Here is a 144,179-nt window from a genome sequence, read left to right on the forward strand (position 1 = left end):
AATATTGAGAGTGGAAGCCATCAAACAATTAGTAGAGTATAATAGAGCATAATCCACTAAAAGTTTAGCTTTAGAATTCTCTTCAGTCTTGACACTTAGATGTATGGTAGTGAAGGACTTCAGCTTACCAGAATAATTATTAATCCTTAGTGTATCTCTTTGATTAACATTAAAGTATTTTGTTTTTTGGTTATTTTCTCTAGCTGCCTCCGACTCCATCAGTCATGCCATCTTGTACTTTTTGATCCTCCTACACCTGTTTTCTATCATCCTTATCTTATCTTCAAGATTTGCACCCACAATTGATTTTGAAAGGGATAAATGCTAGTTTGCTATTGTCTTGAATAATCAGTAGTATTGATCAACAATCTGGTTCCATTTCATGATGATAATTGAATTCATCTTCTTGCACAATATTAACCATTCTGGATTTATTAGGAAACTATCCATCCTTTCTACTATAATATTATCTTCCTTGAACGCTATTTCTCTTCTTTTTCAACATTCAAAAGATTCTATGAATTGCAAAATGAATTCAAGTACATCATAGCTTTTTGCAATTCTGATTTTATCAATTTCTAGTTGTTTCAAACATTTTCATTTGACTATGTGCCATTGTTCCATATAATTTTGATACAAAAATTGTAAGCTTCCAATCAAGAATTGTTTTCCATAATCCAGCTTTACCCTGTCAAACTTTGAGGATTCCAGAGTGTGGTTGAACCTTCTATTCTTTCTTTTGTTGCAAGAGATGCTACCACACTTACCTGCAACGCATAGTTTGTTTGCTCCTGAAAAGGAGTTTTTTAAAAAGAGATCTTTTTAAAATTGATTCTTCCTTGTGAAAATGTGTTTTCTAAAAAAGCATAATGCTTATTTGCTCCTGTATCAGCTGACTTACCAGGAAACCCTTATCAAGGGCTTTGGAGGCCTATGATCTGCCAAATTAAGATTTTCATTGCACCCTAGCTATAGTAGTCTTTACTGTCTTATGAATCTGATGATTTCTGGTTGTGCCTCTGATTATTCTGGCATTTGCCTTGATTCTAAACATGTTTAGCATTGTAATTCTCTTAAAATTCTGTCCGTTTAATCTATTGCATTTGCTCTTTCTGTGCTTCATTTGTGTGACTGCATTTAAGCTGATTTGCTGTAGACCTGACTGAACTCTGTGAAAACTATACCACTGTTCATTATGAATTTTATATTGATTATGAGCTTTTGCTAGTGATAATGGCATTAGAGAGAGAATGTGAGAATTTCTTTGTCATGACATTGGGAATGGCGATTGCCGATGGTGGCTAGTACTAGCATTTCAACTGGAGGAAACACAGATAGTATGTTATCATTTTTTTCCTTCTATTTAACTTGACAGTTGTGAGTCTTGAACAATTGATCTTTGAGCAAAATTGAAACCTAACGAAATCATTTGCAGCAGAAGGATTTTGTGTTGCTCCTTCTGCATGTTCTAAAATGCTCAACTTCACTAAATTTTCTGTTGTCCCTCTAACTGCTACAATTTATGATGCTCTTGATATATTTAGAAATATTATATAAAATGTGTGCAGCAATTAGGTCCTCGCTATTCCTATCTTTAATATTTATTCTCTCTGATTTTCTCATGTAAGAGTTCAACTACTAGGGCATACTCTCAAGTGAAAGAAAACAATAGAAGCATTTCAGATGAACAACTCCCAGTCATCCTAAGTTTGAAACCAATAGATTATTCAACTGGTTCAGTAGATTTGAGTCATTTCCATATAAGGGTATGTGGGTTACAATAATGCCTAAGGAAATCCAACATGCTAGGAAAATTTGTGGTGAAAGGGCTTAGGCTTGGTTTTTTTTGGAATGGATGTGTAAAATCCACATTTTGTTCTTGTGGATTGAGTTCTGTAAATGGTCTTTTTCTTTTAAGATCTTTTTCTTTTAGGAAGACTGCTCCTAAATGACTACTCTCTAAGACTTCAGTGACTTGGGGATGATAAATAATTTCGTTGAAAGTATTAAAGTGATCAAATTTAGTGTTTTGCTATTTCAATCGTTAACTTTTAATGCATTTTTGAGATACCACTTGAGTTATTGACTGGATTTATACTTCTCAATGAAGTAGCTCAAATTTCTCATATTTATGTGGACTTGTTCTGAATTTCCACATCTTTTAGATGCTTATCAGCTGCAATGGAGTGAAATATAAGAAACATTCCACAAGTTTCCACAAGTCATACGGATGTGAGTTTTAACTAAAATTAGAATTATGAACAATTTGATGAAGTGAGATATAAGTATTATATGGATTCATGTTTCTGACTTTACCCTATTTTTTCCACAAGTTTTTCTATATGCACCATATCTTTCTATTCTTGTACCAGTAGTGCCGAATATCTTATTTGAAGCATGTCCTAGCTAGGTTTACAATAGGGCTTTTTTCTCACATTGGATTGTTTTGGGCATTGAAATTTTCACAAAATTGTGTGAATATATATGCCAAAAAGTACAAGACTAAGCTTGTTCATTTCTGAAAAAACAAATCTATATTTCAGAGCTTGCTGCCTCTTTTATCCTTGATACTCAATCTTTTCCAGCTAAAACAAACTGTAAACATGCATGTTGGGACTATAAATTTTGGCAAAATTTGAAGTCCAAATGCCATGACAAAGGAAGGATCTTCGTGTCTGATTGTGTAAATCCTCATTTTTATTTTTAAAAGGTGTTCTTGTCATTCTAAGTCCTAAAAGCCAATTTGATGAATGCAATCAGTGGACAATTTTCAGATCTTACCCACTACTTATGTTCAAACAATATGCTTCAAAACACTAAAAGTCATGATCAGGAGAATGTAAAAAAGGATGCTTGATTCGTATTTGGCATTTTGTTCGCATACACAGTTTCCAGATTTGGCCATTGTCAATCGTGTATGATTATGCTTTCATCATCAAAGATAGGAGATTTCAGTATTGTCAAGGGAAGAGGTGAAATGGAAGACATGTCCGAATGTATTCTAAGGATCAATATCTACACTTTGTTGCCTGCTACAGCATTAATGCAAATGGAATGTGAAAAATCAGAGTCCCAAAACACAGCAGACAAGAGCAATTCAGATAATGAAGCACAGTTCGTTGGACCTCTGTTGTCACAATGTTCAGGAAATATGCCACTGATTCAAAAGGAAGACCTTTAGGAGATCTGTTTGTTCAGGTCACTCCTGTGATGTGTAGCAACAGTGATGGCCTTGGAGACAGAGTATGCTCAATGGAAATGCCTCTTACTTTGAGTGCCACTATATGTCAGGATGTTTGCTCTCAATCTGCCTCAGATATTCATCATAGTTCTCAGCTATTGTCAGATCCCTTGTTTAATGTGCACACCTCCAGTCAAATGTATGGGCAGGTTTGGAGGAGCACAAATGTCAGCAGAGGATGAATCTTTGCGCCTGAAACATAGTGATATCGAAGGACTACACGGGCCGCAAATCTATGAAGTCGCATTCAGAAATATCCACGCAATATGAATTGCTATAGTGACTACAGACAAAATGGAGTATTGTGCCCAGAATGTTGTTTCAATATTAGTACAAGAATCAGGAGTCGGTAATAGCAGATAGATGGTTATCAAGAATAGCCATATTATTATATTCGCATACAATAAGATACCACTAATAAGTGTGATTAGGTTTTTATGAAGAGGCGTGTTATTTTGAGAAAGGAGTTGCATCTCTTCGCCTCTTATAAATATAAAATGAAAATCAAATGAAGGACACAATATATACAATTTCCTAAAAATTTAACATACTCAAGCTATTATGGCACATTTGATATATTATGTTCTATTGGCGAAGAGTGAATGATTGAGCAAAGCTCGTGGATTTGGATTATTGATAAAGATTTATGTGATTTTGGGATAACTTTGTAGTAGATGGATCATCCATAAGGAGTGTCTTTATTGCAATTTTATTTCTGGCATAATCAGTAAGCATAATTTTTTTTTCTATTTTCTTTTTATTATTATTATTTTTTAAAGAGTTGGAAATATTATTAAGTTGTTTTCTTTATAATTATTTTTAACTTCTATAAATAATTTATATGATAGATAAGTGGATAGAGTCAATTATAGCATTTTAAACTCGATTATCATAGATATAATGAAATATTTAATTGTTTCCATATTTGTGTCTGGCTTGTCTCGTAACCATAGGAGTTAAAGCACATTCTAGACTAGTTTAAAACTGCATCTATATATTTGATCCGTCGCGTCTTGATTGCTAAATTGTTTATGGTTAAGCTGCATAGAATTTTACTTATAATATTGACTCTGTTTGCCCTTTAAATTTTGGCACTAGTCTATGTTATTCATGATTCATAATCCGTGCGCTGGCAATTATTTCATATTTTTCCCTTGAAGAATTAACATATTCATTTGTTGCACTAATCCATAATTATTCTTATTTGAAAACATTCATATATTCATTTACTATTCTTAATTCACAATTTGCAAGTTTAAAGTTTTATGTAATCCTTGCCATTTGGGAAACTTTCATTTCATTCATATTCAAATCAATTTGTTATAATGCTTTGTAGGCAATATACTATTGCATTACGGTCTGCATTTGAGCCCTTTCTGCATTACTGTCTGTCATTCTACATTTAGTGCGGGAATTTATTTTAGCTTATAATGGCCTTGGCCCTCTCCCGCCCAGCAGTTACTACTGGTGCTAGAGTTGTTGCTACATGCGAAAATGGACCCGCTGAGCAAACCCCCGCACAAATTTGTGCCCAAGGTATTTCATGAGGTAATTCCTCTCCCGACTTGGTTCTGAATATTTTTGCTTTTGAATCTGTTTGCCAATGGCTAGAAACCCAAACCCTTATTGGGTATTTTGTGGGTCGCACTCCATCTGAAAGCACACTGCGTGAATGGGTATCCAAGGCTTGGTCCCCCCAGGGCATTTGCCTTGGAGGGATTCAAAACCTCACCAAGGGTTTTTTTCTTGTTTCGTTTTGGTAACCCCTCCTAAGCTGAGAGTATTTTCAGCCATGGGCCGTGGACAGTTCGCTCGTCTCTGCTCATTTTCCAGAGATGGTCTCAAGACTTTTGCGTCTCGGATGACTGCAAACTTAGGTTTCCAATTTGGGTAGAGTTCCCTAGGTTGCCCATCCCTTGCTGGACTTTTCTCACTGAAATTGCCCAAATTGTGGGCAAAGTCATTTGCGTGGAACCGGACGAATTTTTTAATGCCCGTCCTCAGCGGAGGGTCTGTGTTGAGGTTGACTTTTCTAGGGACCTTAAAGAGACTGTGGAAATTCAGATTGGTGCTACCACCTTTTCTCAAAAGGTTCTTTACTTGAATCTCCCAAATACTTGTTTTCATTGTCAATCTACGAGTCACAAGATCAAGGATTGTCCTCTTCTTGAGCACAATCGCTCTCTGGTGCAAGAACGCAAGCCGACTCCGGCTATTAAGAAAGATAAATGGACAATGGTTGTCAAGAAAGGCAAGGGTGTTGCTAAGCCAAACTCTGTTTCTCAAGAACCTAGCCATCCCAGTTCCAATGTAGCTCCTCTTGTGCCCTCAGCATCAGAGGCTCCTCTGGTTGTGCCGCCACCTGTTTCAAACCCTACATTGCAAGGGACAGCTAAGCCGGAGGTTCAAGCTGCCTGGGTTCGAGCGCCTCAAGCAACTTCTATGATTTCTTCTTCCTCTCCCCGTCACTCTCGCAGCCCTGAAGGCAATAAGCGAAGAGCCATCACTTTGGGTGACTCTTTGTTTGAACCCTCCGCTTTCTTGCATAACAGTTTTTCCTCACTTGAGGAAGAGGAGAATATGAAAGTTGGTTTATGATGATTTTTCTCTCATGGAATGTGCGGAGGTTCTCATGGAATGTGCGGGGGCTAACAAACCTCCCTAGAAAGTATTCTGTTCATGATACCAAGTGTAGGCTTGGCAATATTGATGTTTTGTGTTTGCAAGAAGTTAAAATCTCTGGGTTCTTTCTCAACTCACGTGTGATATGGCCGGGTGGTGTTAATTTTGCTTCTCAAGATGAAGCTGGTCGAGCTGGTGTAGTCACTCTCCTCTCCCCTCGGCTTTTTCCTTTTGTTATTTCCCATGTTTTTGACCCCATGCAGAGAGTAGTTTGGATTTTGTTGTCTTTTCAAAATCATTCTTTTGGCATTGTCAATATCTATGCCCTTAATGATGCGATTGAGCACTCACACTTGTGGAGGTGGCTAGCTGATTCTTTGCCACCTGCCACCTGGTTATTTTGCGGGGATTTTAATATGGTTGAGCTGGCTGTTGATAAAGTGGGCCTTCTGTCTTTCCAATGGTCAGTTGGTGAGCGAGAAGCCTGGTTCTACATGCGGAACAAGTTGGATCTTTTTGATCCCAATGTTGATTGCCACCGGACTGATGGTGTCTGGTACACATGGTCCAACTTTCGAGAGGGAGCTAACAGGGTCCTTAAAGGTTGGACCGTGCTATGATTTCTGCTCAGTCCTTTTTTTCTTTTTCTCACACAAGTTTGCTACCTGTCACTCCGCTCCCTAACGTGACTCTTTCAGACCATTTTCCTATCCACTTCTCCATTAGCTGGCATTCTGCCCTTCCTCGTAATTGTAAAACTCAATTTTACCTCAATACTTCTGTGTTGTCCCATCCACCCACCGCCGCCCATATTTTACAAACTTGGAACCTTGAACCTAGGCCCCACTCATCCTCTGGGTGGATTCAGTGGTGGAATGATGCCATCACCCATGCTGTGAGGTTTCTTCGCATTTATGGGAGGAAATTGGCCACATACCGGAAGAGATCCTATGAGGCCACTATCAAAGATCTCTGTACGGCCACTGAAGCTCTCGCCATGAATCCATTTGATACGGATCTCCAGGTTCCAGCTTGCCAACCTTTGCCATCAGAAACAAGTTGCAAGCAATTATACTGCTTGGAGAGCTCCCGCCTTCACTAGCTGGAGGTTGGTGATCAAGCTTCCAAGGAATTCTTTAATGTGTTGAGGGCACGCCACTCTGTGGTGGGGATCAAGCGCATTCAGGAGGGTCAGCATACCCTTTGTGAGCTTCCTAATATTTTTCAAGCCTTTGTTCGCCACTATGAAAAAGTTTTCAAAGCTTAAGGTCCCTCGGCGGCCAGGGACCAAGCCTTGCAGGCTTGTTTGGCTGTCACGCCTAAAAAACTTGCTCCAAAACAATATGCATTCTATGAGCAGAAGCTCACTCTAGAGGATCTCAAGGAAGCTGTCTTCTCCATGGTGGATGATAAGGCCCCTAGTTGTGACGACTTCCCTTGTGAATTTTACAAAGCATTTTGGGATGAGATTGGTCCAGACCTGCATAAGGTTTATATTGAGGCATACAATTCTCGTTCTCTAGGTAATCTTATTAACAAAAGGAATATTAAGTTCATACCTAAGGTGGGTGACCCTGAAGACATTTGCAATTGGAGGCCTATCACATTGTTGAACATTTCCTATAAGATCATTGCCAAGGCTCTCTTGCTCAAAATCCGTCATCTTCTTCCTCAGATCATTTGCCTTGAACAAACGGGTTTTATCACGTCTCATTATATCTTGGACAATATAATTGTTGTGTGGGAAGGGATGGAATGGGCTCATCATTCCAAGCAACAGGCCATTTTTCTCAAAATTGATTTTGCCAAAGCTTATGACAGGATTGAGTGCCTTTCATTTTGGCCATGCTTCAGGCTCTTGGGTTTGACCCTTTTTGCAGTCAGTCCAAATGCTCTTTGGAGATGCCTCTGCTTGCATCTCCATTAATGGCTGTCAGTCTCAAGCATTTGGGCTTTATCGTTCAATTCGTCAAGGTTGCCCGTTGGTGCCCTCATTATATGTATTGGCAGTAGAAGGTTTTGGGTATTTGCTCCCAAATGCTATCTCCCAAAGAAGGGTCCAAGGTATTTCCCTTCCGGATTCCCCTGATCAGCTTGTGAATGGTCATTTTATAGATGACTCTTTCCTCACTCTCATTGAGGATGAAGAGAATATTGCCTCCGCTTTGCAATGTCTTGACACATTTTGTCTTGCTTCGGGGTCTACCATTCAGTGGCACAAAACCCTTTGTTACAGACAGTCTTACCTTCCTCGTCCTGCTTGGTTTGAGCAATGCCAATGGAAATGGGTTCAACATGGGGGAGTTTTTCATTTTCTGGGTATCCCCTTCACCTCCAAGCCTCAACTGTTGAGCTTTGGAATGCAGTTCTTGCTAAAATAGAGAAGTTGGAGTATTGGATCACCAAACCTCCTTCCCTAGCAGGCAAATTCCAGATTTGTTCCAAAGTGCTGCCCACCATCCATGTTTATTATTCTTCCTGTTAGGCTCCGTCAAAGGCCTTGTACCTCAAACTTGAACGCCTTTTAGGTGACTTCCTTTGGGCGTCAGACGCTTCTCACCAGGGCTTTCATAGAGTTGCCTGGGATTTTTGCTTTCTTCCCAAGGAATCTAGTGGCCTTGGCTTGCTATCCACCTAGAAGCAAGGTACTGCTTTATGTTCCAAATGGGTGATTCGAGCTCTTTCAGGCAATGAAGTTTGGAAGATTCTATTAAGGCATTGCATTTCTTTAGGCTTTCCGGTTCACCGGCCAACCTGGAAGGGGATTGGGTTTCAAACCCTTTTGATTACCCCTAAACGTATTCAAATTCAGGGTACTTTTCTTGCCAAGAGTATTTGGAAAGCCTGGGAAGCAGTTAAGCCCTAGCTTCGCTGGGTTGGCAATGGATTCAGAGATGGGTTGTCCTTGAACCAACATAATCTCTGGTGGTCACCTTTATTTTCTATTCAAGGTGTTCCCCTGGCTAAGGTGCATGGGGCTAGTGCTCTTCGTTTTTTTAAACACGGCATAAGGACCCCTAAAGATCTTTTCTCCAAAGTTTCTATGAGCTTGTAGTCGTGGGAAGACATGAGAGTGCAATTCTGGCTCACTTGTCCAGATTTGCGAACTTTTGATCTTCTAGTTTTTGCGGTGCCTTCACATTTGTTACACAAAGTGGGCATTCAGTCTTCTCGGCCTTGGTGAAAAGATTGGAAGTGCTATCCAGACACTCTGGTGACCAACTATAAACCTAGGTTGGGTTAGCGATGGCTAGTTCCTCACCTGCCCATGGTTGATGTACTCAACCAACGTTGGCATTTGCAATCCTTGCATCGCACTTGGAGTCATAGGTTCTCCATTGTGTGGCACACCATTATTGAACTCAAAATTGCGCATTTCGCCTAGTGTATTCTTTTCCAAGGCTTGCCTTTGGGCTCCCAATTGCGGCATCTAGGAGTTCCTGACCCTCGTTGCCCTTTGTGTGGTCAACTAGAGTCCTTTTTGCACATTTTTTGGTTCTGTAGATGGGCTCTGTGTTACTGGCAATGGATCCATGATCTCTTTCGCCCCTCCTGCCCAGAACCTTTTTCTTGACATATGATTCTTTTGGGTGATAATACCTTGATTCCCTTCAAATACGCCCAGATATGGCATGCTTTCAAATTGGAGATCTTATTTACCATTTGGAAAGATCGCAATGGAGTCATTTATACTCACAACACACTTGACATTAATGTGGCTGCGTACTCTAAAGCATGTATTTATAACAATGTCATGTTGCAGATTCAAGTATAGACGGATAAAGTGGCTTTGGAGGTGGCACACTTGCAAGAGCTTTTGGCTCATTGGGGAAATGCCCCTTGTATAGTTGCTCGTGTTCCGCTAGATTTCGCCTTCGGCAACCATATCCCTCCTCATGGTCGTTGTCGAGGACGTAGCAGTTCTGCTCGCCACTTGCACACGCCTCGCTCTTAGCAGCACCGCTCTCCCAGCGGTGGTGCTCTTGGTCGGTGCTGCGTTTCTGGAGGTGTTGGTGATTGGCATCGCTCGGCCTCGCCTCCTTGGAGGGCTGGTTCGGGGTGGTCCCTAATGGCTCCTCCTACTACTCCTACTATTGGTTGGCCCTTTGCTCACTTGAACCCCAAGTGGGTGTTTCCCCAGTTGGACTTAGCCATTTCTCCTCCTAGGCCTGAGGGAGAGAAAGATGAAGATAATGTTGTTGCTACTGATGACGGTTGGGCTCCCCCTGAGCCATCTAATTACCCCATTTTTGGGTGGGGCTCTGATGATAAGAATCCTCCTTCCTCGGCTGGCACTGCGCTGGCAGCATGAGGATTTGTTTGTTTTCTATTGTTTTCTAAAGTTTTTTGATGAATAGCTGATTTCTAGCCAGTGGCCGTATGAACTCGCAGGGTGATCCTGTATCCCCTGGCCCCTTTTTTTGTGAATATGTAACTTTATTGTATTTTTTTAATATAGGGAAGATACTATTCATCAAATCAATTTGTTATATGTAATCTTGGATTCAAGTGATTGGTTCAAGATCAGGTACACTCGCCTTGGCCTTGCAAAGCCAGAAGTGCATGGGATTTAGATTATATTGATTAATCTCGTTTCGTTGGCCATAACCAGTTGGATATCCCAGCATTGAGTTGGCAAGACTCGTAGGATTCCAATCTACGGTTTTGGGAACCAACAACTAGTACATATTACTGCTACCCTAAACTACTTTTCCAATACTGTCATGACATTATGTCTTTACTAGTATAAATTCTGTGACTTTAAATTACTTTCCCAAAACTGTCAATTATGCTATGATGAATGTCCATGCTCTAGTCCAAAGCATCTTCGCTACAGGGTAGAAGGATGTTTTCAAAGCTTGTGGATAGTGACTATATATTTATTGAAACCTCCTCAACAACATGGTTTTATAGGTATAATATAATGATTGCAGTTCATGGGGCTGGATTTTCAGAAAAATCTAGTCTCAGGGATGTGTACATAATTTTAGTGGATGGAATTTTGTAATAAAGATCATTTGGTGCTCTCTTATTGACCTCTACTTGTAAATGCAGAATGCCAAGAAATGTTTCAGATTTATAGTGAGAATGCAGATTATTCTAGGCTCTGTTCAGATTGTCTGGAAAAATATACATTTCGTGTTGCAAATTGCTAACTCCTCTTGATGTTACTCGAGTAGAACACCATGAATTGTTGTTTGTATGGAGTGGTACAGGTAATAAGTTGTTTACAGGTGGCAGCTAAATGTGAGCAGAATGCTCATCCTTCATTCACAAAAGTAGACTTTTTAGATTTGAGCAGTAATAGTTCCAACCCTGCTATTTCCTGCTCTGCAAAAACACTTGAAAGTTGAAGTCTCCATTTATTCTTGGATTCCAAACTTTCCTCAACTATTCAGTTAACCCAAGTCTGCATGAGACCTGTGCAACCACAACATTCTGTTGAATTTTGCCTGATCTATGTGCAAGCTACAAAACTTTCAGTCTAAAAATCATGAGCCTCTCATAAGTTTCACTATCCTCGCATTATATCCCACTAGGTTATTCTATTCCTCCATAATTTGGGATGCACCAAACACTGCAGTGTCATTCATGATTGATAATGTTGTCCTTTCTAATTTGAGACATTATTCCATCTAAATCAGCCTGCACTTGGCAGGAAATATTTAGCCCCACAGCTCTTGTTAACCAAGAGGTGAAGACATTATCAATCCACTATTCCACCTCAATACTCAATAAAATAACCCTATCTGAATTGAAAAACAAACAATCTACACCCACAACTTTATTCCAGCATTTTCCCCATACTTAAGTGAATAGCTAATCTAAGAAAGGACTGCTCTAATATTCTCATAGAACCTCCAACCTCCATTTTAATATTTACACATCAAAAACAATAGGACACTTAAATATCTTAACAATACATACATGTAATATATGTAAAATCCATGAAAAGATATGGATATCTTGGCAGTGTATTCTCAATATTGTGCTCAGAATATGGCTTGCATATAATCAGAATGAGGATTGGTTCTCCTTGCAAACAATTAAATTCTTCAGGAGAGAATATATTTACCTTGTGCTGTGATGGATAAGGTGGGGATCATCCAAGTCATATACCAATTAACATTTTTTATATTTGAAAAATATTCTCTAGTGTAACAGAATGCTCTGCATCCTCCTGCTGCACAAAAATGACTATTCCACTACACATCACATCAAATGCAACAAAAAAGTTCAAAATTCCACTCCTCTCCATTTCCAACGGCTAACCAATAAATGATGCTAGGCTTCACGTGACAGAAAAACAAATTCATTAATTGCACTCTGTAAATGTAATGAATGAAGCTGTCCTGTGATACAGCAGATGCAAACAAATGTATCAAGCAGGCATTATGTTTTGAGGGGCAATTAGTAGACATATTAACTGTCTTGAGACCACAATCCTCATTCAACTGCAAGAAAGAGTGAAGACACGAATGGATTGTAGAGTGTAATTTACGCTGTGAAAGAAATTGACATAATTCACAACACCTAAACCATTGACAAGATCTGGACCAATACCTGTCATATAATCATATGAACTGAGTTATTTCCTCTGGACAAATCTGCTGTGAAATTGACAGTCCAAAATTCATTTAAATATCTTATTTCAAAGACATCTCTCCAAAGATATAGCCCAGTCCAATTCATAACCCCACCTCTTAATTCTCTAGACAGAAATAAATAAGTAGAGCAGATACTAACTTCTAAGAAAAATAAAAAGTTACAATTTGTAGAATAATTAGGAGCAGTTATATTGTCAAAGCTCATATTGTTCACATGAATTCTTTACTCAGTTTGGTTGCCCTTCTTATAGCCCCTTTCAAAACCACGGTAAACTTACTATATGACCAAACGCATGTTGGGCAGGCCAAGAGCAATTCTGACTCTGAAGATGCAGAACACATTTCTTTCTTGGGTTAATTTTATGGTATTTCTTTATATGTTTCTCTTCTTACTTTCTAAATTGGCTTCACTCATCGCATGTGGTCACTTGCCTCCTGCCCTCACTCTCTTGAATTTCAGTTAATGATTCCCCATGGATGTGGCAAGACTACTGGCCAGCCACATGTAACATGAACAATCTCAATCAGAATGTCTTAACATTATGTTTAAGACATTCTGTTGAATATTATATTCTATAGTACTCTTATACTAAGACTTGTGTTTTTTAAAATGCGCAACGAGATCCCATAGACTATTAGATGGACATTCTTATCAATGAATCCATGACTAAATCTAATCTAGTATTAACTGCAGAAATAATATGATTAAGGATATTAAACTCCGGATCTGAACATGGATGTCTTTCATCAGTCACTTCTGTGCATTTTATCACTCTTTTAATATAGATAAATCTCTTGACAAATAAACATGATGACAGAAAGCTTGTTCCAAAGACATCTAAGCAATCAAATTTTACTTAGAATAATACATGCAAAAGATTACAACTGAAGAATGCCATGTCAGGGTATTGGTGTCACTTTTCTCAACTTAAATGAAGCCATTGGGTAACATTATGTCGGTAATTTGCACCATTAAGATCAAATTTCCACAATTCACTGCTGTAAAAAGAATCAACGTTTTTCATGAGAAAATTTCTCAACACTATAACCATTTAAGTAAATCTCATTAGATTTGAAAGATTGCTACAGCCCCCATTTATATACATTTACTAAGCCATATGATTAGCTTTTGCCCATTCAATGTCTTGTCTTGGGTTGTGGATCTCCAAACTGTTATCCTTCAAGTCTGAAATGTTCATTGCTTATTGTTTGTACAAATCATCGTATCAAACGTCTCCTTCCTAGCTTGACAGAAGAGCTCCTTGATATACATCTTACTATCCAATATGACTGAGAAAACTGCAATGCAAAAACACACAAGGCAACAGATACGAGCCAAATTAGATATAGAAACATCTTCAGAACTTACAAGTACTTTTAGAATTATCGAAATGATCTCATCAGGTGCAGTGGCAATACAATTTACATAGACAGTAGAAACTGTAAGCCACATAATCTGAGAATCAGCTGACCACTCAAGAGGCCTCATTTCTATCTTGTAGGAAATAATTCTTGGGGAAAATATGACAACTAACTATAGTGCACAAAACCTCCAATACATCTTGAACCTTTCCTATCATTGTCAAGGGTCAAGACCATGTTCAGATAATCAAATGAACAACAATCTGGGGACAAGCTTAACTGGCCAAAGTTATGTATTTGAAATCTCCGATGCACTGGGATTGGGAAACATGTACTTTGAAGTGTAGGGAATGACAGTAGCAGAGAAGGCAGCAACTAGGTCAAGAAACAGCAGAAAATTTGGGGTGGGCTTCTTAAGTGAGATGGAAAAAATGGAATAGAACTTCCATAGCTAGAGAAGGAAGTCTTGGAAACATCCAAAAATTGTAGAGACAGTTTCGAAATTCTGGACATGTTCTGAAAATCTGAAATCTAGATCTCAGAAACTTTCATAATTTTCCAGAAAATGAGTGAAAGTAGCCAAACAATTCCTATCCCTCTTTAAATGAAAGGGGAATGTTTAAAAAATTTGTAAACAGTTCTCAGGCCTACTAAATAATACACAGCTTCCAGGATTCAAATCAGAGGTTGCAACCATCCAAATCAGTTTACACAAACAAGGGAGTAGAAGGGCAAAGATCCACAAAGATACTTATGCCATAAAATTTCTACAATTCAATTGAACAAATAGAAAGCTCGAGACCACAATACAGTTTTTACTTTTTGTATTCTAACTTTCAAGTTGTATGTTAGGAATATAAAAATTCTACAAATATTGGTCCGAGAAGGCAAGCCATCAAGGGTATGCACGAGGAAGCATAGAACATAACGAGCTGATTACCTTTACCTAAACCTCAACAACCATAAAAACAGAAACCTAGCAAATATGATATCACAGAATTTACCTTACAAAAGAAATAAACACAATTCTCCATGCTCATCTCCAAAAACTGGAAAAGAGAAGAAAAATAATAGAAGAAAAGCCCCCTTTCAATCTTCACTTACATATTAAAAGTTCCTTACTTTCCAATCCCATGAGAGATCAACCATTTTCAAAACCAAAACCCTTTTTAAGACCACTCATCTTGAATTACTAATTTAGCTAACTTCCATATAGACTGAATTGTGCAGTACAATCTCAAAGTTCCTTACTTTCCAATCCCGTGAGAGATCCACAATTTTCAAACACAAAAATATAAGGATCCCATTGTCAAACATACAAAGAGAGAATTTGTTTGATAAAATAAGGACTTGAGAAAACGCACAAAATACACAGACCAATAAATATCAGAAGATAGTACAGCCGAATACCCAATTCATTTCCTAAGAGAGATTTACAAGGCCCGAGTGCCAAGTTTAATTTAAAAAAATCAACACAAATACTAATCATCGTATATATTTAACCGTCGAAGAACATGAGAGTTTAAATAATCTACCTCAAAGCACGAACTGCAGCATGTTTGCAAATGTAATGGAAAAAAATATTGGTTCCATGAAGAAATATCACCATCCCTGTGCAACCCAATACAAATAGCTCCAACATCATTATTTCGTTGTAAACAGCTGCAATAGAAATGCTCTGCAAACTCAGTAGTTACAGCAGCTGCTGCCTGCTGCTCTACACATGGACTAATACCTGTAGCTTTCAATGGGTTCGTTCTTTTGTCTGGCTCGTCCGGAATGATGCCAATGCGATGTAATAGGATAGACACGAGCCCGATCAATGTCGTAACGGTTATTATTGCCTCCTAAGTAAGGTTTTAGAGGAATATTCTTTTTGAGACTATTTTTTAAGAGTATATGAGTAGTATATTAATAATTAATTAAAAAATTTAAAATTAAAATGATCACAATCCACACCTAATTCTAAGAGAGAGACATAGTTAAGATGATAGGCTTAGTGTGGGAGCTTTTAGAAATTGATTTCTGGACGTAAATGTTGTAAGGTCAAAAATTTATTTTTTGAAATTTAATTTTTCTTTTAACATTATCATTTGTGTCAGAAAGCTTCTAATCTTTCTTTCTTGTAGGTTTCTAATTTTTCCTCTATTTTTACAAAATGTTTATGAGGGTTTGCAAAGATCTCAGTGAAACCATTTTGTTTATTGTACCTTTATGTTGAAAGATTCAACAAATGAAAAAATGAGAAATTTCTAATGGTGTTTCTTATTTCTCATGACATAGGTTAGGAATTCTTGCTCCTTCAACAAGATTCATTCTTCAAAAAGATCTAAGGATTTCAAAGAGTTAATGAACTCTTAGGCATGTTACCTTAACCAATATGTCTTTTGAGCATGTATTCTTTTTGTTGTTATTTTGATTACTGTTGTTTCTTGTTCTATGTTGCCCCAACTAGCACAAATGCCATGACAGTCTATGAGGGCATTTTTATAAATTTTAAACTTATATCATAGAAAAAGATTTTTCAAAATATGTTGTTCATTGGCAACCATTATTGGAAATCATATTGTTATTCATGGTAATCCCCAAATTTTTAATTGGGAATTGTGTACAGTTTGCCTCTCATTCCCTTATTATTTGTTTGTCTGTAAACATGACATTTATATGAGGAAAACAAATTGCTAGGCTTGGTGGATCTGTGATTAAAGGACTACACCGAGGGAGAAGTATTGTGTTTCATCAAGGTTGCTCTTTTGTGCACTCAAGATACACCAAAAGTCATACCAACTATGTCTTGAGTAGTAAGAATGCTATAAAAAAGGCAAACATTGACTAAGAGGCTATCACGACTTGGTTTCATCTCAGACCTAATAGATCTAAAAATGCATTCATCATAAAAGCCCTTGTCATGAGGACATTATGGTTCCTCTATTTCTATAAAATGTTTAGGAGGGTTTGTAAAAATCTGAATGGAACCATTCGTTTCATTACAACTTTATGTTGAAATTTCAACAAAGGAAAAATTGAGAAATTTTTTCTAGTGTTCCTTATTTATCATGACAAAGATTAGGAATTCTTGCTCCTTCAACAAAATTCATTCTTCAAAAGGATCTAAGGGCTTTGAAGAGTTAATGAGCTCTAAGGTATGCTTCCTTAACCAATATTTCTTATGAGCATTGTATTCTATTTAGGGCTATTTTGATTACCATTGTTTTTTGCTCCAACTAGCACAAATGCCACGATTGTCTATGAGGGCATTTTTAGAAATTTTGATTTCATATTGTAGAAAAAATAATTTCAAAACATATTGTTCATTGGTAACCATTTTCTAGAAATCATTATATTATTGATGGCAATCCCCAAATTTTTAATTAGCAACCATGCAGATTTTGCCTCTCTTTCCCTTATGATTTGTCCTTCTGTAAATCAAGAATTCAAATGATTCTATATGGTCATCTTCATACAAGTTTTTACAAACATGGCGTTTATATGAGGAAAATAGATTGATAAACTTAGTGGATCCATAGCTAAAGGACTACTTGAAGGAAGAAGTATTGCATTTCACCAAGGTTTCTCTTTTGTACACTTAAGCTACACCAAAAGTTAGACCAACCATGTCTCAAGTTCAAACCTAAAATATTTAAAAATACATTCATCACAAAAGCCCCAGTCCCTATGACATGATGGTGCATCCACATCAAATTACTCAAGAGGTACAATGACACCCATTTTGAGCAGTTCAAATATCTATTATGAGGTATCATTGTGTTGAGGTATTCATTTGTCAAGCTAGCAATATTTTTGAAGTTGAAGTCATAAGAGAGAAAATATCTTTTTAGTTGGTGTGGTATGCATTCCATTGGGGTCAAAGTTAAATGGCATTTGAAGCCCTTTTATAAAATAACCTAGACCTTGATTAGTTTACTCCTTCATATGCTAAGGGGTTGAATTTTATCATGAATAGAATTAATTCTTTTTTAGGGACATTGAAATCAAATTGTCTGAGCCTTGGAGATTTTTCATATATTAAGCATTTTTTTTTAAATTATAAAAATACACTTTGACTTAGATCTCTTGATTAAGAAAATTTTACAAAGTTTGTGACGGTACATAAAATTTATTTTTGTTGATTTAGCCTTGCAATTTTTGAGTTCAAGTTTGGATATTTTCCTTGAAGAAACATCATTTGATTTAGAAAAATCTAAAAAGCATTTCTTTATTAAGAAAAATAATAGAAAGTATGGGAGGACATTCTAGAAAGTTTGGGAGGACATTTGAGAAAGTTTGGGAGGGCATTTTAGAACATAATAGAAAGTATGCAGTGAGAAGTTTTGTATTACATACAACTATTTTCAATTGCTCATGGATTGTTATGTTGATGATAATGCAGTTCTATGCTCATATGCCTCTGTGAATCTACGAGAACAAGGAGTCTAATCACGAAAGCCAACTGATTATCACAACATGACATTGAAGGTAGGCTTGATTTTAGATTGATGAAGTATGACACATTGACATGATTCAATGACCTGGGATTTGACAATTTCATTCTCCTCAACATTCTTGCATTACTAATATGATACAATGTCATCCATTGCACTTTGAAAGTGGTGTAAATCATATTGTCATGGTATTTCCCATCCACATTCTTGATGGGCAACATAGTAGAAGGGTTTTTGGAACTAGTTTTCCCTAGTCCTAGACTCATAGTTTGTCTTTTTGCAGGACCTCTAACTCTGCAATTGACATTTCTAGCTCTACGAAGCCCCCTTTTGGCCATAATCTTTGACTTCCCTTCATTTTTTGTTCTTGTATGCACTATTTAACTATTGTTTATAATGCTAATGACCAATCAAATTGTTCCATATGGCTTACATTTATGGGATAGAATAAGGGATTTTCTTCTTTCATTCTATGTAGTTTATGTAGTGCTAATCAAGTAGCTTTAATCACTGATTACTACAACCAAATGAAAACTATTCACATGACCTACAATAGATGGATTTTATGTTTATTCATATTGATAATTAGATTGAAGCAACAATTGTTAAAGAAAGACTGAGATATTTGAAGGAAGCTTTTATAGGGGAAGACATGATTCATTCATTGCTAAAAAAAATTACTAATGCATAAACTAGATAGTCAGATTGAACCATAGCATCGTTAGTGCACTCTAAAGATAATTGAATGCATATTTTGACAATATATCAACATGTAAGTCAATTTTTAGTCTCCTAGCCTATATTCTTTCATAGATGGAAACTATTCAAATTGTAGGTTCTATGCATCATATTATTTCAAGCAAATCACATTGGTCAATCCACTATTGGGGTCATTCTCCTTTTGCAAATTAGTGCAAGTTTTGATGATTTGAATGTAATTCTATAAAGAATTTTAAATGATTGACAAAATACCCTACTTACTATAGATTTATTGCATCCATGCATTGTCATATTTGAACATAATTGAACTTCTATATATCCTTGGAACATTTTTACAAATGCACCCAACAACTATAAATCTAATATCATAGAACAATAACAAGCATTCTTCCACTTTGAACCAAACTTAAAGCTTTGAATGAAATGAAAAACTAGATTACTTGTTTTTTAACAACTTTGTGACCTATGCCACAATACTTATTTTTAACACCTTTCTAACCTATGCCAAGTGTGGAGCTTTGTTGCAAGGTTAGGTACTTTAGGTTTGCATCTGCATGATTCTAAAATTTGTAATAGACATTTATGTACAATGTGATAGTTTTCAAAAAGCACTAGATATTTAGTAAATGATTGCTTACAAAGTATGGATTTACTTTTTAAATGTTACTTTGGTAGGTGTGTATACACACTAATCAATATTTATAAACATTATTGAATTCAATACCAATCATGAATCTCTCGGAAAGGGTGGATGTTACAAAATTAGTTGAAATAGATTTCAATAATTATTTTTAAAATTAGTTGAATATAAATAACATTGCATTAGGATTCACTATTATACAATAAATGTCTTTTACAATACTTGAATCCTAATAAAGAGACTCTTGATCTAAAGAAGGTTGTTCCCAACCTTTGAAACCAAGTGTTTTAGGGATAGAGAATATTAGCCCCAAGCAGATGATCAAGTAGAGGAGTATTGGTTTTTGTCTTAACACCAGAATATTCTCAACCCAAAATTACTTGGTTAAATTCATGAATTATTTTCTCATGTGTAGGGTAACAAGAGAATGCCTTAAAAAATAATTGCACATGATATGCAAAGGCTTCTACTATAGAAATAATGAAAATGTCTCTTTGTTGAAAGCTATGAAATTTGAACTATTTCTAATGTACACAAATTACTCATATCCACTAATCATTACACGTACATATATGATGCAAGAGCATCTTGGGTCTTTGAGCAATCTTGCATCAACAAAAATATTTCTTGTTTTCTGTACTAATATGTTGTTGACAAAGTAGCCATTGTTTCTTTTGGTTTCTTGTTGTGCACAGTTGATATCATGTCAAGGACCTATCCTAGACCCTTGTACTAAGTGCATGAGTTCTAATGTTTCATATTTCTTGATTTTTGTGTCATTCTTCGCAATCCATATTTTATGTTGTTTCATCTAGCTAGGCATGTTGTTTCAATTAGCACAATTTATTATGCGTACATGGCATCTTGCACAATTGGGAGCCAACTCCTAACACATGCATGGACCTATCTTTAAGTGCACATGAACTTATGTTGTCCTTTTCATAGATTTTGGTTTACTCTTCCAAGACTAGACCTATATTGTAATTAAATGCTTGGCTAGCTGACTTGTGGCTTAGCTAGCTATAAATGAAGCTTGGATAGATGTAGGAAATGATGAGGGGATCATCATTTAAAATGCTTAAAAGATAGAGGATTTGAGCTTGGACTCTAGTTCCATAATTCATTTTTATAAGGCTGCAACCCAAAAGGCCTCATAGTCAAGCATTTTATGGTTTCTTTATATGCAAAGTTAAATAATTACACCTATGTGTATGTTGCATTTTGGCCTCATGTTCAATGTTGTTTGTTTGATCTTTTTTTATAGCTTCTGTGTGTAACTCTAAGAAGGGGAGTGTTGGTTGGTTTAAGTTGGGCATATCCCTCTCTCATTCCCTCCTACTACCCTCTCCCTACGTAAGGTGGTATCTAAGCAAGTTCTTTCTTGTGGCTTGGATCATGGAGAAACTTGTTGAATTTTGTTGTAGGGTGACAGATCTAAAATCTAACCTATAACTTGCAAAAGGTTATGATCTTGTAGGAACTATTGTCAAATTGGTTTGAGGTAGAGGAAATATTGATAATGCTATAATGGATAGGTTGAGGTAGATTGCAACAAGGCTTGAAGTTATTGAGGTAGCCCATAGAAGAGGTGTATATCTAGAGGATGTTAGTGATGATGAAGAAGCAACACCTAATCCTTATCCTAAACCTAAGGTTGAACAAGATGGACAAAGGATTTTGAGAGTTTTTTCTAGGGACAACTCTAGACTGACTATTGAAGTTTCTTGCTATGATGGAAGACTTGAGACTAATGCAGTATTGGATTGCATCACTGAGATGTATAAGAAATTTGAGTATGAAAGCACTCCTAATAACAAGAAGGTCAAGATAACAGTCACAAAGTTGAAGGGTCATGCTTCACTTTGGTGGATCGTTTGCAAACTAAGAGATAGAAAAGGGGAAAAGAAAAGATCAAGACATGGGAAAAGGTGATTGGAAAGATGAAGAAGAAATTTCTCCGTACATATTACCAAGTTAGTTTATTTAGAAAGATGGAAAATTTGAGGCAAAAGGACATGAGTGTGAAAGAATATAGTGAGGAATTCTACAAGTTGGATATTGGATCTGGACATGTGGATGATGAAGTTGAGAAAGTGGCTAGATACTTGAATGGTTTGAGGACATCAGTTCAAGATGAGATCAACTATGTTAAGAGGGACAATGTGGAGGAATCATATCAATACGCTTTGAAGGTTGAAGAAATATTGGTGAAGAGACATGATCAAAGACAAAGAGTAAGAGGTGACATATTTTAAAGAAGTAAGGTAGAACATATGGAGAAAATAGCGAATATGATAGTGCAATGCAAGATAGAGGAAAATCAGAATGGAAGGAAGAACTTGTTGGTAAAAGAGGCAAGTACACTGGAGGTAGCTATATTGGTTAATCTAGGAATAATAATAGTGAAAAAAGAGAAGAAAGATCTTGGTTTAAAGGTACTTGTTACAAATGTGGTGAAGAAGGACATAGATATTTTGAATGTACTAACTTTGGAAAGAAGAATTGAGGTAATAGTAGAAGCACCTTGGCTTGTGAAGGAATTACTAAAACACTTAATGAACATGAAAATGGTGAGAACCTGATGTTGAGAAGGATCTTGTGGAATGAAGAAGTTGATGGAGAACCTGTTTTGAGAAGGATTTTGTTCAAAACTAGATGTAAGATCATTGGAAAATGTTTCAAGGTAATCATTGATAGAGGAAGTTCTAATAATTTGGCATATGAGGAGTTGGTTAACAAATTACAGTTGTAGAGATTGAGACATTCTAAACCTTATCACGTTTCTTGGATCCAAACGGAGCATAAATTACTTGTAAGTGAGAAGTGCCTTGTTAAATTCAAAATTTGGAATAATCATTATGAAGTCTTGTGTGATATTATGCATATGGATTGTTGTCATATTATTTTGGGTAGACCTTGGCAATATGATATACAAGATTTGTATGATGGTAGATTGAATCAAATATATTATTTGAGTTGATGGAAAGAAACAAATATTATTGCCTTTGGTAGAAAAGCTTGATGAAAATTATTGTACCATAGTCAAAGTATGTTTGGTTGAAGGTTATTAATTCACTAGAGAAGTGAAACAACAAAATGTTTGTTTTTCTTTGATTCCTAGAAAGACTGAGAAACAAGATGAATTAGAACATACACCTAAGATTGAATCTTTGTTAGTAGAGTTTCCAGACATTATTTTTGATAATGTACTTGATGGTTTACCACTTGTGAGAAGCATAAGTCAATGTATGCATTTGATACCTAGAGATAGTTTTTTCTAATAAAGCACTACATAGATTGAGACCTAATGAGAAGACTGAATTGAATAGACAAGTGCAAGAGCTTCTTGAGAAGGTTTGATTAGAGAAAGTTTGAGTCCTTATGTAGTACCTGATGTGTTATCACTTAAAAAGAATGGAGAATGGAGAATGTGCACTAATTCTAGAGATATAAACAAGATAACAATGAAGTATAGATTTCCTTTTCCTAGGATTGATGACATAATGGGCTATTTTACAAAGATTGATTTGAAAAGTGGCTATTGATCATTAGATCAAAATTAGAGAAAGAGATGAATGTAAAACTACTTTTAAGACTAATGTAGGTTTGTATGAGTGGTTGGTTATGCTCTTTGGTTTAACTAATGTGCCTATTACTTTTATGAGGCTGATGAATGAAGTTCTGAAGAAATTCTTTGGTAAGTTTGTAATTGTATATATTGATGACATTCTAATATTCAATAAAACTAAAGAAGAACATCTTGAGCATAAAAGATAAGTATTGCAGAAATTGAAGGAGGAGAGATTGCTTATAATTTGAAGAAATGTTCATTCATGAAGGAAGAAGTTGTGTATCTTGGATTTTTCATTTTTTTTGACTGTTTCAAGATAGATCCTAAAAAGGTAAAAGTTATTCTTGATTTTCCTACACTTGGGAATGTGGGAGAGGTAAGATCATTTTGTGGATTGGTAAGTTTTTAATAGGAAGTTTATTAGAAATTTCAATTCTATTTGTAATGTTATGACTGAGACTATAAGAGGAGATAAAAAGGCATTTCAAATGGACACATGGAGCACAAAAGATTTTTGAAATATTTAAACAAAAGATTGCAAAATTGCCTACACTTGCTTTGCCTGATTTCAGTAAAGTTTTTCAGGTTGAATGTGATTCTAGTGGAAGTGCTATTGGAGCTATTTTGAGTCAAGAAAGGAGACCTGTAGCTTTCTTTAGTGAGAAATTGAATGATGCTAAGAGAAGATATTCAATTTATGATAAAAAATTATATTTTATTGTTCAAGCTTTGAAGAAATTGAGATATTATCTAATGGTTAAAGCTTTTGTGTTATATAGTGACCATAAATCTTTGCAGTATTTGGGAAGTTAGAATAAGTTGAATCAGAGACACATGAAGTGGGTTGAGTTTTTGCAAAACTTTTCTTTTTCATTAAAATATAAGAGTGGAATATCAAATAAGGTTGATGAGGTTTGAGTAGGAGAAGGAATTTGTTGACCGAAATGAGAATTGAGGTACTTGGTTTTAATGACTTGAAGTATTTGTATGAAATTGATCCTGATTTTAGTAGAGCCTTGGAAAGATTGTAAAGATCAAATGGTGAGAGATAAGTGGATGGATTATTTCATTTAGGAAGATATCTTGTTTAAGGGAATTTAGTTGTGCATATTTAAATGATCTATGAGAGATAACATCGTGAAGGAGAAGCATAGTGGCCAAATTGTTGGACATTTTGGGATTGATAAGATAGTAAATTTGATTTTAGATAGATACTTTTGGCCACAAATTTATAAGGATCTACAAAAGATGGTGAGAAGTTGCAAAATTTTTCAAACAACAAACAAAACTAGTTAGAATTTGGGATTGTATTCACCATTGCCTATACTTGATAAGCCATGGGAAGATATCAGTGTGGACTTTGTTCTTGGTTTGCCTAGAACTCAGAGAGGTAATGATTCTATTTTGGTAGTAGTTGATAGATTTTCAAAGATGGTTCATTTCATACCTTATAAGAAGGCATCTGATGCAGTACATGTAGTTGAACTATTCTTCATGGAGGTAGTAAGATTGGATGATTTTCCTAAGACTATTGTTTTAGATAAAGATGCTAGGTTTACTAGTTATTTCTAGAAGATACTTTGGAAGAAGTTGAATAAAAAATTTAAGTTTATCTCTACATTTCATCCAAAAAATAGATGGACAAACTAAAGTTGTGAACAAAAGTTTGGGTAACTTGTTAATATGTTTGGTTGGGGATAAGCTTGTTATTTTGGATTTGATTTTGGCACAAGCATAGTTCACATATAATAGTTCTATGAATAGGAGTACTAAGAAGACACCTTTTGAGATTGTTATTGGAATGAATCCTAAGGGAACTATTGAATTGAGGAATCTAAACCTTGAGACAAAAGAAGTGTCAAAGCTAAGGAATTTGTAGATTTCATAAAATTTACATGAGGAACTAAAAATGAATTTGGAGGACAATAATTTGGGATACAAACAGAGAGCTAATAAAAGTAAGAAACATTAACCTTTTGAATTTGGAGATGAGATTATGATTCATTTTAAGAAGAGTAAATTTCCAGTTGGTACCTACAGTAAGCTAAAAATGAAGAAGTTTGGTCCTTGTAAGATTCTAAGGAATTTTGATAGTAGAAATTCTTTTGAAGTTGAATTACCTAAAGATATCAATATTTCACCTATATTCAATATTGTAGATATATTTGAATGTTTTGAATCAGATGATGAACTAAAGAACACCCTAGATTATCCTAAGAAGAAGATAGACAATATTGAAAGAATTTTTAATAGGCAAACAAGTAAGAGAACCAAAGGAAAAGACTACATGGAATACCATGTTCAGTGGAAAAACAAACTAGTTGAAGATAGTTTGTGGATTACACAAGCTGAGTTGGATCTTTATGATTTAGGTTAAAACACCAGTAATGCTTTTTGTGAACATTATTTCTTAATTAACCCCATGTGTCTAATGCAGGAGCATCTTGGGTCTTTGAGAAATCTTGCATCAATAGGAAATTTTTCTTGTTTTCTGTACTAGTCTACTACTCATGAAGTAGTCATGGTTGCTTTTGGTTTCTTGTTGTGTGCAAATGATATCACATTGAGGACCTATCCTAAATTCTTGACCTAAGAGTATGAGTTCTAATGTTTCATATTTCTTAAGTTTTGTGTCATTCTTCATAGTTTATGTTTCCTATTGTTTCATCTAGCAAGGCATGTTGTTTCAAATGGCATGGTTTATTATGCTTACGTAGTGTCTTGCATAGTTGGGTGTTGACTCATAACACATGTGTAGACCTATCTTTAAGTGTGTGTGAACTTATGTTGTCCTTTTCTTGGATTTTGGTTTACTCTTCCAAGACTGGACCTATAATGTAATTAAATGCTTGACTAGCCAACTTGTAGCTTATCTAGCTATAAAAGAAGCTTGGATAGATGTAGGAGATGATAGTTGAAAAATATTAAAAGATAGAGGATTTGAGCTTGGGCTTTTGTTTTATAATTTCATTTGTATAAGGTTGCAACCTAGAAGGCCTCACATCCACAGATGTTGTGGTTTCTTTGTATGTGAAGTTAAATATTTACACCTGTGTATGCTTCATTTTAGCCTCGTGTTCGTTGTTGTTTATTTAATCTCTGTGTATAGCTTTCATGTATAACTCTAAGAAGGAGAGTGTTGGTAGGTTTAAGTTGGGCTTATCCCTCTCTTATTCTCTTATAGCACCCTCTCCCCACGTTAATAAATGCACAACTTCTAGTTTTAATACTAGCACTTGTACCAAAAAGAGGTGCAATGGTTAGTTGATAGTTAGATTACATGTTAAAAATTACATTGGAGGAATTAGAAATACAACCATAACTTTAATTACATCCTAGCTCTAATGTAATCCACATTAATTCTAATTGTACTATTAATCTTAACACTAAAATTAATTTATGTTAACTTACATCTATCTCTATCCTTAATTTAAATATGAAGAACACCAACTCCAACTCCAATACTAATTGAACTCTAATGCTCACACTAAATGCCAATCCTAATACTAATTCAACTATAAATCTAGCCACAAGTTTGATCTTAGAATGATAATCAAGTACTTGAATGTTAAGTTAACTCTAAACCTAATTGAACTTTGATACTAGCCCCATCCCTAACCTAAGATTTGTTTTAAAAAAGAAACATTAATTTAAATCAAATTTTATTATAATCAATCTTATCTTTTAGTAAGATTATCCCTAACTTCATCTATAATCTAAGCCCAACTTTTTTTGTAACTAAACACCTAAGTCATTATGAACTATTTATATATGGATAGTTTTCTAATCCAAGTCATAATCAAAATTCCATTCCAAACCTAATGAAACTCCATCTTTTGATTCCTACATCTATTATATTCTAATATATTTTTTAATTCACACCAATATTTCTTCCATTATAACCATATAATCTAAAGTCTGAGCTTAATCCAACACAAGGTTTGAGATTGTATATATCAATTCCGAATCCAATCTAACTAGATCTCATCAAAGTTATTCTAATTCTCTTTCTTCCATTCTAATCTCAACTTACCTTTTATGTCCCTTAGGATCCAACACAACACATCCAAAAGCCCCCTTTTTTGTATCCTAGAATATTTGATGAAACTAAACATATTATATCAATTTAATAGTACTCAAGTGATAATTAAAATTATAATATAGTCCATTCTTGCATTCTCTCATCTTGATGATGGGTCATGAAGTGTGATAAATAAACATACATAATGTGATAGTGTTAAAATGTAATTGGTTTCATTAGAGTCACATTAAAAAATAATTTTAGTATTTATAGTTTGATAAATATAACTCAATAGATCCAACATAATTATTATATATAATAAAATTGAACTTACCAATCTCTAAAAGACAAAGCCTACAACAAAACAATAAATTGTGAGCCTCTTATCTAAGATGTCTTGGGTTTGAGTCTTCTCGAGCTTGATCAATACTAATAGTATTTTACAACACATAATAATAATTAATCTTGGCTTTAACCTCTTACTGATAAAAAATAAAAGAATATTACCAGTCTATAAATATGTAAATAAATAAAAATCAATTTTTAGATTTTTTTAAATTAAAATATTAATAGAATATATATATATATATATATATATATATAATCAGTCGAAGCCTAGATTATTTATTGTTCATTTTTTATTATTGTTAAGATTAATTTTTATTATGTGTTAATTTCAAGTAGATTCAAACCCAAGACCTCCTTGATGAGAGGCTTGCATTTTATCGTTGTGTTGTAGACTCTTGCCTAAAATATAATTAATATATTACAATCTATAATAACATCATTAATATATATGACATTAAATATATTATATTTTTCATAAATTCTATATATATCATTTTATGTATTTCGAAAATAGATTTAAATCAAAATAAATATTTAATTCAAATTGCATCTTTTTTAGTATAATAACAACTTGTACAATAATGATTCATATTTTATTTAATTTTATTAATTATATTTATACATATATATCTATATATATGTATGTGTGTGTGTGTGTGTGTGTGTGTGTGTGTGTGTGTGTGTGTGTGTGTGTGTGTTTGTATGTATGTATGTATATTGATAAATGACTTCTGGTAGTATTTAATTAAATTTAAAAAAATTACAATCTTGTTTTCTCATTCAAAGTATGGGCACTAGGGGAAAAAGAACAAGGAAGAAAATCTCCAGTCTAACCTGGGACGTAAACATCCTGATTACATTTAATACAATTGTTTCATTTTCAAATTGAAGACTTTTGAAAGACATTCCTTTCCTTACAAGATCATAAAGTTTATTACATCATTATTAAAGTCTTGTCATGAATGATTTTGCTACCTTGATAATTTCTTTACTAATAAATGAAGATTATGAGGAGTCACCCTCCCTTACACAATTATGTTTTTACACATAAAAATCTTTGAATATTGTCCTTCTCACATTGTGAGGAATTTGGCTCTTTGGTACTACCAATTGATACGACCAACTATTGTATACTTTAAGTGATTTTATCTATGCTTCCATATTGTAGCCTTCTTTGTCAAGTTTTTCCATTAAATGAGACAATAGATACTTGTTCTATCATTAGGTTTCAATGTTGTTGAATACAATTTTTTTTTTAGAAAGAGTAAGACTAATGCATGAGATGTCAAAAAGATGAGGCTAACCAAGAACAAGGGATCACTATTATATATATATGCCCAATAATGCAAGTATGATAACCTAATTATGATGAAGAGGGTAATTTTTATAGGCAACTATTTGTTAGTGACCTTAATTTAATACGGATGTAAAGAGTAAATTCAAAAAATTGTACATCATGGGAGTTATCTAATTATCTGTGTGATCATTTCATATCACCAATTGACATCCTTCTTGGTCTTTTCTTCACTTAATAAAATATGACATGACTGTCATGCTATAAATTCAAAGATTAAAAAGTATTATTTTCATTTTAGGTGAATGACTAACTAGGTTAAGTAATTTCTTAGGATAAGTGTAGATTAAACTAATTCATATTTTAATTTTTTAGATAACTGAGAGGGGTGGGGGAGTGGTGAATCAGTTATGTTCAGTTATCCTTTAGTCCCTTCAAATACTTTAGTTCCAAGAAAACTTCATAAACATCATAAGCTTTCACCCAGTGATCTCATTTAGCTTCTTAATTAACCCACTCAATTAATTTACTCCAAATTGTTCATTCATTGCTTCAGTTATTACCAACTGTTAGTAATAAAACTTAGTTGTTACCTAGGTGTTACCGAGTTGTATTAAAAAGTAAATACCGTGAAAATTAACTTACAACATAAAAAAAATCACACATTTGATACCAAGATTTTTAACATGGAAACCTTGTAAAGGGAAAACCCTCTAGGACCAAAAACCCAAAATTTTCACTCTTCTAAAGTGAGGTCTGCTAGGAGGCAACCTTGTTAAAGGTTTACATACACATTATTGATGTGACCCAATTAGAGGATTTACATCGAAAGATCATCTAGACTTTATCACTCCTTGATCCTGTTTAAAGAGCGGTATGCTCTAAAGGACTTATAAAAACCACTAATTGATGCTACCAAATAGGATTTGACAGACTTTTTAGGTCCACTTGGTTAAGTGACTTTTCTGCTACAATGGTAAGAAATTAATAGTACAAATTAATCTATTAGGTTTAACACTGTCTTGCATGGTCAGATCTCTATTCTACTTGGTCTCTTTCAGATCTCATTATTGGTTGATTCACTTCTCTAGTCTTTCTCCTTTTGACTTAACTCTAATTTGATCTTCTCTCTTCTTTTTTTGGTTCACCTTTCTTCTTTTAGCTTCAACTTTGCTTCCTTGTAACACTTAACCAACAACCACAAACTTGTTCTAACTTCTCCTTAAATAATAGTCTTTGTGCTTCTAGATTCTTCCAAAAAAAATAGTTTAACCACAATCCTCAATCTTAGATTCAATGCATTTAGTCACTTAGAAAATAGAACTTTTATAGATCATTTGATTCATGCATTTGAACTTCTCAAATATTCTTTATTTGCACCAAAAGTTGGCCTAATATTTCATCTTTTTAAACTTGTTCTTCTTGCTATTACTCGACGAACATAAAATTTCACTCAGGTAATATATCACTCAGTCAATACTAAACTTACTTGATTAACACTGAACTTTCAACTTTTCTTTGTCAACTACTCAATGAATACTGTAATCACTCAATGAACATTATCTTCCTTCTTTCATCTTGTCACTTAGTGTAGCTTGTGTTTCTCATTACATTATAATATTATATGATTGTATAACAATCAACCAAATATTACATTATTAGTTTCCAACTTAATCAAGTGCCCATTGAGTACCATACTTATCAACTCTGTGGTCAACATACATTCTTCAAATCCTCTTCATGAATCAAGTGATATGACACTCTACTAAATTAGCATAATGTCTATCCAACTAAGACTTGACATCAATGACAATATAACAACTGATATAACTCTTTTATATACATTCATAACATTCATAGTTATATTATTAGTTAGCACTAACAATCTCCTCCTTTGACATTAATGACAACACATAACATATGATTGCACGTTACAAAACATTACATAAGATAATAAAATGTATGCATTGAAAATAATACAACTATTCATCACAAGTCTTTATTATTAGATTCTCAAGAAGAGGTGTACTTGTTTTGTATCTTTAGTAGCATCAGCTATCTTCAACTTTTCTCCCTCTTATGATGTTATTTTCTTCTTCTTTTCAACAGAAACATCATTCATTCTAACATCATCTTCTTCCTCTTAGTCAATTACTCTCCCTTTGACTTATTCTACTTCCCCTTTGGGCATAATCTTTCTTACTGAGAGTCTTCCTTACCAGTTCTCTACTTATTTTCTTCTTACTCATTCTCTCTATTCATTCTTTCCCCTTTTATTGATTCTCACATCTCCTTTATTGATATTCTCCCCCTTAAACAACAATACCAAAGGTATCAATAAGTTCCAATGTAAAACTTATAAACCCTTGTAGTAATCCTTGTACCTTGCATGTACTATTTATATCAGTTTCATCATAGTCATCTTCACAACTTCAAGACACTCCTAAGGAATGAACTCTTACATTAACTTCACAAAGATATTTTTGTTCATCCATGAATTGATGCAACATGCATCTTCACCTAGTGAATTTTGGATAGGGTAAGGACCCCTAGGCTACCTCATAGATACTCAAAAGCATCCTTAGACAATGTCTTGGTAAATATATTTGCATTTTTTCTTCAGACTTCACATATTCAAGTCTTACTTATTTCTCTTGTACTTTCTCTCTCAAGTATTGATACTTGATTGATATGTGCATTGTCTTTGCACACATCACTAGACTCTTTGATATATTTATTGCATTAGTATTATCACATAAATAGTAACAAGGTCGGTTATCTCTTCTTGCATTCCTTCCAACAATTTTTTAATCCATACAATATTTGAACAATTAATTGCAACAACATGCTCAACTTCAATAGTAGATTATGAAATACAACTCTATATCTTGCTTATCCATGTTATCAATCTTTCTCCTAAAAAGAAAGCTCTGCCACTTGTGATTTTTCTATCATCAACATTACCGACCCAATCAACATCCATGTAGACTTTAAGATTAAAGTCATCATATTTCTTATACCATAGGACAAAATCTTCAGTTCCTTTTAGATATCCTCTTCACAATAGTTATGCATATCTTTGTAGGATTAGAGGAAAACCTTACAATGTCTATACTAATAACATGTGTGCGTAAAAGTACAAAGTTGTGTCACCTTTCAGGCTGACTAATCAAAACAACAAAATTTGAGTATTTCTATCTAAAAATAAATCTTGTTTAGACATATGATCTTGATAAATTTATTCTAGATAAGTTATATATGGTCATAGACTTTTCCAATTGAAAATGTCTATTAAATGCATGTTTTATACTAGTTTGTATCCAATTACAAAAGAAATAAAAATATTTTAGAAAACTGACATTTCAATAAATCTTACTATTTTTTATGATATTTTTTTAATAATATATAAACACCATTTTATAAAGCTCAAAGTCAAGAATATTCTCATATAGAATTTATTTTGTTTTAATTAGATATAGTATATTGTAATTAAAATATTCTAAAAGTACATATTTTAACACTTGAAAAGATGTCAATTTTAAGAAAGAAAAAAATATTAAATCATATTAAAAAAATTTAAAAATCATATAATGCTCCAGAGGATAGAGTCCTTTTTGAGAATTTATAATTTTTCTTTTAGTTAGAATCGATTTATTTTTCAAAATGTGGTGGGAGATGAAAACTATCGATTTTAGGTGAATTGAAATTTGAATCATTACAAAAGAGAAAATATAGGTCTAAAGCCAATTTTTATTTTTGATTGTTCTAGCTATATATGTTATCTATAACATAAGTTGAGATCAAAGTGAAATGAGTTTATTTCCATATAGTTTTGTGGTGGGAATTGTTGGGCAGCCATTATGCATGAGGTCAATGGTAGGAATCCATTGCACAATTCCTCTCTTGAAAAGCTAATCTTTCGAGATCAACTCCAAGGTTTAGTATTTGTCTTGCGACATACCAAAATTTGCTTAGTTATAGATAAATGTGATTGTTCATGAGGAGGCTTTTACTAGTTCTATTTTTGATCTTGGAATGAAGTAAAATATGTTCGCTATCTCAAAATAACACATAAAAGAACAATATTTTGGTATTTTTTGTTTTTCAATGAATGCAATCTAAAAATGCAACTAAAATGAGTTCCTCTTCTAACAAGGAGTTAGCAAAGAAAATAGGAAAATTGAAAGCAAATAACATGAAATTGAAATAACGATGAAACTGAAAATCCTAATGGACATAAGCTATAGGAAACAACACGTTGGGAGTTAAAATTTTGAAGAAATTGGTAGGAAACCAATGAAAATAGGAGTAGCACTTCCTAGAATCCACTGATGCAATCGTCAGTGAGAAACTTTAACAATCATATGATATTTCACTCTTCATCAAATCATAAGGCCACGAAAAGTGTACTTATGCGAGACACAATTTGATGATCTCTTCTCAAGCTTGATACACCAGTGGAATTCATAAATCTGTAGCAAACACCAGAGCTAAAAGATCGCACAACCAGAAATAATGCAATAAACTTTTGGCCCAATCATAATCTCATGCAAGTTATGCAGGCACAATTTGATGATCTCTTCTCAAGATCGATACATTAGCAGAATTCATAAATCTATAGCAAACACCAAAACTAAAAGATCATACAACCAGAAAAAATGAAATAAACCTTTGGCTCAATCACAATCTCATGAACAAAATTCACAAAACAATGACACATTCAGGCAAGAATAACTACACTCTAAATGCGAGCACCAAAAGCATAATTTTATTGCATAATAACAGTGGCCTTTGTTACATATTACAATGGGGTATTTATAAGAAATCGTCTCCTCAATTTGTGTTGAGAGTGAGAGATATCTTCATGCAATAAAATGCTTTGAAAACATGAAAAAAAACTAAATATATACAATCTAACAGTTAATCTGGTGCTTAGAGGGACTCCATCCACATTTTATTCATTAATTGGATGCATGACCCCTTTACATGTCAAAAACAAAGAAAATATGGGAGAAGAAATAGGAGGAAACCTTTAGTCGAAGTAGGAACATCTGGAGGTGCCAAAAATAGAAGCTGGTCCTTTTCTAGGCACGTGTCAAAGTTAAACTATCATCAAAATGTGTTCCTAATGCATGGAAAGTGCTATTTTTGGAACAAGTAGTTAACTATCAGTGCACCTTTGAATTGCAGAGTTGCGGACCTCGACAGGGTCAAAATCTCAAAATTTTATTGAGTGTCAAAATTAAAATTCTGGCATCTGGGTTTTGTTCTTCTTCATCCCAAAGTTATGTTTAGATGTTTTCCCTTGAATTTCTCTATCATCTCAGTAATCTTAGCCACATCTAAAAGATCTAAAGCCTCATATTTATCTTTTACCTTTTGTTTATAATTGTCTACCTCAATTCAGGTGTTAGCGAAATCTCTGAGTTTGGTATCCAATTCTAACAATGCTTTTTCAATCCTAAAGGCTTGTCAGATGTCCTCATCATCAACAACCTCCACAAAAATCTTCCTAAAATTCTCCACTACTATCTCTACAGGTAACAACTTTTCTCATTCCCCATCTTAAAAATATTCAAGCATGTATCAATGTAATGTCTCTCTGCTTCCAAAATTTTCTCTCAGGCCTGGTCCTTGAGTCGATGAATCTCCTCATGTAATGTTCCTATTACCATATTGCTATCCGCTATCTTCTATCCAATCATCGATCATATCCAATTCTTCTCTAGCATATATATCAATCAAAACCCAGTATCTTTGGCCCTTTATGACTTGTAGAGTCTGTAAATCCTTACTCTAGGCCTGTACCTCATCCATGATATTGAAGTCCTACTTCAAAATTGCTATGATCTTATTCACATTCTCCTATGTAGAATGCAGTAACTTCAAATTCCCTGTGATGATCGTAACACCTTTCTCCTCAAAAATTTCTTGCTATTCCTGACAAGCCTTCAGAAATGGATTAAGTTGTAGACCTCCCCCTTCTCTGAGAACAATATTCAAAGTTTTCTCGAGATGTTTAGGATCCAGAGGACCAACTACTTTGGCTAGATATCCCTTTAGGATCTCAACCTACCTTTGAAGTGTTTGGAGTTTGGCCTCCTCTTGTTCCATGTACTTGAGGACCTCTTTGACTCCCATAGTCATCATTTGTTGGGCTAAGACCCGTATAGGCCTCCCCAACATAAAATCCTTTAATTCATAATCTTTGAGGTTAAGGCCTTCTACATCTATGCCTTCAGGAGGGAGAGCCACTTGTGAAAATAATTCCTTGTTCCTTGTGGTAGTGACAAATACCAATGGCACTTCCTTGTGTGATGGGGACTCAGGTTTGTTCAAGATCTCTGCAATGTCACAAATGTCATCCTTTAAAGCACAGAATTGAGGCTTAGTACTCCTCATTATTTCCTTTCGAATCCATCTAGGGATGCATCCTATTGAGGACCTAGCTCTTGATGACAAAGGAGTATGTTCTGTAACTTCCTTCCCTTTGTCACTCCTTCTAGGAGCTGTATCCTATTGGGAGGACTCTTCTTTTGTAGCCTTAGTCTTAGTAGACCCTATAGCATGAACCTCAGTGTCTTGGGAAGGTGGTTGAGAATATTCCACCATTTGTCCCTCCTTTGATACTTCATCGGTCACCATTTGTTCTAGTTGCTCCTATGATGATGGTTCCTTCTGAACTTGCTCTTCCTCTGAACTTTGAGGTGGAGGAGTCACTGAGACCTATTCTACCATTGTAACTCATGGTGGAGATGGAGGAGTAAGATCAGGACCCTATGTATCTAGCGGCATTTGCATCCAGTCTTCCTATTGAGGTTCACCTATAGGGGTGTCCCTGATCTTATCCTCGATCAAAATCTGACATTGAGAAAACATCATTACCCTCTTCACTTTGCTCATCCACCCATTGCTATACTTCATCTTTCGAAGAAGAGATTTCTAAGGATTCTGCTTGAGTGGATGGTGAGGTACCCATGGCACTCTTTCTCCTTTGCAACTCTGTGGCTCTAGCTAGCCAAGTTCTTCCCTGTAGGGGCACTTGTTCCTCTTCCTCTTTTGATTCTTCTTCTTCCTCCTCTTCATATCCTTTCAGAATGCTTTTAGGAATAGATGGATTAGGCACTAATCTTCTACCGATTCTTTTCCTTTTCTTAATCCAAATCTTAATCCTCTTCTTTTGTTTCTTGGAGGTAGAAGGAGAAGCTAGATGTTCTTGCATAGGAGGAATGGTGGCCAATGGAATCTCACCCTCTTCTAGTTGGTTGGGCACAATAGGAGACAACTGAGGTTCATCTTGGACTTGAGTAGCTCTGGTATCATCAAAACCTTGTGAACTTTCTTCTTACTATCGGGGAGGTGTCAATTTTGTAGCTTGTTCTGCTTGAATCCTATGAGGAGAGGTCCTCTTTCTTTTATTCTTTCCCTTCCTTTCAGGAGGGTGATAATATCCAACTGGGCGATCAAGTTGGTACAGTGTCTCTAGCCTGAGAGGAGACTGGGTTGTGAAGGTAGGAATTGTTACTTTTTTCCCTGTACCTCTTTTTGGATGGGCATTTGCATGGAAGATCACTATGTCAGGAGTTGGATCAAGTGGAAAAGGTTTCTTGATCCAATCCTTCTTCATTTTGATGACATACCTCACTTAATGATTAATATCATTGGCCTCCTCCCTGTCAACCTCAACATTCATAATGGGTCTTTCACCAATTTTGTCAGCGTTGAATAGGGAGTCTAGTAACTCCTTAGAATCCTGTTGCTTTATCTCCTCCAGGATGTTCAACTGGAGAGACTTTTCTACTAGATACAAAGTCATGCTACAATAGTCCCTAATGTGGACATCGTAGTCAGTTGTGACATTCATCCAGTGATCTTCAATAGCATCCTCATGATGGAAGTCCTTTCTTGCCAAACTCTCCACTCTCCCAACATTAACAAAATTGGGTTGGGGAGAGTTGTATTCTTCAAGGGGATAGTTCTACCATTCCTATTCAAAAGATAGAATATCCTCCTTTCTCTTTACCTAATATGGTCCAATGACCAATGGCTGTGCTCATCAAGGTCTTTGTTGTCTCTTTATTTTCTCATATGCCGACTCAATTTGTTGGGAAATCTCCAATAGTACCAACTTGTCACTTGGGTATCTTGGGAGCTTCTTAGGATTAATAGAGGCACCAATTATTCGAAGATATGTGAATGTCTTGAACTGGATGAAGTAGGCTCCAAGAGTAGTGATTTGTGCTTTGGCTTCATCAGATAACCTCGTCACATATTCTCCCTCAATGAATCAAATGATTGCAAAGATGAATGCATCATTCACGATTCTATATTCTTTGCTCTATGCTAAGAGCTTCTTCTTCACTAACTAGGGGTAAACTATGTATTGCCAGGCATTGGGATCCTGCATACTGCCTCTCTTGTACAAACTAGGATAGTTTATTGCCCTCGCTGCAAGAAAGTATACCATGTAAGAAGTCATGTAAAAATTATTCTTGTCCTTCACCATCCTTAGTTTCTCACATAAGTTGTTTCATATGAAAGTCTAATGAACTGGTCTTCTCTTAGGAGATAGAAGACCCTCTCGATGTTGTTATGTCGCAGGTCCAACATAACCTCTCCTGTGACACTCTTGACTACTCTTTCATTAGGAACAAAATGTTGTGACAGAACCATGATTAGTTCAACCGATTGTACTAACACGGGGTGTGAAGCTACATTCACCAACCTGGAATGGATCAATGCAAATACCAAGGCTAACCTCTTTGTTGGTTTGTTATAGATTTGGAGGAATTCTCCTAGATTCGTGTACCCTAAGTCAGCATCTCAGATTTCTATGTGGTCATCATGGAATCTCAACTTGTAGGGTACAACCTAGAACTTGAACACGATGAGTTTGGGTGCTTCTCTAGATGTGGACACCATTTGATCACCTGTACGTCATAGGAAAAAAGCCTTATCAGGTCAACATAAAAGTTTTGAATTTAAAATTAAAAAGAAATTGAAATGCCCAATTTGGTCATTTTTATTTATTTATTATTTTCATCTTTTTATTTTATTTTATTTTTTATTTTTAAAATTATATATATATTTTTAATTTTTTAAAATTAAAAAAAAATTAGAAATGAGTGTGCATTGGATGAGTGTGCCCAGCTAGGGTTTCAAGGCCATGTGGTTCATGGCGGCACACTGTGGACAGCAAAGGCACCACACGCAATGATGGTGGTGAAAGGCGATGCCGTAGGTGCGATGCACACTGCGGGCGTGAAGGCACAAAGTGTCGCGCGCATGAGAAGGCACTGCAGGTGCAAGGCATAAGGGTGCCACAAGTGCAAGACATAAAGCAATATCATGTACAAGAAAGAAGTTGTGGGTGCAAGACATAAGGCACCGCCATGCATAAAGGGCACCACACGCAAGAAAGAAGGCACTACTGCAAACGCCAAGGGCACCGTAGACGCAAGACATAAGGCGCTATCGCGGGTGCCAAGGGTGCAAGAAAGAAGGCACTGCGGTAGATGCCAAGGGCACCACGAGTGCAAGACATAAGGCACTGCTGTGCGAAAGAAAGAAGTTGTGGGTGCAAGACATAAGGCACCACCCTACATAAAGGGCACCACATGCAAGAAAGAAGTTGTGGGCACAAGACATAAGGTGCCACCATGCATAAAGGGCACCGCGCGCAAGAAAGAAGCCACGAATGCCAAGGGTGTCACAGGCACAAAGCATAATGCACTGCATGTATGACTATAAAAAGTGTCGTGCTCATGTCTCACCTTTCCACTGGAGTGCCAATGCTTATGAATGAAATTAGTTAAGGAGGGGGGCAGTAGAGGGGGGTTTTATAACCCCTCTGTACTCGCGGCCTGCATGGGTGCCCAAGCGCATGGATTGCACTTATATGCACATGTACGACAATAATTTATTATAATATATTTTTATATTTTTTTTTTCAAATTTTTTATTTTTATTTTTATGGTTTTTCTTATTTTTTGATTTTTTGAGTTTTTTAACTTTTACGACTCTAACACTTTCAACTTTTAAAATTTTCTCTCAACTCTCGAATTGTGAGTCCTAGAGTCAAAATAAAGTAGGGGGTCCCCATTCCTAGTGAGGAATGGGGTGTGTGTTGTGAGATGACAACAAATAGCCCCAAAAAAAGGAAGAAATGACCAAGGGAATTCTTCATCAGCAAACATTCTTTCAACGTGTGTCAAACACCAATCGAAGTTCAAACATCTCGAGCATCTTTCAGATGATTTTACAATCAAAATCTCAGAATTTGAAACCTTCAAGCTTAGTGTGTGTGATTTGTGTATTCATTCCCTTTGACATCTCAAGATGTAGTCTATCAAAGTTTTCTGTCAACTCGAAACAATCTTCCACTCCTTCTGGCTCATTCATTCGGAATCTTGACAAAGGCTATTCATCGATCAATTGCTTGACTAGATGTGAGAATCAGTTCAAGGGCTCTTGGTGGGATGCCACATTCCTTTAACTTTTTGGGCAATTTTGAATAATCACTCCATGTGGTTTTGATGAAGCAATATTTTTTGATACAAGATACTTTATTTTGAAGACATATCTTTTGCCATTTCAGATCTTTAGAATCCTTCAATCTTAACATTGTATTTTCTCTTTTATTTCCTTTTTTATTTTTTGTATCCTGATTACGCTTAGACTGTGTAGTCAAAACATTGGTGTCATTTCTTGGATTTGATCTCTTGCGAACATCCCTTGCGTTCCTCTTTTAGAACTTTTAGAAACTCTCATGCCTAACAATGATCTTGGCAACCTTTTGGGGAGACCCCTCTTGTTTGAACTAGTTGAAGTTTGGGTCATCCCTCATCATCTTTGACTTTGATTAAACAACACCTAAAAATAATCAAACTTTTAAATTTGCAAAGTGTTGAGAACTTGTTGGTCTAGGCTTTTGATTTCCAGACTGAATGTCCACTATTTCCATGAGAAATGTCAGTTGCTCAGTTGGTATAAAACACATAATTGTCCAAATATTTTGACAAAAAAATACCTCTTCCTAAAATTGGAACTAAAGAGTGGTTAGTAAAAATCTTGAGAGAAAATATCAAGCACACCTTACCCCCCAGGACTGACACAACTTTGAAAGGAAACACACGACTGAAAGCAAACACGCAACATGAAAGAAAAAAAACTTGCAGAAATAAAAATCCAAGCTAAATGCAAAAATAAAATCTAACTATTTTTTTTGTTTTTTGTCTTTTAGGCTTCAAAATAATGCTTTAGAAACAACCCATTTATGGGCAAGGGAAGAAATTCCCCCTATAAGGAATTGAGCCTAAAAGTGTTTTCTCCAAGAATTTCTCCGATTTGATAAGGGCCCATCCACAAGCATTGAAACTTGGTATGGCTGCCCAACTTTTCTTTTGCCTTATCCCAGAGTAGAACAAGGTCAAAAATCCTGACTGATTTAATCATGGCTCTCTTGTCGAACCATCTTTTCACAACAACTTGATGTTTAGCCATGTGCTCCAATGCAACTATTTGTTTTTCATCCATCTCTAAAAGATTCATCAATTTGATTTGTACTTTGTCAGCATCTTTAGCATACCCACTCATGAAATGCAAAATAGGAATTTTGAGGTTGAGCAAAAATACTAGCTTTTGTTTGTAAACAAGCAAGTAGGGAGAAGTTCCCAAAGTGTTTTTGACTCTCACTCAATCTGTCCATAAAGCATATTTGAGTTGTGTATGTCAATCCCTAGGATTCTCCTTCAACAATCATCTTATCACTGTGATCAAGTTCTTGTTTGTAGATTCTGCTACCCCATTTCTTTGTGAGTAGTAATTTGAAGAGAACTTGATAATGACTTAATTTTCAAATGCCCACTGGGTCAGGAATGCTAATGCAAAAGTGGACCCGTTATCACACACAAGAGCTAATGACATTCCAAATCTGGTAACAATATGTTCTTCCAAAAAGTCTATCACCACCTTAGCAGTGCTATTTCTGAATGTTTCTACTTTCATCCATCATGTACAGTAATCTGTGGCTGCAAGAATAAATGCATGTCCAGTTGATGATGGTGGGTTGACTAGACCAATGAAATCTAGCCCCCACTTTGCGAAGGGGCAAATCTCGTACACATGCTCTAAGGACATTGTCAGATTTCTTTCTCTATTAGCACTGGTTTGACAGATATGGCAAGAGCGTACATGCTCGAAAGTGTCTTTGAATATCGAGGGTAAAAAATAACCCAATCTTAGAATCATGTGAGTCATTGCTTCTGTTGAACCATGTCCTGTACCATACTTATCATGAAAGTGTTCCAAGACTTCCTTTGCTTCCTCATGGCCTAAACACTTTAGATAAATCCCTTCATAGTTTCTCTTGTACAACTTGTTGTCATGTAGCATATAAGATTCACACTTCATTTTAAGTCCCCTACGTTGTGAACTATTCATCCATTCTAGGCATTGGTCTTGTAGAAGATAATAAAAAATGTCTTGATACTAAGTGTTTGTCACCACTCCCTAATTAATGTCAACTTGTGATACAACCATCTTCTTCTGATCATCTTCATTTGTTTCATCATCAAACTTGAATTCCTTTTCATTTCTATCCTAGTTATCAGCTATCATTTTTGACAATCCTTGACATTTGACTAATCTCATAGATTGAATTTTGAGATCAAATTCTTGAAGTATAGCCATCCACTTTCCTCTCCTTTCACCAAGTTCATTCTACATCAAAGTTGTCTTTACTACCAGATCATGTACAATTGCATACACCTTACTTCTCAGTATGTAATGATGAAATTTCCTTACTTCCTTGATTAATGCAAAGGATTGTTTATCAAGGTTTGAATAATTCAACTCTACATTCTTCAAGGGCCAACTCATAAAAGCAATTGGTCTTTCATCTTCCTTTTCCTTTTTCTACATCAAGATCCCTACACAAGAGTGTTTGGAGGCAAAGGAATAGATCTTAAAAGGTAACTCGTAATCAATACTCACAAAGATCGAGGCTGTAGAAATGGCAACCTTGATATCTTCAAATGATTTCTTTATCTCTGGAACCCATTCCATCTTAGCCCCCTTTTTGAGTAAATCATTAAGGGGACCAACTATCTCTACAAATCCACTTATGAATTTTTGTACAAAATTTATCTTCTTGAAGAAAGACTTCAATTCCTTCCGACTGTGTGGAGGTGCTAATTTTAGAATAGCTTCAACTTTGTCATGATCAATGGAGATTCTAGCTTTAGAAATGACATGTCTGAGGATCTTTCCTTTAGTAATGCCAAATGAGCATTTTTTGGGATTGAGAGATATGTCATATCTATGACATCTATTGAATACCTATCTCAGATCAGCAATGTGGGTACTTCGATCTTTTGAAAAGATAATCAAGTCATCCATGTAGATGACTATACATCTATTAATCAATCCTTTGAAAGCCTCATCCATCACTCATTGAAATGTATCCCCTGCATTAATCAATCCAAAGGGCATTCTTCTGTAGGAAAAAGTTCCCCACTTTATTGTGAAATCCGTCTTTAGTCTATCATCTTCATCAACCATCACCTAATTATATCCTAAATAACCATCCAAGAAAGGCATCATTTTTGAACTATTAATGATCTACAAGACCTCATCTAGTGAGGGCAAAGGATAATTGTCTTTCTGGGATGCTAGATTTAAGTTATGAAAATCAACAAAAAGATGAATCTCTCTAGTCTTCTTCCAAATGGGGACCAAATTAGCCACCCATGTAGAATGGCAAATGGGAAATATGATCTTTGCATCCAACAACTTCTTTACTTCTTTCATGATTAGTAGTTCAATGATAGGATTTACTAGTCTTTGTCTTTGTTGGAATGGTTTGGCATCTAGTTTTAGCGGGATGTCATTTGTGACAATCTTAGGATCATAAGTCTTTAGCTCTTCATAGCTCCAACCAATGACATCCTTATACTCAGTGAGTAATTTGAGCATGTCTTTCCTTTCCTATGAGTTGCACACTTTTCCTATCTATACCATTCTTTGTTCTTCATTAGTACCCAAATTGTACGAGTCACATTCTTCAATTCCCTTTTCTTGAGTTTCCCTTTTATTGAGTGCTAATTCATCATGATCAAAGATATGTTCAAGTTCAACCATTCCCTTTAGAATAGTGTTGGTCTTTAGATTAAGAATCCCATCTTCATCTTCAAGCCCATCATCTTCAGGTTTGTCATTCAATGTATCATCAATTTCTTGTCCTTCAAAATGGTGACTACACATGATAAACTCAAGTATATGTTGATCATCCTAAAAGACCTAAAAGTTTGTGATATTATTAGGAGTGGATGGAACTGAAACCAATTCCACTGAAAATATTTTCAACTTGGTTCTTTCAATTGGTTGTAAAGCACTTGTTGAAATGGCGAGAGCATCTGCTACCATGTTCTTTCTTCTTGGAATGGATTTGATGTTTAAAGCTTCAAAATCATCCAATATATCCCATACCCTTTTTTATAAGAAAGCAATCTTTTATCATTGCAAGATTATATGGATTTTACTTGTCATATAACTAATTGAGAGTCCCCTTCAGTTATGAGAGTTGTGATTCCTTTCTCCAGTGCAAAGAGAAGTCCTCAAATTAACACCTCGTATTTTGCAGCATTGTTAGTACATCTAAACTATAATCGATATGGGGCATAGAAAGACCTACCTTTTGGGTTGACCAATTTGATACCTACACCGACTCTCATCTTACACCTAGAACCATCAAAGCGGAGTGTCCAAATTGCATTTTCCTTGGGTTTTCTAACTTTATGCTTATTTGTCCTTAACTTATCTTTTAGTTGAGCCTTGAATGACTATTTCTTAGGAATCCATTGTAAATTTCCTTGTGTAGGACTCAATGATTCCCCTTTGTAATCTATGGATAGAGGAAGTGTATGTTTTTCTTTTTATCTTGAATTTCCCCTATCAATTCTTTGATTTCCTCAACTTTAAGTTCAAGATGGATGACTACTAAAGTCCATCCTTTACCTTTCACATATCAACTTCTTCTTTGGACTTTAATCATCCTTGGAGGAGGAGAAGAAAAACCTCCACCATCTGAAGAGTTATCACTGTATGACACATTTAGATCTTTACTTTCCTCTTCGATCTTTTCAACAAGGTTGGATGAGTTCACCAAATTTTGGCTTTCTGTGAATTCAGCTATTGAGGTGCTTTTATCCTTGTTTTCCATTATGTGTGTCAGTACCTTTGCTACTAGTTCTTGACATGATAAGCATTGAAACTTAGAGTGACTAACTTTGTGTAACCGAAAAAATCATGGAAGGAGGAGGATTTTGGGATCAACTTCCTCTCCTAAATAGAGTAAATTAGTCACCATACTGTCTATGAACTGTGTCACAGTTTCACTTTTGGGTACTAGCACCTTAGGTTCTTCATTCTGATCTTCAGTTGTATTAGTTGGAACCATATCCAATACCATCACTTTGTATGAACCCAAATCTAATTATAAGAATGCTATCTCATTCTAGGCATTGTAATTTGTAATCATTGTTTTCAACTTGGGCTCAACATTTGTCTTGATTTGATTGTTCAATCCTTTCCATGGCAACCACAATTGAGTAAGTCTATAGATAACCATCCTCTCAAACATTTCATGTTTTTGAAATATCAACCACATGTATGTCAATAACATCCTGAATTTGAGGGTCAATTGTTAATTGTATTTGCACATCTTTCAATACACCAATGACTTTTACCTCTATTTTATCCAATTGTATCACCACTCAATTAGAGGGTTGAGGACTAACTCCTAGCCTTTGAGCTATTGATAATGGCATTATGTTACATGAAGCTCCTGAATCAATGAGGCAATTGTGAAGATTCTTCCCATATATCTTGATGTGAAGAAAAAATGGGGGTACCTCAACTTTGTCTTTGAACATAGTGGGCATCGCTTCTACAACATTCACTTGTTGAGATACTATCTTTTGAGGAACAATATTCGTATTGTGGGAAACTTTTGAATGATCCAATGTCTTCATACGAGCTTCTCGTTGTTGTGGACAATTTTGTAACATGTCAAACATGGACATATTGGCCTTAGTCCTTTTCAAGTCCTCTATTGCATTATACTTTTTAGTGGACCAAGCAGGATTCTTTAGTATAGTTGGTACATTCACTTGATTTTGATTCTATTGTCCTCCATACACTAGTCTTACTGGTGGTGGATTGTTACTCGCTCTTGAATCAGGTGGAGTTGGTTGCAAAGTTGGAGGAATTCCATTTGTCAAGGGATCCTTTCTATTCCTAAGATTGTATGTATTTCGATTATCATTATGAAAGGAAAACATCTCATCATGTTGAAGGTCTAGTTCTTGGCTAAATGGGAATGAGAATTCCTCACTTGTAGGTTGTTCCACTTGTGTATTCTATACAGAATCATAGGATTCCAATAGCATAGCATTGAATTTTATAGGAGGAGGATTGTCATTTACCTGTGAACTTTGATTCATCTCCTAATTGCCATTATAGTACAAACCATCATTGTTAAGTGCATTTTGGCTATCATCATACTAATTGATATCAACATATTGAATGTTGTTCTTGTTGTTATCAACATGAATGCTTCCATTATTTAGACGAGTGTTCCATTGTCAGTTTTGCCTTTGGAAGCCATTATTGTGATTAGGAGGATTGAAGTTGTTTCCTCCGTTGTTGTTTCCTACATTGTTGTTGTTATTGTTCCCATTGAAGTTCCTATTGTAATTCTGACCAAAATTGTTGTTGTAGGGGCCAACATTGTTTCTTTGGAAGTTGTTATTTTGTCCTTGCAAAAATCTAAGATGTGTCAATTCATTGTTCATTTGTGACATAGTCTTCTTCATTTGACCAACTTTTGAAATAAGGTTATTGTCTATTTCCATGGGAACTGTGGCCTTCTACTCAAAGAAAGCTATTTTTGGAGGCTCATACCTTGGATATGTTATCGGATGATTTTGTGGAGCGGGTGCCTGCTATAATGGAACTAGATTCATAAGTATGAACTAGTTAGGCATTGTGGGTGCTCCCATGGGGTATGTTGGTATTGTAGTGACTACTTGCATTGGAAGCATCATTCCTCCTCCATTAGGATTAGCTTTCTTAGTAAAGGTAATTGCTTTTGTGAAGACTTTATCCAATGTGTCGATGTTTGCTATAGGAAGTCTTCTCAGAAAAATTGTAGTAAGATGGTCCATAGCATTTAGATAAATCTGAATAGCAGCTTCAACTAGTATGGTGTATGGTATTTCCAACTTGCGGTAGGCCATATGAAAGTGATGGTTGAAGCGTGAAACTGTCTCAATTGGGTCCCTTTTGATTGATATGAATTGTTGATTATCACAACTGGGTTGATGAATGTTTTGAATTGTTCCAAGAACAATTTTTTGAACGTGTCCCAATATCCAATGCATCTAGGTGGAAAATTAACATACCAATTGAAGGTAGTTTCCCCCAAAGAGTAGGGGACTAAATGAAGAACTAGATCCTCATTAGCAACCTGCTTGCAGTTATAAAATTCCTTGAATACCTTGACATGATCTTCAGCAGTTCGTGTTTCACCATAGATAAATCTGGGGCAAAACTTCTCGGGATTCTTAGGGAGGTCATGGAGTTCACCTCTCAAGTTTATTGGTGAGTCCACAGGGTTCACAAAAAAGGCCATTAGAGGGTTTGTTGGACCTAATGGTGGTTGTTTCAATGAGTAACTATGGGAATATGTGGTGGTCCACCAGGTGGTTGGAGTGGAGGTGGAGTTGAAGAAGATGATGAAAGTTCAAATGGAAGTGATTGAATATGAGATGTTTCCTTGGCACTATGTGGTTTTTAGAAGTGGGTAAGCTTGAGAAACTCGTGTGTAGTTGGCATAGACCTTAATGCTCACTGAAATGGGGATTTTAGATCAATATCCTCTAGCTAGCATCAATATTGGAAAAAGTGCACCTCTATAGAAGTACACTTTCTTGAAAAGCTAATCTTTTGAGATCAACTCCAAGGTTTAGTATTGGTCTTGCAAAGTACCAAAATCTACTCAGTTGAAGATAAATGTGATTGTTCATGAGGCCTTTATTGGTTTTGTTTTTTATCTCGAAATGAAGTAAAATTTGTTCGTTGTCTCAAAATAACACACAAAAGAACAATGTTTTTGTATTTTGTATTTTTCAATGAATGCAATCTAACAATGCAACTAAAATGAGTTCCTATTTTAACAAGGGGTTAGCAAAGAAAATAACATGAAATTGAAATAACAATGAAACTAAAAATCCTAACGAACATAAGCTATAGGAAACAACACATTGCGAGTTAAAATTTCAATGAAATCGCTAGGAAACCAATGAAAATAGTAGCAATGCTTCCTAGAATCCACTGATGCAATTGTCGGTGAGAGAATTTAACAATCATATGATATTTCACTCTTCATCAAATTGCAAGGCCACAGAAAGTGTGCTCATGCAAGACAAAGAGTTATACAGGCATAATTTGATGATCTCTTCTCAAGCTCGATACATCAGTGGAATTCATAAATCTATAGAAAACACTAGAACTAAAAGATCACACAACCAGAAACAATTCAATAAACCTTTGGCTCAATCACAATCTCATGAACAAAATTCACAAAATAATGACACATTTAGGAAAGAATCACTACACTCCAAATGCGAGCAACAAAAGCATAATTTTGTTGCATAATAATGGTGGCCATTGTTACATATTACAATGGGGTATTTATAAGAAATCATCTCCTCAATTTTTGTTGAGAGTGAGAGATATCTTCATGCAATAAAATGCTTTTAAAACATTAAAAGAAAATAAATATATACAATCTAACAGTTAATCTGGTGCCTAGAGGGACTCCATCCATATTTTATTCAGAAATTGGATGCATGACCCCTTTACGTGTCAAAAACAAAGAAAATATGAGAGGATAAATAGGAGGAAGCCTTTAGTCAAAGTAGGAGCATCTAGAGGTGCCAAAAATAGGAGCTGGTCCTTTTCTAGGCATGTGTCAAAGTTAAACTATTGTTAGAATGTGTTCCTAATGCATGGAAAGTGCTATTTTTAGAACAAGCAATTAAGCATCAACACACATCTAAATTATGGAACTGCAGACCTGCATACCTACAAAGCTACAGAGTTGCAAACCTCGACAGGGTCAAAATCTCAAAATTTTACTGAGTGTCAAAATTGAAATTTTGGCATTTGGGTTTTGTTCTTCATCCCAAAGCTATGTTTGGATGTTTGTCCTTGAATTTCTCTATCATCTCAATAATATTAGCTACATTTGAAAGATCTAAAGCCTCATATTTACCTTTTACCTTCTGTCCATAATTGTCTACCTCAATCCAGGTATCAGCAAAATCCTTGAGTTTGGTATCTAATTCTAACAATGCTTCTTTAGTCCTAAAGGCTTGTTAGATGTCCTCATCATCAACAACCTCCACAAAAATATTCCTAAAATTCTCCACTACTGTCTCTATAGGTAAAAACTTTTCTTGTTCCTCATCTTCAAAAATATCCAAGCATGCATCACTATAATGTCTCTCTGCTTTCAAAATTTACTCTTAGTTTTGGTCCTTGAGCCAGTGAAGCTCCTCATGTAATGTTCCCACTACCTTATTGCTATCTGCTATCTTCTCTATCTAATCATCGATCATATCCAATTCTTCTCTGGTATATACATCAATCAAAACCTAATATCTTTGGCCCTTTATGGCTTGTACAGTCTGTAAATCCTTACTCCAGGCTTGTACCTCATCCATGATACTAAAGTCCTACTTCAAAATTGCTACAATCTTATTCACATTCTCCTGCACAGCATGCAGTGACTTCAAATTCCCTGTGATGATCATTACACCTTTCTCCTCAAAACTTTCTCACCATTCTTGAAAAGCCTTCAAAAATGGATCAATTCGTACACCTCCCCCTTCTCTGAGAATAGTGTTCAAAGTTTTCTTGGGATATTCAAGATCTAGAGGACCAACTACTTTGGCTAGATATCCCTTTAGGATCTCAACCTACCTCCGAAGTGCTTGGAGTTTGGCCTTCTCTCGTTCCATGTACTTGAGGACCTTGTTGACTCCCACAGTCATCATTTGTTGGGATGAATCCCATTTAGGCCTCCCTAACATAGCATCCTTTAATTCATAATCTTTGAGGCTAAGGTATTCTGAATCTGTGCCTTCAGGAGGGAGAGTCACTTGTGCAAATAATTCTTAGTTCCTTGTGCTAGTGACAAATGCCAATGGTGCTGCCTCATGTGATGGTGACTCAGGTTTGTTCAAGATCTCTGCAATGTCACAAATATCATTCTTTGAAGCACATAATTGAGGCTTAGTACTCCTAATTATTTCCTTTTGAATCCATCTAGGGATGCATCTTGTTGAGGACTTGGCTCTTGATAATGAAGGAGTATGTTATGCAACCTCCTTCCCTTTGTCGCTTGTGCTGGGAGTTGTATCCTATTGGGAGGGCTCTTCTTCTATAGCCTCAATCCCAATAGACCCTATAGCCTAAACCTCGGTGTCTTGGGAAGGTGGTTGAGAATATTCCACCATTTGTCCCTTTTGTTCTGGTTGCTCCTTCGATGATGGTTCCTTCTAAACTTGTTCTTCCTCTGAAGTCTGAGGTAGAGGTGTCACTAAAACCTGTTCTACCACTGTAACTCATGGTGGAGATGGAGGAGTAAGATTAGGACCTTGTGGATTTGGCAGCATTTGCATCCAATCTTCCTATTAAGGTTCACCTATAGGGGTGTTCCTGATCAACTCTGTACCTATGGGCATGAAATCAAAATTTGACATTGAGAAAAAATCATCACCCTCTTCACTTTGCTCATCCACCCACTATTGTACTTCATCTTCTGAAGAAGAGAGTTCTAAGGGTTCTGCTTGAGCAGATGGCAAGGTACCTTTGGCACTCTTTCTCCTTTGCAACTCTGTGGCTCTAGCTAGCCAAGTTCTTCCTTGCAAGGGTACTTCTTCCTCTTCGTCTTCTAATTCTTCTTCCTCCTCCTCTTTGTCTCCTTCCAGAATTCTTTTAGGAATAGATGGATTAGGCAATAATCTTCTACTGATCCTTTACCTTTTCTTCATCCAAATATTAATCCTCTTCTTTTATTTCTTGGAGGTAGGAGAAGCTGGCTCTTCTTGCATAGGAGGAATGGCGGCCTATGGAATCTCACCCTCTTTTGGTTGGCTGGGCACAACAGGAGGCAACTAAGGTTCATCCTGGACTTGAGTAGCTCCAGTATCATCAAGCCCTTGTGCACTTTATCCTTGCTGTCAGGTAGGTGTCTATTTTGCAACTTGTTCTACTTAAATCTTCTGAGGAGAGGTCCTCTTTCTTTTATTCTTTCCCTTCCTTTTAGGAAGATGATAATATCCAACCAGGTGATCAAATTGGTACACTATCTCTGGCTTGATAGGAGACTGGGCTGTGAAGGTAGGGATTGTTACTTTTTTCCCTCTACCTCTTTCTGGATGGGCATGTGCATGGAAGATCACTGTGTTAGGAGTTGGATCAAGTGGTAAAGGTTTCTTGATCGAATCCTTCATCATTCTAATGACATTCCTCACTCAATGATTAATGTCATCGGCCTCCTCCTTGTCAACCTCAACGTTCATAATGGGTCTTTCACCAATTTTGTTAGCATTGAATAGGGAGTGCAGTAACTCCTTAGAATCTTGTCGCTTTATCTCCTCCGAGATGTTCAATGAGAGAGCCTTTTTTGCTAGATACAAAGTCATCCTATAGTAGTCCCTAATGTGGACATCATAGTCATTTGTGGCATTCATCTAGTGATCTTCAATAACATCCTCATGATGGAAGTCCTTTCCTGCCAGACTCTCCACTCTCCCAACATTATCAAAATTGGGTTAGGGAGAGTTTTATTCTTCAAGGGGATAGTTCCCCCATTCCCATTCAAAAGATAGAATATCCTGCTTCCTCTTGACTTGATATAGTCCAATGACCAATGGCCATGCCCAACAAGGTCTCTATTGTCTCTTTATTTTCTCATATGCCAACTCAATTTGTCAGGAAATTTGCAATAGTACCAACTTGTCACTTGGGTATCTTGGGAGCTTCTTAGTATTGATAGAGGCACCAGCTACTTGAAGATATGTGAACATCTATAATTGGATGAAGTAGGCTCCAAGAGCAATGATTTGTGCTTTGGCTTCATTAGATAACATCTTCCCATAGTATCCCTCAATGAATCAAATGATTGCAAAGATGAATGCATCATTCACGATTCTATATTCCTTGCTCTATGCTGAGAGCTTCTTCTTCACTTATTGGGGGCAGACTATGTATGGCTAGGCATTGGGATTGTCCATATTGCCTCTCTTGTATAAACTAGGATAGTTTATTTCCCTCGCTACAAGTAGGTATACCATGTAAGAAGTCATGTAAAACTTCTTCTTGTCCTTCAGTATCCTCAGTTGCTTACACAAGTTTTCACTTAGTGTGGTGGCCTTGTCTAGTGGTATCTTCACCTATCTGATGGTCTCAATGAAGTTGACCATGAAGGTGTTGAGGTTACTTGCTGCGGGTAAGCCCATGAATCTGCTTAGGAGAATGATAGAGTATCCAATGTCTTCCTTCATGTATCCTCGGGTCATATACACTTTTCTTGTTATCTTTCCCCTCAGAGGCTTCTGAATAAGTTATGGAGATTGTATGATATCAATTGCTTCTCATTGGCACTCCCTGTACCATCTCTCAGCTATTTTATATGAGAGTCTAATGAACTGGTCTGCTCTCAGGAGATATTGAAAATAAAAAAGAAATTGAAACACCCAATTTGGGTATTTTTATTTATTTATTATTATCATCTTTTTTATTATTTTATTATTTTAAAAATTATATATATATATATATATATATAATTTTTTAAAATTTAAAAAAATTTAGAAATGAGTGTGCATTGGATGAGCACGTGTGGCTAGGGTTTCAAGGTCGTGTGGTTCATGGTGGTGTGTTGTGGACACCAAAGGCGTCACGGATGATGATGGTGGTGGAAGGCAGTGCCATTGGTGTGATGTGCACTATAGGCGTGAAGGCACAAAGTGCCACATGCATGAGAAGGCATCGCGGGTGCAAGGCATAAGGGCGCCATGGGTGCAAGACATAAGGCTTCACCGCGCATAAAGGGCACTATGCGCAAGAAAAGGCACTACCATGGATTCCAAGGGCATTGTGGGCACAAGATGTAAGATGCTATTGTGGACATCTGGGGCACCACAGGCACAAGAAAGAAGGCATTGTTGCAGATGCCAAGGTCGTTGCAGGCACAAGACATAAGGCACCACCACACACAAGAAAGAAGCTGCAGGAGTAAGACATAAGGCATCACCACACATAAAGGGCGACACAAGGTCGTTGCAGGCACAAGACATAAGGCACCACCGCGCACAAGAAAGAAGCTGCAGGAGTAAGACATAAGGCATCACCACACATAAAGGGCGACACATGTAAGGAAGAAGATGTGGGCACAAGACATAAGGCACCACCATGCATAAAGGGTGCCATGTGTAAGAAAGAAGCCATGGATGCCAAGGGCGCCGTAAGCACAAGGCATAAGGCATTGCAGGTATGATTGTAAAAAGCGCTGCACTCATGTGTCACCTTTCCACTAGAGTGCCAATGCTTGCGAATGAAATGAGTTAAGAAAGGGGGTGATAGAGGGGGGTTTTATAACCCCTATGCAGTCATGGCCTGCATGGGTGCACGAGTGCATGGCTCATGCTTGCATGCACACACGTGACAATGATATATTATTATATATTATTATAAATTTTTTTTGTTTCAATTTTTTTTTTTGATTTTTATGGTTTTTCTAATTTTTTTGATTTTTTGGGTTTTTGAACTTTTATGACTCTAACACTTTTGACTTTTAAAATTTTCTCTCAACTCTCGAACTATGAGTTCAGGAGTAAAAAAAAAAAGTAGGGGGTCCCCATTCCTTGTGAGGAATGGGGCGTGTGTTGTGAGACCACAATAGGAACTAGACCCCTTATTTTCAACATTTTTTAGCAACTAAAACGTTGTCTTCAAAAATTAGGAAAATATATCAATTATTATTTCAAATAATTATTAAAAATTATATTCCTAAACTTCATCCATTTTTGCACATTTCATTAGTTTACTTCATTTTCAAATTCTAAATAATAATACTAGTTTTATGTCATTGAACGTGAACAATTATACCTTTGTTATCCTTTTCCTTTATAAAAGAGTGACACAGGTTTGTGCTTTTACCCTGGCACAATATCTTGTTTATGATGTACATGTTGGAAGTATAGGATAGGCTATGTTACTAAGAGGGAAGGGGTGAATTAGGAATCAATAAAGCTTATTCTTATTTCACCAATTAATCCTTCATGTATATTTTGATCTAATTGCATGCATTAAAAACATAAAGCATTAAAACATTCATAATACTTTGACACAAGATATGGTGACCTAGAAACCTTCCAAATAGAAAGTAAAATTGGGGTGGGGATGATACCCACAATATTTAGAACTGTAGTATAAAGTTGGCTTGTTAAGGCTTACAATTGATCACTTTTGATGATCTGCTTTGTCAGGAGCAATAAGGACTGCTAGGTCCACCTTGCTAAAGGATTTACAAAACATACAATGAAGTATGCACGTAATAAAGATATTTGCAAAAGATTGTTAAGTCTACCTTATGAAAGGATTTAATCGATACACCTGATAGGATGAACTAGTGGCTGATCTTTGATCTTCAACTCTAATTTGCTGGTTGAGATTCCTTTGGAGTGTAATGATCATTGCTCCTTATACTACTTGTAGCCTTCTTAATTCTTACTTCTTCTCTTATTATATTCACATCATGTATTCTTCTATATCTTCTTTGGATGTGATACAATACATTACATATATATCAATTCAAATTACAATTCATCAAAGTCGGCTACAATACAAGTTTCACCAAAATACACAAAGTCAACTACAACTACTAGTACTCGAGTTTTAAAGAAAAACTTGGTGAGATTCTGATACTCGATAACTATTGTTAACACTTAGCATTATCATGCTCTCAGTAGACATAGAAGCTCAGTTCATACTAATCACTTCCAAGTAGTCTAAACTCGATCAGTATTGGTGACTCGGTGAATACTACAAAACTTGACATATAAACTAAATCACTTGGTTGAAACTTCCTAGCTCGGTCAACACTTGGTTCACATCACTAATGTTGTGAGCTCGAAAAACACTAAAGACCATGGTTTGCACTGTACAACTTGATAAATACTATGAAGCTCAGTTTGCACTGATATTCATCAACTCGATAGATAATGCTCAGTGTGAACTGAATACTGATTCTGTAACTCGGTAGCAACTATGGAACTTGAAAGATCCTAAATTACTTGGTTAACACTATAAACTACAAGATAAGCTTGGTAGCTACTAACCATTTGACTAGGTGTGAGTCACTAATAAACAAACTTGACCATAATGTTGATAGTACAACATAGTATAATTTACAAACAATTGTTATGTGTTGTGTTTCATTTACATCTACAGAGGTATCTTCCTTTGATAATTTCACTCTAGTCACCATATGTGCACCGACTATTTTAGATCCATCCATTCCACATGTCTTCAAGATTCCCTTTATATACTTAGATTGAGTCACATATATACCTTTCTTTATGGATGAACTTGTATTACAATAAAAAATTTGATCTCACCAAACATAGACATCTCAAATTCTTTACTCATTTGATTAGTAAATGTCTTGTATATAGCATGTCATTTCCTCCAAATATAATGTCATTGACAAATATTTCAGCAATCAACACCATAAGTTTAGTTTCGCATTTCAAATTAAGACGACTATTCTCACTTGTTCTAGCAAACCCAATCTTGATCAAATTGGAAAGTAACCTTTCAGGCCATGTTCTCGATGCTTTTTTTAGTCCATACAATTCCTTGTTCAATTTTTAAACCATGTTTCTCTAGTAAGGTTGAATGAATCCTTCTGGTTGTTCAATGTAGACTTTTTCTTCAAGTATTTCATTCAAAATACATATTTGACATCCATTTGATAAACTTTGAACTTTTTGTAGGTAGTGTAGGCCAATAATGTTCTTACACATTTCAATCTTGCCATAGGTGCTAAAGTCTCACCATAATCTATTCCTTTTTCTTGTGCATAACCTTTGCAAACCAGTCTTGCCTTGTTTCTTATCACTTCTTCATTTTCATTCAGCTTATTTCTAAAAATCCATTTTGTTCCTATCACATTCTTGTTTATAGGTCTCATTACTAATGTCCATGTGTTGTTTTTCTCTATCTAATCAATTTATTCATTTATAGCATTTATCCAGCCCTCATTATCTAATGAAACCTTAAATGTTCTTGGTTTACAAGTAGCTATCAAATGGGTACCGTCTCTTAACTTACTTCTTGTCTATACTCCACTGCTTCAGTCACCAATAATTTGTTCAGGGGAATAATTATTTCTCACATATTTGGCCAATATAGGTTCAATTATCTAATTTTCAACATTTTCTCCACTGAGTAGGGGTTCGACTTCTTGCTCAGGTTGTACTATCTGGTGCTTAGGTAAAGTTGTTTGTAACTTGGTAGCTTTATGTTGTAACTTGGGTAGTGTTTCTAATGCCTCTTCATATACATAAAAAAATTGTTGTAATCTTTAGGTTCCTTCTTTGTTTCCACATTTTTCTTATCTAAAAACTCATCAATCTTCACATTTCCACTTCCAATTATTTTGTTGGTATCTTTATGCAAATATTTGTATGATTTTCTGTTAGATGAATAGCCAAGGAATATACTTTGATCTCTTTTTAAATTAAATTTACTATTCCTTGCATCCTTGTTAATATAACACCTACTTCCAAATATTTTGAAATAACTTACATTAGGTGTATGACCATACCAGAGTTCAATCTTATGTGTTCCTTTCTTCAACTGAACCTGGTCGACAGTATAAACAACAATGCTAATAATTTCTCTCTTTTATATTTGAGCAAACTCTTTTTCAATCATCAATGTCCTTGCACAATCTAGAATTGATTTAATATTTATCCTCTTAATAATTCCATTTTTTTGTGGTGTCCTTGGTGCATATAACTATCTCTTAATACAATTCTTAGCACAAACATTAGTGAATTCAATAGACATAAACTCACCACCTCTATTAGACCTTAAAAATTTCAATGATTTACTAGTTTCTTTCTCAACTCTAGCTTTATACCATTTGAAAATATCAAAACCATATGATTTCACCTTCATAAATATAACAATCATTATTCTATAATAATCATCAATGAACAAGATAAAATATCTGCCACCATAATAGTTGTCCACACCTATTGGTCCTTATAGATCAATATGCACTAGTTCCATGATATCATTAGAAGTGTGTGTTTACTTGAAAAACTTGATTTTTTCATCTTACCGAGATGAAATTCTTTACACATAACATCCTCAATTTTTTTGTAGATTTAGTTAGCCTCTAACTCTATTCTTTCTACTATCCTTCACCATGTTCTCAAAGTTTACATGACACAACCATACATCTTCAAATTTAGAAAATAAGCATGTCTCAATAGTAGGATCAAGATAACATAAGTTACCTTTTTTTTGCATGCTAGTTCCAATCAAATTTCCTTCATCATCATAGATCTTGAATTTTTTGTTCTAAAATTCTAGTTTGTGACTTGAATTATTCAATTGTGATATACTCAAAATATTATACTTTAGTCCTTGTATCTAGTATGCATCATCATATCTAATTTTGTCATTCAATTTTAATGATCCCTTACCTTTCATCATACATGGAACATCATTACCTAACTTAATAGTTCCACCACTATCATTTTCTTCCAATTTGTCAAACTTAATTAGATCATCAGTCATGTGATGTGAACATTCACTATCTATAATCCATGGATCATTCTTGCTAACATGTGAAATAAGGTAAATTTCACTTTCATAGCTTTCTCCATTGAGATCTTCCTTAATAGCGATATATACTATCTCAACTACTTCGTTTTCTTCATTAGTACTAGACTCAACGTGCTTTTCTTCAACAATGTAGCATGATTTCTTCCCGTTGTCTTTGTAGTCTTTGTTTTTCCTATACTTGTAATCTTTCTTTTCATTTCTATCACTCTTACTTATGTTAGGAAATTTAGAAGAAAAATTGACCGACTTCATTATACTTGAAATAAATTAGGAAAAATTTACTTTTACCTCTTGACATCCTTCTTGCAAGCAATGCTTCAAGTTCATCTTGATTGTCCTCAGATCTAGACTCACTTTCTTCCTTACTTTTCTTTTCTTTCTTTGAACTTCCAATGGCTAGTGAAGACTTAAAATAATTTCCAAGTGTAACCATACTATTTTCATAATTTCTTAATTCAAATACAATTAACCAACCAATTAAACTGTCAAGTGTCAAAATATTACCAAGCATGGCTCCTACTTCTTGAATTGTAGAAACTTTGATAGCATAAACATGCAAAAGAGTCCTAATAACTCTACTTACAATTTTATTGTCATTGATAATTCCTCTACCAACTTTGATTTCACTCACAACTTCTTTGATTTGGTTCACATAGTATGTAACATTCTCGCCTTCTTTCAATCTTATAACATCATATGTACCTTTACGACTTTTAGCTTTTGCTCCCAGCATATTTGGATCTCATCCATGTACAAGTGCCAATTTGTCCCACACATGTTTAGCATTTGTGGATGATGCAGGAGCATCCTCAGTGTAAGAGCAATCTTGCATCACCCAAAAATATTTTCTATTTTAATAAGGACAAATAGGCAAGGTGGTTACTATTTATGGGAACTTGCTATTTTTAGTAAGTTTGTCATATGAGCTTGGAATACTCTCATTTTCTATAGGAAGGTTCATTTTAGAGTTATAAGGCTACCATAAAAATCTCATTGCTCTAGCTTAAGTATTAGAGAAGTTATTGTGGATTTTTGGTGGAAAAATTTGTAGAAAAATCTTCAAGCTCACCATTGGAGGCCTTAGAGTGCTTAGATGAGGTCTAAAAACTTGATAGAAGGGCACTTGAACAATTTTGAGCTTGTAGATCATGAGCTGGCATTTTTGAAAAGCAGTTATAATAGCCAATCAGAGCAACGGTTCGAGAGTTATGGCCTTTTGAAGTTGGGCTACCAAAAATATCTAAAATAAGTGTCAAAGATGTATCTGGCTGACTCTATATGTTTTGTTAGGGTTTTTCAGCCCTACATATTAAGTTTCAATGTCTAGAACCTTCTTGGGTGGCATAAAATTGCCTATTTAAGAAAGACCCAAACACTATCTAGGACAACTCTAGGTGATAGTTGGCAACTTGTCTTGCAAATTATTGTAATGAGGGTGCCCATGTGGGTTAGCATATTGTACTTATGAATTTTGAAATTTTGCATTTGTGGCACAAATAAGAAGTCCATCTTTTGCTCTTACATTTACTATTGTTTCTTTGTTTTTGTTATGTGGTTATAGTATTAAGGGGAGCACCCGTCATCAAGTGGTATCAGAGTCAAGTTTCTCTTGAGTGTGTGGATAGATCGTTGACTATGAGGTAGTTCACACCAAGACCATGGTTTGGGCTAAGCATGTAGATATATCATTGATTGTGAGGCAGTCTACACTAGGGTTTCAACGAAAGCATGAAAATGCCTCCACGAAGAGAGCATGGCGAAAGAGCTGTAGGTGTTACACCTGAGGGTTTCTTAGCCCTCCAAAGAAAAATGCAAGCATTGGAAGAACAAATGTGTAGAGGAATAAATCTTCCTGTAAGACATTAAATTGAGGATGAGGACAAAGTAGAAGAAAATGTTGAAGTAGAGGTAGTTCTAAATCTAGAGGAAGAAAGATTTTTTAAGGCCATCTCCAAGATTGGAAAAAGACCTAAGTTTGAAGTTCCCACATTTTAAGGAAATATTAACCTAGAGGAGCTGATTGATTGGATCAATGAACTAGAGGAGTAGATTGAGTATGAGGATATTGAGGATCCTAATAGGGTCAAGTTTGCTAAGGTAAAACTGAAGGGACATGCAAAGATCTAGTGGCAATGAGGTTCAATTGGAGCAAAATAGAAAGGGAAAGGACAAAATCACTAGATGGGATTGGATGATAGCTAAACTGAAGCAACAATTTTTTCCTATGGATTATGAGCTTGATCTATTGAAGAAAATGCAAGGGTTGAAGCAAGTAAGAAAATTTGTTCAAGAGTATACCAAAGAGTTCTACCAAGTTCTCATTAGAACCGACCATGCAGAAGTTGATAAGGAGAAAGTGGCCCATTATCTTCATGGATTAAGGCCAAGTATTTAGGATGAGTTGAGTCTAGTTTGAATGAATAGTATTGAGAAGGCATACCTATTTTCCCTACGAGTTGAGGAGAAATTGAGTAAGAAGTTTGACAACAAGAATAGTGGAAGAGGTCATGGTGGAAGATCTAGTGGACGATATTATGGTGGCCATAATGATGATAAAAAAGAAAAAGGATCAGGTTGGAAGTAGTAGTCAAAACTAGAGGGGAAATAGTTCCAATCATTTCCATGATAAGAATAATAGAGATAAGAGAGGAAGAGGCAAAGGACAAGAATTTGGAAGAGGAGGCTTATGTGGGAAATGTTTTTACTGTGGAGAAGAAGGGCATGGAGTGTTTGAATGTTCCCAATGCCAAGGAAGGATAGATCGAAGAACAAAAGACTAGGTCAGAGTTGCACATATTGATGAAGATGCCAAATCCTCACATTCTGAAGATGTTGAGAGAGGAAAAGTCCTAGTTAATAGAAGAGTCCTATTGAGTGGTGAGAATGAACCTGATCAAAGAAGGAGCTTGTTTCGCACAAGGTGTAGATGTGAAGATAAGTGTTGTGATGTGATCATTGATGGTGGAAGTACTGATAATCTAGTGTCAGAAATGATGGTCACCAAGTTAAAGCTAAAGAGGTAGAAACACCTACATCCATACCATATTGCTTGGGTGCAAGATGGCCACAAGGTCATGGTTAATGAGTTGTGCTCTATGAAGTTTAAGATTGGAAGCTACTAGGATGGGGTACTTTGTGATATCATACCTGTGGAAATATGTCATATGTTGCTAGGAAGGCTATGGTAGTTTGACAAACATGTTGTACACGATGGGTGAGCAAATACCTACACTCTCACCAAGGATGGAGTGAAACATAAATTGAAGCCATTGAAGGAGAAAGAAGAAAAGGTATGTAGTACTGCCAAAATATGTTTTGTTGAAGGAAAAGAGTTTCTCAAAGGTATCAAGCATGGGCATATGTGTTTTGCTATAATTTCTAAAGATAGTGAAGAATAAGTAGAGGAGGTGCCTGTAGAAGTTGCAAATATGTTGGGAGATTTTTTTGATATTGTATTAGATAATGCACCTGATGGATTGCCCCCAATGAGGAAGATTAGTCACTAGATGGATTTGGTTCCAAGATGCAGTTTCCAAACAAGGTAGCAAACAAAATCACACCATCAAAAAGTGAAGAATTGAACAGACAAGTTCATGAGATGTTGCAGAAGGGGTTGATTTGAGAGAGTCTGAGTCCATGTGCTATACTAGCAGTATTAGCACCAAAGAAGAATGGATAATGGAGGATGTGCATAGATTCTTGTGTTATCAACAATATCACAATCAAGTACAGGTTTCCATTGCAAGGATGTATGATATTTGGATTTTTTGAGTGGAAGTGAGTATTTCACAAAGATAGATCTGAAGAGTAGGTACCACAGATTCATATTAGAGAAGGTGATGAGTGGAAGATTGCTTTCAAGAAAAAAGGACTGTACAAGTGGTTAGTCATGCCTTTTGGGCTAACCAATGGACCAAGCACTTCATGTAGCTCATGAATGAGGTACTGAAGGAGTTTCTAGGTAAGTTTGTCATTTTTTACCTAGATGATATTTTGATCTTTAGTAAGACATTGGAGGAGCATTTGATCCATATTTGCAAGGCGTTTGACAAGTTAAGGGAAGAAAAGTTGTTGATAAACCTGAAGAAGTGCATGTTTGTAAAGAAGGAGTAGGTGTACCTAGGATTTGTACTCTCAGCAAAAGGTCTAAAAATGGACTTAGAAAAAGTGAAGGCTATCCTTGAATGGCCTACCCCAAGGAGTGCAACAGAGGTAAGATATTTTCATGGACTAGCTAGTTTTTACAAAAAGTTCATAAAAGGTTTTAGCAATATTTGTGGACCCTTGGTTGAAACAATGAGAGGGGATAGAAAAGAGTTTAAGTGGACTATAGGGGTAGATAAGAGTTTTAATATGTTGAAATAGAAAGTTATTGAGCAGCCTATTTTAGCACTTCCTAATTTTAACAAGGTGTTTCAAGTAGACTATGATGCTAGTGGTATTGCAATAGGAGCTGTTAAGAGCCAAGAAGGTAGACCTATTTCTTACTTTAGTGAGAAATTGAATGATGCAAAAAGAAATTATTCTATTTATGATCAAGAATTTTATGCTATAGTTCAAGCATTGAAGAAGTGGAGACACTATATTCTTCCTAAGGAGTTTGTTTTGTATACTGATCATCAAACTTTGCAATATTTGAATAGTCAAGAAAAATTAAACCAAAGGCATTTAAAGTGGGTTGAGTTTTTGCAGAGTTATACATTTATTTTGAAACACAAGAGTGGGAAGTCTAATAGAGTTGCAGATGGTCTTAGTAGAAGACAAATTTTATTGATAGAATTGTAGATAGAGGTGGTTGGGTTTAAGGAACTCAGTACTTTGTGTTAGTGTAAATTATTATTATTTACACTTTAATTAAGTTTACTTAGTTAGATGCATTATTTAAGTTTTTCATTTAGGAGTAAGTGTACTCTTCATGTTGGTTGTTAACAACACAGGAGTTTGCACCTACCTTTTCATACTTATCCTCTCGTCTAAATGTAGGATAATCCACCTTTTGTGGACATATGCTCAGTTTTCATGCTTATCTCCTAGCTCTTTCTCACTCATTCTAGAAGCATCCTAGAGCCCTTTATAAACAGGCTCTCCTAGTGTATTTTTGTACAACAATTTCATTTTTCATTGTTGGAATATATTTTCTCTCACACTGATGAGATTCTCCAAGCCCTTGCTTTCCTTCTTTGGTTTCTCTTCAACAAGTTATTTGCATGTAGGTGGTCTTGGCAATCTGTGAAGTTGGCTTTCACAACTTCTACATGGCATCAGAGCATCCTTGCTACTTCCTGGTTTGAAGATTTTTGAAGGAGCAATTTTTTAGAGTTTGGATTTGGGGAGGCATTTTTTTGCCAAAGGGCCTTTTTTGCCCTTGCATGTGGATCAAGACAATTTTTCTTTTCAAAGAAAAAGTTTTGTATTTAAAATTTTTTTGTGAAAATTTTGTAAATATATATATATATATATTTATAACAATTTAAAAAAAATAAATTTCATAGGGGTCACCAAAATGCCATGGGTCACAAAAACCACCATGACCAGTGTTTTTTCCACCCCTATGGCCCTACATCTACCTCCCATGGCCTTCCTAGTGGCTGATCTTCCTTCTACCAGTGGCTGGCTCTATTCGCTCTTATCTGCTTCCATTTTTAGAACTGCCACCCCTGTGGCCCTCCACCCCTACAGTCATTGAGCCCTCACTTTTGGATTGCTATAATTTTTTCTTTCATTGGATTTATTTCCAGTGATGGTCAATTGATGGTTGTGCGATTGTCAAATTTTTTGCAGTGACTGTATCTTTCTAGTGAGCTTGTTTTTGGAGCAGTAGTTGGTTTTTTGGCCATAACTTGAGCATACAGAGGTCTTTTTTTCAATTTGAAAGAAGCACCCAAAAGCTAGTTCCAAGATGGAGATGATGATGTTGGTTTCATTTCATTGTGAGTCCATTTGAGCTCCCATTTTTGTGTTGAAGTAGAGGCTTCAATTTCCTCTCTCTCTGCATCCAGAATCTAGGTTATTTTCTTAGTTTTGGTGCTTTCTATAGTTGTTTCTTTAGTAATTGAGGGATATATTTATAGATTGTTGGGGGGAGAATTTTCTTTTTTGTAATTTACTTCAGAATAGACCCTTCTAATTCTATCTTCTTTTCTCAATGTCAGATCCCTCTGTGACTCGGCTAACACCGCATAACTATCACACTTGGAAAGCACAAATGACTAGGCTTCTCATGTCATGAGGCTTATGGTCATGCCTAGATGAGAACCAACCTATTATGTAGTGCCCTTTTGAGGTTCTCCAACACAAAAAAAAAGGGATGAAGTAATGGGATTGATTGCACTTAACATCTCAGATAGTCTCTTGTTTCACTTGGATGGTTTGACCACTCCTCGGGCTATTTGGACCAAGTTTCACAACTTTTTTGGCAAGTGAATGAATTTCAAGAACTACAACTTGACACAAAATTGACATCTTTGACACCTGCCAGCTTGCACACCATTGAGGACTTCATGATGAAGTTCAAATCTCCGTGTATAGTTTTGTAGGGAAAATAAAATAGATGATGACTATATTTTTTTAATACTCTCAAAGCTAGGAGGATAGTATTAGATCTTTTCTTCCACTTTCTACTCCATTATGGATGCCTTAGGTAATAGACATCAGATGCCCTCTTTTGAGACATTCTATGACAGGTTATCTTGTGAGTAGTCCAAGCTCACTTAGATGGATCTACTTATAGGTTCATAGTTACAGGAATTGCTTGCCAAGGATACACAGGAGCAAAAGCTGAAGCAGATATCAGATTCTTCATCTCAACACTCTACTAGTCCATCATCTTCTTCTATGAAGAAGACAAAAAAGAAGACTAAGCTTCCTACCTATTCCTATTGTCAAAAGGGACCTCATGATGAGTCACATTGTTTTCAAAAGATATGTGATGGCTATGAGAAACATATTATAGATTTGCAAGCTCTTCTTTAGAAAAAAATTGTTTCCTCTCCATCCTCTTCTACATCATACGGGTCTACCTTCCAGTCTTCTTCCATCTCTTTGACATCTAAAAAATATTTTAGATAGGGTCATGCATTATGAGCATCAATTGCATTCCCTTCCTAGGTCCTTTGGATACTAGATTTAGGTGCTTCTCACCATATGACATCTTCTCATAGTGTCTTCTCTACTGTTGAGGCTTCTCCCATTCCTCATATTCTCATGGGGAATAACACTACCCTACCAATTTGTAAGAAATGTTCAATTAGCATTCAGTATGGCAACCTTTAATGATGTATTGTATGTTCAATCTCTATCTACAAACCTTCTCTCAATTTCTCAAATTACACATAGTGGATCAGGGAAGACAATTGAGTTCATTGTTGATTCAGTATTCATTCAAGATTTTGCAACATGAGGTCTTATTGCTACAGGGATAGTTGACCATTCCACCCATCTCTACACCTTCTCACACTTTGGTTCACCATCTCCATTGTTGGAGCACACTTCTTGTCTTTCATGAGAGCATCATGTGGTGCATGATACTTGAACCTTTGTGTTTTTCTTAAGATCACTACTCTACCTCCCACACCACATCCAGTTGAAATCTTTTTTCTTTAGTGGGATTCTTCTTCATGTAATGCCCTGCCAAGGGATCCAAAGAATTTCACTAAGTTTGCCAAACAATTTTTTTTTTAATCATGAAAGATAAACCATTCACAACATATGCGGAAGCAATAGTAACATCCAACTGAAAGTAAACATAACATAATAGATTACATTCTTTAAAGATCCCTTAACGTTGAATTACTTCTAAACATAACTTATTCATCTAACATTACATCCTTAACAATGAAATAACAAGGATACATCCAATGTTCTTAAAACCATATACAAGTGTACATATTAGATTACTCATTCATCTATTATACATGTTACAAGGTATGAAAAGCTTAAAAGAATAAACATCCATGTAAATAAAGTACATCATCATCCAATATTAATCCATGACATAATGAAACCATAACAATACATGATACATCATCATCATAAAGATATAGACATCCATCATAAAAGATAACCATATACCACAACCATAAATAACTAAGTGCACGGTTCCTCCCAACTGTAAATAGCATCATTAGACCATCGTGGATCCTAGCCATCCCTCCGTGCGTAACATTCCAAAGCACCAAAGAGATCATCGGCTTTGACATAGTAGGAATGTCACTCCTAAAAACATCCTACTAACATGCAAAGCAAAGCATAGGATACCATCATCTAACATATGCAAACCATCAATATAAGAAACATACGAATAAATACATCCATCATAAGGTATATCATCTATCATAATGATCCAAGAACATAATGAAGATAAATACCAACCAATAATACTCCAGCCACAATGTCTCAATGGATCTCAAATGATAAGAGTGATAAAACACTACCACCCGACCGCATGGTACCTAAGTGGTCCACTCCCACCGTGCTAAGGAGATAGTCTTAAGTCCCAAATAGGATATCAAAATCACAAAGCATAAATCTCTATGAGTCTAGGAATCCTAAAAGTATACTACTCAAGGGTTCCATCACACAAAATCGACATCTAATTCTCAAAGACACAACAATGACATGTAGGAAACCTACTCTGCAAGCGAGAAAGTGTCATCGCATTTATCTCGTACAAGTTACCCTGGCAGTTATCTAAACTCCACGGGTCCATACAGATCTCATGCGACCACTAGTATCCTCTCATACTGACGAGGCATACTATGGATTGCAAGGTCGCAACCATGCGTCTCACTACTCCCATCCTAGCCTGTACAAGCGCTCAAGGCATGGGCGAGAACATCCAAAACAATTATCTTTTTAGGTTCATTTAATCCCCATTTAGTGTGTAAATGTTATCACTTATTAACCAAACTTACAATGAGTTATCTTGGTAGCCACTTAGAGCTCCGGCCCCCATTGCAAGCCACTTCCTGACACTACAAGTAGATTACCTACCCTAATGCTCATGGAATCATAAATCACCACAGTCTTGTACAAGCGACTGTAAAGAAATCCAAAAGATAATCCATAAAAAGAATCATCAAATCTCCAAGATAAGAATCATCAAAATCTCCATGATAAAATCATCAAATATGCATAAAGCATCAAATCTCCATGAGCAATATCCATAGAAAATCATGACCACAATAGTTCTCTATTGGCAACTGAAGGCATCACTGATAATCATAAGTATCAATTGGTTCTCAATAACCAAAATATATCATCACATTCATTGGTTCTCAACAAGCAACCAAGAATATCTCAAAATCATACTGATCGAAGACTCCAAAATGGTTGAGTCAATCATGTCACAACATGACATCATCAAGAATAAATCCACATCATAGTCCCATCATGGTGACTAGAAAATAATCCAAGGATAACTAATTGATGACTCAAAAATAATGGTTAAGTCAAGTGTCTTAGATACATATACATCTTAGCTTCACACATGAAGACTGATGATCAATTACAAACATTTCATAGAGCATACGATCACATAACCATGGTTGGGATTATAAAGATCGAGACCAAAAAGATCAACATGCCAACACATCTCATAACCCCCGAGCCCCTGGTAACAACCTAGGACTGGTCAACACTAATCAACCCAAAACCCAAAACAAGAAGCATATAAAATACACGATGTAGACACATGTTTTGGTTTTGCTAAAATCTCATAGTTGAGTTAAGTGTAAAGTTTCATTTTCCATTATTCAAGTGTAGGGGTTTCAATTTTCTATTTTCAAGTATACTTCAAATGTCTAAGTTTCATCATTTGACCTACAAGTCAACCCATTTGTTCCCCGATAGCATTATCATTCCATTATTAAGAATTACATTCCAAAAATAACTTAATGATAAATATTCGCTAAACTGATCATCATTGACCTTATTTAAATTGTTCTCTATTTCAACCATGATCCATATTCTAATTGATTAACTCTTCTTATCATTACTTCAACTTTTAACATAACTCAAGGATCATTATTCATTAAATTATAAGAGAACCAAATTATCATTCTTCAAATAAGATATCTTAACTTAATTAGAATGATCAATTAAATCCATCAATTAACATAGGCACACCATCTATGACTTATTATCATTCTAATAATTCTTAATTAAGACTTAATTAAATGTTATTAAAACTTAAGCCTTTAATTCAATCGTTATCATCATTGACAATCATATAATATTTAAAATCATAATTCAAGTCATAAGACTTATCAACCTCAATATAGATAATTTACAATCTCGTTACAAGATTTATATCAATTAAATCTCCATTATATAACTTAATTATTAATTAAATCTAATTAACTCTAATTATTTGATTTAATTAATAATTACATAACCATAGCAACATTCCAATTCATATCAGTTGACTAATAACTAACTAGAATTCTGTAAATTAAAAGTCCACTGTAATTCAATCCTCAAATGATCCTATTAATAATTCAATAATAATGTCTTAATAATATTTAAATACAAGATATATTGAGAATCTTAATAGTAATTCCATGTGACCACATTTGTCATCTCACAAAGAATACCTACATTCTCTTGACGAATTCGTATTTATCATTAATCTTTCAAATAAGGCTCTATTGCACAACTTAATTATTTAATATCATAGTTATAATATTAATTTGATTTCAACTTCTCTTTTCTTTTCAATCTCGCTAAAAGAATTATATTAGTTAATTCTCTATTACATGATTATTAATTAAACCCAATCAACTCTAGTTAATTGATTTAATTAATAATTCCACAACCATACCATCAACCTAAGAATACCAGTTGACCTACAGTAGTTTGTTCATAGAAAGTCAACTTCAATACAAATATTAATATTTAAATAATAATAATATTAACAAGTTATTTTGGAAATCTTATCCATAATGACCACAATCATCATACTAATATCTTCTTAACATTCTCGTATCAATGATGATCATCTATACTCTATATCGTTAACAATTGAGTTGATATTAGCTAATACCAATCTATGATGGTAGATTCTTCATTACTTTACTAACAATCACAATGTTACTAGTAGTCTGAATATAACTTCAATAGACGAGTCATTAAGATAAATACTTAAATAAATAATCTATAATTTCCTTCATGTACCTCATAGGCAATTCATTTATCTAAAATAATCTTTAATAATATAATAATTGCCAATTCAATGAATTCATCTCCATTATATTTTCTTAGTGACCTTAATTAGAATAAATTCTAATTAAATATTTGGATTAATTTAAAACTATATTATTTATTTAAAATCTTGTTCACATTATATATATATATATACTAATAATTCATATACTACAATTATTTATATATATATATATATATGTATATATTAAACTATCATAAAAATAAAAATAAAATTTGATTTAAAATGCCATTTATAAAACATTACAACCAATACACATATTACAACATTGCCGATGTACCCCGCATGTCCTTCGATTGGCGCGGGTACCAAACTCTGCAACTATTGTCGCTGCCACCTCATATAAACCATGCCACCTCATATAAACCATGCAAGGCTTTTTAAAGCCGCAACCCTAAACAAAAGGCAGTGCGCCAGTTAAGAAGTTTGTCGCGGGTACCGCAGGTACCCTGCAACCACGGTACCGCAGACGTGTGGCGACAGAGAGGGGGGGGGGGGTATGGGTTCGTCCCTCCCCCATTCGTATATGTATAACGATTTTGATTAAACGCTTTTCCTTCTTTTTAATTCGGTTTATACAAATTCGAATTGTAAATAAAGTATATCAAATATATACATATATGAATATATGTATATATATGTATTTACATATATGTATGTATATGTATATATATATATATGTATATATATATATATATATATATATATACATATATATATATACATATATATATATATACATATGTATATATATATATATGTATATATATATATATACATACATACATATATATATATATGTATATATGTATGTATATATATATATATGTATGTATATATATATGTATATATATATATATATATATATATATATATATATATATATATATATACAAAATTTGTTATCAATCATCATTATATTTAAAATACAGATATATGTATTTATTTATATGCAGATTTACAAGAGAAAATGCATACTTAGATTTAAAGGACTTTTCTAAATAAGTATTTTTCCTTTTAAGTAATTGTTTTCTAAACATATCCATTAACTCATTCCAATAGGTTTAACTATAGATTTGAAATCACCTTTCTCAAATTAATTCTATTTCGAACCCAAATCCGTTTAGATCTAATTTCTCTTTAATTGGATCTAGGGTTTTCTAATGTTTTCTATTGATTTCTTTGCAACCAAATAAAATATCTAGATTCCAATTTAATTGTAGATTCTAACACAAGAGTATTCAGATACATAAAGTAGACATGATGAGGACAAGAAGGGAATAGTGCAAATAGAGTGTGAGATTATCACGAGTGCACTTGGACACTGATGCTTATCCACCATGCCTCAGAAGTCCATAGAAAATCCCTTCCTTCTTCAACATTCGTAATTCCTCCATGATCCAAGCCAACTGAATCATCCAAGTGACTAGAAGTGCTAGAAGAAGCCTAGAGGTATGTAGAAATATATGAGCATATGAACTTCTCCAATGCATGTAAGCTTTGAAGCTTCCATAAGGCTTGTCCAAACACACTAGGAGCACCTCTATTTAAAGGCCTCTAAGATGCATCTAGAGTGTCTCTAGAGACAACTAGAAGATAAGCATGACAACCAAGCATGAGCCTTCTCCAACCTTCTAGATAAGTCCTAAGGTTGTAGACACCATGTGTTCAAATAAAATGCTAACTTCTAAGTGTAGACAACTAGTGCATTCTTAGAGTGCAAACTCCTATGTGAGCAAACATTAAAATAATACACATTAATTAATATAATAATTAATTTACTCTTTCCAATTTAATTTATTTATTCATTAAATCTCATGCACTAACTTTAATAATTCCACTTTTCAATCTTAATATATTTATATTTTAATCACATGAGATTTAGAATCTTTTATTAATTTAAAATATATTTTCCACTTTTAAATTTCATTTTCCAAAACTTAATTGCTAAAATATTTATTAGCTTTAATAATAATATTATTTAGACATTTATTTAAAAATGAACTCCAAATATATTATTATTAAAATAAATATTGTCACATTCCAAATTTAAACTTTTATCTTCAAATTTAATTATTTTATTTAATTAATTTCCCAATTAATTAAATAAAATAAATATTAAAATACCATATTAATTTTCCATTAAATTAAACCATTAATTAAATCTTTTAATTGGGCTTAATTAATAGAAAATACATCAAAGAATCATAAGGTAAAAATATGAAAACCCATCACAACCAAAATACATACAAAATCAAACCAAGGGTTTAAATCACGAATTATGTCATCTGACATATTCGGAGGGTACTCAACTCGGATAATTGTCCTAAATTTCCAATTAGAACAAATGGCTTAAAAGGGTTAGGATTTGGACTTGAGAATTTATCTCCCCTCTCTTATCATTGAGATAATATGATAGGGTACGCTCATCCTGGCAATTCAGGGAAGTCGATACCCGGTACCTACATAAAAACCATGCATGTACAAGCACAATATATACTAAACTAAACAGACAATGGTAGGAAGTGGTGCATCGTGTAGATCCCGACTAAGCAGGTGACTATGACTCCCTTCCTTAACCACATCAGACACGCCATACAAAAGCAAACACGCAAAGCAAACACGCACACCATACACATGCAAGTATGGGGTAAGTATCCATAATAAAACACATATGATAATAAATCATCTTACTAATCATCATTAATAACTGAAAGCAATGTAATAATCACCATCAATAATTGTGAACACTAAAAATAACCATCATACATACATGAAATGTAGAGTCTAAGTAATCTCATCACATAATAAACTGAATCCATAGCAGAATATCTGATAATCTCAAAACAATGCTGCTAACCATCAACATAAAACTAGTCCTAAAAGAGTTCAACAATGATAACAAAATGCGAACTAGGGGCAGGCACTATACTTTAGCTCTACCTAAACCTCCAACTCCATTCATCGAGCCTCTAGGTGCACTTGTTGCAGATTCTATAGAGGACATTAATCTCCTCTTTCATGACAGTGTCAACAGCCTTGCATTGGGGATTCCCATTCAGGATCCTCACATTTTCTCCTTTTAGAATTAGTTAGGACTTCCAGTTTCACCTCTCATTTAGGGATTTCCTTGTTCTTTTCCCTTTTTTCTTTCGCATTGGCATTTCATTGGTTCGATCATTTCTATAGGGGCTCCATCATTCTGGGGGGGCTTTGTTGTCTCTTCCCATGGGGGGTTGGTTGTACTTATGGTTTTGAGAGAGTCTCTTGAGCCATTTGTGATCTATGCTTGGGGTTATGGATGTTGTCATTGGGGGGTCTTATTGAGGCCTTCCTTTTTTTTTTAGCATGTTTGTACTTACCTCTTTTTGGGGGAGGGTTTTTCCCATGAGGTTTTCCCTCTTTCCCTATTTTTAGAGGTTGCATTTGTACATGGGTACCTAACATGGTCTTGTTTCTAGGACCCATTATGCATTTCATTATAGCTGCTGTGAGCTTAAGTGCATTCCCTTAAGTTGCACTTAAGGGGGGGGTGTTAGTGTAAATTATTATTATTTATGCTTTACTTAAGTTTACTTAGTTAAATGCATTATTTATTGGTTTTTTATCTAGGAGTAAGCATACTCTTTGTGTTGGTTTGTTGACAACACATGAGTTTTCACCTAACTTGTCATACGTATCCTCTCATCTACATGGAGGATAATCCACCTTTTGTGGACGTATGCTTAGTTTTCATGTTTATCTTCTCTTTCTCACTCATTCTAGAAGCATCCTAGAGGCCTTTATAAATAGGCTCTCCTAGTGTATTTTTGTACAACAATTTCATTTTTCATTGTTGGAATATATTCTCTCACATCGATGAGATTCTCCAAGCCCTAGCTTTCCTTATTTGGTTTCTCTTTAGTAGATTATTTGCATGTAGGTGGTCTTGGTGATCTGTGAAGTTGGCTTTCATAACTTCTACACTTTGTATCTAGATGATCCTAGTTTTGGTGAAGTGTGGAAGGCTTGTATAGAACTTGTTACACTTGATAGAACAAAGGTGGTTGGATTTCATGATCTAAGGTAGTATGTTGTTCAAAGGAAGCTAGTTGTGCATTCCCAGAAGTTCAATGAGAGAGAATCTCATCAAGGAGAAGTATAGTGGAGGATTGGCTGGACATTTTGGTAGATATAAGACCACCTCTTTGGTTGCTAGGAATTATTACTAGCCATAGTTACAACAAGATGTGAAGAAATTTGTATAGAGTTTCCGAGTATGTCAAATGGCAAAAGGACTAAAGCAAAACATAGGGTTGTATCAAGCATTACCTATACCAGAGAAGTTGTGGGAGGATGTCAGCATGGATTTTGTTCTTTTATTATCGAGGACTCAGTGTAGGCATGGTTCTATTTTTGTGGTGGTTGAAAAGTTTTCAAAGATGACCCATTTTATTCCTTGCAAGAAGACTAGTGTTGTTGTTCATCTAGCAGAGTTGTTTTTCAAAGAAGTTGTAAGACTACATGGTTTTCCAAAGAGTATAGTTTCAGATCAAGATACCAAATTTGTTGGGTATTTTTGGCATACATTGTGGAAGAAGTTGAAGAAAAACTTGAAATTCAGTTCATCACATCATCCACAAATTGATGGATAGAAAAAAGTTGTGAATTGCAGTTTGAGAAACTTGCTGAGATGTTTGGTTGGAGACAAGCCAAAAGGATGGGATATGATTTTACCACAGGAAAAATTTGCATATAATAATTCTATCAATAGGAGAACTCATTCTAGATTGTATATGGAAGTAGTCCCAAAAATGCTTCTGAATTGAGGAAGTTGGATAAAAGAGAGAAAAGTAGTGCTGAAGCAGAAGAATTTGCTAAACATTTGAATAACATCTATGAGGAGGTAAAAAAGCACATCATAAAGATGAATACACAATATAAGACCAAGTAGATGTGAGAAGGAGATATAAGGAATTTTAGATTGGAGATGAAGTTTTGGTTCATTTGAGAAAGAAGCATTTTCCAGTGGGTACATATAATAAGCTAAAGATGAAGAAGTTTGGACCATGGAAGATATTGCAAAGGCATGATTCTGAAAATGTTTATGAAGTGAAGTTGCTTGCTGAATTGGATTTTTCACCAGTATTTAATATTTCAAATTTGATAGATTATTATGAAGGAGGTGATGTAGATGAAATTGTAGAAGTGTAATGGAATATTCCAACAACTACTTCAACTACATAGGAGATTAAAAAGATACTACATAGTTGTGTTGGCAAAAGTACTAGGAACAGAACTTATGAGGAATATCTAGTCAAATAGAAAGGGAGGCCAATAGAGGATTCATCATGGCTAGCAAAGGAGAAGGTTAACCATCTTGGTTTTCCTTTGAACACCCAAGATGTGATAGGGTCACTTCTCAAATTACCTCAAGTGTCTGATGCAGGAGCTGTTGGAAATGATTGAAAAGATCATGGAACTAGTAAAGAATGTTTTCAATCATTGTTTTGTCATTGATGTCAAAATTGCTACTTGCAAGAATGAAAATTGCTTATGTGATCCAAATACTATCAATTAATTGATTGACAAGGAGGAGGCAATCAATAAGATGTAACTAGAGCATCTAGAGAAAGGTTGAAGTTATGTTGTTGTAAAGAAGTATAAGGATCAGCTAAAGCCATTGATGAAATAGTGTATTGATGACATACTCTAAGAAATAGAGGATGGACACATTGAGACACATCAAAGACGAAAGGTTTAACTAAGTCATTTGTAAAAGCCTAACTAAGTTCATTGGAGAGAGCCGAGCAATCTAGTTAGAGCCAAGAAGATTCTTAGTTGAAGTCAAGCAAGTTCAACTTCAGTGTAAGCTGAGTGATTATTCAGATGCTGAGTAACACATAATCCTTCAAGTGTTGAGTAGTAGAAAAAGGTAATGGATGCTGAGTAAGTCTTCAAGTGCCAAGCAAAGAAAAAATACTATAGGTGCCAAGCGCTAGTAAATCAACAGAAGGAGCCAAGTAACTCAGGAAAAGACTTCAGGTGCCAAGCATTAGTAAACCAATGATGCCGAGTTGCTACATTATTTGTTAAGTCAAAGATTTTCCATATTAGTAACAATAAGTTTGTTACATCAAATTTTGTGAATTAGTTGGATGATAATGATGATGAGTAGATGTCACAGAATTCTAGATAAACCATGCAAAAAAATTCAAGGCAAATGCTAATGGATTTATCATGAAGTTTCTAGAAGAAGCAATTTGGAGGGAAAATAATACTGTTTTCTCAAGATCAAATCAAGATTTGAGTAGGAAATGAAGAACAAAACTTCTTTATAAGGAGTTACAGGTTAGAGATCAGAGGGAGTTGGTCATAAGTGTGATCATGTGAAGAAGCCAAGAGGAGTTAGTATAGAGCATCAAGAATCTGAGTTGATCAAGTGATCATAGAGTGCATTGGCATAATGAGTGGAATAACTCAAGGAGATAGATCTTGAAGGGTGAACAAGCTGTCAGCACTGCAAGGGAGGAAAGCCAAGCAAAGAAAGGAACTGAAGAGTGATATGAAATTTTCAAGGTTAGGGTTGCAATCTTTATCAGGTCAAAAACTTTCTAATACTCTCTTACCATTGTATTAGATATTGAAATCCTACATTGCTAGGTTAGCTTAATAGCTAGGTGGATAAGCCTTGGGAAAAGGATAGAAGATCCCCAAGAGAAGGATAAAGAGATCCTCAGGAGAAGGATAAAGAGATCCTTAGGAGGAGGATAGGAGATCCTTAGAGAGGGATAAAAGATTCTTTTGAGAAGGTGATTGTAAAACTCATGGACTTGGGTGAGCCTAACAGCTCTATGTAAATCCTTTAATAGGGTGACATTCCAAGTTGAATGTTCCTAAGTCCTCTAATAGGGCACACTCCTAATAGGGTGTAGAAATCCTTTAATAGGGTCACATTTAATAGTGTGTTGTAGCCTTTAAAAGGGCAGACCATTATAAGTGGTTGAAATCAATTGCACAGTTATTTTTTGGGTGTCATCCCCACCCCAGTTTTACCTTCTTATTCCTAGAGGGTTTTTGGGTCATCAAAATCCTTTGTGTTATGTGGTGATGCATGACTACTTTTCATGATTGTTTAATTATTAATTGCATGCATGATAAGAAAGTAAAAAGGATAGCACTTCTGATTCACCTCTATTTTATTAGAAAGTTTGAATTGGACATTACAAGACCTTGAATAAATGATTCACCCCCCCTCTCAGTTATTCTAAAGAATTATAACAATTGGTATTAGAGCCCACTTCTGATTTGTTTCAAGGTACTAGTAGCAGGAAGATCATGATGTCCAAGGGAGAAGTTCCCAAGCTAAACAAAGACAACTTTGTTGCATGGAAAAGTTTGATGAAGCTACACCTTGGATCAATAGGTGACTATGCACAGACCTCAATCACATTTGATCATGTAGACCTTGCAGGACCCCTCACTGTAGATGATATGAGCAAGAAGAAGGAGCACAATCAAGTGATGTTAGATATTTCTTCAACAATAAGCTATGCCGAGTATGATGACATCAAAGAATGTGGTACTGTACATCAAATGTGGGAAACATTGTCAAGAATCTATGGAGGAGATGATAACATCAAGAGAGCCAAAAGAGAGAGTCTAAGAGGAAAATTTGATGACATGAAAATGGAAGAAGGAGAGAATGCTGCTCAATATGGTGCAAGGATGAAGGAAGTAATAAGTGCCATGAGAAGCCTAGGAGGAAAATTAGTAGAAGAAATAGTATGTAGCAAATACTTGAGAACTTTGCATCCTATCTATGCTATAAGAGTATCAGCCATCCAAGAGCTAAGGTGTGTACTAGGCAACACATTGTCAATTGAAGGAATAATTGGGAGACTCACTACCTTTGAGCTATCCAAATTTGACAACTACGAGCCATAAAACTTTGAATCTGCATTCAAAGCCAAGATGACAATAAAAGACAATGATGAGGTGTAGACAAAGAAAAAGAGTGGAAAAGGAAAGTATGTATCTAGTGACAACAACACTGATGAAGATTATGTAGACCAATTGGAGGCATTACTAGTAAGAAGATTTCATAGAGGAAGAGACAAATTCAAATGTAAGTTGTCAATCATTTATTTCAATTGTAATGAAGTCGGTCACATTGCAACCAGATGCACACAAAAGAAAAATTACAAGGATGGAGGCAACTTCAAGAACAAAAAGGAGGACAACAAGGACTATAGAGGTAAAGGCAAAATATGCTACATTGTTGAAGAAGACTCTGATGAGAATGATGATGAAGTAGTCTATGTGGCTATGAAACATGAATCAGATGAAGATGAAGCAACTACCCTTGTAACCTACATGAACAAGAATGATAGATGGATCATAGACAACGGATGCTCTCATCACATGACTAGAGATAAAAGTAAGTTCATTTCCTTTACTCAATATGAAGGAAATAGTGGTAGATTTGGTAATAATGCACCATGTCAGATCAAAGGGAAAGGTAGTATTAAGCTTACTAAAAAGATATCATGTGATAATGCATACTATGTTGAAGGCCTAAATTATAACTTGTTAAGTGTCTCACAGTTAGGCAACATAGGATATAAGGTTGAATTTGAAAATAGAATTGCCAAGATCTATGATTCTCAAGGCAGTCTAATAGGAAAAGGTGACCAAACTAGGAGTAATCTATTTTACCTTGATATGGAAGATGCTTCTTGTCTCATTGTTCAAATTGATGATGTATGGTTATGGCACAAGAGGCTGTGTCATGTAAATTTTGACAATCTGATAAGCATCAACAAGATGAAGAAATTCAGAGGTCTACCAAAGTTGAAGAAACCTGACAACACCATGTACAAACAATGCCAACTAGGGAAGATGACCAAGTCAATTTTCAAAAGCAAGGCTTATACTTCTAATGAAGTATTAGAGCTAGTTCATACTGACTTGTGTGGTCCTATTGAAGTATAAAGCTACAAAGGTGACAAATACATAATGCTATTTGTAGATGACTATTCAAGGATGATGACAGTCATGTTCCTGAAACAAAAATCATATGCATTCCAAATGTTCAAATGGTACTTGGCCAAAGTTGAGAAAGAGACTGGGAAGAATCTAAAATGTCTCAGATTTGATAGAGGAGGTGAATTCACATCAAGAGAATTTGAAGAATTCGTTAATGAAAGAGGAATCAAAAGATAGACATCAGCACCGAGGACTCCACCTCAGAATGGTATAGCAAAAAGAAAGAATAGATCAGTTATTGACTCTACCAGGACCTTAATGATGGAGAAAAATGTTGCACTCAAGTACTAGAGAGAAGCTGTAAGTATTGCAGTCTACACACTCAATAGAGTTCAAGTCAAGAAAGGTACAAATGCAACACCTTTTGAATTATGGTATGGGCATTCTCCTAATGTAAAACATTTCAAAGTATTTGGACGCAAATGCTATATATATAAAGAGTATAGAAATGGAAAGTTTGATGCAAAGAGTGAGGAAGGCACATTTCTTGGTTATTCTACTAGAAGAAAAGCTTATAAGTGCTTGAATGTTAATACTAACAAAGTAGTAGAAAGCACAAATGTGAAATTTGATGAGCTTGCAAAAGTTCAAAGTGTTGAGAACACCAAGAAAGCAGAAGAATACAACACCTTTGTATACTTTTATGAAGGTATACGTAATAATGGTGAAGTTGCAACTCATAATGAAAATCAGCAACAAAATCCAATACCTGCCGAGTCACAGATAGTGAATGCCAAACATCAGACACATTTAGAAGATGAGTTGCAGAATACAAAAAATGTTCATTCAGATTTTGAGAATAGCCAAAAAGAAGAAAATGAACAAATACCTGATGAAAATATGCATGAGGATTCAGATTCTGAAAGAAACAACATGCAAACAAGAAAAGAACTAGTATTGGCAAAATATGTAAGAAGAAATCATCCTGCAAATCAAATTATTAGAAACAAAGAGGTAGGATCGATGACAAGGAATAAACTCAGAAGTGAGACATGTCTGCTCAAAAAAATGGAACCAAAAACATTAAGTGAAGCCATAAAAGATGGTGACTGGTACAATGCTATGAAAGAAGAAATAGAACAAATTGAAAAGAACAAGACATGGACCTTAATCTCAAGACCAGCTAACAAGAATGTAATTGGAACCAAGTGGGTGTTTAGAATCAAGTTAGATGAGAATGATGAAATCACAAGGAACAAGGCAAGATTAGTCTATAAAGGGTATGCACAAGAAGGACTAGACTATGGAGAACATTTTCTCCAGTTGCCAGAATGGAAGAAGTGAGGACCTTATTGGCATATGCAGCCTTCAAAGGATTTAAAGTCTATTAAATGGATGTTAAGTCCACATTTCTAAATGGTATACTTGAAGAAGAAGTCTACATAGAGCAACCATAAAGATTTGTTGACGAAGATAACAAAAAGAAGGTATGTAAATTGCATAAAGCTCCATATGGATTAAAGCAAGCCCCTAGAGCTTGGTATGAGAGACTTCACAAGTATCCAATGCAAATAGGATTTGAAAGAACTGATGATAACAACAACATGTACATCAAATCAGAAGAAGGTAAGGATATTCTTGTATCTGAAATCTTTGTGGATGACATAGTTTTTGGAGGAAAGGAAGTACTTTGCAAAATTTTTGCTGACAAAATGAAACATGAGTTTGAAATGTCTATGTTTGGAGAAATCAAGTTCTTTGTTGGATTGCAAGTACATCAACTAAAACATGGTATATTCATGAAACAATCGAAGTACATCAAAGAGATACTCAAGATGTTTGGATTGGAAGACTTCAAACTAGTCAGCACACCAATGGAAATAGGACATAAGCTATCCAAAAATGATGAATCAGCTGAAGTCAATCAAATAATGTATAGATCCATGATTGGAAAATTACAATATGTTGTACATAGAAGACCAGACATAGCACTAGCAGTTGGAATAGTGGCCAAATTTTCTGCTAATCCTAGAGAAAATCATCACATGATAGTAAAAAGGATAATGAGGTATCTCAAAGGAACTAATGATTTTGGCCTATATTACAAAAAGAATGAGAAGTTTGAGCTCAATGCATACACATACGCAGATTGGGGAGGCAACATTGATGACAGAAAAAGAACAAGTGGAGGAGTATTATTCTTAGGAAGAAGGCTAGTTACTTGGACTAGCAAGAAACAAACATGCACATCTCAGTCCACTACAGAAGTGAAATATGTGGCAGCAACAGTCAATTGTAAAAACATTGTGTGACTCAAACATCTATTGAAAGGAATGAAAGAAGAGGTAACCAAACCTATGATACTGTATTGTGATAATACAAGTGCTATAAACATATCCAAGAATCCAGTAATGCATGCAAAAATCAAGCATATTGCAATCAAGTATCACTATGTCAGAGAATTGGTGGAAGAGAAACAAGTGAAGATGGAGTACATTCACACAAAGGAACAAATTGCAGATATCTTCACCAAACCATTGCCCAAGGATGCTTATGAATATCTTAGAGGCAAGTTGGGGGTAATGCCCCTAACTCAAGTAGTCTAAAGGAACAAAGAAGCTACCCTGCATCAACAGGAGTAGGTCATTGAAATATCAGAAGAATGATGCAGAGAATGAAAATAGGAACATAAATTTAGATCAGTCACAAGCATGGTGACAGAGGGAGAAAACATGAGATGCAAAGCTTATATTTAACATGTTGAAGATGCTACATCTTTGGCATTTATGTCAAAGAGGGAGATATATGAGAAACTGATCAATACAAAGTAAGAGGGAGATATATATATGAGAGATGTATATGACAGAGGGAAATTCAAAAGAGACAAGAATCAGCAAGTAGCTATGAAGGATGAAGAATACAAAGTAAGGATACAATAGTCCAAAGGGAGAAGTAGAACAAAGGATTCAGTTTGTATCAGTTTGGTTTGCCATCAATGCCAAAGAGGGAGATTGTTGGAAATGATTGAAAAGATCATGGAACTAGTAAAGAATGTTTTCAATCATTGTTTTGTCATTAATGTCAAACTTGCTACTTGCAGGAATGACAATTGCTTAAGTGATCCAAATACTATCAATTGGTTGATTGACAAGGAGGCAATCAATAAGATGTAACTAGAGCACCTAGAGAAATGTTGAAGTTATGTTGTTGTAAAGAAGTATAAGGATCAGCTAAAGCCATTGATGAAATAGTGTATTGATGACATACTCTAAGACACAAATGATGGACACATTGAGACACATCAAAGATGAAAGGTTTAACTAAGTCATTTGTAAAAGCCTAACTAAGTTCATTGGAGAGATCCAAGAAAGCTAGTTAGAGCCAAGCAGATTCTTAGTTGAAGCTGAGCAAGTTCAACTTCAGTGTAAGCCGAGTGATTATTCAGATGCTGAGTAACGTAGAATCCTTTAGGTGGTGAGTAGCAGAAAAATTTAATGGATGCCGAGTAAGTCTTCAAGTGCCAAGCAAAGTAGAAATTCTATAGGTGTCGAGTGCCATTAAAACAACAGAAGGAGCCAAGTAACTCAAGAAAAGACTTCAGGTGCCAAGCATCAGTAAACCAATGATGTCGAGTTGCTGCATTATTTGTTAAGTCAAAGATTCACCAGATTAGTAGTGATAAGTTTGTTACATTGAATTTTGTGAATTATTTGGATGATAAGGATAATGAGTAGATGTCATAGAATTCTAGATAAACCATGCAAACCAATTCAAGGTGAATGCTAATGGATTTGTCATGAAGTTTCTAGAAGAAGTAATTTGGAGGGAAAACAATACCATTTTCTCAAGATCAAATCAAGATTTGAGCGAGAAATGAAGAACAAAACTTCTTTATAAGGAGTTATAGGTCAGAGATCAAAATGATAGAGGGAGTTGGTCATAAGTGTGATCATGTGAAGAAGCCAAGAGGAGTTAGTACAAAGCATGAAGACTCTGAGTTGATCAAGTGATCATAGAGTGCATTGGCATAACAAGTGGAAGAACTCAAGGAGACAAATCTTGAAGGGTAAACAAGTTGTCAACATTGCAAGGGAGGAAAGCCAAGAAAAGAAAGGAACTGAAGAGTGATCTGAAATCTGTAAGGTTAGGGTTGCAATCTTTATCAGGTCAAAACCTTTCTAATACTCTCTTACCATTGTATTAGATATTGAAATCCTACATTACTAGGTTAGCTTAACAGCTAAGTGGATAAGCCTCGGGAAAAGGATAAAGAGATCCTTAGGAGAAGGATAAAGAGATCCTTAGGAGAAGGATAAAGAGATCCTTAGGAGGAGGATAAGAGATCCTTAGAGAGGGATAAATGATTCTTTGAGAAGGTGATTGTAAAACCCATGGACTTGGGTAAGCCTAACAACTCTATGTAAATCTTTTAATAGGGTGACATTCCAAGTGGAATGTTCTTAAGTCCTCTAACAAGGCACACTCCTAATAGGGTGTAGAAATCCTTTAACAGGGTCACATTTAACAGTGTGTTGTAGCCTTTAACATGGCAGACCATCAGAAGTGGTTGAAATCAATTGCATAGTTATTTTGTGGGTGTCATCCCCACCCCAGTTTTACCTTCTTATTCCTAAAGGGTTTCAGGGTCATCAAAATCATTTGTGTTATGTAGTGATGCATGATTACTTTTCATGATTGTTTAATGATTAATTGCATGCATGATAAGAAAGTAAAAAGGATAGTACTTTTGATTCACCTCTGTTTTATTAGAAAGTTTGAATTGGACATTACAAGACCTTGAATAACTAATTCACCCCCCCCTGTTAGTTATTCTAAAGAATTCTAATAGGAGCATCTTGGGTGTAAGAGCAATCTTGCATCACCCGAAAATATTTTCTTTTCAGTCTTTTCTATTTTAATAAGGACTAGTAGACATGGTGGTTACTATTTATGGGAACTTGATATTTTTTGTAAGTTTGTCATACAAACTCAAAATGTTCTCATTTTCTATAGGAAGATTCATTTTAGAATTATAAGGCTACCATAAAAATCTCATTGCTCCAGCTTAAGTATTGGAGAAGTTATTGTGGATTTTCGGTGAAATTTTTTGTAGAAAAATCTTCAGGCTCACTATTGGAGGCCTTAGAGTGCCCAGATGAGGTCTAAAAACTCGACAAAATGGTGCTTGTGCGGTTCCAAGTCTATAGATTAGAAGCTGACATTTCTAAAAAGTGGCTATAATAGCCAATTAGAGCAACGATTTGAGAGTTATGGCCTTCCAAAGTTGGGCTACTTGAAATATCTAAAATAATTGTCAAAGATGTATCTAGCCAACTCTATATGTTTTGTTAGGGTCTGTTGACCCTAGGCATTAAGTTTAAATGTCCAAAACCTTCCCAGGTGACATAAAATTGCTTATTTAAGAAATACCCAAACATTATCTAGGACAACTCTAGGTGATACTTCGCAGCTTGTCTTGCAAATTATTATAATGAGGGCACCTATGTGGGTTAGCATATTGTAGTTATGATTTTTGTAATTTTGCATTTACGGGGCAAATAAGAAGTCCATATTTTGTTCTTGCATTTTCTATTGTTTCTTTGTTTCATTTATGTGATTATGGTATTAAGGGGAGAACCCTTCATCAATGGGGTTCTTGATATCATCAAACTCAACATCATTAAGTGTAAATGAAATCTCAATCATTAGGCCATTATGGTTCCTCTTCTCATTTGTTCATCCCATTGTCATAGGAATAGGAGGTGCAACATATTCATAGTCTAACCACTGTGTAATAATATCTCCAATCCCAGATAAATGTAACCTCATTTTGTCTTGCCATAATGAGAAATTTTCCTTCTTCAATTTTTGTACCTCTCTCTTCTACATGTTCAGATCTTTACCTTAAGTTCTTTTAAACTTCTTTCTCTAAGTACTGATCTTTGATACCAATTGTTAGATAATTGAGAGGGTGGTGTGGTGGGGGGGGGGGGGGGGGGGGGGTGGGGGGGGGCGTGTGAATTAGTTTTGTCTAGTTATCCTAAAACCCCTTCAAATACTTTATTACCAAACAAACCTCATAAACATCATAAGATTTCCCTTGGTGATCTTATTTAACTTCTGAATTAACTCACTCAATCAATTTACTCCAAACTATTCATTCACTATTTCTTTTATTATTGATTGTTAGTAATAAAACTTAGTTATTACCAACCATTTGCCTAGTTGTTACCTATTTTAATTAAAAAGTAAATACCATGAAAATTAACTTTCAACACAACAACAATCACACATTTGACACCAATATTTTTAACATGGAAACCCTAAAGGGAAAAACCACCTGAGACTGACAACCCAAAATTTTCACTCTTTTGAAGTGAGCTCTAATAGTAGCCAACCTTGTTAAAGGTTTACATACACATTGTTAATGTGACTTGGTTGGAGGATTTACACCAAAAGATCATCCAGATCTTTTCACTGTTTGATCCTATCTAAAAGGTGACCTTCTCTAAAGGACTTATAAACACCACTAATTGATGTTACCATATAGGATTTCAAAGACTTGTTAGGTCCACTCAATTAAGATATTTTTCTACTACAATGGTAAGAATGTAACATCACAAATTGATCTATTAGTTTTAGCACTACCTTGCTTGTTTAAATCTTTATTTTTCTTGATCTCTTTTTGATCTCTTTTCTTTGACCTCTTTACTAGTTGATTCACTTCTTCAATCTTTCTCCTTTCACTTAACTCTTCTTTGATATTCTCTATTTTTCTTTCTTCACCTTGCTTCTTTCATCTTCAACAACTTTTCTTCCTTTTAGTACTTTACCAAAAACTAAAAACTTGTTTTAGCTTCTCCTTAAATAGTAGTCTATATGCTTCTAGATTCTTCTAGCTTTTGACATTTAACTATGATCATCGATCTCAGATTCAATGCATTTTGTCACTTAGAAATAGAACTTTGTGCTCATCCTTATCCTTCTTCAATTTCCATCATTAAATTTTCATTTTATTTTTGCAATCATTGATCTTGTAACAAACTTTGATTCATTCCTTTGAGCTTTTGAAACATTCTTCATTTCCACCAAATGTCAACCTCATATTCCATCTTTATAAACTTGTTCTTGTTGTTTTTACTCAGTGATCATAAAATTTCACTGGAGTAATATATCATTCGGTCAATACTAAACTTACTTGGTTAACACTGAAATTTCAACTAAATGCTTTGCCAATTGCTTAGTGAACACTGTAGTTACTCAGTGAACATTGTGTTCCTTCTTTCACCTTGTCACTTGGTGTAGCTTGTGTATCTCATTACATTATAATATTATATGATTTAAAAAAATCAAAACAACATCATATTATCACTCTCCAACTCATTCAAGTGCCCATTGAAAACCATTCTTATTAACTTTTTCATTGAGATACTTTCTTCAAATCTTGGTCATCAATCAAATCATGTTCATCAATAAACTAATATGACACTCTACTGAATTATCATAATGTCTAGCCAACTAAGACCTAACATCAATTACAATATAACAACTGATATGACTATTATATACATTCATAGCATTCTTAGTTACATCACTAGTTGGGGCTAACATAATTACCATTATTACTGAAAGTGACTTGATTAAAATTAATTAAAATTCTTCAAATGTTTATATATTCTCCCAAAATTAGATTGGTACTCTATTGATTCATGATTTCAAACAACCTATTATCCAAAAATTTCTCTATCTATTTTAAACCTTTGCATAAATAATGATGATTTGTCATGGCAGAGCTCCATCAAAATGAGATTTCATTTTTATAAAGGATAGGACACCTTACGTGTGTGACTTATTTCCATAAATTTAAAAAATCCTAAAATATCTAGACATGGTATAGGGAAAGTACCATGAAATTAATAAGGGTAATTATGCTACAAATTGGAGGAATTTTAGATTTTTATTAGGCTCAATTTATTGCTACTGCTAATGAATTTATCTAGTTCTAATTATCCTTTTGATCCTTGGGGTTTAAATACTAATGTCTTAATAGTTATTAGGTATCTATCAATTTTGAAGAGTATATGATTAGTATCTTGGTTTCTTATATTGTTAAAAATATATAATCTTTATGCCTTCCTAAAGTTTGTTTGCAACCATACAGTAGTGTATTGTTAATCTCAGATTGGTTTTGACATATGAGTGACAATACACTTAAGTCATTTTCTTAGTTCATGTCGAACAAGTAATGTATGCCGAGCGTAAGTTGTCACATATACAATATGTGTTGAGTAACTAGTAAGTACCGAGTCATAATGGATTTAAAGACAACTTCTGTGTTGAGGAAGAAGAATAAGATTGTGAAGAAACTCAAAGAAAAATTTGGTGAAGAGGTAGATGGAGATGAAGAAGAAGAGGAGAGGATAATGAAGATAATGAAGATACACCTACCCAAGCACCACTAGATCTTACATAGGGTCAAGGTGAGGACCAAGGAGAAGAAGGAGTAGAATTTGTTAAAGGTGTCGAGGGAGAAGAAGCCAATGAAACACCTATTGCCACAGAAGAGGAAAGAAAAGAAGCCAACAACAAGAAAATCTAAAAAGGTTGTGAAATATACACAACAAAAGCCTACAGTTCCCTCTTCTGATTTGGACCACCTATGTGAAAATATAAGGAATAATGCTAATTTAAGTGGATTTTCACATGTTGAGTTTGTTAAACTTGAGAAATTAGAAATGTATAAAGTAGAAGAGTATATGTCATGATGGAAACTTTTAAGATGACTCTAATTGAAATTTCTAACTCTTTACCCAAGAGCCTATATGATAGAGTTGAGCAAAGGTGGAAATATAGTCTCACAATAGAGAGAAATATTATAGAGACTACACTTGCAAGAGGAATGCCAGACATGGAAAAATGTGAGATGAAAAAGGCTATTAAAAAGTATAAGGGGATATTTGCTCCAAAATACCAAGCCTTTAATATCTTATAAAACAAAATTGAAGTTGTTTTTCAGCAAAGCACAAAAATATGGAAGGTGATCTATGGGCTAACAACACAAAAGGCTAATGAGCAGCCACCTTTGGAAGTAGGTGAAGACAAAATAGAACAAGATAAATTTGAAGTAACAAATGATGAATTTGTAAGGGAATTACATGGAGAAGACATTACAAAGGCAAAAAATGAGGAAGAGCAACAATAAGACCAAAATGTACTAGAAGTACATATGTTAAGTGTTAGTCTACAAGCAGATATAGTAAAGATTAAGGGTGTCTCTAACAACAATGTTCAGAACATCAATCCCCTAACAGAGGAGGATATGCAAAAGATATTGAATGATTCCACCACCAAGGCACAACTATGCATTCATCCTATTTTGGTGAGTGTGGATGAGATCGAGAAGGCAAAATTGGCATTTGCAGGGGAGAAAACATAAGCATTATCCATTTCCCCCCTCAATCTATAGAGGTGCAACCTACAATGTCTATTGTAGTATACCAAAGGAAGGACACAATGTCCTCACATATCAACTCCAAGGTACAAAATGTTTTAGTACTAGCAATGACAATAATTGAGAAAGAAGGGACACCCATCCAAATAGGTTAGGAAGCTAGTCCTACACCTACACCACAAGCATAAGGTGGAGCAAAAACTATAGTAAAGGATAAGGGTAGGAGTGGAGATTCAATCTTGACTACAAAAATAGATGAAGTAATAGAAATCCAGATATTGGTTACCTTACCAAATACTGCTACTCCTAATCCTAGTCAAGCACTTCAAAGGCTGAGTATAGAAGCTACACCATCATAAGCATCATGACCTAGTCCTAGCTCATCTAAGGTTGATGAGGTGACATTATATGGTGATATCAACTTAGATGAGGTGATTGAGTTACCAAAGTTTGATCTTACATTAATCACAATAGATCAAATGAGCATTTTGCAGGATGCTCTAGCAAGGAAGAAGCACCATTAACTGCTTAGAAGGGGGCATAGGAAGAAAGAAACAATTCATGAAATCAAGGATGTATTTCTTGATGCATTCAAACTACCTACACCTGATGAATCCAAGTCAATCATTGAGTAGTTGGAAAATATTGTGGAAAAGATCAACGATGAAGACCTAGATTCTAATTTCAAATTACTGGAATGGTCTAAGAAGAAATTTCAAACAAAGGTGGATGAATAGATATCAAGTGTCATTGCACTACACTAGGTTGAGTTAGCAACCAAAATTGAGGGTGTAAAGAAGATGTTGGAGAACATTTTCTCTCTTTACACCAAGTTATGTGATGTTCACCTATTCACACAAGAAGTGCATAGACACATTGACCATCTGGAGAGAGATTTGAAGAAAATAGGTTTCATTCTACAATAATCTCCTAGTCAAGGTTAGTCTCATTTTAGAAATTTTCTATTAACACAAGGTTAGTTAGAAGCTTTACAATCTCAAGATGTAAATATTAGGGCTACACTAATCAATATCCAATCCATGTTAACCCCTCACATAGAGGTGTTACAAAAGGAACTAGTCTATGCGGTGACATTGGTGGAGAAAGATCCCTATCTTTCTACTCATGAATGCCTAGTCACCCTTACTACTAATTTGGGCATTCTAGTCAAATCTCTGGAAGTACCATGCGAAAACTAGGATGGAACAATGAAAATAATGATGGAGGTCCATAAACCATTCTTGGAAAAACACACAATTCATGTACCACCCATGACATAAGTGTCAAAAGGGGGAGAATGGAGTTTGGGGGAGAATGAAGAAAGGGAGAGAAAATGAAGATAGGGGGAGAATGAACTAAAGGAGAGCATAAGTTTTAGGGGAGGCCAAACATAGAGGGAGACTACATAAGACTACAATACAGAGAAAGCAAAATAGATCTACTCAATAGGAGTATTCAATTTTTTAGAAGATACATAACAGAACAATCAACTCAGGGGGAGTTATAGAATTTTGAGGTATGACTAATAAGTCACAAGTTTTGCAACATTTTGAAGTTTTGAAATTTTGTATGTAAGCCAAGTAAAGGATAGAGGCTATCTAAGTTATGCTCAAGGGCTAAGATTATTCCTCCATGACCAAGTGTTTTTGCCACTCATGTCAATGGGGGAGATTGTTAATCTCAAATTAGTTTTGACATATGAGTGACAATACACTTAATTCATTTTCTTAGTTCATGCTAAATAAGTAATGTATTTCGAGCATAAGTTGTTAGATATACAATATTTACCAAGTAACTAGTAAGTGTCAAGTCACTCAAGTGTTGAGCATATAGCATATGCTAAGTCATTTGGATGTCAAGTGATCAATGGATGTCAAGTCATTCATAGGCCAAGTTACAACATTGAAGATATAGTAGATACCGAGCATCAGACACTTCAAGTGTCAAGTAAACAATTTTGGACATTGTTGTTTGTAATGTCACAAACTTCTATATAAACCATTTTTGAGTCGACTTAAGGATTGTTTTGTGATTCTAGATGATAAGAAAAAATCTATATTGAGGATCCCTATGTAGTACATGAAACCAATCAGTTGAAGGGATGTTTTAAGCAACAAAATGGGTGAATCACAATCATTGATTCATACCTAACCCTATGTTACCTAAGTTTTCATAAGGAGGACAAACCCTAAAAGAATGAAAGAGTGGAATGCAAGGATAGAGAAGTTTGCATGCACAAAGAGAGCATTCATGGTGGCTAACGAGTTGTGAAAAAAGATACATTGCATAATCAGTTAAAGGAGAAAAAAGAAAAGGAGTTAGAGGATAGATGTGATACATATGATCAAAGAGGATCAAGTACACATCAAGAAGAGGTGATCTATTATATAGCAGTAGAGTGCTAAATACATGATCATTGCTGAACATTTTAACAGGTGAATAAGTTAAATCTCTTAACAGAGTAGTCCTAACAAGCTATTGTAAATTCTTTAATAGGGTTCTTACTTCATTGCAAGTTGAAGTCCTTTAATGAGGCACACTTCTAATAGGGTTTTGAAATCCTATAATAAGGTAAGATCTAACAATATTGTAAGCCTTTAATAGGGCAAACCTTTCACAGGGTAGATCATAGTTTATGATCAAACATTGTAGCCTTCATTGGGTACACTTTATTACCGCAGTAGTGGAGATTTGTGGGTGTCATCTCCACCCTAGTTTTACCTTCTCATTGGAGATTTTTTGGGTAACCAAATATCTTGTGTCATACATGTGTTGAATGCTAGTTTCTTTCATGCTATGGATGAATATGTTTAGCTAGCTATTTTAGTTTACATGCAAATTGTGAGATGGATGTGTGGTGAATGATTTTATGGTTAACGTTTTGAAGGACTGATTCACCTCCCCGGCTGAGGGTTTACTTTTGCTATTGTATTTCCAACATGTATTACACCATCAAAATTCTCTAATTCTTATGATATCAGCTCTAAGATTAGCTAATTAATTCATCATCTTATTTTTTACCTTCTCTATAAATATGTTTAAATTTGACTTCTAAAAAATGTGAAAGCAACTATAGGGTTTTTTTTGATATTGAATTAAATTTCCAATTAGGTGTATTAATAGTTCTAGCTACATTTATAATTATTTGTGAGTTTCCTTCCACTATTAATTTCTTGATACCTAGATCTTTGCTAAGTTGGAGTCCTTTAGATAATGTTGTAAAATTTTCCATGTTATTGTTGGTGTTATTTAAGGGTTTAGCTATCTTGCCTATAGCATGACCATTACTGTCATGAAAAATACAACCTATACCTTCTCTTCTAGGGTTTCCTCTTGAGGCCCCATCATAATTTAGTTTATGTCATCCTATTTTAGGGGGCTCCCAACTTCAATTTTAACTCTTATCTTTACTAGTATTCCTTCCTTTCCCATATATAGGTGGACTAATCAATCCGGTCAAATTTCTACCCATTATTCAATCTCATAGTGAGAATTTCATAAAGATTATGTTTTCTCAATCTTCTATTTAAAGTTTCAACTATACTTTCTTCTATCTTATTCCCAAGGACTCTAAGGTCATTGATTTATCTTGGAATAGTCTCCCATTTATTTCTTTCCCTAATTACCATATTACTATTGATGGGATTATTACTTAGATATCTTTATATAGGCTATCTATTATTTTAGATGGCCATTTTTGTAAGATCTCTTTTAGAACTTGAGGAAATGTTGTATACCAATTTAATTTTTGATAGATAATTTTCCAACAACTGTATGCATATAAACAATTTTAGTTAGAATATGATCTATCATTTTTTAATCTTGTTTACATAAAATGTGTCTAGAAGGTCCTTCAAAACCTACCTTCTGAAACCATTAAAACTATCAACAACTATTTTTGCATGGGTTCCCATAAGAAGTGTCCTACTTTTGGTAGGCATGCATTATGCCAGCATAAGTGAAGTGGATAATCTTGATTTTTTTTGTTTAAGAGGTTGATAGGCTGATTATAACCATCTTTGACCTTGTATTTACTATTAATGGATCCATACCAAATGATTTTTTTCCTTCCTAGATTTTAATGCAAAAGTTATATTATTGAGATGTTCAAAGCACACTCTTTTTTGTTTATCTATTAGATTGATGTCATCCAAAGATCTTTATTTCCATCCAAATTTTGGGGAATTATTATTCACTTCAATATAGTGTCTTAGTTCAATTCTCCATTCTTGTTTTAATGTGTTTTGAATGCACAACTCAAGATGGACTAAATGGAGTAGGTCATATCAGCCCCATGTGTCTTCCCAAAGAGAGCATCCATCCCATCTCCAATGTCCCAAGTTAAATTTTTATTGATGATTTATTTGTAAGCTAATATGAAATTCCAAATTTTTGATCAATTAGGGTGGTTTCTACAATGAAGAATGTTGATGGGATATGGATTTAACACATATTTGTCTAGGAGAAAGTAAAATAATAATATAAAAATATTATGAAATAAATAAAAACAAACCATATATTTTATTTTAAACTTTTACTTAAAAAAATATCAATTTAAAATTAGTTTAACTATTGAAATTTTATTGAAATAAATTTCTAAACCCAACCCTTAATCCCAATCCTTATTGAACCTCAACCCTACTTCAAATTCCATCAATAACGCTCAATTTTAGCCATATCAAACTCCTAATTAAACTCTTATAAATTTGAATTAATTTATAATTTACAAAATATTTTAAAATTTACTATGTTTATATTAAAAAGTAATAATTATTATAATAACTTTAATGTCCCTCACCCTTATTGTTTGTTGATAGGCTACTTTATTGAAGAAACCTTCCCAAAAAACACAATTCCTTGCATTGGAAAGACAAAGATGGTGCATGTAAAAATGGAATGCGCCCTTGAGAAGACACCCCTCACTCAATCAATTCCTCCTTCCAAACAAGAATACATTGATGGAGTAGTTTCAAGGGATGTGGTTCTAAATGAGATGAAAAAATTGTGGGCTCGTATACACGTTTCCAGTAAGAGAATAAAAAAGACTAGTGAAAAGCTTCCTCTGGTGATTCATTTTCATGGTAGAGGGTTTTGTGTTCGTCATGTTGATTGGCATATACTTTATTATCTCCACTCCCACCTTGGTAGAACATCATAGGTAGTTGTGGTGTATTTGGTCTATAGGTTGCCTCTAGAGCATGGACTTCTCACAACTTTATATAACTGTTGTGATAGAGGAGTGAATTCAAAACCTTGACAATCTAAATCAAACCAAAATCAAGAAATTATAGAAAGTAAATTAACCAAATACTAGATCAGCGAGACCATTGATTTCTAGCCCTATTTTCTCTTTGGGAGAGCGCAAGGGAAAATTTAGTGCACCAAATTTCCCTTACTTCAAAATTTGAAAGTGAGAAGAATAGGATTTGGTCTCATGATGTACAATCAAATTTACAGATGAATAATTCAAAATTCTTCCTATACAGTTGTGTACTCATCAACCCATGGTTTATGAATGTTAAGGGGGGAATGTGAATCAAGGATATAAAACCCTAAGTTCATCACATAACCACACTTAAAAAAATTAACAAGGGAGTCAAGAAAATTGATCCTAACAATCCCAATTCTAAAGGACTAGATCTAAAAATATTAGTTCTATCCAAGTGAGAAAGGACCACCAAATACAAGCTAGATCTAATGGAGGAAGAATAAGAGGGAATATATAAAATTCCTAAGAAACTCTTGAGATAATGAGATATAGGGATAGATATATAAATAGATATACTAAAAAACAAAAAGGTAGAGGATACACCTTTTAGATCCAGTTCTATGCTTTCTATATCGTTCAAAATTGATAAATAGTGTCGTATCTGGGCCTAAAATGTTGAAATCTAAGAAACCCAAAAATCATTCAGAAATTAATTTATGGTAACTTCCATCAATAAGGGTGACTTTAGTTGACTTTGAATTCAAGGGTGACCTCTTTTGACACTATCAAATTGTGTGTGACATTGATTTTACTTTTAGAATTTCTAAGAAAGTCAAAAAGGGTATCTAAATCTACCACCTATTCACCAATTAGAAATACATGAATTGCAAAGATGTAAAGTAAATGTACAAATTCACCTTACAATAGTAGGATCTCTCAAATTGAATGCAATGTACTTTCTTCACTACTTGATTTGGATCAAGAAGTTGAAGATGAATAGATGTAAAAAATTCAACACAGGACCTTGAAGAAGATATTGCTAAATAAACTTCTTCAATTCCTTGAATCCTTGATCTTAAATGGAGGCTACTTGAAGGATACTTGAAAACTTGAATGCTTGAACACTTTGAATGCTTGAAAATTTGAAAACTTGAGTGCTTGAGCATGAGCCCTTGATCTTGTAGATGCATGGTGTGAAAATGATGAAATAGATGGGTTTATAAAGGGATTGGTAATGCAGGAGCATCATGAAATAAAGTATTTTAAATTTTATAAGACCAATTCTGGTCATGTATATGATGTTTGAGTCATTCAAATGTAATAGAATGAAAAAATGATATAAGCATATAATAATTGCATTGTATGAAAAATATGTCATAAGTATTTCATAATATGCTTTAAAGGGTTTCTTGTCTCTATAGTTATTTAATGTCTATTAATATGTTAGTTATAGTTTTATAAATTTTAGAGGTCATTTGTATAAAAAATACAAAAAGTGTCAATAGATACAAAATGTTGTCATAAAAAAGTTAATGTAAAAAGGAAGGTGAAGAGTCATAGGGGGTAGGTTATAGGTTATAAAACTTGGAAAATGTGATGTATTAGACATGATTTACATGGTGTCTCAAGAAATAAAAAGTTTGAGAAGAGTTGAAGAAGAATTGGAATAATTTTTTTTTGCTTTTTGTAAGTTTTGTGCCAAGTCAAGTTTATTGTGTTATATTTCTAGCAATTTGTCAATTCAAAATATAGATAAGATTAACCTATATTTTGGTTGTAACTTGGAGAAAATATCTATAACTCATTCATCTTGACACTCATAAAAGGAATTTGGTTTATCTCTTTATTTTTAAAAGTTATTAATGATTATTTGGAGAATTTGTGTTCTATCGTAGATGATTAAGTTGGTAAAATTTCATTAATAAATGTGTAAGAGACTATTGTTGAATCCTATTGAGTGTTAATCCAAAAATTGGTTGTTCCAAAGGTGTACCTTTGCATAATTTTTGGTAACATAGCCCAAAAAAAAGTTGGGAAAAGGTGAATTGTGATTTTGTGTGGGTTGTGACAAGTTGAGGGGAGAGCTCGTAGAGTGTCCAAACACTAGGTTGAGTGGAGATAACGTTAGATAGGATAAAATGGTCATAATAGGATATTTATCCTATGATTAGAGGATATTATTAGATGAATGGGTTTCATGTTGGGATTCACAAAACAAGAAGAAGGAAGAGGCAAAGAAAAGAGAGGAAGCTAGAATGAAACAATAGATATAAAAGAGAAGATGAAGCTATAATGAAACAAGAGATAGAAGAGAAAATATGAATCCTAATGAGAGAAATTGATAAAATAAGAAGAAAATTTAGAGAGACTAAAAGTGGAATTGAAGAAAAATATGGACAAGGAACACAATGATTTGGAGTAGTCATCCATTGAGGATACAAAAGTATGTGAAGATGGAATATAGAACTCAGTTACCAATGAAGAGAAGAATTATCCATTGGAAGGAAAAAATGAACAAATTGATGTTGATACGACTCTTCATCAAAATAATGAAGTGATAATGGTTGATAAATCTCCATTTAGTGAGGTTTTTGTGGAGAAATAAATTGACCGAGATGATTTGTTGATTGAAGAGGAAAAACATGAATCCCTTGATATTGATGGTTTGGGCCTTATTAATAACCAAGGAGAAGAAAATATCATTGATTATAATCAACATGATACTTTATTTATTATTTTTGAAGAGAAAAGTGATACAAATAACATTGTTCATGAGGAGGTTCATATCCAAAAGGAGAATTTTAATAATAACCATCTTAATGTTGATAGTATGATTTTTTCTAATGATTTGTATATAGGCATATGCAAATTCCATATATCGTTGATTATGATTCATATGATTAATTGGGAATGATATTTGCAGCCTTGAGACAAGATCCCACATACCACTTCATTGATCAAAAGAACAATTTGGAGCCATTGAAAATCATCTCTAATTTTCTTGCAAGAGTGTACATCATGTTACAAAAGAATTGGAAGACAAGAAAGAGGAACGATATTCCAAGGGACTTGGATTTTTTTTTCCCTAGGAGTATGATTCAATATCATCATGTTATAAAGTATTTTCAATGTTATAAGACCAAATTTGGACATTTATACAATGTTTAAGTCATTCAACTATAATAGACTGAAAAAAATGATGTAAGGTTGTAATAATTTCATTGTATGCAAAATATGTCATAAGTATCTTATAAGAGGTTATAAAGGGTGTTTTATATTTGTATTAATTTAAAGTATATTTCTATTTTATTTATGGTTTTATAAATTTTAGATGTTATTTTATATAATAAAAAATTGTCAATAGATAATACATGTTTTCATAAAAAAGCTGATAATATGAAAGGTTGATGTAAAGAGGAAGGTGAAGATTCATAGGAGGTAGATTATAAGTTATAGAAGTTGGAAAATATTTAAATATGATGTATTGGAGATTATTTACATTTTCCCTAGGAGTATGATGCATAGAAGGTTACACAGGTGGGACACTAGGAACCATAGTAGAAGTGTTAGGATAAGTGAAAGGAACACTATTGTATGAAGGATATAAAGTAGGCAATGAAGTAGGTGGAACACTCACATGAAAAGAAGGAATAGGAAGAGTGCTAATAGGAGAATTAGACAACAGAATAAAAGTAGTCACAATAGGAGCAACATGAGTAGAACTAATAGAGATAGGTGCAAAAATAGGCAAGGAAGGTTTGAGAGTAGTAACAAGTGGAGCCATCCCTATTTTAGATGCGGCTTGAGCCAAAGGTTCAACATAAGAATGAAAAAGGTGAGAAAGAAAATACAAAAGGTTAACACCATGTTCATCATTATAGATTACACTATTAAGAGTATCAAAAGAACAAATAGTATCAATATTGTGATTCTCTTCAAGAATCCAATCAGACATTTTATCCATCTCAGTAGCAAGCTTATCAACTTGTTCAAGAGGAACCCTTAAAGTCTCATCCTTGTCATGAGATGAGTGAGAAGAGTCATGCTCCATAAAAATATTAGGATCATGAGAAACCAAAGGATCACTAAGGTTCCTAAATATAGGAGAAGAGGAATTTGAATAAAAATGAGCCATGAGTCTACAACTTCTCTTAATGAGAATACTATAAGTAGGACTTAAGGCAATAAAACTCATACACTAAACATGAAAAGAAGAAAAAAATGAAACCTAACCTTATGATATAAATTAAATAAAAAATAACAAAATATAATCTAATGAGTATATAAAGCATGCAAAGATAATTCTAACAACACAAAAGAAATAGTTGACAAGTCAAGTTCACCAAAGAGAAAGGTAAATAAAACAAAATGCAATACACCAACTCCAAAATCAAAAGGGAAAATGCCGAAAGTTGAGTTCACCAAAGAGAGGTGAAAATGAAATACAAAAACTTTAACTCTTATAAGAAAGGGGCATGTGGTCAGGTTTACTAGAGATGTTAAGGGGGAATTTGAGTCAAGGATATAAACCCCAAGTTCATCACATAACCACACTTACACAATTCAAAGAGGGAGTCAATTAAATTGATCCTTACAATCCCAATTATAAAGGACTAGAGCTAAAAAGATTAGTGTTAGCCAAGTGAGAAAGGAGCACCAAATACATGCTAGATCTAGTGGAGGAAGAACATGGGAAATGATACAAAAGTCCTTGGAAACCCTTGAGATAAAGAGAGCTAGAGCTAGACATGTAAATAAATATGCTGAAATGAAAAAGAAGGTAGAGGACAAGCCTTTTAGATCTTATTCTATGGCTGGTGTGCTATTCAAAACTAATAAATAATGCAAGATGTAGGCCTAAAATGATAAAATCTACAAAACCCATTAATTATTTAGCAATCTATTTGGGGTGACTTCTTTTGACACTGAATTCAAAGATGACCTCTTTCAACCCTATCAAAGTGTGTGTGATGTTGATAATAATTTGGTAGTTCCAAAGAAAGTTGAAAAGGGTATTTGAATTTGTAGTTTGTTTGTGAATCTAAGATTGGAAAATTTTAATACAAAGGGTTTTTGTTGTTAATGGGGAGGTTCACCTTGGTCAAACCCTAGTTTAGGAATTAACCTTGAATTGAAAAAATTAAATTTCAGAATGCAAAGTAAATGTACAAATTCACCTTACAATAGAAGGATATTTTGAATCGAATTCAAGGTTTTTACTTCACTACTTTATTTGGATCAAGAAGATTGTGATTAATAGACGTAGAAGATGCAACAAAGGACCTTGAAGAAGATCTTTCTAGATAAACTCCTTCAATTCCTTGAATCCTTGATTTTCAATGGAGGTTGATTGAAGGATTCTTGAAAACTTGAATGCTTGAAAAATTGAAGACTTGAGTGCTTGAGCGTGAGTGCTTGATCTTGTGGATGCATGATGTGAAAATGAGAAAATGGATGGGTTTAGAAAAGGCTCAAATTTGACTAACTTTAATAGGTTGAGACAAATGAGTGCACCTAGGATACCACCATAGAATGTGATAGTTGAAAGAAGGAATAGATCAATCATGGACTGTGCAAGAACACTGATGATGGAAAAGATTATTTTACAAAATTATTGGAGAGAAGCTATAAGTACTACAACTTATATATTGAACTGAGTTCAAGTTAAGAAAGGTACAAACAAAACCCCTTTTCAACTTTGGTATGGCTATGCACCTAATGCCAATTATTTTAATATTTTTTGAAGAAAATGATACATATTAAAAAATTCAAGGAAAGGAAAACTTGATGCAAAGAGTGATAAAGGTATATTCCTAGGATATTCTACTAAAAGCAAGGTATACAAGCATTTGAATTCTAACACTAACAAAATTGTGGAAAGTGCAAATGTTAGAGTTGATGAATTTGTAGAAAATAATGAAGAGGAATGAAAGAAAGAACCTAAAGATTACAATTTTTTTGTCTAAATCTATGAAGCAGAACCTAGTACACTACTTGAACCAGAGAAGATGGCAACTAAAAATCGGTGGCCAGACACTACTAAGTGTCATAAGACAAGCTCTACCAAGTCTTGGCATGCTACTAAGCATCAATATGTAGGAGCCAAGTCACATATAAAATAAGGTGAATTTCAAAGAGAGAAAACCAAACACTAGATAGAAAATCTCAATTTACATTAGGAGACACCTACAGAAGATGGACAAGTTGGACTGAGTGAAATACCATAAGAAGAGAGAATATCTGAACATGTATTAGATAAATATGTGAGGAGGTACTATAAACCTAATTAAATCATTGGATACAAAGATTCATGAGTCATGATAATAAATAAATGGCATATTGATATATGTTTACTATGTGAGTTTGAGCAAAGGATAGTCAAAGATGCACTTTATAATGAAGACTAGATTAAAGCAATGAATGAGGAAATTGATCAAATAGAAAAGAACAAGACATGAACATTGGTACTAAGGCCAAAGGATAACAATATGATTTGAACAAAGTGGGTATTTAGAAACAAGATGAATGAGAAAGGTGAAGTCACAAGAAACAAATCAAGACTATTTTGTAAGGGATACACACAAGAGTAAGGAACTAACTTTGGGGAAACTTTTTCCCCAGTTGCAAGGTTAGAAGGAGTATGAAATTTTCTTCCATATGCTTCTTATAAGGGATTCAAGGTATACCAAATGCATGTGAAATCTATATTTGTGAATGGAATCTTAGAAGAAGAAGTCTATGGTGAACAACCTAAAGGATTTGTTGGCCCTAGCAAGAAGCACATGTATGCTATTTAATTAAAATCTTGGGTAAATGCACCCTTGTTTCTTAGTGCATGTCCTTGACACTTATCCTTTCTCTGTCATGCCTTGTCCTTGTTGCTTTGGTTTGGAATTGGTCTTTGTCTTTGTGTAGGGGGAATATCTATGTTATCTTTGGTCTCTTCGATGCATTAGTCTTTAGGACACCTTGCAAATGGTTTTTTTTTAACACCACCCCGACTATATTTTTCAATACAACCCCTGACATCGAGAGTTTTTCAACACTTATCATTTTAGTCTTACCTATTTTTGTCATGTGATATTACCTACTTGCAAGAATTTTTATCCTTAGTACTCATTATCATTTAACACACTTTTTAAACATAACACTTAATGCTTGAGCTATGTCATGATCTTTTCTTTGTGTGCTGATTGTTATTGATTTTTTTTGACTGTCCTTGTCTAATAAGTCTCTCTTGTATGCATAGCTAAAGGACTTGGGACATGGGGCATGTTTTTATTTTCTTTTTGCTTGTCGGTGTGGTCTTGAAACTCTAGATTTTCTCTTGTTGTCCCCTTGAAACACTTAGGAGATTTGAGGCATCATCCTTGAATATTTTTGTATAGCCATTCTTATGGTCATCTTGAAATCTATGCCTTGATGCAAGTGTGGGTTTTATACATTAAATTGGGTAAGCTAAAATTGAAGTCATATTGACCTTTATGTCTTTAATGCTTATGTTAGAATCTTTCCACTTTCCAATCTGATATAAATCACATTCATATCTTCATAGTTGTGCTTGTGACTAGTGATGATTATGTGATTTTTCAGTGTCTGTTAATAATGGCCCGATGATGAAAATAAGTTCCTTAACATTCTCTAATGAATGATGAACACAAAATCCTATGTTATAGTTTCTCTATTGCAAGTACAACTTTGCATTGTTTGACTTCATGTTAATTTTCATTTTTAGGTTGCATTATGAGTTTGAGAGGGTTTTTTTCCTTGATCTTTCTTGTGGACTTTTAATTAACTGTGGTCATGTTTTCATCTTCATTTCCTTATCTTCTTGCATGATCTCAATCAAAATTTTCTATCTTAAATAGTTGATTTATTATGGGGCATTCTCTCTCTTAAGACAAATTATCTTTCTTCTCTCCATTTCTTTCCACCTCTTCAAAAATCCTATCTTCCATTTGCTTTCACCCCACTTCTTTTCTTCTAATTCAATCTTGGAGTATAATCTTTCATGCTTGATGATCTATCTTGGTTCTGTGATCCTTATATCTTTCATCTTACATCAAGAACCTTATCTTTAGTTTGATTTGATCAAATTTATCAATTTGTTGTTTCTCCTCTATCTCATTTTGATTTCAATCATGAGGGGGAAGTACCTATCAAAATTCAATACTTGATTCAACTTTACCAATCTTATCAATTGCTCCACTTGAGGCAACCTTGCTTGACATTCTTATCTTGGACATGTCAATTACCTATTTATAGGGGAGTTGACCTTGTCTTTTCAATTAGCTTATCTTTGTCTTGATGTGTTCTTGGCCATCGATCACATGTCTGGGTTTTTTGTGATCCCAAATCGATCTCACACTTCAACTACATTTTTTGATGACATGTGTTCCCATAAAGATCACACATTAGTCAAAAAGGGACAAATGTATGCACCCTAAAATGGTCACCTAGACTATGGGCCCCCATTCTTCAATTTATCAAATGATGGAATCAATTTATAAATTTCCTGAATCAATGCCTTACAAAATTTTCAATTCAAATCAATTTTCTTGATCAAATCATAATTAATTCAATTATTTCAATATTTCCTAAGGTTTGATCATTTCATCAATAATCTTATTTAATTAAAATCCCTCTTTTAATTAAATAATCTTATCTTATTTAATTAAAAGAAAATCCCTCTTTTAATTAAATAAATAAATCCCCATTTAAGGTCTCTTTTTGATGAAAAAAAGAAATAAATTAAATAAATCAAATAAAAATAAATAAAGGTTCCTTTTTTGCACATATTTCTAAGTGGTGGGCTTTTTCCTCTGACTTGTCTTTTTAGGGATTTATCCCACATTTCTCTTGAGAATGCATTCCTCTCCACACTTCCTTTATAAGGAGCCCTCTCCTTCTCATTTTCATAGATCAAGAATTTTTTGTTATGCTACAGGTTTGGAGAGCAATTTTGGAGAAGAGCTTGAGAATTTGAGCTTGGACATTGCAACTTCTCTTTTCTTGTCTTCTTCTCTCATGCATCCATGGAAATTCATTTAGATTACTCTTGCACTTGCATGTTTGATTAGATTTTTATTTCTTTTCATAGTATAATCTTGAATTTGCATTTTCTTTCATAGATTTTTTTACTTCATGCATTTTTATCATATAGAATAGCTTCCATTTTCATTTGCATTCATATTTGATGATCATGGAGACTAGCACTCTTGGTTTTCCTCTTTTAATATCTCATTTAATGGTGTACTTGCATGGTCAAAAACTAGGTCTAAACTGAGGACCTCCATTATAAACCCTTGCACTCCATCAATAGAGAGCCATGAATCACCATTCGAGATGTCGTTCTTGAGCAATCTTAAATATAATGATTCATAGAAGTGTGTTGACATTTTAGCACACATATGTAAACTACAAAAAGCATTATATGGTTTGAAACAAGCCCCTAGAGAATGGTATGAAAGTTTTTATACTTATTTACTGAAAATTGGTTTTGCAAGAACTAATGACACTAGAAATTTATACTTGAAAAGTGAATTTGAAAACAAGATATTGTTGACTAAATTTTTTGTTGATGATATCATATTTGGAGGACATGATGTATTGTGAAAATCATTTTCTAATGAGATGAAGAAAGAATTTGAGATGCCAATGTTTGGAGAGATCAAATTCTTTGTTGTTTTGCAAGTTTATGAAATGAAGAGAGGTATCTACATTACATAATAAAAGTATATCAAGGAGATATTGAAGACCTTTGGAATGGAAGATTAAGACTAGTTGGAACACCTATGGTCACTAGACATAAAATTTCAAAGAATGACAATTCTACTAAAATAAATTAAACATTGTATAGATCAATGATTGGAAAATTATAATATGGTGTACATAGTAGACATGACTTTGCATTCGTTGTTGGTATTATTGAAGGTTTTATAATAATCCTAAGGAGGAGAATCACCTGATGGTTGTGAAAAGGATACTAAGATATTTGAAAGGAACAAAAGACTATGGATTATTGTACAAGAAGAATGACAAGTTTGACCTAAAAGTTTACATAGATGTTGATTGGGCTGGAAAAATTAATGGCATAAAAGCACAAGTGGAGGAGCTTTCTTTCTAGGAAAGAGATTTATTTCATGGACAAGCAAGAAACAAAATGTATTTCCCAATTCACAACAAAGGATGAGTATGTTGCTGCAATAATCAATTGTTCAAACATTGTGTGGATCAAGTAATTGTTGACCCACCCATAAAGTTTTCTTTGACCCTAACTTAGCACACATAAAATATATCCTAAGAGTATTAACCTATTTTGAATATATGAATTAGTAATCCTTAATATGAATCCTAAATTATGACCAAAAATTACTACAAGTAGACCATTATATAAACACACACATGAAGTAAACACATGATATATTGACTTGAAGATAATCCTCTTAAGATATCCTAGCTATGACCCTACTAAATATGTCTTCCCAAGAACTAGAAACCATGTGATCTATCTAAGAAAATAATGATCTAGATACATTTCAAATGTTTGATTTTATATTCTCCCCTTAAGCCATCATTTTAGGATTGCTTTCAACATTTTCTAGATGTATAGATTTTAATGCTTGATTATATAGATTCTCCTAGGCTAATGAGCATCCTAAATCAAGATCCCTTTACACACATGTATGAACTCTCTAGATGACCTAGTTTAGAAAGTTATGATGGATTAAGGTTTGATTTTAGGAACTGTCCCATTTTACGACATCTTATTAGGACCCTAAGTACATTATTATGATCTAGCTCAATACACGTTCAATTTTAGATTATCCCTTTAAGACATCCAATTAGCACCTCTCTATGCATGCATGCACATGATATGTATACATGTTCAATTCATGTTTAGGACTTAAGTATTTGTATGTTCTTTTCAAGTTTAGTCTAAGTTTATGTATGTACATGCACACATATGTTCATTTTACATTTATGTCTTATACGTACATGCTCATTTCATGTTTAAATATAATATTGATACATGTATGTGTTCATTTACATATCCTAATTTAAACATGATATATGTTCATTTTTAGTTTAAACCTAACAATATGAGATTCTAAGTTCATTTAATGTTTAGGACTTACATATGCATACACTCATTTCACATACATATAGGACTTATATGCATATGCATGTTTGTTTCATGTTTAAGATTTCATATACATTATCTAGTTTCTTAAATGCCATTTTAATAAGTTTCAGGTACACAAACACACATACTACAGAGCTTGACACTTGGAAAATCAACAACCTCCTATTCCACCCAACAACAACATATCCCACCTAATAGGCTCCTATTCCACCCCTACAACAACATATCCCCCCCAATAGGATTCTATCCCCCCAACAGGCTCATATTCCACCCCATCAACAACCTATTCCACCTCAAGAGCTATATGATCACACTAATCAAGAGATTTAGAGACTTCAAGAATCTATGACTAGTGGTACATTATTTAGTGTATATAGTAGTACATGCCACAATATTTTACATAGCTTGAATCACATTCAAGATGAGATTCATGGTGCTTCCTAATATGTTGCACATACCATAAATGAAGTACTTGAAGCTAAGAGGTGAGAGGTCTCTTCAGGTCTTTCCTTATAGGAGGTACATGGCTTAGTACCTAAAGAGTTCCTAAAGAGGCACTATTTCCCTCATTACCTTCCATAGAGGTTTGTAAAGGTGTATCTAATTATGAAGTGTACAGATCCACGTATGGATGCATTGATATATCTCCACTTCCTTGCTATTCATGGTCATTATCCAAACAATGACCATATTCCACTTTATTTTGCACAAATTTATGTCAAGGTTCACTTATGTAGGGTGGTGAACTACATTGGTTTACTAGGACATTTAGGACAAGGGTGTGGTAGACTGGCTAATCAGTAGACAAGTTATATAAAACTAACACACATGGATATTATCAGACTGAGAAGGCTTTCTATGGCCCCTATATTAGGTCCCTCAATAGACAAGGTTATGTGAAGAATTGTATTATGGGGGTGATTTAGGGAGTTGGGGACATTTCTACAACTATAAAATCCACATCAAGTGAAGAGGTTGATGTCTCATCTACATTCTAGATCATCATCTGATGCTTCATCTTCAATAAACATATACAATGAAGAAAGAATCTCTTCACTACCCAACATAGAGGGTTTAACGAAAGTGTTGGCATGGGACATATTGATTAGTCTAGTTGAGGATCTATTAGATTCATATAGATTCATAGTAGTGGAGCTTGGTATACCCATATCAGATGTTCAAGTTTGTGTGTTTAGTACTATATCAGATACTTAGCCACATTCATTTCATCACCCAAGTGGTGGTCATAGTGGTAGTGCACATCATGATCTACCTACTGACCACTCTTTTATTGTAGAGGGGAAGATATATACTACAAACCCTTCAACCAATGCAGGGCATGCAACAAAGTTCAAATATGGGCCTTGATGATTTTGATTCCATTGTATTGATTGTAGGATGGATGAATTTTTTGATGTAGGAGGATTCTACTTCTATGCCATCTCATCTATCCAATTGGTAGCATGAATGTTAATGATACTACACTGGAGGAGTATCCTGAGCATTGGAGAGTATTGACATGTTGCATTCATGACTATGTTTGTCATTAATGTCAACATAGCATGGTTTCTGTAAAGATTGGTTGAGAAGAAGATAGAGATCTCAATCATACAGAAAATAGTCTAATTGTCTAGTGATGTGCAGTCATGAACATGTTCTACACTTTGTCCTAATGACATGGTCAAGTGTATAGAGTCTAAGTCGAAGATGTACAAAAGTTGTACCTAATTTACCAAGAGTAGTTCAGAGACACAGTATTGGGAAAGTAATTCCTGATGTTTGTTTTCTACATTGCATCTGAGATGCAATAAGAATATGCATAGTCAGGCCATGATAGAGGATAGTTGATAATGACAACAAGTGCCAAGCCCTAGTATCATACGTGTGAAGTTTTGTATAGATTGTGAGCCGACAGTGCTATTGTAATTGTAATTAATTAATTATCTTATTATAATAAATTAGGAAAGCCTCAAGGCTAACTCAAGGAATTATTATGAAGACATGGGATAAAGGAAAGATTTTTTCCTTGATTTAAGAAGTATCCATTGTTGTATGAAGTATGAAGTGTGAAAAGGAGCAGATTGCTTGATGAATGTGTGTAAGTGATCCAAGGGATTATTGGATGTGAGATTTGTGGTCTAGTTACAAGATTAGAAGGAGAAGAAGTTTGGTTGACATGATAAAGAAAGAGGAAGGAAAATTATAGTAAAATTCTATTTTTTGCAAGGAATAATACATAGATCATTTAGAGAATGGGTTCATTGGTCTTTCCCTTGAAGCCATTTGGGCAGTGGGTCAAGCCATCTTCCACAACTCCTAATAGGGATTCAAATTTTCCTAATAGGGACTCATATGTACTGAATGTATTCATAGAATCCTAACAGGGTCCATCCTCTAATAAGGAATATTTATATTAGTACATCATCTTGTGGGTACCATCCCCACTGAGGTTTTCCCTTTGATCAAAGATTTCCCTAGTTAACATATCTAGTATTATTGTGTATGAGTATATTGTTGTTGTTTTAATTTATATTGCTCATATGGATAAGTTTGTTTAAGAATGATAATTGTGATAAGAGTTAGATAATTGATTCACCCCTCACCCCCATCATTAGTTATATCAGTGCACTATATATTCCAATAATTGGTATCAGAGCATCATGTCCTTGAAGGATAAACTTAACAACTTTTAGAGATTGATGATGAATCTTTTTTGAAAGGATAGTCCTAAATTTGATGGGGCCAACTATGAAAGTTGGATGGAGAAGATGAAGACTCATCTATTGTGCATGGGTCCATGTTATTGGATATTGACAAAGAGTAAGAAGAAAATCATTGAAGAAGAAAAGATTGAAGGATGCAATGAAGAAGAGAGAGAGATTTATTCATGTGTAACATGAGATCCATAGAAGCTCTACTATCAGCTCTTCTAGAGAATGAATATAGTTAGGTAAAGTCACTTGAAACATCTTATGAAATTTGGAAAGCATTAGAATCTACTTTTGAAGTTGATACACATGCAAAGAGAATAAGATTAAAAAATTGGATATGTGCATGTGAAGATGCTAAAATGATGGAAGATGAATTTGTAAGAAGTTATATTGGTAGAATATCAAAAATTGTTGTAAGAATTCGGTCCCATGTTGGAACCAAGGAAGAAGATGAAGTTACATGGAAGATCTTGAAGAGTTTGTCACCACCATTCAAGCAAGTAGCTCGGATGATTTGGCTAGTAACCCCCCACACTAAGGATTTCACAAAGGAAACATTTCTTGGAAGATTAGAATATGCAGAAGTAAATTTGAGATAGTCTGGAGATCTAGCTAGAGTCAAAAGCTTTGAGTTCCCTGAACATTCAACCTAATCTAACAAGGAGTGCAAGGACATGTGGAGATTTTTCTGGTAGTAGATGATCTAATGAATATAAGAAGATTGAGGAAGGAATAACCCTTCTTGTGAGAAGAGAAAATGATGGTAAGAAAATCTTTAAATGTTGGACTTATGATGAATTTGGTCATTATGCATTTAAATATCTTAAAAGAGAGAAAAAGTATAAGAGAAAGTTTAAGCCTAGAAGAGATAGAGATAGAAATTGTTTGTATACAAATGAAGATGAATAATGTGATGAGAAAGGTGAAAATGAAAGTGATGATGAATTGGGATTTGTGGCTATCAAGGAAGATGATCTTTATAGAGAAATTAGAGAAGAAAGAGCTCTAATTTCCCAAGTGGAAAAGAAATTTGACTGGATAATTGGTAGTGGTTGTTCACATCATATGACTAGTGATATGAATAAGTTTTTTAAGTTCAAAAATCATGATGGAGGTATTGTTAGAGTTGGTGACAATGCATCCCGTCATATAATACGAATTGGATCCATTACTCTTGATGGTAAAACCAACACTGATGATGTTTATTTTGTTGATGGATTGAAGCATAACTTTTTGAGTGTTGAACAGTTGGTGGACAAGGGTTATTAGTTACAATTCAATGAGAAGACCTGTATTATCAACAACAGAGATGGTAAGTTGATTGGAACAGGCACAAGATCTAGAGGTAATGTAGTTTAGTTGAATCCTACTAAAATGACATGTTTGGTAGCTAAAGTGGACAACTATTGGTTATGGCATAAAAGATTTTGTCACATAAAATTTGATAATATTATGAAGGTTAGTAGCACATTTGTAGTCACTGACTTGCCTAAGATTACAAAGCCTACTAAAGTTGTGTGTAAAGAATGTACTTTGCCTAAATAGAAGAAAGTATCATTTCCTAGCAAGAGGTTCACTACCACAGAGAAGTTGGAGATTGTTCACACAAATCTGAGTGGTCCTTCTAGAATAAGAGGATTCTATGGTGAAAGATACTTTATGATTTTTTTTGATGATTTCACTAGAATAATGTGGGTAGCATTTCTTAAAGAGAAATCTAAGGCTTTTGAGAAGTTTAAGATATTTAAGAATAGAGTTGAGAATGAATTTGGTGTTAAGATAAAGTGTTTGAGATTTGATAGAGGAGGAGAATTCACCTCTAGAGAGTTTAAAATATTTTGTGAAGATAATGGAATCAAAACACAACTATCTTCACTAAGAACACCTAAGCAGAATGGGATTGCTAAAAGAAGGAATAAGTTACTAGTAGAAGCAACAAGAGAAATGTTGTTTGAGAATGATGTTTCTAAGACATTTTTGAAAGAAGTAGTCAATACATAATGTATACTTTTAATAGAGTATATATTAGAAAAGGTATGATTAAGACACCATATGAACTATGGTTTGGTCATTCACCATTAGTTAAGTATTTTAGAATATTTGGGAGAAAATGTTATATTAAGAAAGATGATGATATAGGCAAGTTTGATTCAAGAAGTGATGAAGGTATGTTTCTTGGCTATTCATTGAAAAGAAAGACATACAAATATTTTAACTATAGAACTAGGACAATAGCTGAATGCACAAATGTAAGGATTGATGAAAAGTTTGGAACTAAGGAAAGATGGTAGATTATAATTTAGATGAAGAAGAAGATAATTATGGAATTGTTAGAAATAATGGTGAAGTTTTCTCTAAGACTAACAATGATGTGCTAACTATTGAGCAAAGAGGAGAGAAGAGATTTGAACCTAGAGATGAGATATGAGTTGAGATTTCAACTCCTATCCCCAATAGGAATCTGACAAAGAATCACCCTCCTAAGAAGATAATTCAAAGTAAAGACAAAGGTGTGATGACAAGAAACATAGTGAATGAGGATATATGTTTGATATCTCAAGTTGAACCTAAGACTGTAGACGAATCATATAAAGATGATAATTAGATTCAAGAAATGAAGGAAGAATTAGATTAGATTGTCAAGGATGATACATGGGAATTAGTTCCTAGACCTAAAGACAAGAATGTGATAGGAACCAAATGGGTATTCAGAAACAAGATGAATGATCAAGGAAAAGTTGTGAGGAATAAAGCTAGACTTGTATGCAAGGGATATTCATAGTAAGAAGGCATAGACTATGAGAAGACATATGCACCTGTAGCTAGAATGGAAATAGTAAGGATGTTCCTAGCTTATGAAGTGAATAAGAAGTTCAAGGTTTATTAGATGGATGTTAAATCAACCTTCTTGAATGGAGAACTTGAAGAAGAGGTATATATTGAGCAACCTGAAGGTTTTCCTTTAACAGAAGACAAATACATGGAATTTAGATTAAAGAAATCTCTATATGGTTTGAAGCAAGCACCTAGAACTTGACATACAAGGTTGGACGATTATTTGGCAAAGCTTGGATTTGCTAAAGGTATGCCAAACAATAACTTGTATTTGAAAGAAGTTGAGAATGGTTTGTTGATGACATCATTTTTAGAGGAAATAATGAAGCAAGTGATGAGTTTTCTGAAGAGATGAAGAATGAGTTTGAAATGAGCATGATGTGAGAAATGAAGTATTTACTAGGATTGCAAATTGTGTAGAATAGTGATGGTATTTTCATTTCACAAGCTAAGTACTTGAATGATTTGTTGAAAAAGTTTGGTTTAGAAAGTTGTAAACCTATTGGTACACCTATGATAATTAGTCACAAGTTATCCAGTAAAGATGAGACACCTATAGTACAACACAAGAAGTATAGATCCATTATTGGAGGTTTGCAGTATCTGACTCACACCAAACTAGATATAGAAAATGCAATTGGGATTGTAGCTAGATTTTAAGCTAATCCTAAGGAGTATCATTATGCAGTAGTAAAGAGAATATTTAGATATTCAAAAGGGACATTTGACTATAGAATTTGGTATGATAGATAGAGCGATTTCACTCTATGTGCATATACTAATGCAGATTGGGTAGGCAGTATGGATGATAGAAAGAGTACCAATGGTAGAGCATTCTTTCTTGGAGGAAGATTGGTTTCTTGTTCAAGCAAGAAGCAAGATTTTATTTTGCAAAATACTACTAAGGAAAAGTATGTTGTAGCAACAAATAACTATAATCAAGTTATGTGGATGAAGTAGATGTTGAAAGATATGAAAATTGAATTTGAAGAACTTGTTTTCATTTACTGCAATAACACAAGTACAATAAGAATGTCTAAGAATCCTATATTTCATTCTAAGACTAAGCATATATCTATTAAGTATTATGTGTTGATAGAGAAAGCAATAGAAAAGGAAATTAAATTGGATTATGTGAATAATAAAGATTAGATTATAGATATCTTTATGAAGCCTTTCCCTAAAGATACATTTGAGTACTTGAGAGGTATGTTTGGGGTTATGCACCTGCCTACTTCTGAGTAGGTGATACAAAGAGTGCATCAGTATAGTTTTATAGAGCACTATTGTTAGCCTGAACTGAATGATGATGCTTCCCATATGGGGGAGTATTTGTGATGATTTGAGTCATTACTCATGGTATTTGGTATTGAATAGTGTCTTTGGACATTGTAGCTGGTTAAAGACTTGGTGCAATGTATTATATATTAGTATTTAACAATTGGTATGTTGTAACATTGATTTGAGAACTTTGACATTGATGTTAATGGGGGAGAGTATGCATGAAAAAAATCTCCTAAGTTATGGGGAAGAAGAACTCCTAAGAAATGGGGGAGATATATCTCTTTAAGGAGATTTAGAAAGATTCATGAAAGAAAGTAGGAATATGCACCTGAAGTATTTTAATTGTTTAGTGTAAAGTAAGAAATTGATGTTTAAGAAGGAATATGCACCTATTATGTTGAGATTTATTTAGCATGTGAATAGCTAATGTCGGTCCTAAAATCTAGATGATTTTAGATTTGCTTGATGAAGAGGATTTGAGAAAATGAGAACAACAATAACAATAGAGTATTACTTGGTATTCTTAGAACTTATATATTTTTCATCTATGTTGCCATCAATGCCAAAGGGGGAGAATGTTAGCATGAATGTTGATGATACTACACTAGGGGAGTATCCTAAGCATTAGAGAGTATTGACATGTTGCATTCATGACTATGTTTGTCATTGATGTCAACATAGCATTGTTTTTGTAAAGACTGGTTGAGAAGCAGATAAAGATCTTAGTTGTATAAACAATGGTTTGATTTTGTAGTGATGCACAGTCATGGATATGTTCTACACTGTGTCCTAATGATGTGGTCAAGTGTGTAGGGTCTAAGCCAAAGATGTAAAAAAGTTGTACCTAATTTATAGAGAGTAATTCAGAGACAAAGTATTGGGAAAGAAATTCCTAATGTTTGTTTGCTACATTACATCAAAGATATAGTAAGAAGATGCATAGTTAGGAAGTGACATAGGAAAGTTAGTTGATGATGTTATCAAGTGTGAAAGCCCTAGTATCACATGTGTGAAATTTTGTATAGATTGTGAGCCAACAATGCTATTGTAATTGTAATTAATTAATTATCTTATTATAATAAATTGGGAAAGCCTCAAGGCTGACTCAAGGAATTATTATGACGATATGGTATAAAGGAAAGTTGTTTTCCTTTATTGTAAGAAGTATCCATTGTTGTATGAAGTCCAAAGTGTGAAAAGGAGAATATTTCTTGAGGAATGCATGTAAATGATCCAAGGGATTATTAGATGTGAGATTTGTGATTTGGTGACAAGATCAGGAGTAGAAGTCTAGTTGACATGAAAAAGAAAGAGGAAGGAACAATATAGTACAATTATATTATTCTACAAGGAATAACATAGAGATCATTTAGATAGTGGGTTCACTAGTCTTGCCCTTGAAGCTATTTGCGTAGTGGGTCCAACTGTCTTCCACAACTCCTAACAGGGTTGGAATCTCCTAACTAGGATTCAAAGTCTCCTAATAGGGACTCATATTTTTTGAATGTATTCATAGACTCCTAACAAGAATCCTCTAACAAGGAATATTTATATTAGTACATCATCTTGTGGGTACCATCCCCACCAAGTTTTCCCTCTGATCAAGGGTTTACCTAGTTAACATATATGGTTTTATTGTGTATTAGTATCTTGTTGTGGTTTTAGTTTATATTTCTCATATGATTAAGTTTGTTTAAGGATGATAATTGTGATAAGAGTTGGATAACTGATTCACCACATTAGTGGACTATATATTCTAACACTAATCCACTGGGTCATCATTATTAGGACATGTGTCAATCACCAGTCATGTTATAGATGTAGAGATGAGGGTAGATGAAGCCCAACAAAATCTAGATATATTGGTGGACATGATCGATGCTAGGCAGTCTGAGTATTATTAGATGCCAACAACTACATAGGAAAATCTTGTTTTTTTGTAAATTAAATTTTCTAAATTTTACAATAATTTATGTTAGACCATGTATAAGTATGCATTTTTAAAATTATTTTTGTTGTATGTATGTATTGTAGGGGGATGTGCCTCTTGTTACTCCATCTTTGATGCCTAATCATGTACACCATCGAGACTCACTAGATGATGTTAGTAGTGGATAGGTGAGTTTTAAAAGTTTCATTAGACACACATACATGTATAAAATGCATAAGTTGTACATATTTATTTTATTTATGATTAGACATTGCTATAAATTTCTCTTCAATATATAGGGGTCAACACATCCTTCAAAGCATCTTGATAGTTAGTGTTCGGATGACATTGTGAGGAAACATCACAATGAGACTCATGCACCTAGTGATCCATAGTTTTTTTTATAGATTATTTGATCTAATTTCATTGAGAGAGACATTCATAGATTAGATAGATACTTTATATATACATTATTCATATTTGATTTGATCTATAGATGCAAATGCACACTATTTATATTTAATATTATCTTCTGGTATTTGGATATATACTTTTTGGTCATATGTTTGATGATTGATATATTGTAGACTTGAGAATGATGTTTGACACGTGTGATTATGTGCTAGTTCATATACATTTGATGATTGATCTACATATATATATTCTAGACATTTTGTTTACATGTTTGATTATGTCCTAGTATATATATATATATATATATATATAAAATATACATACATACATACATTTGATGATTGATGTATACATATCTTATTGATTTTTTTCTATGCAAGTGATGTTTAGATATGATTATATATATATATATATATATATATATATATATATATAATATACATACATACATACATTTGATGATTGATGTATACATATTAGATTAATTTTCTTCTATGCAAGTGATGTTTAGATATGATTAAATGACATATGATCTAGAATTTATAATATGTGTACATGTGTATGTAGCATGGTGTTTGTTTTGAAAATTGTTCAAGAAGATCTTTAAAAATTGAATATGTTTGATTTAATTAAGTTAAATACATTTTTCATAATTTCTTATGTTCTAATTTGAACAAGTAATTTAGATATTGTTGTAGACACCTAAATCTAATTACATCACTTAAGTTATCCTATTTAGTCATCTCCTAAGGCATCATTGATTAAGTATTTATTATTTAATTAATCTATTGTTATCCCCTAGTTAATTAATTCAGTTAATCAACTATAGCCCAATCGATAAAATTAAATGACAACCAAAAGTCTAATTATCAATTAAAACCCTATTCTCCTATTGAATTAAATAAATGCGTAAATCTATTTAATTTAATTCCTAAAATCCCCTTTGATTTAATAAATCCATTTAAATCAAGTGTTCAACCTTTAACTATTCCTAAATCCCTATCATTAGCTAAATCCAACTCATTCACCCATGCTAACCTCGCTTAGTCAACTAATTAACCCACCTCATAAGTGCTAGTCCACTTGTGTCCTAATCCCCTATTAAGATAAGCCTAATCCCCTCCCTAAGCATGTGCACAACTTTAACCAAGTATTAAGAAAGTCCTAAGACAAAGCAAAGTCAAAGTCCTATCATATCCTTCTTACATTCCTATCCAAAGGACTTAAAGGCTCTTACATGACTTAAAGGCTCTTTAAAGCCTCTTACATCCCTATTACACAATCCTTCTCCCTCATAACTCCCTTTGAAGCTCCACTTTGACCATCTTCTCACATACAATCCCCTTGTGACACTTGTCACAATACTATGGATTTGAAGAAGCACAATCCATGTACTTCCTTCTCGTTGAATCCTAGCATTCCCTTATCCTTCCTCCATGCTTGCATCCCGGCCCTCCATTCTCACATCCTTGGCCTATAAATGAAACCCTCTCCCTTCACAATTCAATGATAAACTTTCATGCAAACTCATAATTCCCCTTTGAATAACAATAATTGAATTACATCCCTACCATGTATAAATCCTCACTCACCCTTTACACCATGTTTCATCCATTTGAAGGTTCTAATCTATTAAAGGATTAAAGCACGTTCGAGCATACATCCTTATCGCTGGACACACCAGCACAACCAAGGAGCCTTGTTGGGTGCTCTCCTTTTGATTTACATTCCCTTTTGCACTTCCTTTTGTCTAATCTATATGTGAATTTTGTTGTTTGGTTTGTGAATGTTACAATTCTTGTTTATGTTCTTTGCATGCTAACTTCCATAGCTCTACAATTGTTACTCCCATAAATGATCATAAGGAATGTGTTTCTATTTAGTGACAAAAAGATAGTTGTTACACATAGTAATCGAGTTATTCTATGATTGAGTACAAAGGAAGAAACGTTCAAACATATAATTATAACTAATAATTTATTGGCTCCTCAATAATTGTATACTTTCTAAACACAAGTAGACAACAAGCTTGACATAGCCTACTAAGAAGAATAGTTATAACCAAGAAGGGTACCAAAATATAACATTATGAATAGAATACTTACTGAGTGATACATAAACTACATAGAAATTTGATATGGCACAAAAAATGATGTAAAATGTTCTTACCAAGTGGCAAAAATAGTTTACACTAATCTAGGAAAATATTTGAAAAGATTTCTTGAAGAATGTGAACCGATTGTTGATGACTACAAGGTAGAACTAACCAATGAAAATAAAGATTAAAAGGAATGAAAGGTTTGATGATTCAGGAAGTGTTGATTTTTATTTGAGATGCATTCTAGAGGGTTCCCAAACCCTAATTAGGTCAAATATCATAAATGAAAAAGAAGGCTATAAATGGACTAGTTGATAATTATCATTAGAGAGGGGAATTGAAGCAAGAAGAATTTTGTGATAGGGGATAGAGTTGAACACATTAGAGTTTAGAAAACTTAAGTAGTGAAAGATGATTAAAAATATTAGTCATAGGAGGTGATATAGGATATTGAGTAGAAGTGAGATATGATCAAGAAAAGCTTCTATCACACAGATCATTGCTGCTACCTTCTTATCATTGTAGTAGTGTTAAATCCTTATAAAAGGTAGATCTAACAACTTTTTTAAAATCTCTTAACTGAGTACACACTTAAATAATATTGTGAAAATCCTTGTGAAAGGTGGATCTAACTAATATTATTTTATACTCCTCATACATTAAGTCATCAAAAGTGACTAAGCATTGTAGCCCCAACAAGGCATCCTCTTGCTATAATACTAATGGATTTGTAGGTATCATCCCCACCATATTTTCCCCTCTGACCAAGGGTTTCTACATAACCATAATGATTGTGTTATGTGTGATGAATTAAAATAATGTGATTGTGTTTTAATATCTTTTGATTAGTTATGCTAGTTTGATTTTCAAGTAATATGGTATGCTTTTAGTATCTACCTAGTGACATAGTAAGAAAGGCACTCACTAAAAATATAGAAGGTAAAATTTTGAGGATACTAATTCACCCCCCTCACTCTTAGCATCCTATCCATTTATATATTCCAATAATTGGTATTAGAGATCAATTATCTTATTGAATATTTTATCATCTGAGAGAAAATATCCAAATCATGGAGAAGTATAGGCTAGACATGACCATTGAGAATCAAATACTAGAACTAAGGATGGTTATGAATCAAATCAATGAGATGAAGAAAAATTTGAGTTCATCACTAAATAGGAGGAAAGATTGCACAAAAAAACAATTCAAGAAAACTTATTTGGAGCAAGTTATTAGAGAGTTATTTTATGGAAATACTTCTGATAAAACTAATGCTACTATTGCTAATATACTTGAAAATTATCATAATCTTACTAAACAAGTATAAGTAGTAAAAAGGGAAGATGAAGCTAACTCAATAATATATTGTGAATTGATGGAGTAGAAAATAAAAGATGAAGATGATTAAAAAATGATTGCAAAAGATAAGAGACAAATTGCTACAAGATTGGATGCAAAAGATGGAGAGATCTAAAGACTAAGACATCATTTTGATGTGACAGAATGACTACTCGATGCAAACCATGAAATTGATAGGAGGATGAAAGAGATTTTTGAATAAAGGACTAAAAATGAACAACTGAGGAGTAAACTAAAAGATGAGAAAGAAGTGATTAAAAGAATGAAAAGATCACAAGAAAGTGTTAAGTTACTAGATGAACAACTCAGAAGACAAAGGTGGTTGAGAGACACAGATGGATTAGGCTACACCAAGCATTCAACTATGAAGCAAGAAGAATCATTAAATCAAGCTAAGGAAAGGAATGCAAACATCAATCTCAAATCCAATAAGCCAACATGTTACTACTATGGAAAGCATGGACACACATTAAATGTATGTAAAAGAAAGAAAGAAAAGTCCAATGTTACTCCCAAGTTTAATGGATATTTTTGTAATTGTAATAAAGATAGAAATCAATCATATGAATGTAGATCTAAGTTTAATTAATCTCCTAAGAAGTATATATTTAATGGATATTGTTATACTTGCATTAATTTTTGACACAAGGCACAATAATGTAGATCTAGGATGAAGTCTAACTAGAAACCAAAGAAGAAAGGTAATGCTATTAATTAGGATTAAAATACATGGTATTCTTGTACTACATGTGGAAAATATGGTCATATAGCTACACACTTCATGAGACTACAATTTGGTGGAAGATCTAGGAATTGGATAAATTGTAGAATGGCTTGTTATCATTGTCACATGCTAGGTCATTTAAGCAAGAACTGAAGGTACCGAGTACCAACACCTATAAAGAAAACAAAAAAGGAAAAGGAAAAGGAAAGGTGAAAGTGTATAAAATTAGTGAATAGATGAATAAGAAATGGATAAGGAAGACAAAAGAGAGAAAGATATCAAGTGGTACAGTTGGTGACACCTCATCCAAATAATCAGGTAAACCCTCCACCTCTAATTAAATCTCATGAGAAGGTATGGAACTACATAATTATTTTTATATCTTACACTAGTTCCAAAATTATAAATGATTGAGGTCCATATCTGCATAGTGTAAGATGCACATAGATAAATTAATGGATTTTAGAAAATGCACATTCTCATCAATTGGTTAGTAACTAATGGAGCCATAGTAACTAAGTGAGTAAAGTTTTGAGGAGAGATGATATGTTCACTAAGCTAGAGAAGTTAGGTCAATATTCATTAAGTAGGAAATGAAAGACAAATTGACTGGGTTGTATATGATGAACAAGTACACTATAGGGAGTAATTAATATGCTCTAGTATGTATTAAAGACTACTTTTTGGCATAAATAAGGGCAAAACCATTCATTTGGATACCCTGCATTCACAAGAGTTATATAGCAATTAGTGGCAATTTTACCTAGAGATTGAGCACTAAGAATTGTGATTATAACCCCGTGAAAGAATAAAAGTGTGGAAGAAGATTCATGAGTAACCAAGAAAATTGAGAGAATCCATTTATCATGACCCTAGCTCACAATGATGGCTTTAAGATCCATAGAAATGAAGAATAAATGTAAGGTAAAAATAGTTAAATTGATTATAGATGATGCCTGTAATGAACCCAAGTACAAGCTTCACCTAGAAATTGCTATAGAAATGGAAAAGGTAGGTGCATTATCTATCATATCACCTAGGGTTTTACTTGTGAATGACATTCGATCATTTTACCACTGTAATATTGGGAAAATTGGTGACTATGAGCTAAGGGAAGAATATGAGGAACTATGTGATGATGGGAATTTAAAAGATAAATTTAAGGATTTGGAAACTGAGGGTCTTACTCATACCCTTCATTTCTCAAAGGTTTTAAAAGTTAATTGGATACTCATTGTGCTTAGTTAGGTACATGATATGAAGATGTGGCTAGATGAACCTATTTATATTGGTCATGATGTTATCCACATGGCCACTAGGTATCCTATAATTGATAGGGACAAAACCTTCTATACAACTTCCAAGAACAAAATTGAGCATAACACAAAAGAAAAATGGGATCAAAGAGGTCTTAAATTGGACAACATAACATGCTTGGAGATTATGAAATTGCATGCAAAATCTTCCAATCTAGTAGACACAACAATGTACACTGCATGGTGGTGCATATGGCTTATAAGATAGTGAAGAAAGATCATAAGTATGACCTTGCCAAGTTGTAGTTGCGATAATTGTTAGAAAAATATCATGATGATGTGTGTTTCCTAGTCAACACTAACAATACTCTTGTTAAGGCTATTATTCCTAGGGTTGCATGGCTTGCACTCATAGATTATGAAATCAATATTGACCAAGCCATCGAGACCATAGAAGCCTTGTTAAATGAACTTGTTAAGGTAGCTGCTCCCAAGTTTGGCACATATGAGAAGGAAAAAGAGAAAATTATTATGGACATAGTGATTTTAAAAACTAAAAGGAAGGAAAAGAAAATAATCAATAAATTGGAGGGTGCACTCAGTGTGAATCAACCCCTATAGATTATAAAAGGAAAAGGTGGAGATGAAGATATTACTCAAGGCAAGGGAAAAGCCCTAGTTGTTGTAGATTCACAAGGAAATAAAAGGAAGAATAAGCCACTCACAACTCATACAAGCCCCAAGAACACTAGGTCAAAGACACGAGCTGCTGAAATAGATAAATCTTCATTGAAGAAAGACATATATAAGATAACTAAACCTATATGAGATGAAGTAAAGACATATCAAGTACGAAAAGAGGCTACTAAGTTAAAGATGATGAAGATGTTGAATATAGTGAGAGGATAAACTTAGATGAGGTAGGACATTTCCATGTTGCTATAAATATTAAATCCAAAGATCTAGATGATATGTAAAATTCATTAAGAGAGCATGGTGGATTAGGTGGTTTTAAATACTTAAAGTATGAGAAGATGAATGAAGAAGATCAAAGGAAAATAGAAGGTGTTATAAATATGATAGCAAAATTTAAGAACATGCCAATTGATATTGAAAACATGATTTACAAATATCTATATAGAAAATTTGAACATAGATAGCAATATGCCATTATTACAAAGAGACAGATGAGGGGGAGATCTTTAGTCACAATGATGCATGAACTGTATATTTTAGAAATAAAAGAAGTATTAAAAGTGCACAATAAAAGATTCATACCCAATCTTAGAGGCTTGAAAATCCCATTTGGAAGAATGCAAGATGTTGAAGCCAAAGGAAAAACCATATATAGATAGATTTTCAAAATCAAGGAAGCTAATGAAATTGTTACTATTAAAGATATCGAGTTACAACAAAATGTGGAATCAATCAATTAAAAAGATGACTTTGGTCATAAAATAATACTCAAGGTACAAGATGTGGTAATGATAGAAGATGCATATGAAGAATATCCTATAAAGAATTTAAAAGAAGATGAGGATGTATTGGCTAGAACAAAAAAGAAGGATGAAAATATTATATCTACCACTCCTAGCCAACATTTTCTTGTATACCAAGGAATTCTCCAGCAATAGAAAAGATCAAACCATACCCCTCAACTAAGACTAAAGAGACATCACAAAAGGAAGATGATATAGTTATTGGTTCATTACATACTCTTACTAAGAGTATAAGTGCAAAAAAAGAAGACACTAACATTGACACCAAGCATCAGGCTCAAAATATGCAGAGGGATATTGAGAAAGACCAAGTCACTAAAAAGAAAAATGGAGGGGATTTTTACTATAATGAACAAATACAAGGAGATTCTACCAAATCTTAAGCAACTAAATCTATAATAGGTGAAGAAGAACCAACCCATGAACTTTTGAGTGAGGGAAATAATGGGTAAGGCTACACTCAAAAAAAAAAAAAGGTATGAAAAAGTGAAGATCTATCATTATCTACATGTACACCCAATTATGTGTGCCATTCTACATTACTATATTCATTATTTTCTAGACAAATAGAAGAGGAGAAAATAGTAGACAAACAAAATGCTACTATACTAAGTCAATCTAAGGAAAAGCCTCATGTGCCACCCATGAAAATTGTAACTATTCAAATTATTGAGAAAGGTAAATAGGAATAGGAAAAGAAAGTAGAATACATCCAAATAGAAGCCAAAAAAATAGCTCTAGATTCTACATCTCAAGTTACTCTCCAAGCTTCAACAAGCACAAGATTCAAGGAAACAAAAGGTAAAAAAGTTAATGAAGAAAAATAAGGAAGCCCAAACACTACGCATAAACCTTGTAACATTAGATGAGGTTATTATCATATCTTCATGGAATACTAATACTTTAGATGATGAGAAAATGGTTATTTACATTGAGCTTTATGAAAGGAAAACAAAGAAAACAAGATTGAGAGAGAAAAATAACTAGAAATAGGTATTACATGATGTAAAAGACATCTTACTTGAAGTAGTACCTAATATTACAATCAATGAGAATGATTCCATATTGGATCAACTTGTCCAGATAGTTGATAAATTAAATGATCCAAAAATAGACACTTTATGTAAATTAATGCAAAGAACAGAAAAGAAGTTTGAAAATAAAGTTATGGAGAAAGTGTCTATAGTTATAGAACTTCAAAAAGATGCTTTGTCTGCCATTGTTACCAAGATGGAGGTAACAATGAAAAGTGTTATTTATTTATTATAAAAATTATGTGATATTCCATTACTCACCCATGATAAAGGATAACATGAAAAATGTGAATGAAGACTTAAAGTCTAGTGCTTTTGAATTATTAGTTTAACTAAGCACAACATCAACACACTATTCCTAAGTGAGATTTCTCACTAGTTTTCAACATAGTTTGATAGAAGACACAAATATATTGAGAGGATAGATAAATGGGATTCAAGGGTTTTTATTACCTCATCTCAACGTCATGCAACATCATATTAAGACTATGAAGGAGTTATTTTATGCCTTGAGTCTCTCCATTGGAGACTATTTGAATACCCTTGCTACTAAACTACAAGTTTAGAAAAAATCTCTTAAGCTTATCTGAATGATTTGGGATACAACTTTCCATTCTACTCAAGAAACATAAAGAATTTATTGATCAATTTGATCTAGATCCAAATTAAGTTATTTATTTTATAATAATCAATACCTTTTGACATTAGTATCAAAAATGGGGGATTAGAAATATATGTTTGTTTGTTTGCATTATATAGAGATATAAGGAATTATTATATTATTGCAAACAAAAATAGGTTTGATTTTTTTTGGCCAAAATTCATAATTTACCAAGGAGGAATCTGCATAGGGGGAGTTTACAAGTTAGCAATATTTGTATATAAGTTCAAAATTTTGAAGTATTGATTTTTTTTCATTAATGTCAAACAAGGAGAATGTTACTCCCATAAATGATCAGAAGGACTATGTTTCCATTTAGTGAAAAAAAGATAGTTGTTACACATAGTAACCAAGTTATGCTATGCTTAAATTCAAAAGAAGATAAGTTCAAACATACAATTATAACTGAGCATTTAGGGGTTCTCGTGTAATTGTATATTTGCTAAGCACAAGTAGAAATCAAGCTAGATAGAGACTACTAGGAAGAATTGTTATACCTGAGCAGAGTCTTTACCAAACTACAACATGATGAAAATAATACTTATTGAGTTATATAGAGACTACATAAGAATTTGATTTGGCACAAAAATTAATGTGACACAATCTTACTAAGGGAAAAAAATGGTTTTACATTGATCGAGGAAAAGATTTGAAACAATTTCTTGAAGAATGCGAACTAATTGTTGATGACTACAAGGTAGAACCAAACAATGAAAATAAAGATGAAAAGGAAGGAAAGGTTGGATGATTATAGAAGTGTTGATTTTTATTTGAGATACATTCTAGAGTGTTCCCAAACCCTAATTAGGTCAAAGATTGTAAAGGAAAAAGAAGGCTATAAAAGGGCCAATTTGGAAACATTTTATGTTGTTGATGATTGTGATTGGAGAGGGGAATTAAAACAAAAATAATTTTATGACTAGAGAAAAAACTTGAACACAACAGAGGTTAGAAATCTTAAGTAGTGAAAGAGGATTAAAAAGATTAGTCACAGAAGGTGATTATTGAACAAAAGAAAGATGTGAAAAAGAAAAGTAAGTTACTATCACACAAATCACTACTACTATCTTCTTGTCATTGTAGAAGTTTTCAATCCTTGTAAAAGGTACAACTAACATTTTTTTTATATATATCTAAACTAAGTACACACTTTAAAAGTGTTGTGAAAATCCTTGTGAAAGGTTGATCTAACTGATCTTATTGTATACTCCTCATAGAGAAAGTCACATGAGCTAACTATACAATATAGCCCTAGTAAGGCATTCTCTTACTCTAGTAGTGATGGATTTTTGGGTACCATCCCCACCATAGTTTTCCCTCTAACCAAGAGTTTCTACATGACCAAAATGATTGTGTTATGTGTATTGAATTTTTTTTTTTTATGTGATTATGTTTGAATATCTTTAGATTAGTTATGGTACTTTCATTTTCAAGCAATATGGTATGTTTTTAGTATCTACTGAGTGATAAAGGAAGAAAGGTATTCACTAAAAATGTTAGAAGGTAAAATTTTGAGGATATTGATTCACCACTTCCCTCTCAACATCCTATCCTTCTATATATTTCAACATATACAACATGAAATTTATGTCCTAATTTGCACAAGTGATTTCATACAATTTGAACAAGTAGTTAATTTAGTTTCATTCCCTTAAGATGTGTGTCCTAATTAGTTATATTCTCTTAATGTTTCTTTTTTTTTTAATAAAGTATTTTGAATAATTTACATATATCCTAATTAGTTACATATCCTAATTTGAATAATATAAAGATACAAAACACAAATTGAACTTGAGTACTTTAAAGGCAAGTCTTAATTTCATTCCCTTAAGACACATATCCTAATTTGTGTATTTTAAAGATACAAAACACAATTAAACTTGAGTAGCTAAATGGAAGAGTAAACATATAGTTCATCCCCTTAAGACAAATATTCTAATTTCATCCCCTTAAGACACATATTCTAATTAGTTACGTATGATAATTTGAATAATTAAATACAAACCATAATTTGAACTTGAGTAGTTAAATGAAAGAATAAATATAGTTAAATGAAAGGTTAAAATTTTGATTGCAATATATACTTCATCCCCTTAAGACACATCCTAATTTCATTCCCTTATGACAAATTTTTGAATTTCTTCCCGCTAGACACATGTCCTAATTAGCTACTTATACTCCTAATTTGAATAATTAGTTACACACCATAATTGGATCTTGGTTAGTTAAAAAAGAGAGTAAAAGTTTGATTACAATATACTTCACCCACTTAAGACACATCCTAATTGTTAGAATATTTAGATTAACTGAGAGGGGGTGGGGGAATTAGTTATCCAAGGTCTAGATGTACCAATTGAACAAAAAGTCACTTAACAACTTTAGATCTTATCATTCCATAGCTCGGTCTCTATAGTCAACTTTCAGTAACATCAACTAGCTATAAACTATCCTAAATATAATAGACTTGCAGAATGTAGACATTAATCAATAAAACACCATAAATAACATCCACATAAGTTTGACACTCGGATTTAACATGGAAACCCAATTTGGTAAAAACTACCAATAACATGTCACCAATTTTTCACTCTTTTAAAGTGAGCTTTGTAAGGAGCCAACCTTGTTAAAGGATTTAATCACCCTATTAGGAGTGGCCTTGTTAGAGTACTTTAGAACATTACATTAGAATTTCACCCTGCTAAAGGATTTTCATATGACTATTAGGTCAACCTTGATTAAAGGATTTCAAATATTGTTTGTACAATGGTTAGAAAGTAACAACATTTTTTGATTTATCAAGTACAACTCACTTTGCATGTACAGATCTTAGTTCTAATGATAAGTTGATTCAATGTTTGGCTTTCATTATCACCTCAGCCTCTGATTTGCTTGGCAACCCTTCTTCTTCTCAACTCTTCTCAACCTTTTGCTTAGATTTGCTAGTCAACAATATCAACTACTCAAACTTTCAAAAATACTCTAGAACTCTCTGAAATTCCTTCCTTGTACCTCCTTAAATAGGTAATTTGAATCTTTTTCTTCTTAAACATCACCATAGATCTTAGGTTTTACAATTAGATCCACCACATAAAATGAATTTGATCATCACCTTGTTTATCCTCTTATTTTCTATAAACTTCTCTTGGAATCCATTCCTTAGGTCATTTACCTAGTCCTCTTCTAGCATTAAATGACCCAACTCATTGACCCTTATCTTTAACATGTTTTCCATATACCAAGAAATCAACTTAGTTGGCTGGAAGTTAGAATTTCTCATAAACTGTTAAAATATTGCTTCTCAGCCAACATTGTGTTCTGACACTTGATCATCATTATAAGGTTACTCACTCAATACCAAATCTATTCCTTGGCACATAAACTATCACTCAATCAATATTGATGCTCAATCAACACTAATTCTGCTCAACTTTTTCTAGTGCTTGGTCAACACTAGCATCACTCGACATATAATTCAAGTTCCTTAATCTTTTGCTCTATTTATCAGTCAAGCCTATGCATTTGATCTATCTTTGATTACACCTTCAAGGATTTAGCATTAGTGTCTTCTACACTTGTAACATGATTTAAAGAATCACCTTATCTTGTCAAAGTTGAACTAATCAAGTGTCCATTTAAAATATCTTCTTCATAACTCAATCTTTCCTCTAGATACTTTTGTTATGAACAACTTCTCAATTCCTTTTCATTAATCAAATAGATATGAAACTTAGATCAAATAGAAAAATTTCTAACCAATAGGTTTGACATCAGTGACAAATAACAATTGTTCCACTTCTAGTTTCCAACAATCTCCCTCTTGGGCATAGATGGCAACACCTCTAGTTACCATGCAATCCAAAACATCTACTATCTCAAGAAACATACTCAATATATTAGATCTTCATTATTATCCTTAGTTTTATTCTGATTGTCATCTTGATAACTTTGATATGCAACCCACAAGCTCTTTCATTCATATAAGATCTGGTAACACCTCTAGTAAGTCTCATGACCTCCCTCTTAGTAATATCTCCCTCTTGCATAGATATCTTACTTTCATTATCTCACTTTGGATATCTCTCCCTCTTTCTTATGGTCACAACTTTCACTATCTCTCTCTTTGAAAAAAATGCCAAAGACATTTCAACTCAAGCATCTTTTCATGTAGATATCTTTATGTCAGTTCTGAGTTCATCTTCTATCATCTTTGTATGAGTGATCCATCATTCTATTCTTCTTCTTCACTACTGCCTTAGGCACTCCTAAAGTAGAACTATCTGCATCAATTTGTAAAAATAGTCCAATCAACACATTTGATGTAGAGCACCATTTTTACTTAAGTAGCCTTTTCTAGGGGAATCATCCCTAGTTTACCTCTAAGATATTCATGAACATCTTTAGGTAGAGCTTTAGTGAATATGTCAGCTATTTTATCTTTAGTCTTCACATACTCCAATTTTACTTCTTTGTCTTGAACTAGCTCTCTCAAGCGATGACACTTGATAGCAATATGCTTTGTCTTCATGTGCATGATAGGATTCTATGATATACTAATAGCACTAGTGTTATCACAATAGATAACCACTAGATTTGTGATCTCTTCCTTCATACTTTTCAATAGTTGCTTGATCCATATGATATTTGAACAATTTATTTCTATTGTGACATACTTATCTTCAACTATTGATTGAGAAATGCAATTATGCTTCTTGCTTGCCCATGAAATTAGTCTCTTTCCTAGAAATAATGCATCTCCAATTGTGCTCTTTCTGGCATCAAAATTTCTTTTCCAATTAGAATAAGTAAATGCCTTTAGTTTAAACTTATCATTAGTCTCGTAATACAATCCACAATCTTATGATCCTTTTAGATATATATTTTTCTTCACTATATTTCTCAATCCTTGTTTCTCTTTTATAGAAATTAAATCTTGGGGTTTGCAATGATAACTTGGTATATCTACTATACGACCATTGACCAGGATATGTCTATGGTTTCAGGTCTACTATGAGCAACATATTATAGTTTTCTGGACAATCTTTAATCTATATAATGTCTTGTTCACATCAGTAGAATCATCATTCTTAGATAATTTGTGTCTAGTAACCATAGGTGTACTAACTAGTCTTGAATCTTCCATTCCAAAAGTTTTTAATATCTCCTTGATATATTTGGATTGAGTAATGAAGATACATTGCTTCATTTGATATACTTGTAAGCCAACAAAGAATTTGAGGTCACCAAATATTGACATTTCAAATTCCTTTTTCATCTAATCAGAAAATTATTTGCATATTTCTTCCTTGCCTCCAAATATGATATCATCAACAAAAATTTTAGATAGAAATACATCATTGTTCTTTCTAGTCTTCAAGTACAGATTATTGTTGTCATTTGTTCTTGCAAAACCAATATTTACCAAGTAGTTACACAATCTTTCATACCATGCTCTAGGAACTTTTTTCAAATCATATAAAGCATTGTTTAGCTTGCACACCATATTTTTCTTTCTAGGATCACAAATCCTTCAGGTTTCTCTATGTACACTTCTTCAAGCATCCCATTCAGAAATACAATTTTTTCATCCATCTAATATACCTTAAATCCTTTATAAGAAGAACATGCAAGCAATGTTCTAACTCCCAGTGTTACTATAGGCAAAAATGGCTCCCCATAATCAACACCTTCTTCTTGTGCATATCCTTTACATACTAATCTAGCCTCGTTCCTTGTGACCTCGCCATTTTCATTCAACTTGTTCCTGAATACCAATAACATAATTAGTTGCAAATCATAATTATATTTTTACTAGTTAATTAAAAGAGCAAAAGTTTGATGAAATATACTTCATCCCCTTAAGACACATTCTAATTGTTATAATATTTAGAATAACTAAGGGGGGAGGGGTGGGGGGTAGGTGAATCAATTATCCAAGGTCTAGATGTACCAATTGAACAAACAATTGCTTAAACAACTTCAAATCTTATCATTTCTAGAGATCAGTCTCTAAAGTCAACTTTCAGAAACATCAACAAGTTGTCCACTATCCTAAATATAATGGACTTTTAAAATGTAAATATTAATGAGTAAAACACCATAAATAACATCCACACAAGTTTGACACTAGGATTTAATGTGGAAACCCAATTTAGGAAAAACCACCAGTAACATGTCACCAACTTTTTCTCTCTTCTAAAGTGAGTTCTGTAAGGAGCCAACCTTGTTAAAGGTTACATAATAAACTATTAAATGTTACCTTTTTAAAGGATTTTATGACCTTATTAGGAGTGGCCTTATTAGAGGACTTTAGAAGATTCCATTAGAATGTCACCCTGCTAAAGGATTTATATATAACTTTAGGTCAACCTTGATTAAAGGATTTCAAATACTATTTACAATGGTTAGAAAGTAACAATAGGTTTTGATATGTCAAGGATAATTCACTTTGCATATACAGATCTTAGTTCTTTGCATAAGATGATTCACTATCTGGCCTCCATTGTCATCTCAGTCTCTAATTTTGTTGGCAAACCTTCAAGAATTCACTCTTCACTTCTTCTCAACTCTTCTTATCCTTCTATTTAGATTCACTAGTCAATAATATCAACAACTACTTGAACTTTCAACAACTGGCTCCAACTCTCTTAAATTTTTCCCTTGTACCTCCTTAAATAGGTAATTATGAACTTTTTCTACTTAAACATCATTGTAGATCTTAGGGTTTATGATTAGATCCACCACATATAATGGATCTAATCATCATCCTTTTTATCCTCTTCTTTTCTAGAAACTTCTCTTGGAATCCATTCCTTAGGTCATTTACCTAATCCTCTTTTGGCATTAAATGATCCAACTCATCAATCGTTATATTCAACATGCTTTCCATATCCCAAGAAACCAACTTAGTCAGCTAGAAGTTAGGATTTCTCATAAACTGTTAAAGTATTGTTCCTCAACCAACACCATGTTTTGACACTCGGTCATCACTAGGTTACTCACTCGTTACTAAATTTCTTCCTTAGCACATAAACTATCACTAAGTCAATACTGATGCTCGATCAACACTATTTTTTCTCAGCTTGTTTTGGTGCTTAGTCGACACTAACATCACTTGACATATACTTTAAGTTCCTTAATCTCCTACTATGTTGCTTGAACAAGCCTATGGATTTGATCTATCTTTGATCACATCTTCAAGGCTTTAGAATTAATGTCTTCTCCACTTGCAACATGATTTAAAAAATCACTCTATATTGTTAAAGTTAGACTAGTCAAGTGTCCATTTAAAGTGTCTTCTTCATAACTCAACCTTTCCTCTAGAGAATTTTGTTATGAAAAACTTCTCAAATCCTTTCCATTAATCGAATATATATGACACTCAGATTAGATAGAAAACTGTCTCACCAATAGGTTTGACATCAATGACAATATAACAATTGTTCCAATTGTAGTTTCAAACACTAATTTTGTCCTCCCCTTAAGACACATGTCCTAATTAGTTACATATATTCCTAATTTAAATAATTAGTTACAAATCACAATTTAATATTGAATAGTTAAATGAAAGTGTAAAAGTTTGATTGCAATATATTTCATCCTCTTAAGACACATCCTAATTTTATCCTCTTAAGACACATCCTAATTTCATCCCCTTAAGACACATGTTCTAATTAGTTACATATCCTAATTTGAATAATTAGTTATAAATCACAATTTGAACTTGAGAAGCTAAAAAAAAAAGAAGTAAAAATAATATTGCAATATAGTTCATCCCCTTAATACACATGCCCTAATTTCAAATAGTTCAACAGAATTTCATGCATAGTTCAAGAAAACATGTAATATATATTACAAGTTGTTTCTATCTCATATCAAGTGGGTCAGATCAATGTTAGATAACATGTAATATTCTCTCATAATCATCAATATTGACCCTCCGCTTATGTATTCCTAGTCCTTTGGTTGATTGAAGAGATAGACCATTGGAAATTACATGGTTGCTATACTAATAAACCTTGTTGTTAGGTTGATAATCAATGAAATGAACCATTTTTAAGTACTTTTCTTTTCTTCAAATAGGTTCCCTATATAACAATAAAACCTGCATACACATTTTAAAAATATTATAGATTAATTACTTATTGAATATATGTACACATATCCATGTACATCAATCATATAAGTCAATAAATTTGAATTAATAAAAAATATAGATGTATGTTCAACTATAATAACCTATGAGAAACATAATTCCATCACTTATTTTAGTTTTCATTAGCTTCTCTCTTTCCATTGTGCATGTAATAAATAGTAGCTAACACCTTCTACATTGTCAAATTTTGCAATGATTACAAAAACATTACCTATACAAAGTACACTGTGAATGAGTATAAATTATAAATTAAGAAAAATTATGAAACAAATATTCATACGCACATACTAACTCTAACCGATCTTGAAATATGGTTAGATTCACTAGAAATCTATGGAATATCATCAAAGTTTTCATCCTCAGACCCATTCATATTAATAACATCTAATGGCACCAAAGTCCATTCACCTACATATCCATGTTTTTGATTAATGCAACTACATAGTTTTGATCAATGCAATCAAGAACAAAACATGAGTAATCTCTAGTGTACAATGAGAACACATAACGAACTATACTCATAACTAAATGAAAAGATCATGTCTTCTCTACCCTCTTTCATGCATGCATTGATCTTCTATTGACACTTGAATTTAAGGTCCACATGTACATATAAAAAATGAGCTAAACATGTACATATTAGTATATATATGGATATTCAAAATTATTTATTCACCTAACATATTAAGTACAAATTTGATTCAATTTAAATATTTAAATTAATTTAAAATGTGTTGTACATCTATACCTGATACCTCCCAAAACACTTTGAACAATATGACTTGTTCTTCTTGTTATGGCATGTTATCTATATTTGGCACTGTAAAATTTATTTTGTACCAATTAATCACGTCATGAACATTATTAATTTGATATCCTTGATAGTCCATTTGATACTTTTTGAAATCACATCTAATACAAGCTCCTGCACCATCATGCTCACCCTTTCCATGTCCACTCTAAAACACTCAAATGTGTGGCATATTTTGGTATCAATGATATCTATATAATGCATAAAATTTATTGGCTGATCTAAATTGTGATGCACATCCATCTGACCATACAATTTTTATTTTTGTTTTTATACTTTTATTTTTCAAATATTTAAAAATATCTTAAAGCAATGTTCCATAAAATGTCTATCGTGCTCTTTATCATCACTAATGTAAAAGTGATACTCTTTTTAAAATATGACTCATGCTTGATCTATACTTTCCACACCATCCAAATTAATTTGTGCATGTCGATAAGACACTTGGACCATAATAGTAACCTGCTCTATAAAGTAGTATTTCGCTTGAAGTTTTTTTTGAGAAACAAAAGAGTAGTTCTCTACAAGGTCAACACCACATAAAATTGTTCCAAGTGTAAATTTTCTCTTAGAGTTTAGATTTTTCCTTCTTGCCACTTAGCAAAAAAATCATGATGTATATATGGTTGAATCAATTTATGAAAATTTGACATAAATTCTGCAACATGTATCTTGTGCTCTACATATTCCAACCTTGTTGATTCATTTCCAATTTTTTCTTCAAACTTTATGTAATTATATCTTGTACATCTTACCATCCTCATCATATCAGTATCTTCATCTCTAAAAAGAAATTTAGTCAGGTTACCAAATGTTTCACAAGTTCCTCTTATGGAATCTATTTCACCCATTGCATGATCATTTAATTTGTCACATAATATTTATGTTATGAATTGGATTGGTCATTTAATAGGAAAATAATTTTGAGAATGATCACTTTCTTATATAATCTTTTGGAACCCTTGATAGTACAGATCAAGTTCAACATGATATTGACAAAAAGTTTCAAAATATTTATTTATCTTCATAAAATAGGGCTTCAATCTTTCAAATATTGTTTGTCCAATCTTTATTTCAAGATTTAAATTATGAAATGAGAGATACAATTCATGTTGTGTGGCATCCAAACGATGTTTTGCGTATCAAAAATATTCCTTAGGCCCAATAATCTACTTGATGATATCTCTTCTATTCGGTGAAGGATGTGTATTATCAATCTAGAATTGAATAACCAAGTTCTTAACCATTTTCACAATCCTATCAGATCAAGGAGCTATAGACATAAACACCTAATTTCCTTCCAATGTACTATCATCCAAATTGTTTCTCCTTTTTCAATAATGTGATATTGTCTTATGACAATATCTAATATGAGATGAAAGTGAAGATAACTATATTTTTTGGAATAATTACTTATTTAAAATAGATGTCAGTATCACTCTTCATGTAATGGATCTATCTACAGATCTAGTTTTTTCCCCAATGGAATGCAATCCTTCCTTAACACTTTCAACAATATAATTTTGTAGGTTAGAAGTCCTCCTCTTTTCATACTTGTATCTATACCCAACAATTCTAGTGGCTCTTGTAATTCATCTTTAAGAAGTGAAATTGATAATAGTTGAGTTTTCTCCACTATATCAAGATTCTCAAATTGTGTAATTATTTCCTTGGGATTTTTACTCAATGCCCTCTTCATAGTATGTGTAGATTGACTAGCATATTCTCTAAAAAAATTCCATGCCCATTTTAATTAAATGATTTATATTTCTATGATTAAATTTTCTCTTCAATCTTTGAGCTAGATTAACATTCTCATTTGTTGCTTGATTGTGGGATGCAAGAAAAATTTAAAAAGACTCTTAAGATATAGTCTTCTTCTAGGGGACATATACATGTAAATACATAACTTGAAATTTATTATATAATTTTATCTAATCCCAACATGTACAAATATTATAAATTTAGCTTTTAATGAACTAAAGATCTCAATGAACATACTTCTTTGACCTTGTGATGAACCATTTTCAATATCCATTGCTTCAACTTTAATTTCCTATTGTCCAACATTTCCATCATTGACTAGTGCACACACAATAACAAATAAAATCAAGCACTTGTAAGGGGAAAGGTCTCTAAAATAAAAAATTATGTTATAAATATTTCCTAAATCTAGAGAGAGATTGTACTTGATGACCCTTCTCCTACCCTAGAAGTTGTCCCTTTGAGTGCATTCTACACACATGTACATGTTCATGTAAATATTTTAGTCATTAACCACTTTGAATCTTAACTGTATATACTAATTTGAACCCCTAACCTAACAATTTTAACCAAATTAGACCTTCACATAAATTAAATGGATATATAACCATAGCTAGATAAAATAGGTCATTTACTTAACATAAAATTAAAGATATATATTTAAAATGATAAACCCTAACTCCAAACATGGTGATACCTTTAATTGTATACCAAATTGCTAAACAAAATTCCTAACTTAATAAACCCTAAGCGTAAATAAATAAAACTCTAGAAATAGATTGTACACTATGAAAAAAAATGTAGTGGGAAAAGGATTGTGCATGTGTACCTTTCTTCCTTCTATAGTATCATGCTAAACTTTTTTGATGATTTTCTTCTTCTTTTTCCTCCATTCTATTTTGTGCAAACTTACTTGCTCTTTTATTTTTTATTTCCTGTGCAAATTTTGAAAAAAGACAAGTTGAATATATTTCCTCCCAATTAAAGTGTGAATTATTTGATTCATTTGATTTTAAAATTAAATAATTGATTGTTTATTTATATGGGACTTGGGAAATTGGGGAAAAATCCCAAAAATGATGATGTGGGTTTCGGTCAAAACTACTTAGCTACCTAGATAATTTTGATAAAAAATGGCTAGGTTCCATTTAACCTATGGTTAATTGGGCTAGGTAGTCTTAATCAAAACTACCTAAAATAGGTTTCGATTGAAAATTGTGAAAATACTTTTGATAGAAAGTTAGTTCCTATCAAAACTAGCAAAATAGATGTGTTTTGTGAAGGCCATAAAATTTTTAGTTGTTTTCATGGATTTCAAGATCAATTACTATGTTCATATGGAACACTAAAGACATGTCATTTTACATGACACAAGTACTCAAAATGAGCTTTCTAATGACTAAGGATTTGATATATTTTAATTTTTTTAGTTATATAGTTTTTGACACGAATTGAATAGAGGTTTGTTATCCAAAATAAACCTCTATATTGGACGATCATGGAAAAATAATAACTAAGGCAATTAAAAATTTGAGAAATAACTACAAGCTCTATATTCAAGTCCTCTTTCCATTACAAAATATATATTTTAATTGGGCAAATATATAATAAGTTGCATCAAAAGAAATTTATGTCAAAATTAGAGTTAGGTCAACTTCAGACACTACTAAAATATTAGATACTAAGGATGAAGACATAATACCACCTCCATGAGTTTGGTATGGATATTAAAAAAAACTAAATTTGAAAGAATCACATTGATATCTACTGCAAAAAAAAAAGTGCACAAAAAACAATGCCACTCTTTAAATATCAAATTTTTGATAACACATCAATTTTTGTGGGAGAACAAATAATTCAATAAAATCAATTCAAAAGATAAAATAAAATTACGCACACACAGACACACATAACAAGAGAGAGCATGAGAGAGAGAGAGAGAGAGAGAGAGAGAGAGAGAGAGAGAGAGAGAGAGAGAGAGAGAGAGAGAGAGAGAGAGAGAGAGAGAGAGAGAGAGAGAGAGAGATAAGTAATGGTATAATTTGGATAGTAAGGATCACCCTACTTCATAAATCAAGAAGGAAAATATAATCTTAGATATCTCACCTCAATTGATGTCACATGTTGTGAATATTTCTCCCAACTAGACCTCCTTATCCTTTTGTATTAACTATGTAAAAACATAAATCTAAAGTTGATAAGCTCTACCAATACCTTAAAAAGAAGGTGCACTGAAACACAACTTAACATGATATTATAAAAATATATAGGAGGGATGACAACATATAAATCATTCTAGTTGTCAAAAACCATATCAGACCCAACTTTATTCAAAAATACTATTTGTATCAACTCAATACCTCCATCAATCTCTACCAGTTTGTTCTTTTTATTTCTCTTGCCAATCTAAAGAATTTTGTGAATTAGGAATCAATGGTTGTACAGAAGTTTCCTAAGAAATACAAAAGGGATATTTATTTCACACAGACAATAGTATTTACAACAAACTAACATTAATGGAAAAACTACACACCCCATTAACATGAAGAGTCCCATAACTACATCTTTAAACCCAAATACTTATACAAACATTTATTACAATAGAAAAAAGCTCATGTTATATTAGTGAAAAAATATTTACAACATATGAGATTGAGTGTACCACATAAGATAATGATGGCTACATTTCCATACCCTCCAAATCTAGTGGTGGTGGCATATTGATAGAATTTGATGATTCCTGAGATTGTTGAGACTGGGAAGACCTAGTTAACAATCACCTTGGTTGTACTTAACACATGATGTGTCTAATACTTCTTATGAATATGATACCCTAAAACTACTAGAGTGTCATAGGAAACTTGTGATGAAGCTATCACCCACAACTACTAAACTGCCATGGAAAAGTTGTGATGAAGACGACACCTAAAACTACTAGATTGTCATGGAGTTTTTTTGATGAAGATGAAGCCTACTACTCCTAAAGCATCATGGAAAACTTGTGATGAATCTAACACTTGTAATTACTAGACTGTCATGGAAAACTTGTAATGAAGATGCCACATGTAACTACTAGATTGTCACAAAAATTCTTACCTCTCTTGTTTCAAATTTATTTTTTGAGTATACACATGCATACAAGTTGGTTGATGGTGTATATGAGCAATGTTAGTATGCTAATAGAAACCAAATTTAAATAAAGCTTCTAAAAACTAAAAAAAATTCATAAACTTCAAGATAGACTAAGATGAGCTCTCAATTGAGAATATGAGCCATTAATGGGCTCTCTCAATGAGAAGCTCTCTTATTGAGTGGCTTTGTTTAAATAGATAGGATGTATGCTCAAGCTTATGCTTCAAAAAGGGCTTCAAATGGAGTTGGAATTTGGGTGTGAGTGTATGGTTTTGATGTAAAATGTCTTCTTAAAATGGCATTATGAATTTACTTCATGGATTGTGTTTTTTGGCAAAGGGGAAGGATCCAATTTATAGGCAAGAGGCTTGAGGGATTGAGGGCTAAGATGCAAGGATGGGAAAAAGCTCATGGAGGACTCAGATTGCATGAGGAGAGCACATGGATTGTGCTTCGTTACAGCCAACGAGAGAGTTAGACATGCCACAGGGTGAGAGGATGGAGGAAAGGGGAAGGATGAGTCAACAAAGGAGGCTCAAGGGATAAAATCTTCATAAAGACCCTCATAATGGCTTGTAAGAGCAATGAAAGGGCTTGGAAGAGTCATTTATGGCCTAGTGGGCTTCATAAAGTTTTATGGTTGGGATATTTTGAGGGAGATGAGAGGAATTTTGACTTGGGCTTGATTAGGAAGGTTTTAAGCTTGCTTAGGATTGTGCAAATGATTAGAGGATGGATTAGGATGGTTTAGGATTAGCTTAGGGATAGGCAAATGGATGACATTTAATGAGGGTGGGTGAAGGAGGAGATATTTGTTAACTTTGGCTTGGGTTAGTAAGTCTTAAGGAAATTGGCCAAGTTTTGGGCAAAAAAAAAAAAAAAAAAATTATTTTGAGACTTTTGGTCAATTTATTAATTAAATAATTAATAAATAAAAAAATAATGTTTAAATAAGATTTAAAGATTTTTGGGAGGGATTCCTTAATTAAATATTTTTAATTAAGATAAAGGGATTAAATGGCATAAAAATAAATAAATAAAATAAATAAATAATTAATTAATAAATGATGATGTCATCAGGAATTTTTTTAGAAAATAAAAATACTTTATTTTCTAAAAGATTTAGGTGTCTACATTTTGCCCCTCTTTGATGTCATGCCACAAGTGGCATGACATCAAAGATAAGAAAATAAGATGCCCAAGGCTAGAGTAGAAGAGGAAAGAATGGATTGTGAGATACCCCCTCAAGAAGGTGATAGGGAGAGAAATCAAGGCTCGAAAACTTCTTGAAAAGTACAAGAATCTAAGATGAGCAAGGAGACTTAGATTGGCTTAAGAGAAGAGGTTTAGTTAGCTCAAACCCTTACTACAGGAGAATGATAAAGGGAGAATCAGAGGCACAAGAGGAAGCAAGCTTAAGATATGAAGGATTGTAGAGGATGAAGGAGCGGAGTGCTATAAAAAGGAATCTAGGATAGGGAGAGGGATGATGGGATGATAAAGCTGATGCAATAGGATTTCAAAGAGTCAGATTGGCAGAAGATGGGTTTTGGAGATCCCTAGGACTAGAATTGTGGAGCTCGAAAGATAAGGCTTGGTGGATTGATTGGATTGGTGGATCCCTAAGACTAGGATTGTGGATCCCTAAAGCTAAAAGTGCAGATTGATTCAAAGAGATACTGATGCATAAGCTGGGATAGGAGAGACAGATGCTGGATATGGATGGGAGATAATGGAGATGAAGGGAACCCATTGAAGCTTTTTTGAGTAGGGGGATACTTCAAAGAGAAGTACCACCATGTAGTTGAGCACTAGATTTTCTATAGGACTATTGGTTAATTGCCAAGGTTACCAAGAACATCAAGGCCATGTCACCAACTATCCAAAGGACTGACAGACTGATTTAAAATAAACACACAAGGATTGCCCTAGCATTAAACATGAATCCCAGAGGAAGCAATGTGGAACTGACACTGGGTAACCCACAAGCAGAAAAGAAAAACAAACAAAAGACTTGATCAAGACCTTATGCTCAGATTGCCCCATTCGCAGTATACCATGATATGGAAGATCGTGGCAACCTTGAGGAGGGAATAAGGAGATTTTTTGGAAAAGATACTTCAAGACCAAAAAGGGAAGATTCCAAATCAAAAGAAAGAGAAAATCCAAAAGAGAACCATTTGCCAACAAGATGGGTAGGATGAGGTACTAATGGACCAAGATTAGACATGTGGAAAGCTATATCCTGCAAGGATCTATCGGAGAGCACCTAAGCTGATAGATTTTGGATGAGTGATGCATCTGGCAGGCTGAAAGTTAAGAAGGATAACACTTTAGTGATAGGAGATCTAGCTAAAGGATGCATTGGAATAACTAACCAAGGGTTGTGTGATGTGTGCAAGATGTTGATCAAGGAGGAACTGACACGAAAGCTGGATAGATACAATGATACTAAGCTAAAGAGGATGTACAAGCTGATGGACCAAAATATGTTACAAATGTACAAGGTTGTTCATATTTTGGTTTTTGTGAGATGGAAATGTTCATGAACGGTGGGATGTCTGCAATAGTTGATAGGCAAATAGGTAAATGGTTTGAAAAAAGATTAAGGAAAATGGGATTCTTTGTGTGCATGTGATAGGATACAAGCTAGGATACAAGATTTGGCATATAATACAAGCTAGAATATGGTACAATCTTTGGACAATATTTGGATATACAAGCTATGATACGAGGGATGATACCAGATTTACAAGCTGGGGTACAAGATTTACAAGCTAAGGTACAAGATTTACAAGTTGTACAGGAGGTATTTACAAGCTTCATTAGATTTTGGATATTTGGTTGGAACACCAAGGGAACAAGTAGGTATTTTATGGGATGGTGAGTGGATGGATGAGGGATAGGATAGGGATAGATAATGGATTAGTCTTAGTACACAAGGTGCCTGAATTACTATGTTTTCACCAAGGTACCTATCCAAGGTGCTTGAATTGCCAAGTTTTCACCATTGGATGCTTATTTCTCTTTACAATTTTTTTTTTGTATTTTCAAAAGCTGGGTATACCAAGGATCTTCAAGCATAGAACTTCTTGAGATTAATGATGTTAGTAGGATCCATTCAAGAGTTCTCCTTCCGGTGTAGATAGTTGATAGGCTCCAGAGCCAAAGGAGGTAGTGACAACATAAGGACCAAGCCAGGTAGGTTCAAACTTGCCTTTCTTTTCTCGATCAGCTTGGACTTTCATATTTTCTTTGAGGACCATGTCGCCCGGCTGAAAGTGTCATGGAAGCACCTTCTTGTTGAAATTCCTTTTGAGACAAGTTTGATAGATTGTGAGATGATCATAGGCTTGTTGTTGCTTCTCGTCTAAGAGATCTAGCTGGGTGAGTTGAGCTACTCTGTATTCTTCATTTGATATTTGCCCTTGCAAAGATATGCGCAAGGAGGGATGTTCAACCTCTATGGGTAGTACTGCATTAGCACCATAGACTAAGGAGTATGGAGTTGTGCCTATGGATGTATGGAAGGAAGTTTGATAGGCCCATAGGGCTAGATTTATTTGTAGGTGCCAATCTCGGCCAGAATCATTGACAACTTTCTTTAGGATTTTGAGGAGGGTTTTGTTAGTTGCCTCTGCCTGGCCATTACCTTGTGGGAAATATGGGCTAGAAAAGTGGTGATGGATGCAGAGGGAAGTGCATAATTCTTCCATGTTGAGATTTTCAAAGTTACCTCCATGGTCAGTGAAGATGGTGGATGGGATGTCAAAGTGGCAAACAATGTGGTAGAAGATGAACTTGGAAACCTGAACTCCTGTAGCTGAGACTAGGGGGACTACTTCCACCCATTTAGTGAAATAGTCTATAGCTATTATTATCCATTTATGTCCATCAGATGAGAGAGGTGTGATAGTTCCAACTAGATCAAGGCCCCAACAAGCGAAAGGTCAAGGTGGTGCAATAGGCTATAGATCCTATGCTAGAGTGTGCACAAGATTTGCGTGCTGCTGACATGGGAGACACTTTTTGACAAAGTCATAGGAGTCTTCTTCAATGGTAGGCCAATAGTAGCCTACTCGAAGGATTTTCCACATGAGGGCAATACCACTCGTGTGGGCACCACAAAGTTTGGAGTGTACTTCTTTTAATGCCATTGCAGCCTCATTTTCATCTAAACATCGAGAGAGAGTATCATGATAACCTTGATGATATAAGGTATTGGCTATGATAACATAGTGGGATGATTTTTGGATGAGGTTTTGGCATTGGGTACGTGTGAGGTGAGGGGAGATGATACCATCTTTAAGGTAAGCGTGAATCTCATGGTACCAAGGGGATTGGGGACCAACCAAGATACAAACATAGTTTGAGTCATCATTCGCATAGGCAGGTGTGAGTATCTGCTCGACTAAAAACTCATACTGCGTAACCACTTGGGGAATTTCCAAGAGCCAGCCCATAGTAGCCATAGCATCTGCTACTTTGTTCTGTATTCAAGGCACTTGTGTAAACTGAAGCTTTGTAAAATGTTGGGTTAGCTGATCAACTAGCTCTTTGTAGGGTAATAGCTTTTCATCTTTGGTTTGATATTCATTTAGGGCTTGCTTGATGATGAGCTGAGAATCACCTAAGATTCGTAACTTAGTGATGTTCTATTCTGCAGCTATCTTTAATCCTCCTATGAGAGCCTCATATTCAGCTATATTATTGGTGCTAGGGAATTGTAGCTTGAAGGCTTTTGGAATGTAATCTCCTTGAGGTGTGACCAACAATATTATTGCCCCTAATCCATGAGATGTATATGAGCCATCAAAATAAATTTTCCATGGGGGCTGTTCTTCAATTAGACAAATATGCTCATCTAAAAATTCTATGATCAAAAGATATGTATCTACTAGAGGTGCATCAGCTAGGTGATCTACTATAGCTTGCCCTTTGATTGACTTTCTATCCACATATTGGATGTCAAATTCACTAAGGAGCATAACCCATTTGGCCAAATGGCCTGTAAGTGTTGTTCTGGAGAGCATATACTTGAGAGGGTCGATCTTGGAGACTAGTTGGATGGTATGACTTAGCATGTAGTGGCGAAGATTTTGAGTTGAGAAACAACTACCAAACAAGCTTTTTCCATAAGAGTATAATTGAGTTCATAACCAACTAAGGTTCTACTGATGTACTAGATGGCTCTTTCTCTATCGTAGTCATCGAGCTGTGCTAGAAGTGCCCCTAGAGCAGTAGGCATTGCTGATATGTACAAGATCAAGGGATGACCAGGAACTGGTGGAACCAAGATAGGGGGATTCATGAGATACTATTTGAGATGATCAAAGCTACGTTGACATAAAGGATCCCACTTGAAGTTTTCATCCTTCTTCAGTAAGTGTGCAAACAACGTACACTTATCTACAAGCTGGGAGATGAAGCACTGAATGGATTGAAGCTTTCCCTGAAGAGTACAAAGCTGTTGCAGTGTCTGGGGAGGAGGCATGTCTAAGATAGCTTTGACCTTCTTGGGGTCAATCTCTATACCTCATTTAGAAACTATAAAGCCTAGAAGCTTGCCAGATGTGACCCTAAAGACACATTTCTTGGGATTTAGCATGAGATGATATTTGGCTAACCTATCAAATACTTTCTCCAGGTCAACAAGCTGATCCATGAAGGTATGAGATTTAACCAAGATATCATCCACATAATCCTCCAAAATGCTATGGATAAGATCATGGAAAATGGCTGTCATAGCTCTTTGATAGGTAGCCCTTGCATTCTTTAGGCCAAAAGGCATCATGTTGTAGCAAAAGGTTCCCCAAGGGGTAGTGAATGTTGTCTTATGCTGATCCTCTTCTGCAATCTTGATTTGATTATACCCAGAAAATCCATCCATGAGGGACAAAATTTCATGTCCAGCTGTAAGATCTACAATTATATCTATGTTGGGCAAGGGAAAATCATCTTTTGGACAAGCTTTGTTAAGATCTCTAAAATTAGTGCAAATTTTGATGTCACCAGAAGGCTTAGTGATAGGGACCATGTTGGAGATCCACTCTGAGTAGTCAATAGGTTGGATAACCTTAGTAGCTAACATTCTTTCTAATTCAACTTTGACTAGTAATGCCACCTTGGGGTTCATTTTTCTAAGCTTTTGTCTGACAGGCTTGATCTTTGGATCGACTGCAAGATGATGAACTACAAGCTTTGGATCCAGTCTTGGCATGTCCAGATATGACCATGCAAATCGGCCAATGTTCTCTCTTAAGACCTCAAAGAGGAGGTCAACTTGGTCTTGTGATAGGGATGCAACAATGTGAACAAGTTTTGGGATCTCTGAAGAACTAATGTTGACTTCTCTAGTATCCTCAATTAGAATAGAAGACACCTCTTCTGCTTGTGACTCTGGATTTTCTTGCTGAGGGGTTCTCTTTGCTACCTTAGCTAGTCCCGAATTCACCTTAGTTCTAGTTTTGGGTGTATCAGAACTAGGTTGGGGATTTTCTCCAAAATACCCCCTGGGATCTAGCTTATAGATATAGGTAGAATCTGGCTTTGTTTTCTTGTGAGGAGTTTTGGCTCCCATGAATCTCAAAAGTGGTTCCTCTGATGTGAACTCATCAATGTGTATGACACTTGGTTGGTCCCAATCTATGAGTTGTGGATGGGCAAGTGGTAGGTCAATGAAATGGATGGATAGTTCTTGGAGAATAGAGTCTCCGAGGAAGATTTGGTCTGGGATATAATTGTAGGCTCTCTTTTCAACTTCCTCAAGAATGTCTTTGATTTCGACAAGGTTATGATGAATGTTTGAAAAAGCGTGACCATTCTCATTAGTGCCCCCAGTCGTGGGTATTCTAAAGCCAAGACCTGACTTCGATTCCCACTTGTGTGCGTCGATGGGGCACTACATGCCTCTTTCTTTTAGTCCTAGACCACCAACTTGATAGTTCCATTTGTCAATGATGATCTTATGTTCATGGGGATACTTTTGGCTGAAGTGATCAAGGTGTACTTGATTTCTTGGAGGTGCATCCTTATGTAACCAATTGTTGATATCTAGAGTGAGCTCCTCATGAAGAGGGATTTTTGAGGATACAAAGGTTGTTGGGCCAAACTGTTTGTATCGGGGAGGTAGAATCACCTTAGCTTTGTGTTATGTTGGTCATCCATGGGCATGTGGATCAAGTGGGAGTGCCCTGACAGCAAATGCATCTGACAAACTATACTCTCCATAGCCTTTTTTATTGATCTTCACGGTAGATAGTGTGGAGGTGAGGATGGTTTCTCGGTCATTACAAGTGTGGGATGAGGTAGCAATGGCTGTGCCGATATCAATTCTAGGGAAATGGTTTGCATATGAAGCTTCAACTGCATTGCAATAAGCAAAGGGTTCTGGATTGGCATGAATGGTTAGCTCAGTGCCCTGATGCAAAAATTTAACGCACTAATGGTAAGTGGATGGAACAACTTAAATGGTAGGTTTAGATCAATAACATGGCAGAGTGTTTCTTGGATGACTAGCCCAACCTTGATTGGTAGAAAAATAGTTCCTTTTGTGGTTCTTTCCAAGTTGTCATAAGCTTTGATGGTGATAACCTCACTGATGATATCTGCCTCAGTATACCCAGCTTGTTTTATGAATTTTAGGGTGAAAATATTCAAGGCTGATCCATTATCTATCATTACTCTTTTTACAGCAAAATTGGATACCATAATGGCTATGCGGAGCAAAAGGGTGTGATCTAGCTCAACCATGGGTATGTCAGTGGGTTTGAGTGATAGGGCACATGAGGAGGATAGGTGTCCAACGAGATTACAAAAATCAATAGCGTTGATATCTTAAGGGACATGGGATTCTATGAGAGCATTGTCAAGGATGTTTTTGTATATAGGACTAGTGCAGAGAAGGTCTAGAATGGAGATTTGGGTTGGCATGTTCCCAAGGTGTTCCAAGATATTGTATTGGCTTTTTGATGGAGCTGATGGTACTGGTGAAACTGGTGGGCCTGCGATGTTAAATTGTGCTCTTCGAGTGGTGATTGCACACTCATTGTTTGGTCCTTGGATATTGATAACATTGACAGAAGGCTCTTTCTCGAATATACAACCTATGAGGCTACCATAATCTATATAGGATGAAGTGTGGTCATTGTTCTTCCCATGCTATTGGTTTGGCTGGTGGTTGTTGGTGTTGTTGTCATTGGTTTGGATAGGTGCTTTTCTAGGATTTTGGTTGTTGTGAGGGGGAAAAGCATTTTGATAGATATGTAAGCCCACGTTGGGAGAGGTTTGGGCACCAATGGTGATTTCTTTCTGATCAATGAGGTCCTGCACATAATCTTTTAGTTTCATGCATCTGAGGGTGGTGTGACCTTTTACCCTATGAAATTTGCAGTACTCATTGTTTTTGTACCATGCAGCTTTGGATTGGCCTGGGTCAATTTGTTGGGTAGGAGGAAATTTGATGAGGTTTTCCTTAGTCAATTTCTCAAAAATGACATCCAATGGCTCACTAAGGGGTGTATAATTTCTAGGTGTAGGTTGGAACTTGGGCTTTGGTCCTGTAGCTACATTGATGGCATTAGCTTGATTATTAGACCCTTGAAAGTTGGGTCTTGGATTGTGGCCTTGATAGCTTTGGTGATTATGGTGTTGGTAGTTGATAGTTTTTTGATTGTTTGGTTGATAAGGTGGGTTGGACTAATTTTGGGAAGGACCAACAATATTCACATGTCTGGTGTCAGTGATGCCGTTTGTTGCAACATGCCTATTTTTGTTCCAATACCTAAACTTGTCATTGGAATGTGATTGATTTTGGTTGGATTCCTTGTAAATCTTGACCACACCATCTTTAATGAGTCCTTGCACAAGGATAATTTCCTTTCTCTTTGATATCTTTGTAGGTCTACAAACAGTTCATGGTCATGTGGTGAGCCAAGCTAGGATGGGCATTATCAATAAACATTTTCACCAAATGGCGCTCTGGCAAGGTGCAAGATATGCGGGTGGTAAGGGTTTGCCATCTTTGTAGATATTCAAGAAGGCTTTCTCCACCTTTTTGCTTAGTGTGGACAAGATCAACTACTAATAGTTCTGTTTCGACAAGATGGGCATATTGGGCTACAAATGCCTCAGACAATTTAGCAAAGTTTTTAATTGTGCCATATTGGATTCTATAAAACCATTCAAGAACTGGTCCAGCCAAACTTTTGGGAAAGATATGCAAGAGGAAGATGTCACCCTATACCACTTCTTGGCAATCCATGTAAAATTCTTTGATATGTGTGATAGGGTCTCCTTTTCCTCTGAATTTGTCAAACTTGGGTATCTCAAAGTGTTTGGGAAATGGTGTCATGGTAATGGCTCTGTCAAATGGGTAAGGACACACATTCTCAAACTTGAAGGTTTTTGGATCATTTCCCTCATAGATTTTCTTCAAAGCTATCTTCATGGCTTCCCATTCTGAATTAATGGGTGATGGTTGGGGTGCCCCCAATATACGAGTGCCCTGAGGTAGGTATGTGCTAGATGAGACAATGGAATATGGATGGCTTTGAGGTATGAGCTAGTAGGGATTGTACATGGCTTGGGCAACTGAATGGTGGATGATGGGTTGCTGAGGTGGAGGTGGCACATATTGCTGCATGTGTTGTGAGGCTTGCTA

Source organism: Cupressus sempervirens, chromosome 3 (assembly GCF_028749045.1).
Source record: "Cupressus sempervirens isolate cs-2001-9-10 chromosome 3, ASM2874904v1, whole genome shotgun sequence".
Lineage (NCBI taxonomy): Eukaryota > Viridiplantae > Streptophyta > Pinopsida > Cupressales > Cupressaceae > Cupressus > Cupressus sempervirens.